Raw genomic sequence first — 144179 nt, forward strand, 5'->3', positions numbered from 1 at the left:
AAAGCATATTCATGTTCATAATCAGAGGGGTAATAATATGCATATAGGATCTGAACATATGATCTTCCACCAAATAAACCAACTAGCATCAACTACAAGGAGTAATCAACACTACTAGCAACCTACTAGCACCAATCCCGGACTTTTGAGACAAGAATTGGATACAAGAGATGAACTATGGTTTGGAGATAAGATGGTGCTGGTGAAGATGTTGATGGAGATTGCCCTCTCCCGGTGAGAGGAGCGTTGGTGATGACGATGGTGATGATTTCCCCCTCCCGGAGGGAAGTATCCCCGGCAGAACAGCTCTGCCGGAGCTCTAGGTGGTTCCGCCAAGGTTCCGCCTCGTGGCGGTGGAGTCTCGTCCCGAAAGGTTCCCTCTGATTTTTTTTCTCATCGAAAGACTTCATATAGGAGAAGATGGACGTCGGAGAGCCACCAGGGGGCCCACGAGGTAGGGGCGCGCCCTAGGGGGGCGCGCCCCCCACCCTCGTGAGCAGGGTGTGGGCCCCCTGGCCTTCATCTTTGGCGAGGATTTTTCTTTATTTATTTTAAGATGTTCCGTGGAGTTTCAGGACTTTTGGAGTTGCGCAGAATAGGTCTCTAATATTTGCTCCTTTTCCAGCCCAGAATTCCAGCTGCCGGCATTCTCCCTCCTTATGTGAACCTTGTAAAATAAGAGAGAATAGCCATAAGTATTGTGACATAAAGTGAAATAACAGTCCATCATGCAATAATATCGATATAAAAGCATGATGCAAAATGGACGTATCATCCAACAAGCCTATGATGGAATTACTCACGCATGGCGGTGAGCATCATGAAATTGGTGATGGAGGATGGTTGGTGATGACGATGGCGACGGATTCCCCTCTCCGGAGCCCCAAACGGACTCCAGATCAGCCCTCCCGAGAGGTTTTAGGGCTTGGCGGCGGCTCTGTATCGTAAAACGCGATGAATCCTTCTCCTCTATTTTTTTCTCCTCGAAAGCAAATATATAGAGTTGGAGTTGAGGTCGGAGGAGCTCCAAGGGGCCCACGAGGTAGGGGCGCGCCCCCACCCTCGTGGCTAGGGTGTGGGCCCCCTGGTCTTCATCTTTTGGAAGGATCTTTTTATTATTTGCAAAAAGACGTTCCGTGAAGTTTCAGGTCATTCCGAGAACTTTTGTTTCTGCACATAAATAACACCATGGCAATTCTGCTGAAAACAGCGCCAATCCGGGTTAGTTCCATTCAAATCGTGCAAGTTAGAGTCCAAAACAAGGGCAAAAGTGTTTGCAAAAGTAGATACGATGGAGACGTATCACTACTCGATAGTTCAGTGTGCAATGCTTTACGGCTTAGAATCGGGACTTCAGCGACGTTTTGAACGTCATGGAGCATATGAGATGTTCCAGGAGTTGAAGTTAATATTTCAAGCAAATGCCCGTATTGAGAGATTGAAGTCTCCAATAAGTTCTACAGCTACAAAATGGAGGAGAATAATTCTATCAGTGAACATATACTCAGAATGTCTGGGTACCGCAACCACTTCACTCAGCTAGGAGTTAATCTTCCCGATGATACTATCATTGACAGAGTTCTTCAATCACTGCCACCAAGCTACAAGAGCTTCGTGATGAACTATAATATGCAAGGGATGGATAAGACGATTCCTGAGCTCTTCGTAATGCTAAAGGCTGCGGAGGTAGAAATCAAGAAAGAGCATCAAGTGTTGATTGTCAACAAGACCACCAGTTTCAAGAAAAGGGGTAAAGGGAAGAAGGGGAACTTCAAGAAGAACGGCAAGCAAGTTGCTGCTCAAGTGAAGAAGCCCAAGTCTGGACCTAAGCCTGAGACTGAGTGCTTCTACTGCAAAGGGACTGGTCACTGGAAGCAGAACTGCCCCAAGTATTTGGCAAAGAAGAAGGATGGCAAAGTGAAAGGTATATTTGATATACATGTTATTGATGTGTACCTTACTAATGCTCGCAGTAGCGCCTGGGTATTTGATACTGGTTCAGTTGCTAACATTTGCAACTCGAAACAGGGGCTACGGATTAAGCGAATATTGGCTAAGGACGAGGTGACGATGCACGTGGGAAATGGTTCCAAAGTCGATGTTATCGCCGTCGGCACGCTACCTCTACATCTACCTTCAGGATTAGTATTAGACCTAAAGAATTGTTATTTGATGCCAGCGTTGAGCATGAACATTATATCTGGATCTTGTTTGATGTGAGACGGTTATTCATTTAAATCAGAGAATAATGGTTGTTCTATTTATATGAATAATATCTTTTATGGTCATGCACCCTTGATGAGTGGTCTGTTTTTACTAAATCTTGATAGTAGTGATACACATGTTCATAGTATTGAAGCCAAAAGATATAAGTTTAATAATTATAGTGCAACTTATTTGTGACACTGATGTTTAGGTCATATTGGTGTAAAGCGCATGAAGAAACTCCATGCTGATGGACTTTTGGAATCACTTGATTATGAATCACTTGATGCTTGCGGACCATGCCTCATGGGCAAGATGACTAAGACTCCGTTCTTCGGAACAATGGAGCGAGCAATAGACTTGTTGGAAATAATATATACTGATGTATGCGGTCCAATGAGTGTTGATGCTCGTGGCGGGTATCGTTATTTTCTTACCTTCACATATGATTTGAGCAGATATGGGTATATCTAATTGATGAAACATAAGTCTGAAACATTTTAAAAGTTCAAAGAATTTCAGAGTGAAGTGGAAAATCATTGTAACAAGAAAATAAAGTTTGTATGATCTGATCTGGTGGTCATGTTACTTGACCATGACGAACCACGAACTATGAGGAAGCGATGATGAGCCCAGATTCCGCAAAATGGCTTGAGGCCATGAAATCTGAGATGGGATCCATGTATGACAACAAAGTGTGGACTTTGGTTGACTTGCCCGATGATCGGCAAGCCATAGAGAAGAAATGGATCTTTAAGAAGAAGACTGACGCTGATGGTAATATTATTGTCTGCAAAGCTCGACTTGTTGCGAAAGGTTTTTGACAAGTTCAAGGAGTTGACTACGATGAGACCTTCTCACCCGTAGCGATGCTTAAGTCCGTCCGAATCATGTTAGCAATTGCCGCATTTTATGATTATGAAATTTGGCAAATGGATGTCAAAACTGCATTCCTTAATGGATATCTTAAAGAAGAGTTGTATATGATGCAACCAGAAGGTTTTTTCAATCCAAAAGGTGCTAACAAAGTGTGCAAAGCTCCAGCGATCCATTTATGGACTTGTGCAAGCGTCTCGGAGTTGGAATATACACTTTGATAGTGTGATCAAATCATATGGTTTTATACAGACTTTTGGAGAAGCCTGTATTTATAAGAAAGTGAGTGGAGCTATGTAGCATTTCTGATATTATATGTGGATGACATATTGTTGATTGGAAATGATACTGAATTTCTGAATAGCATAAAAGGATACTTGAATAAGAATTTTTCAATGAAAGACCTCGGTGAAGCTGCTTATATATTGGGCATCAAGATCTATAGAGATAGATCAAGACGCTTAATTGGACTTTCACAAAGCACATACCTTGATAAAGTTTTGAAGAATTTCAAAATGGATCAAGCAAATAAAGGGCTCTTGCCTGTGTTACAAGGTGTGAAATTGAGTCAGACTCAATGCCCGACCATTGCAGAAGATAGAGAAAAAATGAAAGTCATTCCCTATGCTTCGGCCATAGGTTCTATCATGTATGCGATGCTGTGTACCAGACCTGATGTGTGCCTTGCTATTAGTTTAGCAGGGAGGTACCAAAGTAATACAGGAGTGGATCACTGAACAGCGGTCAAGAACATCTGGAAATACCTAAAAAGGACTAAGGATATGTTTCTCGTTTACGGAGGTGACAAAGAGCTCGTAGTAAATGGTTATGTCGATGCAAGCTTTGACACTGATCCGGATGACTCTAAGTCACAAACCAGATACGTATTTTTATTGAATCGTGGAGCTGTCAGTTGGTGCAGTTCCAAGCAAAGCGTCATGGTGGGATCTACATGTGAAGCGGAATACATAGCTGCTTCGGAAGCAGCAAATGAAGGGGTCTGGATGAAGGAGCTCATATCCGATCTAGGTGTCGTACCTAGTGCATCGGGTCCAATGAAAATCTTTTGTGACAATACTGGTGCAATTGCCTTAGCAAAGGAATCCAGATTTCACAAGAGAACCAAGCACATCAAGAGATGCTTCAATTCCATCCGCGATCAAGTCAAGGAGGGAGACATAGAGATTTGCAAGATACATACAGATCTGAATGTTGCAGACCCGTTGACTAAGCCTCTCTCACGAGCAAAACATGATCAGCACCAAGACTCCATGGGTGTTAGAATCATTACAATGTAATCTAGATTATTGACTCTAGTGCAAGTGGGAGGCTGAAGGAAATATGCCCTAGAGGCAATAATAAAGTTGTTATTTATATTTCCTTATATCATGATAAATGTTTATTATTCATGCTATAATTGTATTAACCGGAAACTTAGTACATGTGTGAATACATAGACAAACAGAGTGTCACTAGTATGCCTCTACTTGACTAGCTCCACTGGCGGAGCCAGGATTCGAGTATAGGTGGGTCGAGTATGTATATTGATCTAATCTCGTTGGTAATTACTCGTCGCTCCTACTAAAATTGTCGATCGTTGGGGGGGGGCAGGCCCCTGCTCGTCCCCCTGGCTCCGCCCCTGACTAGCTCGTTAATCAAAGATGGTTAAGTTTCCTATCAATGGACAAAGAGTTGTCATTTGATGAAACAGGATCACATCATCAGAGAATAATGTGATTGACTTTACCCATCCGTTAGCTTAGCACGATGATCACTTAGTTTACTACTATTCCTTTCTCCATAACTTATACATGTTCCTATGACTATGAGATTATGCAACTCCCGGATACCGGAGGAACACTTAGTGTGCTATCAAACATCACAACGTAACTGGGTGACTATAAAGATGCTCTACAGGTGTCTCCGATGATGTTTGTTGAGTTGGCATAGATCAAGATTAGGATTTGTCACTCCGTGTATCGGAGAGGTATCTCTGGGCCCTCTCGGTAATGCACATCACTATAAGCCTTGAAAGCAATGTGACTAATGAGTTAGTTATGGGATGTTGCATTACGGAACGAGTAAAGAGACTTGTCGGTAACGAGATTGAACTAGATATTGAGATACCGACAATCGAATCTCGGACAAGTAACATACCGATGACAAAGGGAATGATACGTCTCCAACATATCTATAATTTTTTATCGTTCCATGCTATTATATTATCTGTTTTGGATGTTTAATGGGCTTTATTATGCACTTTTAGATTATTTTTGGACTAACCTATTAACCAGAGGACCAGTCCAAATTGCTGTTTTTTGCCTATTTCAGTGTTTCGCAGAAAAGGGATGTCAAACGGAATGAAACCTTCACGAGGATCTTTTTTGGAACAAACGCAATCCAGGAGACTTGGAGTGGAGGTCAAGGAAGCCACGAGGCGGCCACGAGGTAGGGCGGCGCGCCCCCCACCCTCGTGGGCCCCTCGTAGCTCCACGACCTACTTCTTTCGCCTATATATACTCTTATACCCTGAAAACATCCGGGGGAGCCACGAAACCACTTTTCCACCGCTGCAACCTTCTGTACCCATGAGATCCCATCTGGGGACCTTTTCTGGCGATCTGCCGGAGGGGGATTCGATCACAGAGGGCTTCTACATCAACACCATAGCCTCTCCGATGATGTGTGAGTAGTTTACCACAGACCTTCGGGTCCATAGTTATTAGCTAGATGGCTTCTTCTCTCTCTTTGGTTCTCAATACAAAGTTCTCCTCGATGTTCTTGGAGATCTATTCGATGTAATAATTTTTGCGGTGTGTTTGCCAAGATCCGATGAATTGTAGGTTTATGATCAAGTTTATCTATGAACAATATTTGATTCTTCTGTGAATTCTTATATGCATGATTAGATATCTTTGCAAGTCTCTTTGAATTATCAGTTTGGTTTGGCCTACTAGATTGATCTTTCTTGCAATAGGAGAAGTGCTTAGCTTTGGGTTCAATCTTGCGGTGTCCTTTCCTAGTGACAGCAGGGGCACCAAGGCACGTATTGTATTGTTGCCATCGAGGATAAAAAGATTTGGTTTATATCATATCGCTTGAGTTTATCCCTCTACATCATGTCATCTTGCCTAATGCGTTACTCTGTTCTTATGAACTTAATACTCTAGATGCATGCTGGATAGCGGTCGATGTGTGGAGTAATAGTAGTAGATGGAGAATCGTTTCGGTCTACTTGACACGGACGTGATGCCTATGTTCATGATCATGCCTAGATATTCTCATAACTATGCGCTTTTCTATCAATTGCTCGGCAGTAATTTGTTCATCCACCGTAATATATGCTATCTTGAGAGAAGCCACTAGTGAAACCAATGGCCCCCGGGTCTACTTTACATCATATAAGTTTCCGGTCTACAATTCTAGTTCACTATTTATTTTGCAATCTTTACTTTCCAATCTATACAAAAATACCAAAAATATTTATCTTATTAGCTTTATCAGATCTCACTTTTGCAAGTGGTCGTGAAGGGATTGACAACCCCTTTATCGTGTTGGTTGCAAGGTTCTTATTTCTCTGTGCAGGTACTAGGTGACTTGTGTGTAGTCTCCTACTGTATTGATACCTTTGTTCTCAAAAACCGAGGGAAATACTTACGCTACTTTGCTGCATCACCCTTTCCTCTTCAAGGGAAAACCAACGCATGCTCAAGAGGTAGCAAGAAGGATTTCTGGCGCTGTTGCCGGGGAGGTCTACGCTCAAGTCAAGACATACCAAGTACCCATCACAAACTCTTATCCCTCGCATTACATTATTTGCCATTCGCCTCTTGTTTTCCTCTTCCCCACTTCACCTTTGCCGTTTTATTCGTCCTTTTCCGTTCGCTTCTCTTCGCTTGCCTCTTATGTGTCCGTGTGTTAGATCATTTATTTGCCCTCATGGCTAGTTCTCCTATCATTGTTAACACTCCCAATAATGAAGTCCTTAATTTTAAACAAAGGGAGGGAGAAAACCTAAAAGATGCTTGGTATAGAATTTGCAATGCTCAAAATAGATCTATTAAAAAGCAATCTACTTCCGTTCTCCTTCGCAATTTTTACGTAGGCATCACTCCTTGGTATAGATATGTTCTTGACACCATCACCAGAGGGAATTTCTTGGGAAGCCATACTTTTGATTCTTATAATGCTATGATAGATTTGTTAGGCCCACCACCTCTTTTGGTCAATGGAACTATTTTAACTTTGGAACATGTGATGCAAATGCTTGATATTATTGAAAATAAAATTGCCACTATTGAGTTAATTGAAAATTTGGATAAAAAGATGCACAACCAAATTACTCAATATGGATATAAGGTAGGAGTTACTCTGAAAAATCTCAAGGAAAAGGAACCCATAGTCAATAAAAAGATAGATCAAGATTCCACTAGAATTGATAAACTCAAAGAAATTATTACCAACCTGGGGTCCGCTTTTTCTGCTGTTAAAAACACCTCAAATCCTCCTCCTACCCAAGTTGCAAAAAATTTCTATGTTCCTACAAATAAGGGTGAATCTTCTAGTAAGAAAAATGAAGATCTCAAATCAATAAGTGTTCACCCCCAACTTTTTAGATATCATTAAGGAACCTTTTGCTACAAATGAATTTCTTGATTTACTACCTAGGAGTTTGATCATTTGGAAAAATAAAGAACCTCCTCCTAAGGGTTATAAGTATTCAATTGAATAATTGCCTACCAAAGATGACAATACCTAGATCTATTCTTGTTTTTATGCCTAGCTAGGGGCGTTAAACGATAGCGCTTGTTGGGAGGCAACCCAGTTTTATTTTTGTTCCTTGCTTTTTGTTCCTGTTTAGAAATAAATAATTCATATATACTCTATTATTATTGTGTTTTTTATGTTTTAATTAGTGTTTGTGCCAATTAAAGCCTTTAGGATCTTCTTGGATGATTGTTATTTGATCTTGCTGAAAAAACAGAAAGTATGCGCTCATGAGAATAATTTTCGTTTTTTACCAGAGAACGATAAAGTACCAATTCCAAATGCAGTATATCAATATGCAAATTATTTAGGACTTCCTAATTTCTCAAGATTTTTGGATTTACAGAAGTATTCGAAACCTACAGATTACTACAGACTATTCTGTTTTTGACAGATTCTGTTTTTCGTGTGTTGTTTGCTTATTTTGATGAATCTATGGCTAGTATTGGGGGGTGAACCATAGAGAAGTTGGAATACAGTAGGTTTAACACCAATATAAATAAATAATGAGTTCATTACAGTACCTTAAAGTGGTGGTTTGTTTTCTTATACTAGCGGAGCTCATGAGATTTTCTGTTGAGTTTTGTGTTGTGAAGTTTTCAAGTTTTTGGGTAAAGATTTGATGGATTTTGGAACAAGGAGTGGCAAGAGCCTAAGCTTGGGGATGCCCAAGGCACCCCAAGGTAAAATTCAAGGACAACCAAAAGCCTAAGCTTGGGGATGCCCCGGAAGGCATCCCCTCTTTCGTCTTCGTCTATCGGTAACTTTACTTGAGGCTATATTTTTATTCACCACATGATATGTGTTTTACTTGGAGCGTCTTGTATGATTTGAGTCTTTGCTTTTTAGTTCACCACAATCATCCTTGCTGTACACACCTTTTGGAGAGACACACATGAATCGAAATTTATTAGAATACTCTATGTGCTTCACTTATATCTTTTGAGCTAGATAAATTTTGCTCTAGTGCTTCACTTATACCTTTTTAGAGCACGGTGGTGGTTTTATTTTATAGAAATTATTGATCTCTCATGCTTCACTTATATAATTTTGAGAGACTTTTAGAACAGCATGGTAATTTGCTTCGGTTCAGAAATTAGTCCTAATATGATAGGCATCCAAGATGGGTATAATAAAAACTTTCATATAAAGTGCATTGAATACTATGAGAAGTTTGATACTTGATGATTGTTTTGAGATATGAAGATGGTGATATTAGAGTCATGCTAGTTGAGTAGTTGTGAATTTGAGAGATACTTGTGTTAAAGTTTGTGATTCCCGTAGCATGCACGTATGGTGAACCGTTATGTGATGAAGTCGGAGCATGATTTATTTTTTGATTGTCTTCCTTATGAGTGGCGGTCGGGGACGAGCGATGGTCTTTTCCTACCAATCTATCCCCCTAGGAGCATGCGCGTAATACTTTGTTTCAATAACTAATAGATTTTTGCAATAAGTATGTGAGTTCTTTATGACTAATGTTGAGTCCATGGATTATACGCACTTTTACCCTTCCACCATTGCTAGCCTCTCTAGTACCGCGCAACTTTCGCCGGTACCATAAACCCACCATTTACCTTCCTCAAAAAAGCCACCATAACTACCTATTATGGCATTTCCATAGCCATTCTGAGATATATTACCATGCAACTTTCCACTGTTTCGTTTATTATGACACGCTCCATCATTGTCATATTGCTTTGCATGATCATGTAGTTGACATCGTATTTTTGACAAAGCGACCATTCATAATTTTTCATACATGTCACTCTTGATTCATTGCACATCCCGGTACACCGCCAGAGGCATTCACATAGAGTCATATTTTTGTTCTAAGTATCGAGTTGTAAGTAAATAAAACTGTGATGATCATCATTATTAGAGCATTGTCCCAGTGAGGAAAGGATGATGGAGACTATGTTTCCCCCACAAGTCGGGATGAGACTCCAGATGAAAAATAAAGAAAGAAAAAAGAGGCCATAAAAATGCCCAAATAAAAAATGAGAGAAAAAGAGAGAAGGGGCAATGCTACTATCCTTTTTCCACACTTGTGCTTCAAAGTAGCACCTTGATCTTCATGATAGAGAGTCTCTTATGGTGTCACTTTCATATACTAGTGGGAATTTTTTCATTATAGAACTTGGATTGTATATTCCAATGATGGGCTTCCTCAAAATGCCCTAGGTCTTCGTGAGCAAGCAAGTTGGATGCACACCCACTTAGTTTCTTTTGTTGAGCTTTCATATACTTATAGCTCTAGTGCATCAGTTCCATGGCAATCCCTACTCACTCACATTAATATCTATCGATGGGAATCTCCATAGCCCGTTGATACGCCTAGTTGATGTGAGACTGTCTTCTCCCTTTTGTCTTCTCCACAACCACCATTCTATTCCGCCTATAGTGCTATATCCATGGCTCACGCTCATGTATTGCGTGAAGATTGAAAAAGTTTGAGGACATCAAAAGTATGAAACAATTGCTTGGCTTGTCATCGGGGTTGTGCATGATTTAAATATTTTGTGTGATCAAGATAGATGATGTCTACTACACAACCTTCTTCTTGTAGACGTTGTTGGGCCTCCAAGTGCAGAGGTTTGTAGGACAGTAGCAAATTTCCCTCAAGTGGATGACCTAAGGTTTATCAATCCATAGGAGGCGTAGGATGAAGATGGTCTCTCTCAAGCAACCCTGCAACCAAATAACAAAGAGTCTTTTGTGTCCCCAACACACCCAATACAATGGTAAATTGTATACGTGCACTAGTTCGGCGAAGAGATGGTGATACAAGTGGTATATGGATAGTAGATAAAGGTATTTGTAATCTGAAATTATAAAAACAGCAAGGTAACTAATGATAAAAGTGAGCGTAAACGGTATTGCAATGCGTTGAAACAAGGCCTAGGGTTCATACTTTCACTAGTGCAAGTCCTCTCAACAATAATAACATAATTGGATCACATAACTATCCCTCAACATGCAACAAAGAGTCACTCCAAAGTCACTAATAGCGGAGAACGAACGAAGAGATTATGGTAGGGTACGAAACCACCTCAAAGTTATTCTTTCCAATCAATCCGTTGGGCTATTCCTATAAGTGTCACAAACAGCCCTAGAGTTCGTACTAGAATAACACCTTAAGACACAAATCAACCAAAACCCTAATGTCACCTAGATACTCCAATGTCACCTCAAGTATCCGTGGGTATGATTATACGATATGCGTCATACAATCTCAGATTCATCTATTCAACCAACACAAAGGACCTCAAAGAGTTCCCCAAAGTTTCTACCAGAGAATCACGACGAAAATGTGTGCCAACCCCTATGCATAGGTTCATGGGCGGAACCCGCAAGTTGATCACCAAAACATACATCAAGTGAATCACGTGATATCCCATTGTCACCACAGATATCCACGGCAAGACATACATCAAGTGTTCTCAAATCTTTAAAGACTCAATCCGATAAGATAACTTCAAAGGGGAAACTCAATTCATTACAAGAGAGTAGAGGGGGGAAGAAACATCATAGGAATCCAAATATAATAGCAAAGCTCGCGATACATCAAGATCGTATCATCTCAAGAACACGAGAGAGAGAGATCAAACACATAGCTACTGGTACATACCCTCAGCCCCGAGGGAGAACTACTCCCTCCTTGTCATGGAGAGCACCGGATGATGAAGATGGCCACTGGGGAAGGATTGCCCCCTCCGGCAGGGTGCCGGAATGGGTCTAGATTGGTTTCGGTGGCTACGGAGGCTTCTGGCGGCGGAACTCCCTATCTATTGTGCTCACGGATGTTTTAGGGTATATGGAGATATATAGGGGAAGAAGTACGTCAGGGGGGCACGAGGGCTCACGAGGGTGGAGGGCGCCCCAGGGGTGGCCGCCCCCTGCCTCGTGACCTCCTCACAAATCCCCCGACGTGCACTCCAAGTCTTCTGGGCTTCTTTCCTTCCAAAAATTAGTTCCGTGAAGTTTCAGGTCAATTGGACTCCGTTTGATTTTCCTTTTCTTCGAAACCCTAAAATAGGGTAAATACAGAAACTGGCACTGGGCTCTGGGTTAATAAGTTTGTCCCAAAAATGATATAAAAGTGTATAATAAATCCCATAAACATTCAAAACAGTAGATAATATAGCATGGAGCCATCAAAAATTATAGATACGTTGGAGACGTATCAGCATCCCCAAGCTTAATTCCTGCTCGTCCTCGAGTAGGTAAATGATAAAAACAGAATTTTTGATGCGGAGTGCTACTTGGCATAATTTCAATGTAATTCTTCTTAATTATGGAATGCATATTCAGATCTGAAAGATTCAAGACAAAAGTTTAATATTGACATAAAAATAATAATACTTCAGCATACTAACAAGCAATCATTCTTCTCAAAATAACGGCCAAAGAAGCTCCCTACAAAATCATAGTCCTGGCTATGCTCCATCTTCACCACACAAAAATTAAATCATGCACAACCCCGATGACAGCCAGCAATGTTTCATACTTTTGATGTTCTCAAACTTTTTCAATCTTCACGCAATATATGAGCGTGAGCCATGGACATAGCACTATAGGTGGAATAAAATGGTGGTTGTGGAGAAGACAAAAAGGAGAAGATAGTCTCACATCAACTAGGCATATCAACGGGCTATGGAGATGCCCATCAATAGATATCAATGTGAGTGAGTAGGGATTGCCATGCAACAGATGCACTAGAGCTATAAGTGTATGAAAGCTCAACAAAATAAACTAGTGGGTGTGCATCCAACTCGCTTGCTCACGAAGACCTAGGGCATTTTCAGGAAGCCCATCATTGGAATATACAAGCCAAGTTCTATAATGAAAGATTCCCACTAGTATATGAAAGTGACAACATAGGAGACTCTCTATCATGAAGATCATGGTGCTACTTTGAAGCACAAGTGTGGTAAAAGGATAGTAGCATTGCCCCTTCTCTCTTTTTCTCTCATTTTTTTATTTTTTTTTTGGGCCTTTTCTTTTTTTATGGCCTCTTTTCTCTTTTTTTATTTGGGCTTCTTTGGCCTCTTTTATTTATTTATTTTCGTCCGGAGTCTCATCCCGACTTGTGGGGGAATCATAGTCTCCATCATCCTTTCCTCACTGGGACAATGCTCTAATAATGATGATCATCACACTTTTATTTACTTACAACTCAAGAATTACAACTCGATACTTAGAACAAGATATGACTCTATATGAATGCCTCCGGCGGTGTACCGGGATATGCAATGAATCAAGAGTGACATGTATGAAAGAATTATGAATGGTGGCTTTGCCACAAATACGATGTCAACTACATGATCATGCTAAGCAATATGACAATGATGGAGCGTGTCAATGAACGGAACGGTGGAAAGTTGCATGGCAATATATCTCGGAATGGCTATGGAAATGCCATGAATAGGTAGGTATGGTGGCTGTTTTGAGGAAGGTATATGGTGGGTTTATGGTACCGGCGAAAGTTGCGCGGTACTAGAGAGGCTAGCAATGGTGGAAGGGTGAGAGTGCGTATAATCCATGGACTCAACATTAGTCATAAAGAACTCACATACTTATTGCAAAAATCTATTAGTTATCGAAACAAAGTACTACGCGCATGCTCCTAGGGGGATAGATTGGTAGGAAAAGACCATCGCTCGTCCCCGACCGCCACTCATAAGGAAGACAATCAATAAATAAATCATGCTCCGACTTCATCACATAACGGTTCACCATACGTGCATGCTACGGGAATCACAAACTTCAACACAAGTATTTCTCAAATTCACAACTACTCACTAGCATGACTCTAATATCACCATCTCCATATCTCAAAACAATCATCAAGTATCAAACTTCTCTTAGTATTCAATCTCATAAGAGAATTTTATTATTCTTGGTACCTAGCATATTAGGATTTTAAGACAAATTACCATGCTATTTAAGACTCTCAAAATAATCTAAGTGAAGCATGAGAGTTCATCTATTTCTTCAAAATAAAACTACCACCATGCTCTAAAGATATAAGTGAAGCACTAGAGCAAATGACAAACTACTCCGAAAGATATAAGTGAAGATCAATGAGTAGTTCGAATAATTATGCAACTATGTGAAGACTCTCTAACATTTAAGATTTCAGATCTTGGTATTTTATTCAAACAGCAATCAAAACAAAAATAAAATGACGCTCCAAGCAAAACACATATCATGTGGTGAATAAAAATATAGCTCCAAGTAAAGTTACCGATGAACGAAGACGAAAGAGGGGATGCCTTCCGGGGCATCCCCAAGCTTAGGCTCTTGGTTGTCCTTGAATATTACCTTGGGGTGCCTTGGGCATCCCCAAGCTTAGGCTCTTTCCACTCCTTATTCCATAGTCCATCGAATCCTTACCCAAAACTTGAAAACTTCACAACACAAAACTTAACAGAAAACTCGTAAGCTCCGTTAGTATAAGAAAATAAATCACCACTTCAAGGTACTGTAATGAACTCATTATTTATTTATATTGGTGTTAAACCTACTGTATTCCAACTTCTCTATGGTTTATAAACTATTTTACTAGCCATAGATTCATCAAAATAAGCAAACAACACACGAAAAACAGAATCTGTCAAAAACAGAACAGTCTGTAGTAATCTGGATCAAACGTATACTTCTGGAACTCATAAAATTCTCAAATAAATTTGGACCTGAGGAATTTATCTATTAATCATCTGCAAAAAGAATTAACTAAATATCACTCTCCAAATAAACAGCAGTTCTCGTGAGCGCTAAAGTTTCTGTTTTTTACAGCAAGTCAACAAGACTTTCCCCAAGTCTTCCCAACGGTTCTACTTGGACAAACACTAATTAAACACAAAAAACCACAACAAAACAGAGGCTAAATATTATTTATTACTAAACAGAGCAAAAAGCAAGGAATAAAAATAAAATTGGGTTGCCTCCCAACAAGCGCTATCGTTTAACGCCCCTAGCTAGGCATGATGATTTCAATGATGCTCACATAAAAGATAAGAATTGAAACATAAAGAGAGCATCATGAAGAATATTACTAGCACATTTAAGTCTAACCCACTTCCTATGCATAGGGATTTTGTGAGCAAACAACTTGTGGGAACAAGAATCAACTTGCATAGGAAAAACAAGCATAACTTCAAAATTTAAGCACATAGAGAGGAAACTTGATATTATTGCAATTCCTACAAGCATATATTCCTCCCTCATAATAATTTTCAGTAGCATCATGAATGAATTTAACAATATAACCAGCACCTAAAGCATTCTTTTCATGATCTACAAGCATAGAAAATTTTACTACTCTCCACAAGCAAAATTCTTCTCATGAATAATAGTGGGAGCAAACTCAACAAAATAACTATCATGTGATTGAAAATTAAGATCAAGATGACAAGTTTCATGGTTATCATTATTCTTTAAAGCATACGTGTCATCACAATAATCATCATAGATAGGAGGCATGCTTTCATCATAATAAATTTGCTCATCAAAACTTGGGGGACAAAAAATATCATCTTCATCAAACATAGCTTCCCCAAGCTTGTGGCTTTGCATATCATTAGCATCATGGATATTCAAGGAATTCATACTAACAACATTGCAATCATGCTCATCATTCAAATATTTAGTGCCAAACATTTTATAGATTTCTTCTTCTAGCACTTGAGCACAATTATCCTTTCCATCATACTCTCGAAAGATATTAAAAAGGTGAAGCGTATGAGACAAACTCAATTCCATTTTTTTATAGTTTTCTTTTATAAACTAAACTAGTGATAAAACAAGAAACTAAAAGACTCGATTGCAAGATCTAAAGATATACCTTCAAGCACTCACCTCCCCGGCAACGGCGCCAGAAAAGAGCTTGATGTCTACTACACAACCTTCTTCTTGTAGACGTTGTTGGGCCTCCAAGTGCAGAGGTTTGTAGGACAGTAGCAAATTTCCCTCAAGTGGATGGCTAAGGTTTATCAATCCGTAGGAGGCGTAGGATGAAGATGGTCTCTCTCAAGCAACCCTGCAACCAAATAACAAAGAGTCTCTTGTGTCCCCAACACACCCAATACAATGGTAAATTGTATAGGTGCACTAGTTCGGCGAAGAGATGGTGATACAAGTGGTATATGGATGGTAGATAAAGGTTTTGTAATCTGAAAATATAAAAACAGCAAGGTAACTAATGATAAAAGTGAGCGTAACGGTATTGCAATGCGTTGAAACAAGGCCTAGGGTTCATACTTTCACTAGTGCAAGTTCCTCTCAACAATAATAACATAATTGGATCATATAACTATCCCTCAACATGCAACAAAGAGTCACTCCAAAGTCACTAGCGGAGAACAAACGAAGAGATTATGGTAGGGTACGAAACCACCTCAAAGTTATTCTTTCCAATCAATCCGTTGGGCTATTCCTATAAGTGTCACAAACAGCCCTAGAGTTCGTACTAGAATAACACCTTAAGACACAAATCAACCAAACCCTAATGTCACCTAGATACTCCAATGTCACCTCAAGTATCCGTGGGTATGATTATACGATATGCATCACACAATCTCAGATTCATCTATTCAACCAACACATAAGAACCTCAAAGAGTGCCCCAAAGTTCTACCGGAGAATCACAACGAAAATGTGTGCCAACCCCTATGCATAGGTTCATGGGCGGAACCCGCAAGTTGATCACCAAAACATACATCAAGTGAATCACGTGATATCCCATTGTCACCACAGATATCCACGGCAAGACATACATCAAGTGTTCTCAAATCTTTAAAGACTCAATCCGATAAGATAACTTCAAAGGGGAAACTCAATTCATTACAAGAGAGAAGAGGGGGGAAGAAACATCATAGGATCCAAATATAATAGCAAAGCTCGCGATACATCAAGATCGTATCATCTCAAGAACACGAGAGAGAGAGAGAGAGAGAGAGAGAGATCAAACACATAGCTACTGGTACATACCCTCAGCCCCGAGGGAGAACTACTCCCTCCTCATCATGGAGAGCACCGGGATGATGAAGATGGCCACCGGAGAAGGATTCCCCCTCCGGCAGGGTGCCGGAACGGGTCTAGATTGGCTTTCGGTGGCTACGGAGGCTTCTGGCGGCGGAACTCCCGATCTATTGTGCCCATGGATGTTTTTAGGGTATATGGAGATATATAGGCGGAAGAAGTACGTCAGGGGGGCACGAGGGGCTCACGAGGGTGGAGGGCGCGCCCAGGGGGTTGGTGTGCCCCCCTGCCTCGTGACCTCCTCACAGATCCCCTGACATGCACTCCAAGTCTATTGGGCTTCTTTCCTTCCAAAAATGAGTTCTGTGAAGTTTTAGGTCAATTGGACTCCATTTGATTTTCCTTTTCTTCGAAACCCTAAAACAGGGTAGAAACAGAAACTGTCACTGGGCTCTAGGTTAATAAGTTAGTCCCAAAAATGATATAAAAGTGTATAATAAAGCCCCTAAACATTCAAAACAGTAGATAATATAGCATGGAGCCATCAAAAATTATAGATACGTTGGAGACGTATCAATAGAGCATAGCCAGACTATATGATTTTGTAGGGATAGCTTTCTTTGGCCATGTTATTTTGAGAAGACATAATTGCTTGGTTAGTATGCTTGAAGTATTATTGTTTTTATGTCAATATTAAACTTTTGTCTTGAATCTTTCGGATCTGAATATTCATGCCACAATAAAGAAAATTACATTGAAAATTATGTTAGGTAGCATTCCACATCAAAAATTCTGTTTTTATCATTTACCTACTCGAGGACGAGCAGGAATTAAGCTTGGGGATGCTTGATACGTCTCCAACGTATCTATAATTTTTGAGTGTTCCATGCTATTATATTATCTGATTTGGATGTTTAATGGGCTTTATTATGCACTTCTATATTATTTTTGGGACTAATCTATTAACTGAAGGCCCAGTGCAAATTGCTGTTTTTTTTGCCTATTTCGGTGTTTCGCAGAAAAGGAATATCAAACGGAATCCAAACGGAATGAAACCTTCGCGAGGATATTTTTTGGAACAAACACAATCCAGGATACTTGGAGTGGAGGTCAAGGAAGCCACGAGGTAGGGCGGTGCGCCCAGGGGGGCAGGCGCGCCCCCCCACCCTCGTGGGCCCCTCGTAGCTCCACCGACCTACTTCTTTCGCCTATATATACTCTTATACCCTTAAAACATCTGGGGGAGCCACGAAACCACTTTTCCACCGCCGCAACCTTCTGTACTCGTGAGATCCCATCTGGGGACCTTTTTCGGTGATCTGCCGGAGGGGGATTTGAGCACGGAGGGCTTCTACATCAACACCATAGCCTCTCCGATGATGTGTGAGTAGTTTACCACAGACCTTCGGGTCCATAGTTATTAGCTAGATGGCTTCTTCTCTCTCTTTGGTTCTCAATACAAAGTTCTCCTCGATGTTCTTGGAGATCTATTCGATGTAATACTTTTTGCGGTGTGTTTGCCGAGATCCGATGAATTGTGGGTTTCTGATCAAGTTTATCTATGAACAATATTTGATTCTTCTCTGAATTCTTATATGCATGATTTGATATCTTTGCAAGTCTCTTCGAATTGTCAGTTTGGTTTGGCCTACTAGATTGATATTTCTTGCAATAGGAGAAGTGCTTAGCTTTGGGTTCAATCTTGCGGTGTCCTTTCCTAGTGACAGCAGGGGCACCAAGGCACGTATTGTTTCGTTGCCATCGAGGATAAAAAGATGGGGTTTATATCATATTGCTTGAGTTTATCCCTCTACATCATGTCATCTTGCCTAATGCATTACTCTGTTCTTATGAACTTAATACTCTAGATGCATGCTGGATAGCGGTCGATGTGTGGAGTAATAGTAGTAGATGCAGAATCATTTCGGTCTACTTGACAAGGACGTGATGCCTATGTTCATGATCATGCCTAGATATTCTCATAACTATGTGTTTTTCTATCAATTGCTCGGCAGTAATTTGTTCACCCACCATAATATATGCTATCTTGAGAGAAGCCACTAGTGAAACCTATGGCCCCTGGGTCTACTTTACATCATATAAGTTTCCGATCTACAATTCTAGTTTACTATTTATTTTGCAATCTTTACTTTCCAATCTATACAAAAATAAAAAATATATTTATCTTATTATCTTTATCAGATCTCACTTTTGCAAGTGGCCGTGAAGGGATTGACAACCCCTTTATCGCGTTGGTTGCAAGGTTCTTATTTGTTTGTGCAGGTACTAGGCGACTTGCGTGTAGTCTCCTACTGGATTGATACCTTGGTTCTCAAAAACTGAGGGAAATACTTATGCTACTTTGCTGCATCACCCTTTCCTCTTCAAGGAAAAACCAACGCATGCTCAAGAGGTAGCGGGGAACAACGTATGTTGTTATGCGGTTTGACTGATAAAGATCTTCGTAGAATATGTAGGAACTAATATGAGCATCCAGGTTCCGCTATTGGTTATTGACCGGAGATGAGTCTCGACCATGTCTACATAGTTCTCGAAGCCGTAGGGTCCGCACGCTTAACGTTCGATGACGATTGATATTATGAGTTTATGTGTTTTGATGTACCGAAGGTTGTTCAGAGTCCCGGATGTGATCACGGACATGACGAGGAGTCTCAAAATGGTCGACACATAAAGATTAATATATTGGACGGCTATATTCGGACACCGGAAGTGTTCCGGTTGATTTCGGAGAAAACTGGAGTGTCGGAGGGTTGCCGGAACCCCCCCCCCCCCCCGGGGGGAACTAGTGGGCCTAGATGGGCCTTAGTGGAGAGAGAGAGAGAGGGGCTGCCAGGGCAGGCCGCACGCCTCCTCCTCCTTGGGTCCAAATTGGACTAGGAGGGGGGTGCCCCCCCCCACTTTCCTTCCTCTCTCCCACTCCTTCCTTCCCCCTCCTAGTAGGACTAGGAAAGGAGGAATCCTACTCCTACTAGGAGGAGGATTCCTCCCCTCCTTGGCACGCCCTAGGGTCGGCCGGCCTCCCCCTTGATCCTTTATATACGGGGGCAGGGGGTACCCTAGAACACACAAGTTGGCATTGTTTAGCCGTGTGCGGTGCCCCCTGAAGGAAATATGCCCTAGAGGCAATAATAAAGTTATGATTTATTTCCTTATATATCATGATAAAATTTTATTATTCATGCTAGAATTGTATTAACCGGAAACATAATACATGTGTGAATACATAGACAAACAGAGTGTCACTAGTATGCCTCTACTAGACTAGCTTGTTAATCAAAGATGGTTATGTTTCCTAACCATGGACAAAGAGTTGTCATTTGATTAACAGGATCACATCATTAGTTGAATGATCTGATTGACATGACCCATTCCATTAGCTTAGCACCCAATCGTTTAGTATGTTGCTATTGCTTTCTTCATGACTTATACATGTTCCTATGACTATGAGATTATGCAACTCCCGTTTGCCGGAGGAACACTTTGTGTGCTACCAAACGTCACAACGTAACTAGGTGATTATAAAGGATCTCTACAGGTGTCTCCAAAGGTACATGTTGGGTTGGCGTATTTCGCGATTAGGATTTGTCACTCTGATTGTCGGAGAGGTATCTCTGGGCCCTCTTGGTAATGCACATCACATAAGCCTTGCAAGCATTGTGACTAATGAGTTAGTTACGGGATGATGGATTACGGAACAAGTAAAGAGACTTGCTGGTAACGAGATTGAACTAGGTATAGGATACCGACGATCGAATCTCGGGCAAGTAACATACCGATGACAAAGGGAACAATGTATGTTGTTATGCGGTCTGACCGATAAAAGATCTTCGTAGAATATGTAGGAGCCAATATGAACATCCAGGTTCCACTATTGGTTATTGACCAGAGACGTGTCTCGGTCATGTCTACATTGTTCTCGAACCCGTAGGGTCCGCACGCTTAAGGTTACGATGACAGTTATATTATGAGTTTATGAATTTTGATGTACCGAAGTTTGTTCGGAGTCCCGGATGTGATCACGGACATGACGAGGAGTCTCGAAATGGTCGATACATAAAGATTGATATATTGGAAGCCTATATTTGGATATCGGAAGTGTTCCGGGTGAAATCGGGATTTTACCGAAGTACCGGGAGGTTACCGGAACCCCCCGGGAGGTATATGGGCCTTAGTGGGCCTTAGTGGAAGAAGAGTAGAGGCAGCCAGGGCTGGGCCACGCGCCCCTCCACCCCTAGTCCGAATAGGACAAGGAGAGAGGGGGCCGGCGCCCCCCTCCTTCTCTCTCTCTCTTTTCCCACCTCACGAATCCTATTCCAACTAGGAAAAGGGGGGCAGTCCTACTCCCGGAGGGAGTAGGACTCCTCCTGGCGCGCCCTATGATGGCCGGCCGGCCTCCCCCTCTTGAACCTTTATATATGGAGGCAGGGGCACCCCATAGAGACACAAGTTGATCCACGTGATCATATTCTTAGCTGTGTGCGGTGCCCCCTTCCACCATAGTCCTCGATAATATTGTGGCGGTGCTTAGGCGAAGCCCTGCGACGGTAGTACATCAAGATCATCACTACGCCGTCGTGCTAACGGAACTATTCCCCGACACTTTTCTAGATCGGAGTCCGGGGATCGTCATCAAGCTGAACGTGTGCTAGAACTCGGAGGTGTCGTAGTTTCAGTGCTTGATCGGTTGAGCCGTGGAGACGTACGACTACATCAACCAAACGCTTCCGTTGTCGATCTACAAGGGTACGTAGATCATACTCTCCCCTCTCATTGCTATGCATCACCATGATCTTGCGTGTGCGTAGGAATTTTTTTGAAATTACTACGTTCCCCAACAGTGGCATCCGAGCCTAGGTTTTATATGTTGATGTTATATGCACGAGTAGAACACAAGTGAGTTGTGGGCGATATAAGTCATACTGCTTACCAGCATGTCATACTTTGGTTCAGCGGTATTGTTGGACGAAGCGGCCCGGACCGACATTACGCGTACGCTTACGCGAGACCGGTTCTCCCGACGTGCTTTGCACATAGGTGGCTTGCGGGTGACAGTTTCTCCAACTTTAGTTGAACCGAGTGTGGATACGCCCGGTCCTTGCGAAGGTTAAAACAGCACCAACTTGACAAACTATCGTTGTGGTTTTGATGCGTAGGTAAGATTGGTTCTTGCTTAAGCCCGTAGCAGCCATGTAAAACTTGCAACAACAAAGTAGAGGACGTCTAACTTGTTTTTGCAGGGCATGTTGTGATGTGATATGGTCAAGACATGATGCTAAATTTTATTGTATGAGATGATCATGTTTTGTAACCGAGTTATCGGCAACTGGCAGGAGCCATATGGTTGTCGCTTTATTGTATGCAATGCAATCGCCCTGTAATGCTTTACTTTATCACTAAGCGGTAGCGATAGTCGTAGAAGCATAAGATTGGCGAGACGACAACGATGCTACGATGGAGATCAAGGTGTCGCGCTGGTGACGATGGTGATCACGACGGTGCTTCGAGGATGGAGATCACAAGCACAAGATGATGATGGCCATATCATATCACTTATATTGATTGCATGTGATGTTTATCTTTTATGCATCTTATCTTGCTTTGATTGACGGTAGCATTATAAGATGATCTCTCACTAAATTTCAAGATAAAAGTGTTCTCCCTGAGTATGCACCGTTGCCAAAGTTCGTCGTGCCCAGACACCACGTGATGATCGGGTGTGATAAGCTCTACGTCCATCTACAACGGGTGCAAGCCAGTTTTGCACACGCAAAATACTCAGGTTAAACTTGACGAGCCTAGCATATGCAGATATGGCCTCAGAACACTGACATCGAAAGATCGAGCGTGAATCATATAGTAGATGTGATCAACATAGCGATGTTCACCATTGAAAACTACTCCATTTCACGTGATGATCGGTTATGGTTTAGTTGATTTGGATCACGTGATCACTTAGATGATTAGAGGGATGTCTATCTAAGTGGGAGTTCTTGAGTAATATGATTAATTGAACTTAAATTTATCATGAACTTAGTTCCTGATAGTATCTTGCTTGTTTATGTTAATTGTAGATAAATGGCCCGTGTTGTTGTTCCATTAAATTTTAATGCGTTCCTTGAGAAAGCAAAGTTGAAAGATGATGGTAGCAATTACATGGACTGGGTCCGTAACTTGAGGATTATCCTCATTGCTGCACAGAAGAATTACGTCCTGGAAGCACCGCTGGGTGCCAGGCCTGCTGCTAGAGCAACACCAGATGTTATGAACGTCTGGCAGAGCAAAGCTGATGACTACTCGATAGTTCAGTGTGCCATGCTTTATGGCTTAGAATCGGGACTTCAACGACGTTTTGAACGTCATGGAGCATATGAGATGTTCCAGGAGTTGAAGTTAATATTTCAAGCAAATGCCCGGATTGAGAGATATGAAGTCTCCAATAAGTTCTATAGCTGCAAGATGGAGGAGAACAGTTCTGTCAGTGAGCATGTACTCAAAATGTCTGGGTATAATAATCACTTGATTCAGATGGGAGTTAATCTTCCAAATGATTGCGTCATTGACAGAATTCTCCAATCACTGCCACCAAGCTGCAAGAGCTTTGTGATGAACTATAATATGCAAGGGATGAATAAGACTATTCCCGAGCTCTTCGCAATGCTGAAAGCTGCGGAGGTAGAAATCAAGAAGGAGCATCAAGTGTTGATGGTCAACAAGACCACTAGTTTCAAGAAAAAGGGCAAAGGGAAGAAGAAGGGGAACTTCAAGAAGAAAAGCAAGCAAGTTGCTGATCAGGAGAAGAAACCCAAGTCTGGACCTAAGCCTGAAACTGAGTGCTTCTACTGCAAGCAGACTGGTCACTAGAAGCGGAACTGCCCCAAGTATTTGGCGGATAAGAAGGATGGCAAGGTGAACAAAGGTATATGTGATATACATGTTATTGATGTGTACCTTACTAGAGCTCGCAGTAGCACCTGGGTATTTGATACTGGTTCTGTTGCTAATATTTGCAACTCGAAACAGGGACTACGGATTAAGCGAACACTGGCAAAGGACGAGGTGACGATGCGCGTGGGAAATGGTTCTAAAGTCGATGTGATCGCGGTCGGCACGCTACCTCTACATCTACCTTCGGGATTAATATTAGACCTAAATAATTGTTATTTGGTGCCAGCGTTGAGCATGAACATTATATCTGGATCTTGTTTAATGTGAGACGGTTATTCATTTAAATCAGAGAATAATGGTTGTTCTATTTATATGAGTAATATCTTTTATGGTCATGCACCTTTGAAGAGTGGTCTATTTTTGATGAATCTCGATAGTAGTAACACACATATTCATAATGTTGAAGCCAAAAGATGCAGAGTTGATAATGATAGTGCAACTTATTTGTGGCACTGCCGTTTAGGTCATATCGGTGTAAAGCGCATGAAGAAACTCCATACCGATGGACTTTTGGAACCTCTTGATTATGAATCACTTGGTACTTGCGAACCGTGCCTCATGGGCAAGATGACTAAAACACCGTTCTCTGGAACAATGGAGAGAGCAACAGATTTGTTGGAAATCATACATACAGATGTATGTGGTCCGATGAATGTTGAGGCTCGTGGCGGATATCGTTATATTTTCTCACCTTCACAGATGATTTAAGCAGATATGGGTATATCTACTTAATGAAGCATAAGTCTGAAACATTTGAAAAGTTCAAAGAATTTCAGAGTGAAGTTGAAAATCATCGTAACAAGAAAATAAAGTTTCTACGATCTGATCGTGGAGGAGAATATTTGAGTTACGAGTTTGGTCTACATCTGAAACAATGCGGAATAGTTTCGCAACTCACGCCACCCGGAACACCAGCGTAATGGTGTGTCCGAACGTCGTAATCGTACTTTACTAGATATGGTGCGATCTATGATGTCTCTTACTGATTTACCGCTATCATTTTGGGGTTATGCTTTAGAGACGGCCGCATTCACGTTAAATAGGGCACCATCAAAATCCGTTGAGACGACACCTTATGAACTATGGTTTGGCAAGAAACCAAAGTTGTCGTTTCTTAAAGTTTGGGGCTGCGATGCTTATGTGAAAAAGCTTCAACCTGATAAGCTCGAACCCAAATCGGAGAAATGTGTCTTCATAGGATACCCAAAGGAGACTGTTGGGTACACCTTCTATCACAGATCCGAAGGCAAGACATTCGTTGCTAAGAATGGATCCTTTCTAGAGAAGGAGTTTCTCTCGAAAGAAGTGAGTGGGAGGAAAGTAGAACTTGACGAGGTAACTGTACCTGCTCCCTTATTGGAAAGTGGTACATCACACAGAAACCTATTTCTATGACACCTACACCAATTAGTGAGGAAGCTAATGATAATGATCATGAAACTTCAAAACAAGATACTACTGAACCTCGTAGATCAACCAGAGTAAGATCCGCGCCAGACTAGTATGGTAATCCTGTTCTGGAAGTCATGCTACTAGATCATGATGAACCTATGAACTATGAAGAAGAGATGGTGAGCCCAGATTCCGAAAAATGGCTTGAAGCCATGAAATCTGAGATGGGATCCATGTATGAGAACAAAGTATGGACTTTGGTTGACTTGCCCGATGATCGGCAAGCAATTGAGAATAAATGGATCTTCAAGAAGAAGACTGACGCTGACGGTAATATTACTGTCTACGAAGCTCGACTTGTTGCTTAAGTCTGTCCGAATCATGTTAGCAATTGCCGCATTTTATGATTATGAAATTTGGCAGATGGATGTCAAAACTGCATTCCTGAATGGATTTCTGGAAGAAGAGTTGTATATGATGCAACCGGAAGGTTTTGTCGATCCAAAGGGAGCTAACAAAGTGTGCAAGCTCCAGCGATCCATTTATGGACTGGTGCAAGCCTCTCGGAGTTGGAATAAACGCTTTGATACTGTGATCAAAGCATTTGGTTTTATACAGACCTTTGGAGAAGCCTGTATTTACAAGAAAGTGAGTGGGAGCTCTGTAGCATTTCTGATATTATATTTGGATGACATATTACTGATTGGAAATGATATAGAATTTCTGGATAGCATAAAGGGATACTTGAATAAGAGTTTTTCAATGAAAGACCTCAGTGAAGCTGCTTACATATTAGGCATAAAGATCTATAGAGATAGATCAAGACGCTTAATTGGACTTTCACAAAGACATACCTTGACAAGATTTTGAAAAAGTTCAAAATGGATCAAGCAAAGAAAGGGTTCTTGCCTGTGTTACAAGGTGTGAAGTTGAGTCAGACTCAATGCCCGACCACTGCAGAAGATAGAGAGAAAATGAAAGATGTTCCCTATGCTTCAGCCATAGGCTCTATCATGTATGCAATGCTGTGTACCAGACCTGATGTGTGTCTTGCTATATAAGTCTAGCATGGAGGTACCAAAGTAATCCAGGAGTGGATCACTGGACAGCGGTCAAGAACATCCTGAAGTACCTGAAAAGGACTAAGGATATGTTTCTCGTATATGGAGGTGACAAAGAGCTCATCGTAGACGGTTACGTTGATGCAAGCTTTGACACTGATCCGGACGATTCTAAATCGCAAACTGGATACGTGTTTACATTAAACGGTGGAGCTGTCAGTTGGTGCAGTTCTAAACAGAGCGTCGTGGCGGGATCTACGTGTGAAGCGGAATACATAGCTGCTTCGGAAGCAGCGAATGAAGGAGTCTGGATGAAGGAGTTCATATCCGATCTAGGTGTCATACCTAGTGCATCAGGTCCAATGAAAATCTTTTGTGACAATACTGGTGCAATTGCCTTGGCAAAGGAATCCAGATTTCACAAGAGAACTAAGCACATCAAGAGACGCTTCAATTCCATCCGGGATCTAGTCCAGGTGGGAGACATAGAGATTGCAAGATACATACGGATCTGAATGTAGCAGACCCGTTGACTAAGCCTCTTCCACGAGCAAAACATGATCAGCACCAAGGCTCCATGGGTGTTAGAATCATTACTGTGTAATCTAGATCATTGACTCTAGTGCAAGTGGGAGACTGAAGGAAATATGCCCTAGAGGCAATAATAAAGTTATTATTTATTTCCTTATATATCATGATAAAAGTTTATTATTCATGCTAGAATTGTATTAACCGGAAACATAATACATGTGTGAATACATAGACAAACAGAGTGTCACTAGTATGCCTCTACTAGACTAGCTTGTTAATCAAAGATGGTTATGTTTCCTAACCATGGACAAAGAGTTGTCATTTGATTAACAGGATCACATCATTAGTTGAATGATCTGATTGACATGACCCATTCCATTAGCTTAGCACCCGATCGTTTATTATGTTACTATTGCTTTCTTCATGACTTATACATGTTCCTATGACTATGAGATTATGCAACTCCCGTTTGCCGGAGGAACTTTTTGTGTGCTACCAAATGTCACAACGTAACTGGGTGATTATAAAGGAGCTCTACAGGTGTCTCCAAAGGTACATGTTGGGTTGGCGTATTTCGAGATTAGGATTTGTCACTCCGATTGTCGGAGAGGTATCTCTGGGCCCTCTTGGTAATGCACATCACATAAGCCTTGCAAGCATTGTGACTAATGAGTTAGTTGCGGGATGATGGATTACGGAACAAGTAAAGAGACTTGCCGGTAACGAGATTGAACTAGGTATAGGATACCGACGATCGAATCTCGGGCAAGTAACATACCGATGACAAAGGGAACAACGTATGTTGTTATGCGGTCTGACCGATAAAAGATCTTCGTAGAATATGTAGGAGACAATATGAACATCTAGGTTCCGCTATTGGTTATTGACCGGAGACGTGTCTCGGTCATGTCTACATTGTTCTCGAACCCGTAGGGTCTGCACGCTTAAGGTTACGATGACAGTTATATTATGAGTTTATGAATTTTGATGTACCGAAGTTTGTTCGGAGTCCCGTATGTGATCACGGACATGACGAGGAGTCTCGAAATGGTCGAGACATAAAGATTGATATATTGGAAGCCTATATTTGGATATCGGAAGTGTTCTGGGTGAAATCGGGATTTTACCGGAGTACCGGGAGGTTACCGGAACCCCCCGGGAGGTATATGGGCCTTAGTGGGCCTTAGTGGAAGAAGAGTAGAGGCAGCCAGGGCTGGGCCGCGCGCCCCTCCACCCCTAGTCCGAATAGGACAAGGAGAGAGGGGGCCGGCGCCCCCCTCCTTCTCTCTCTCTCTCTTTTCCCACCTCACGAATCCTATTCCAACTAGGAAAAGGGGGAGTCCTACTCCCGGAGGGAGTAGGACTCCTCCTGGCGTGTCCTATGATGACCGGCCGGCCTCCCCCTCTTGAACCTTTATATACGGAGGCAGGGGCACCCCATAGAGACACAAGTTGATCCACGTGATCATATTCTTAGCCGTGTGCGGTGCCCCCTTCCACCATAGTCCTCGATAATATTGTAGCGGTGCTTAGGCGAAGCCCTGCGACGGTAGTACATCAAGATCGTCACTACGCCGTCGTGCTGACGGAACTCTTCCCTGACACTTTGCTGGATCGGAGTCCGGGGATCGTCATCGAGCTGAACGTGTGCTAGAACTCGGAGGTTTCATAGTTTCGGTGCTTGATCGGTTGAGCCATGGAGACGTACGACTACATCAACCAAACGCTTCAGTTGTCGATCTACAAGGGTACGTAGATCATACTCTCCCCTCTCGTTGCTATGCATCATCATGATCTTGCGTGTGTGTAGGAATTTTTTTGAAATTACTACGTTCCCCAACACCCCCCTCCACCATAATCCACCTCGATCATATCATGGCAGTGCTTAGGCGAAGCCCTGTTCTGGTAGCTTCATCATCACCGTCATCACGCCGTCTTGCTGACGAAACTCTCCCTCAACACTCAGCTGGATCTAGAGTTCGCGGGACGTCACCGAGCTGAACATGTGCAGATCACGGAGGTGTCGTACCTTCAGTGCTAGGTTCGGTCGGATCGTGAAGACGTTCAACTACATCAACCGCGTTGTCATAAAGCTTTCGCTTACGGTCTACGAGGGTACGTAGACAACACTCTTCCCCTCTTGTTGCTATGCATCACCATGATAGATCTTGCGTGTGCGTAGGATTTTTTTTGAAATTAGTGTGTTCCCCAACAGCGACTCTAACAAGAAGTGGGGCAGTTGGATGCTTGCAAAACACAGGACAGTATCTTACACCCAGCCTTCCGATGGGAGATCCTTCTTCCATGGAGGCCGGGGTAGAGGAGGTGCACGAGGAAGAGGTCGGGAGATGAACCAAGGCAGGGGAGGAGTGGCAAACAACACTGACCCCGATCAGGGAAGAAAGCCCCCGAAGGAAGATGACCAAGGAGATGGTACAAAGGAATCCAAAGAGGAGTTGGCTCCGGAGAAAAGGGCCAACAATAAGAGGAACTCCATTGAAAACACTCAGGGAGGAGAGAACAAAGCTATTGAACTCATGGAGAAGCGAGCGGAGGTGGGCTCGATGGTCCCGTTTGAAAAGACACGGCCGGGGATTCCTCCACTGCCCTCGGTTTATGTATCTTTGCGGAAAACAAACAAGAGGTCAAAGAAGGGTGCAGAACAGGATGTAGCTGTAGAAGAAGAACAAGGGAATAAGACAAGTAATGCTAGATCGACGGGCTCCTCTGAGGAGCGCCGCCGGGATCAATGAGTATCATTAGTTGGAATTGTCAAGGTGTGGGCAAAGCCTCAACAATTTGCGAGCTTCACGAAATCGCGAAGAAATTTGTCCCTACCTTCCTTTGTATAGTCGAAACTTAAGTAGACAGAGCAAGGGTGGAAACTTTAGCTAGTTCTATAGGCTTTGATAATTGTTATGCTGTTAGCAGTGTTGGAAGGAGTGGAGGCATTGGTTTGTTCTGGAATAATGAAATAGATATTGAAAGTTTGGGTCATTCGGACTATCATTTGGACTGTGGAGTTCGGGAAGGAGATCTTGATCCCTGGAGAGTGACATTTGTGTATGGGGAGGCTCAAACTCACCTCAGATACCGGACATGGGATACAATGAAAAATATAGCATCGACAAGCCCTCTCCCATGGTTGTGTATTGGAGATTTTAACGAGGTTTTACGTCCATAAGAACACGAAGGGATTGGACAACATAGCAATGCGCAAATACAAGGTTTTCGGGACACAATTGATACCTGCATGTTGATGGACATTGGGTTCAAAGGACGCTTTTGGAATTTCGAGAAGAAGGTTTCAGGAGGCACATATACGCGAGTCAGACTAGACAGAGCCCTAGGGTCTACGGACTAGTGCGCCATGTTTCCCTTTGCTAGTCTTGCCCATGTCACCTCAGCCACATCCGATCATGGCAGTATACATCTTGCACTGAATAGGGGCGACGAGGCAAGGCAAGTAAAGAGCAGAATATTTCGTAATGAACTTGCTTGGGAAACACATGAGGGCTTGAAGGATACTATTTTGTCTTCCTGGAATGCATCTGAGGCGGGAGACAGAGTAGCTGATTTGAAAGAAAAAGCTTCGGAACCTATCTAAGAGTCTTGGGGGCTGGGATAGAAGGACTTGCGGATCGGTGCGGAGGGGATGAAATTGCTGAAAGAGGATCTTGAGAAAATCAGAAGCGACACTGCACGCACGGGTCCTAGTCAGGCCGAGAGGAAACTAAATGAAAGGCTTGTTGAACTCTATCACAGGGAGGAGTTGTTATGGCGACAAAGGTCAAGAATAGAGTGGCTAACATCGGGTGACAGAAATACAAATTTTTTTCATATGAGGGCGAGCATGAGGCGGAAGAAGAATATGATAAAGGCGTTGATGAATTCGTTGGGTATTCATGTGGATGATCCGAATGAGTTGAAGGAGATGGTAACAGAGTTCTATCAGAATTTATATACTTTAGAGGGGGTAACTAATATGCAATCGATCTTGGATCATGTACCTCAAAAGGTCACCCCTGAAATGAATGTTATGCTTGTTGCGGATTATACCGGAGGAGGTAAAGACGACGCTTTTTCAGATGTTTCCCACCAAGTCACCAGGGTCCGATGGTTTTCCAGCTCATTTTTATCAGAGACATTGGGATGTCTATGGAGATGAAGTGACTAGGGCAGTGCTCCGAATAATGAGAGGAGAAAAGAGTCCAGAGTGCATCAATGACACGTTTCTAGTTTTAATTCCGAAGGTAATGAGCCCATCTTTGTTATCTCAGTTCAGACATATAAGCTTGTGCAATGTTTTGTACAAAATTGCTTCGAAGGTGATTGCAAACAGGTTGAAGCAAATATTGCCAGAGATCATCTCAGAAGAACAGTCTGCTTTTGTTCCAGGCAGACTTATAACAGATAACATCATCACAGCTTATGAATGTCTGCATTTTATGAAAAGAAGTAAGGCAAAGGGCAACAGTAGTTGTGCTTTAAAACTTGATATGATGAAGGCTTATGACAGGTTAGAGTGGGACTACCTCAAAGCAATGATGGTGAAACCTGGTTTTGCTCCTGTGTGGGTAAGTATGGTAATGAAGATGATCACCTCCGTTTCTTTTTCAGTTCTTTTTAATGGAGAACAACTACAACAATTCAGACCTACGAGAGGTATTCGGCAGGAAGATCCGATATCCCCTTATCTTTTCTTGATAGCAGCGGAGGGCCTTTCGTGCCTACTAAAATCCATTACTGAGTCGTCAGCTTTTGTGGGAGTTCAGGTGGCACCGACAGCACCAGTTGTCAACCATTTCCTCTTTGCTGATGATAGCCTGCTGCTTTTCAAGGCGAGTATTGAGGGGGCAGAAGTGGTGTCAAACCTTCTAGATGTTTATTGTAGTACTTCGGGACAGAGAGTAAGGCCCCGTTCGGAACTCCTCCATGATCCAGCTTCCTGAGAAGCCCGCTAGAAGCCAGCCCAACGGTTCAGATCCGAGAATTCAGCTCCTGGAGTTCGAGAAGCCCGCAGTGCAATTTTGTGGAGCAGCTCCGGCCCATCTTCGCAAAAACCAGAAGCGGGAGTTGCTCGAAATTACGCCGGATTGCCCTCCTGAAGTGCCATGCGCGAACCGTTTTCTCTCGCTAATAGCCTAGCCCGACGAGAGCGTGCTCAGCAAGACAGACACGAGCGACTCTGCTCTTGCAACCTTAGTTGTGGTGCCCCAGTCTGCCGCCGCGCCACCGCCAGTCCGCCGCCATGCTGCCGGCGGCCTAGAAACTCGGTCTCGCCCGCCGCTGCCGCCCTCGAAACTCGGCCTCGCCCTCCGCCCTCCGTTGGTCCCCGTCGGCAACCAGACGACCTACTTCGTCCAACCTACAACAAGATCTAAGCTAGAGCCTTCCCCTAGCTCAAGGTGAGCAGCCACTTGGCCGAACATGCCAAGTCCATTTCCTGGCTGTGTACGCGAGAAGCTGTTTGCGCTAGCCGAACGCGAGGCTGCTCCAGCGAGAAGCTGGAAGCCAGCAAGATTTTGAGAAGCCAGCTAATCGGGAAGCTGGTGGACATCCGAACTGGGCCTAAACAATGACAATTCCTCAATATTTTTTAGTAAGGGTTTCCCTCAAGTGGTTCGTGATGGAATTAAAAACACTTTCAATGTTTATGATGAGCAATTAACTGATAGATACTTGGGCATGCCTACGGACGTGGGACACTCAAAGAATGGAACTTTTAAATTCTTGAGGGATAGAGTATGGGAGAAGATTAAGGGGTGGATGGAGAAGCTTCTATCGTATGCAGGAAAGGAGGTGCTAATCAAGGCAGTAGCCCAAGCCATTTCGGTTTATTCCATGTCTTGCTTCAGATTACCTAGAGGCATTTGTGAGAGTATTACATCAATGATTAGGCAATTTTGGTGGGGCAGCGAGAGGGGGAAGAGAAAGCCCTGTTGGGTTCCATGGGACGTCTGTACAAGGCCGAAGCACTTGGGAGGCCTAGGGTTCCGAGATATAGAAATTTTCAACCTAGCACTCCTGACAAGGCAAGCATGGAGGATTATCCAGGAACCGCTATATTTAAGTGTCAGAGTACTGAAAGCAAAATATTTCCCAACAATCTCGTTTTTGGAAGCCGAGTTGGGTAGCAGTCCTTCACATATATGGAGGGAAATTCTTGTTGGGAAAGGAGCTCTTGTACAAGTGGTGATTAGAAGAATCGGGACTGGAGAAACAACAAGAGTATGGGAAGACAACTGGCTGCCTAGATCTGCGATGATGAAGCCGATGCTTTCTTTAGTGGTTGATAAACCTGTATGGGTCTCGGAACTGATAGATACTACTTCTGCATCTTGGAAAGAAGAGATGGTGCGATCGATGTCTCTCCAAGTGGATGCAGATATTATTCTGAAGATACCACTCTGTACTAGGAGAGTGGATGACTTTTGGGCCCGGGGAGAAGATGAGAGAGGTATTTTTTCAGTAAGATCGGCCTACAATTTCTTGGCGGGAATGAAAAGGGGCAATGACGAACTGATGCAGTCTGTTGGTGGCCGATCAAATTTTATGGAGGATGAAAGGGCTTGGACCTCGATGTGGAATATGAAGATACCATAAAAAATAAAGGTGTTTCTTTGGAGATTGAGCCATGAGACCAAACCCACGGGAGATCTGTTGCAGCACCGAAAAATGTCAACCACAAAGATATGTCCTTTTTGCACAGCCGAGGATAGCTGGAAGCATGCATTGATTGATTGTGTAATGGTGAGGAGTATATGGTCATTATGTTCCGAAGAAGCAGTGGAAGTCTTGGTAGAAAATATGTCTAGTCTATGAGTGCAAAGAACTGGTTGTTTATGATCCATGAAGCATTGTCGCATGAGGATTTCACCCGTGTGGTGGTTACCTTGTGGGCAGTTTGGCGAGCCTGACGAAGAGCGGTTCATGAAGACATTTTCGAGACCCCGTTCGTGACTAACTATTTTGTCAATAATTTTATCAGAGACATTCGGATCTTGGAGAAAGACAAACCAATTCGGGCAAGGAATATTGGGGTTCGGCAAGTTGAGTGAATTCCTCCACCAGAGGGCTATGTAAAAATAAGAGTGAATTCTGGTTTTTACCCTCTATTTTGATGTTTTTGACATTAATTACCCTATTTAGCAGGATTTCATCCATTTTACCTCATTTAGCAAAAGTTTTGCCACAATTTACCCATTTTAAAATTTTGCGAGCATTCTGATGAGCAGGTACCAATTGTTAGGTCCACCTAGCATGCCCCATCAACAGTTTTTACCTACCTATTTTTCTCCATGTTGAACCAGTCCTCGCAGCTTCGCTTGACTGGGCTGGCCTGATATGATCGCCAGAGCAGGTCGCTCGCGTCCAACGCACAAGGCGTAAGTTGGGCCGCACCACTCTGGCCTCCAATATTCATAGCACACATTGTTCGCCTTCCTTCGAATCACACACACGCTGCAAACAAAGAAAAAAAGGATTTCAACAATATTCAAAATGGTGAAAAAACTTTAAATCAATGTACGTCAGTTATAGATGGGTGATATGTATACACGTGATCTTCTAATAAGCATTTTAATTCTGTCTGAATCAAACGCCTCACCGGCCAATGCATGAGTCAGGAAAACTTCATAATACACATATGATGGAGATGGTCAAAATCATGTGGAATGGAGTACGACGTGAGGGCTTGCTTGTTCACCAACCTCGCTGATTTGTTGGACGAGCGGCCCCCATAGATCTGCAACCGAGCACAACCTGATGGGGGCATGTACATGGACGCGCCCACGCCGACGTTGGCGAGCTTGATGGAGCCGGATTACATGGGGTCATTTCTTGCCTTGATGTCGCGCCCAGACGTCGGCGAGATTGACGGAGCCGGATTCCACGGGGTCATTTCTTGCCTTGATGTCACGACCATATATAACGCCGCTCGAGGAGGTATGAAATCACGCCGCTGCCGTTGCCTGACAATTCCTAACCATAAGTTCGAGCGAGCCTGACGGGTACGTGTGGGCAGAAGCCTGGACGGGCGATGCAATCTATTAGGCGTGAGTAAGGAGCGTGGTCGACTCAGGCATTATGCGTTGGACGAGACGCAAGTGACCTCCATCGGGCCAGTCCGGTCGGGAGAAGCCGTGAGAACTGGTTTACGAGAGAGAAAAATAAGCAGGAAAAAACCATCGATGTGGCATGCCAGCTAGACTTCACAATTGGGACCTGTCTGCCAGAACACTCATGAAATTTTAAACAGGGTAAATCATGGCAGAACTTTTGTTAAATGGGGTAAAATGGATGAAATTTCGCTAAATGGGGTAAGTAGTGTCAAAAATGTCAAAATAGGGGGTAAAAACCGGAATTCACTCTAAAAATAAATACGGAGGCGGCAGTAGCGACAGCAGGCTCGTTTGGTGCGGCATCGGCTGTATGTCGTGCTCGAGAAGGCAAGTTCTTGGGAGCATCTGTCATAACTGTAAAATTCTTATCATATGTAACTACGTTGGAGGCGCTGGCGATCCGGGAAGGTCAATCATTGGCAGAGGATTTATATGTCAATCGCATTTACATTGCTTCAGATTGCAAGACGGTGGTTGATGATATTGGGAAGAACTCAAAGTCAGCGTATGGTGCTATTTTATATGAAATTATAGGTCGTTCCAGCCTTTTCAATTCTTGTAATATAGTTCATGAGTTCAGGAGCTTAAATTTCGATGCTCACAATCTCGCTAAGTTTGCTTTAAATCTTGGGTTTGGACGCCATATTTGGTTGGGCCAACCTGGGGATCTGGTTTTCTTACCTATAAACATTTTGGATTCTGAATAAAGCTTGGCGAGATTGTCTCAAAAAAGACTAAACATGGGCAAGTCAAAAAAAATGTAAGAGTTTCTAAAAAATAGTGTAAGAAGTAATGAAACAACACAAGGAAAAAACAGGACAAATCTTGACAAAAAAACCAATGGTCCAAAAAATGACTTACCTAAATTTAAAATATCAGGTGACTTGATTATATAAAAATTCGGTGTTGCTAAATATCAGTTGGCCGAGACTGGGCCAAGTCTCAATCGATGATATATTCGTGAGATCTTGTATGAAGATTCATAGAAAAAAATAGTTTTCTATTTTTTTTATCTAGTATCATATTTATTACTTGATTGAGACTTGGTTAAGTCACTTGATTGAGATCTAGCCACACCCATAAAAATAAGGTGTGGCTAGGTGTCAGTCAACTGAGACTTAACCAAGTCTTAGTCAAGTGATATAATACATAAGAAGAAGAAAAAAAGGAAAAACTAAAATAAATATTTCTGCATGAATCTCTATGCCAGATCAAAAGAATATAGCATCGACTGAGACATAATGAAGTCTCAGTCGACTGAGACTTATCAAACTATAAAAGTTAACAATAACAAGTATGTAAATGATGTGGTAAACTTTATAGTAACATATTGCAAAAAAAGCACAATTTCTATGCAAAAAACATAATTCTAAGGAATAATGAATTAGTGGCATTGGTATTACCTTCAATAAGAAATAATATAAAAACTAATGAAAAAATGTGCGTACAACTTACACAAAAATTGCGCTTTTTTAGAATATGTAAGAATAAACATGTAACAGTGGATTTTTTGCAAAATGAAAGAGTTGTGTAAGAACAAAATAAATTAGTGGAATTGGTATTACCTTCAAAAAAGAAAGAATTTGAAATTAAAACTAAAGAAATCAAAATAATGAAGTTTTATAGGGAAGAATGAATTAGTGGTATTGATGTTAACCTTTAAGAAGAAGAAAAAGGGGAAAAAGAAAAAAAAACAATGACAAAATTTACACACAACTTACACTTTTTATAATATGCAAGAGCAAGCCTGTCCTAGTGAATTTTTCACAAAAAAACAAGTTTTCTAAGAAGGTATGAATTAGTGGCATTGGTATTACCATTAAAGACAAAACTAAAAGAAATAAACACTCAAACAAAATCAAAATAATGAAGTTTTTTTCTAAAAAAGAATGAATTAGTAGCTTCGGTATTACCCTTTAACATGGAAGAAAATGAAACTAAAACTAAAACAAAATCAGAATAATGAAGTTTTTAAGAAAGAATGAATTAGTGCCATATGTATTATCCATTAAGAAGAAAGAAAATGATAAATAATAAACAAATAATCACAAAATTTTCACACAACTTAAATAGAATCGCACTTTTTATAATATACAAGAATAGACATATAATAGTGGAATTTAGGCAAAAGGAAAGTTTCCTAAGAACTAATGAATTACTTGTATTGGTGTTACCATTAAACAAGAAAAAATGAAATAAAAGCTAAAAAATAAAAATAAATTCTTTCTAAGAAAGAATGGACTAGTGGCTATGATATTACCATTTAAGTAGAAAAAATAAAATAAAACTAAAAATCAATTCAATTATTTTTTGTAAGGACGAATGAATTACTGGCATTGGTATTAAAATTTATGAGGAAAGAAAATAAACAAATGACAAACAATGATAAAATCGCACACAAAATTTTGTCTTTTTCAAATATGCAAGAATAAGTATATAGTGTTGTAATTTTCAACAAAAAATCTAAAAAGGAATGAATCAGTGGCATTGGTATTACTCTTAAAAAAGTAAAGAAAATAAACAACAACTAAATGGGAAAAAATTATGAGGAAGAATGAACTTGCAACATTGGTATTATCCTTTATATAAAAACTTGCACACAACTTTACACTAAAATTTTACTATGCAAAGAATAATCATATAATAGTGCAATTTGTTCATAAATTTTGTATTATTTGTGTGTTTACATTTACACTCACACAACATCCGAAAATACCCACAAAAGAAAATAAACGACTAATAAGTAAAAATAAAAAATAGAAGGAAAAACAAACAAAAACAGAAGAAAAAAAAGAACAAAGCGAGGGAGGGAATGAATTGACCGACCCAAATATGTGGTCAGTAGAAAAAGGCTAAACCAGCTCAGAGAACATAATAGGAAAAAAGGAAGCACACATCTCAAACCAGAAATCAATGTCCAAAAATATCAACAGACCCAAAATCAATTTTCAGCCGACTTACATATAGCTTAAATTATGCCAAAAATATTCATACCCGTAATAACCATGTAAAAAAGAAAACCCAACTGAAAAACATAAAGAAAAGCAAAAGCGAAACACATAAAAAAACAGGCATGTGTCACGGGCTTCAAGCCCAATAGAAAAAACTGCTTACCCAAACAGGGGCAAGTCAAAAATTCAACCTAAGTAAAAAAATTGACTTACCCCGGACAGGGGCAAGTCAAAAGATAATGTAAGAGTTTCTAAAAACAACGGTGTAAGCAATAATGAAACAACACGGGAGGAAAAGCAGCACAAATCTTGACAAAAGAAAATCAGAGGTCCAAAAAATGACTTGCCTAAATTTAAAATATCAGGCGACTTGATTATATAAAAATTCGGTGTTGTTAAATATCAGTTGATCGAGACTTGGTCAAGTCTCAACCGATGATATATTCGTTAGATCTTGTATGGAAATTCATGCAAAATTTTCTTTTTAGTTGTTTTTTATTTCCTTTTTTATCTAGTATAATATTACTTGATTGAGGCTTGGTTAAGTCCCACTCGATTGATATCTAGCCACACCCATAAAATTAGGATGTGACTAGGTCTCAGTCGACTGAAACCTAACCAAGTCTCAATTAAATTATATATTATATATAAGAAGAAAAAAGAAAAACTAAAAGGAATTGTTTTGCATGAATCTAAATGCTAGATCAAAAGAATAGAGCATCGACCGAGACATAACGAAGTCTCAGTCGACTGAGACTTAGTAGAATTGTAAAAATTAACAAGAACAGGTAGGTAAATGATGTGTTTAACTTTACAAATTGACTAATTCACATCTAGATGTTTTTTAGTTATGTCACGTCTAAGTTGTCCACCATAAGTTTAGAGGCTGCAAGATTCGTGCAAATCTGTTTTTTTACGTTGTTGTGTCTCGCGCGCGTGCTAGTGTGCCTTTGCATCACGTTCGCATTGTGCCCGTTGACTTTGTGTCGAGCGCTCGCTGGTGTGTGTCATGTGGGCTATGGGCTACGATTCCCCTTTTCATCTCAAGCCAGTGCACTTTAGAATCAGAGTTTTTTTTTGCTTGTGAATTGGAGTTTTTCTCGCGAAGAAAAATATACTTTTCTCGATTTGATTTTTATTTTTTTGTTTTTCCTTCTTTACTAATTTGTTTTAAATTCATGGACTTTATTTAATGGGATTTGCTAATTCTCATCGACATGACATTTGGCAATGTCTTATATAAGTTTCTGATCGTTCGATCTGTTTGTCTTAAATGTTGTGCAAATCTTGATTGTGGGTTGTTTTGTCGTGTGCGTTCCGTGCCGCGTCATGCATTCCATGTCCACTTGTCTGCCCGTTCGTGCATGCATCTTTTGTTGGGCAATTTTCGCTGCGTGATTAGCCGTTTAAATTTGTTTATAAATTGGAGAGCTGAATAGTTGGGGGGCCGTTTGCTTATTTGTTTTTCATGTTCTAGTGAAGGATGTTATTTATTTATATTTTCTATTTTCCATTTATTTCATTTCTTTTTATTTTTTCGTTTGACTTTCCCTTTTTTTCTTTTACTTATCCTTCCTAAATTCAAGAACCTTTTTTCATTCTGCCATCTGTTCACTTTAAATGTCGCCAAAAAGTTGATCTTGTCGTTTTTTCGAGCGAGACCCATGCGTTTGGTATCTACTTGTCAGCCCGTTTGCCCGTGCGTCTTTTGTTGTCCTTCGTGAAGCATTGAGGCCCGATAGGACTTTACTTAGTGAGCCGCTTAAATATTTTGTGTATTGGGGTTTATTTTGTGCGTTGTAGATTTTTTGTGGACGGCCACACGTCCTTTTATTTCCTGTTTGTGGTTATTTTTGGTTCAACTGTGTAGCTAGAGGACATCATGACTAGATTTTTTTTGTTTTGGATTTGCTAAATCTCATCGGGATATGAGTTTGTGATGTCTCATCTAAGTCTGTAACCGTCTGATTTGTTTACTTTAATGTTCGTACAAACTTGTTCATGCACGCTCGTGTCAGCTTGTTCTCCTTTGTTGCGCGTCCTCTTTGTCATGATTGTTTTTGTGTCATCTGTTCTCATGTTTCATTTCACATGGCCCCATATATATAGTCGTGGGGGGTGCATTTGTTTTTGTTTGTTTTCTTTGTGCATGTTTTATGGCCTGGTAAAGAATTTGTAGAGTCCATCCCGATTCCCAGACAAGAGCCTGTTTTATATAAAGGGAGCAATTGCAAGTTTTTTGTCTAGATAAAGGGTAGAAATGTGTAGAATTCAGATCAATGGGGAGAAATGTCAAAACTCCTTATTGTTCTTATAACCCTTGACCTGCAACGGGGCTCGTAGTTTCATAGTTATTCCAGTTGAAAGTTCACCCTTGATTTGCAAACTGGGCTCGTAGTTGTCCGAGTTACAAGCCCACCCTCGATTCTCCATTGGAGCATTTATATTTTTGTAGCCCAGTTACAAGCCAAACCTTGACTCGCTATTGAGCTCATAGTTTGCTTTCATCCTAGTTGCAAGTTCACCCTCGATTTTAACTAGGCTCGCTATTTTTTTGCATCATAACTGGGCCCAATTCTTTTTTTTCATTAGTTGCAAGTCCATCGTCAACTTGCAACGCCCCGACTTTTTGTGTTAGTTACAAGTACACCATCCACCGACAATTAGGGGCTGGCATTATTTTGTCCCAGTTGCAAGTCAAGGATCGATTCATAACTCGGCCCACACTTTTTTATCACAGTTTGGAAGAAAACCATCGATGCATAGTTGGGCCCTTGATCTTATCTAAGTCGCAAGTCAACCAGCAACTAACAACTAGGGGAGGGGGACAAGTGTATCTTTGTACGACTCTGAGCTGCATGTCAACCATCGACTCGCAACTAGGGGAGCAAAGCATGTTTGTAAAGGAACCAGTTGCAAGTAAACCATCAACTTGCAACTAGGGAGGAGGGGGTTTGTGTGTTTGTCGAGCCCCCAGTTGCATGTCAACCATCGACACACAACTAGGGGGAGGGGAGAGTGTTTATCGAGGCCGACCCCGGTTGCAAGTCAACCATCGACTCACAACTAGGGGGAGTGTTTGTCGGGGCAACGTCTGTTGCAAGTCAATCATCAACTTGCAACTAGGGGAGCCGATAGTGTTTGTCGGGGCCGTCCCCGGTTGCAAGTCAACCATTGACTCGCAACTAGGGGTGGCAAGAGTGTTTGTCAGGGGCCGACCCCAGTTGCAAGTGAACCATCGACTCGCAACTAGGGGGAGGGAAGTGTGTTTGTCGGGTCCCCCAATTGCATGTCAACCATTGACTCGCAACTAGGGGAGCAAATCATGTTTGTAAAGGAACCAGTTGCAAGTAAACCATCAACTTGCAACTAGGGAGGAGGGGGTTTGTGTGTTTGTCGAGCCCCTAATTTCATGTCAACCATCAACACACAACTAGGGGGAGGGGAGAGTGTTTGTCAGGGCATGTTTGTTTGTCGACCATAGACTCGCAACTAAGGGTGTGTTTGTTTTGTTGGGCCCCCTAGTTGCAAGTGAACCATCAACTCGCAACTAATGGCGTGTTTTGTTTGTCGTGGTCCCTAGTTGCATGTCAACCATCAACTCGCAACTAAGGGTGTGTGTTCTTATCATGGTCCCTAGTTGCAACTCAACCATCAACTCGCAATTAAGGGCGTGTTTGTCAGGGCCCCTAGGTGCAAGCCTACCATAGACTCCCAACTAAGGGCGTGTGTGTTCTTATCGTGGTCCCCAGTTCCCTGTCAACCATCGATTCGCAACTAAGCGCGTGCTGGTCAGGTCCTCCAGTTGCAAGTCATCCATCGACTCGCAACTAAGGGTGTGTGTGTGTGTGTTCTTGTCGGAGCTCCCAGTTGCATATCAACCATCGACTCGCAACTAAGGGCGTGTATGTTTGTTGTACGGGGCCTAGTTGCAAGTTAGCCATCAACTCGCAACTAGGAGGGAGGGGAGAGTGTTTGTCAAGGCTGATCCCGGTTGCATGCCAACCATCGAAGCGCAACTAGGGGGAGGGGGGAGTGTTTGTCGGGGCGTGTTTGTTTGTTGACCATCTACTCGCAACTAAGGGTGTGTTTGTTTTGCCAGGGCCCCAGTTGCAAGACACCAATCAACTCGCAACTGAGGGCGTGTTTTGTTTTGTCGTGGTCCCCAGTTGCATGTCAATGATCAACTCGCAACTAAGGGCATGTGTTTTCTTGTCGTAGTCCCCAGTTGCAACTCAACTATCGAGTCGCAGCTAAGGGTGTGTTTGTCGGGGCTCCCAGTTGCATGTCAACCATCAACTCACAACTAAGGGTGTGTGTGTTCTTTGTCGTGTTGCCCAGTGAAAGTCATCCATCGACTCGCAACTAAGGGCGTGTGTGTTTGTTGTACGGGCCCGAGTTGCAAGTTAGCCATCTACTCGCAACTAAGGGTGTGTTTGTTTGTTGTACGGGCCAAGTTGCATATCAACCATCGACTCGCAACTAAGGGCGTGTTTTGGTTGTTGTGGTCCCTAGTTGCATGTCAACCATCAACTTGCAACTAAGGACATGTGTTTTCTTTGTCGTGGTCCGCAGTTGCAACTCAACTATCGACTCACAACTAAGGGCGTGTTTGTCGGGGCTCCCAGTTGCATGTCAACCATAAACTCGCAACTAAGAGTGTGTGTGTGTTCTTTGTCGTGGTCCCTAGTTGCAAGTCATCCATCGACTCGTAACTAAGGGCGTGTGTGTTTGTTGTACGGGCCCGAGTTGCAAGTCAGCCCTCAACTCGCAACTAAGGGCGTGTGTGTGTTTGTTGTGCGGGCCCCAGTTGCATATCAACCATCGACTCGCAACTAAGGGCGTGTTTTGTTTGTTGTGGTCCCTAGTTGCATGTCAACCATCAACTCGTAACTAAGGGCATGTGTTTTCTTATCGTGGTCCCCAGTTGCAACTCAACCATCGACTCGCAACTAAGGGCGTGTTCGTCGGGGCTCCCAGTTGCATGTCAACCATCAACTCGCAACTAAGGGTGTCTGTGTGTGTTCTTTGTCATGGTCCCCAGTTGCAAGTCATCCATCGACTCGCAACTAAGGGCACGTGTGTTTGTTGTACGGGCCCGAGTTGCAAGCCAGCCATCGACTCGCAACTAAGGGGTGTGTGTTTGTTGTACGAGCCTCAGTTGCATATCAACCATCGACTCGCAACTAAGGGCATGTTTTGGTTGTTGCGGTCCCTAGTTGCATGTCAACCATCAACTCGCAACTAAGGGCATGTGTGTTCTTTTATCGTGGTCCCCAGATGCTAGTCATCCATCAACTCGCAACTAAGGGCGTGTGTGTTCTTGTCGTGGTCCCTAGTTGCAACTCAACCATCGACTCGCAACTAAGGGTGTGTTTCTCAGGGCCCCGGTTGCAAGCCCAGGGGCGGAGCCAGGGGGACGAGCAGGGGCCTGCGCCCCCACCCCCAACGATCGACAATTTTAGTAGCAGCGACGAGTAATTACCAACGAGATTAGATCAATATATGTACTCGCCCCCCTATACTCGAATCCTGGCTCCGCCACTGTGCAAGCCTACCATCGACTCCCAACTAAGGGCGCTTGTGTTCTTGTCCAAGTTGCGAGTCCACCCCCCCCCCCCACTTTGAAATTGGGGGTCCAATAATTTTGTCTCGGTTACAAACCCAAGCTCGGCCCGCAATTGTTGTTTTGTAGTTGTAGTTGTCCCAATTTCAGGTCCATGCTCGACTGGCAACTAGGGGCTTTGCTTTTAGTTGTCGTTGTCACAAATGCAAGTCCAACCTTGACTCGCAACTAGGGCGCTTTTTTCTAGTTGTAGTTTCCACAGTTGTAACTCCAACCTCGACTCGTAACTGGGCTTTTTTGTATTTTGTAATAGCCCCAGTTGCAAGTCTGCCCTCGACTAGCAACTGAGCTTTTTGTAGTTTGTAGTTGTTCCAACTGCAATTCCTTAATCGACTCGCAACTGGGCTTGTAATTGTAGTTGCCCCTGTTGCAAGTCCATCCTCAACTCACAACTCATCTTTTGCTTGTGAATCAACGGCGGTCTTGTGCGTTTTGTTCATCGAAGAGATTGAATACATAAACATTTATTTTGATTTTTGTGAACATTGTTTGAATTTGCAAACAATTTTTGAAATCACAAACATTATTAAAACCTTGTACATTTTTTGAATACATGAATTTTTCCTGGTTTTTACTAGTTTCTCATTTTAGCCTTCGATTTATATATATATATTTAGAAATGTTCAGCGTGCATTTTAAAATTGTTCAGTGTGTATTCATAAAAGGTTTACTGTGTATATTAAAAAAAGTTCACCATACATATAAATACAGTTTAATATATATTAAAAATCATAATATATTAAATTTTGTTCAGTGTGTATATGAAAAAATGTTCACCCTATAAAAAACGTGTTCAATGTGTATTTGAAAAGAAAGATGTTCTTCATATATTAAAAATGTTCAACATATATTAGAACAATCTTTATAATACAGAAAGTATAAAAAATAAACAATGGAAGAAAACTCGAAGAACAACTAAACCTGAAAGAGAAAAATAAAAATCATAAAAAGGAAAAAAACAAAAGGAGAAAAACACAAAGTGTACTACTGCGTACGGCTAGGCTACCGGAGGTAGCGATCGTATTAGCGAGCACGGAGGCGCGCTAGGCGTGGCCCTTGCAAGCACGATCTGGGTCTCTCCTGTAGTCATGCTGGATGCTGCATGATTATAAAAAAATAATATCACTCTGGGCTGGACAAAAAAAAAGAACAACAAACAAAGAAAAGGCCACAAACAAATGATGACATCTACTCAAAAAACAAAACAAGTGGTGATATCAGTTTAAATGTGACATAACTATGTCACATTTAGATGAGGCCTAGACAGATCCTTAACTTTATAGTAACTACCATTACAATGATTTGAGAGGGCACATATGTCAAGATTACCGCGATGATTTGTTCCCAGCCGGCCGGCCGGTCCAGCCGATCCTTAATTTTCTTTCCAAGGTAGGAGTATACGTTTCTTAGTGTCTTTGTTCTTTTGATGAGAGGGGCAAACTAGCCCCCATGCTTAATCATATATTCCACCAAAGCAAAAAAGAAAATCGATCGCCAAGAACGACAACAACAGTAACACAATTACACAACACACAAGAATGGAGTACGTACACACATACATACATACAATAACGGAAACAAACTCATCCTGGCGGCCTAGCTAGACCTCCTCGTGTACATCAATCATTTAATTTCATATCTGTCAATGGATTAATTAACTGGGTCAGGGCTTCAGGCGGGGAGGTAGGACGGCGGCAGCGGCAGGCCGACGACCTTGCCGCAGCGGAGGGCGTTCTCTGGCATGTTGTACTCGTCGCGCAGCGACCTCGCCGGCGAGACGACGCTCATGTAGAGCTGCTCCCCGAGGTAGTGCCTCTCCCACAGGTTGGTCCTCACGTTCCACATCCCCGCGTTGTCGAACGTCAGCATCACCGCCGACCACGACCGCGGGTACACCTGGATCGTGTGCCTGCTCACCGCGTCCAGCAGGTTGTACGTCTTCCTCTCCGCCGCCGTCCACTTCCCCGGCCCCATCCTGCAATACCCACATGCATCAAGTCCATTTCCATTAATTCCATCAGCGCCGCCGCCCGTACAATGCAATGCATGCCTGAGCACAAGAACTTAGGGTTACCCGACGGCGAAGAAGGCGTAGCCGTCGATGTGGACAGAGTCCATGCTCTTCTCGGGGTTCTCGAAGACGACCTCGATGAAGGTGCGGAACTCGGCCGTGATGACGTTGGGCACGACGTGCATGGGGCCGTTCACGGCAGGGGGTTCGTCGCCCATTTGGTTGTAATGGAACACCTGGTCGCTGACGTTGAAGTACTCGGCGAGCTTCAGGGGTGTGTCGCCGTCCACGTGGGACACGCCGTTGAAGCCGTACCTGAGCTTGCCCTCGACGTGGCCGCGGGTGACCATGAGCTTGATGGTGCGGGTGATGTTGATCTGCCCGTAGTGGTAGGACCCCTGCGGGTTGGGACGCGCCGCGCTGGCCGTCAGGTTCCACCGGAAGGACCTCCACTGGTTGATCGACCAGGCCCACCCGGCCGGCGGCTCCGGGACGTTAGCCGCCGGCGGGGTGTTGGAGCCGGCGTAGCGGATGACGGCGGAGACGGAGCTGGGGCCGGCCATGAACCTGGTGGAGGCCACCATGAGGTAGTCCGCGGGCTTCTGGTCGGCGTCGACGAGGACGGACATGCACTGGCCCACGTGCACGTCGAGCGACTCGTACAGGCCCTGTATCGTGTGGGAGCCGTCCATCTCCACGAGCTTCATGTCGTGACCCTGGATGCGGAAGTTGAGCGACGACTTGATGCCGACGTTGCAGATGCGGAGCTGGTACGTCTTGGCGGCCTCCCAGGTGAACATGGGCGGGTTGGCCGCCTCCTTGCCGCCCCTGCCGTTGATGAGCACGCCCGCGGGGCGGCCGATGCTGCGGCCGGCGTCGAGGAGGCCGGCCATGACGGCGTGGTCCTTGGTGAACCAGTCGCCGATGAGGACCTGCAGGTCGTCGGCGGGCGGGTCGTAGGGGACCGGGATGAGGAGGCGGCTGACGACGCTGATGAGGCCGAAGCCGCCGACGACGCGCTGCATGCCGACGGAGGGGAAGTAGAAGAAGGTGCCGATCTGGTCCTTGGGCTGCCAGTGGTAGGTGTAGTTGGTGCCGGGGGCGACGGGGCAGTTGGTGCCCGGGAGGCCGTCCTGCCACGAGTTCTTGCGGTGCTGGATGCCGTTCCAGGTGAAGAGCAGCGGCTGGTCCAGCTGGTTGAAGACGTTGATGACGATGTTGTTGTTGGAGGAGCAGTTGATCCGGGGGCCCGGGAACTCGTCGTTGATGAGGATCACCTTCTGCGGCGTGCCCACGATGTTCTTGGTGCCGTACGTCACGTGCCACTCCATGAACACGTACGGGTCCTCGGCCCGGGCCACCGTCGTGGACAGCAGCAGCAGCGCCAGCAGGAGGACGCCCCCCGCCGCCGTCCGGCGCATTGTCATCGTCGTCGTCATGAAAACCAAGATCGGTGGCAGGCGGGCGCGCGGGCTAGCTGGGCGGACTGGCGAGCGCTATATATCAAGTTCTGCTCTCTGCATCACAAAATACCAACACATTCGAATGAATTGATCGGAAACTGCATGCATCCGACGACGATTTGCAGGCTGCGTGCGTGCGTACCTTGAAGGATTTGTAATGTAGGAGTTGCGGGCGGCGGGATAGGTGGGTCTATGAGGAGGCCATGGAAGACGTCCCCTGGTTGTGGGAGGGGTGGAGGACGGTGGAGAAGGATGTGGAGACCGGGGAGGTCAACCGGGGAGCTTCGGGGTGAGGAGGGGACGCCGTGGCAGGGATTTATAGGTAGCGCCGCGCATGGCGGGGCGAAGGAGCGGTGCCGAGAAATGGCCGGAAGCAGGTATGCAGCGTGTGTCTGTCTCGCCGCCGTTGCCGCTCGGTCCCTGTTTAGACCTGTTCCAGCGTCTCGCCGGCCAGTTCGGGCCAGGACAGCCCAGCACAGCACGCACATAGCTGCAGCCAGCCTTCGATCCTGCCATGTTGACAGGTTTTGGCGCAGAAATGCCTTTTTGTGCTCGGGCTACATGAAGCTCTTCTTAAAAAAAATCAAGAAAAAAAAATGTCTCAATGATTCAAAAATTCTGAAACAATTCCAGGATATCATACGGATGTATACTCCATCTCCATGTATGTAAATTTTTATGACGAAATACATTGACACGCGAGCTAGCTACACAAAAAAGACAAATTGATGATTTTGAACACAGTGAACAATATGTGCTCTCTTAGGAGCATCTCCAACAGGCGCGCTAAACAAGCGCCGCGCCGCAAATTTAGCCAGTTTAGCACGCGCAACCCGGCGGGTGGCTCCAGCGGGCGCGCAATAACCGCGCGCGCGTTATAAGGAGCTGGGCGCGCGGTCGGAATTGCTATCTCATGCGGTGTATCTGGGGCGCCCGCTTCCGCGCTCGACTGTGCCGCGCGCTCGCGCTGCGCTCTGACTTCTCCGCCTCCTACGCCCCGCGCGCGCCGGAACCCCGCTCACCCCATCCTATAGCCGCGACCCCTCCACCACCGCCGCCGCCGCCGCAAACCCTAGCCCGGGTGGCGTTGGCCTCGCCTCCGCCGGAGCTCCTCCGACCATCGGCCTCGCGCGTGGCCTCTTCATGCCGTCGCGGATGACCTCGGCGGCGGGTGGCGTGTGACCGGGTGGGCATGATTTTGAATTTGTGGGCATGAACTTTTCTTCATCAATTTGTTTGTGTGTAATTTTATATGTCATGTTCATTGCATTTTGAATGTTTCAACTTCATTTTGTGTTCATAATGCCATATATGCAATGCCCCGGCGAGTCGCGCGCGCTGCTGGAGCGGCGCGCGCGCGTTGCATTTTAGCGCGGCTGCTGGAGCCAGTGCTGCGCGCCGCGCCAAACCAGGCGATCCACGCGCGGCAAAGCAGTTTTTTGCACGCGGCGCGTTCGGCGCCTGTTGAAGATGCTCTAACTACTCTATATAGAACCGACGATTTTTCACCTTTTTCCGTGTATCTCGCAAACCAATGTATTTTCACGTGTAGTATACATGCATATATCAATGTAATTTTTTCAAAGTTTAAAATGTGATTTTTTGAATGTTTCAGAAAAGGTGTTTCATATAGCCCGAGCACCAAACCACTGCACTTGGTATCGGTGTGCTTTTGTTCGAAGTAACTTGTACTTCTCAAGGCAATGTATTTATTTATTTTTAGTTGCAAATTTTTGTAGGTAGCTTATCAAGCTGACCGCTTGGTCAAGGTAATGTATTGTTTGCACTTCACACTGTACAAGTATACATGTACTTCACGTGACAGTGAACTTGTATCTCGTACGCTGTTCACATAGCACTTTTGCCCAGACAGTACACATGCACGCACTATGCAGTATGTGAGAAAAAAAACTAAAAATATAACAGAAGAAAAAAAAAGTCACACTAGGTGTCAGCCGCCCGATCCTTCACATGGGATCAGCCACCTCGGCAGCCATCGATTGCTTCACACCTCACCATCCCATCATTCCCTACCACCTCATCTCCCCCATCGGCTCCCCTCTACCTTGCATCACTAGCACGCTATGTAGCACCAAGAAGCATGCCCCAACGGCACCCTCTCACCTTGCAGCACCTAGACGTCGTCTCACGGCACTGAGTGCCCGGCTCCTAGCACACAGCACCAGCGCATCGCGGCACCGAGTGGCTGTATGGCTCCTTGAAGCAACGCTCGGCGGTGCAGGCAGACCTTGCAACACCTACGCATGCTTGCAAAGCCAGTGTCCCCCCAGGCTACAACACCGGTGTTCGCCCTTGCAGAAACGACATCAACATTGTTGTCGATCATCGCTGGTTTGTAGCAGTTGGCGTAGAAAGTGGACATTGCTAGGACAATGTGGGCGACGATGGAACTAGTGAGATTTTCCAGAGAAAGTAAGAGAGATGGCGCGAGGAAGATGACGAAGCGCGACACACACACACACACACACAGAGAGAGAAGAGGAGAAAAAGAGTGCCCGAGAAAACTCTGCAAGGAGATAAAGCCATTGGTTCGTGTTTGGGACCATTTTGTGGGGCACGTGTTGCATTGACGAGCCGACCGGCGCTACATATCTATCAGTCGACATAATTAAATATTTTTTCAAAAAAGAAAACCAACATCTGCCTCCTCTCCCAAGAGGGAGTTTAGCCCTTAAAGTGCTCATCGCATTACCCTATCCATGTGCGTGCGCTAGGGGTATCACTGGATTAGTTGTTTGCATGGTTCTCTATAAAAATTCCTAAATAAATAGGAGAATATAATTGCATGTCATGTTTAACAGATTAGACAATATAATTTTTTCCATATAAATATAGTATTTAATTATTATGAAAATGCTCCACTATCTATAAAAATATATTTATGTGTCCAAACAAAATAAGGATGCAACTTATTATGACATTTTCATTAGTAAAATATGGACGCAATGTTGCTTTGTCAAGATGATTGGCCGCCTCCTAAAGGAGAAAGCAATCAGGGGCAAAAAGCAACAAGGATGGAGCTAACCCTTGATCTGATATATTGAAAGATAAACCAAACAAGAGCAAAAATAAGAAGGATGGCACTAAAGGAAAGGCGTATGTCCGTATGTAGTTACATGATGGATGGTTCTTAGCATAAAAACATGCATTTGGTCGTGTATGTTGTCTATGTCAATATATTTGTATTTTTCACATATTACCACTAGTCGATGGGGGTACTTTGCGATGTCGAGGTTTGTATGTTGGCGGTTTTAGAAGTAGCTTGTTGAGTTGCCTTTGTGCTTGGGCCTAATAGTTTGAATTGTTTTTTTGAGGGGTAGCCTAATAGTTTGATAGTATTGCATGCATTGTTTGGGTTGTTGCTTGTTCGCCTATTAGGACATGTTTGCAACGGTTGCCCGATTTTTCATCAGTTAATTGATCAATCGTCTTCTGTTTAATTAATGAATGAGACAAATCTTTTACCTCCATTAAAAAGACAATTGTCCAAGTATCTAATATAAAACCGCTTCAAAATGTATCTAACGCCTTGAAAATGTATCATCCTATTTGGGTTTGATTCCGGAGCAAATCATTGAAGAAGGTCATAAAATCTGACGCTGAGTGTTTATTTATATGTCACCTGAATGTAAATTTTATTACGGGCTTGCTAAAAGTCAGACGATTGAGATTTAACGAAGTCTTAGTCGACCTTGTAGCATTTTGTCTCATCGTTTGCAACATTTTTTTTCTGCCGGGTGCAACATCCGTCTTGGTGGTTGTAGCATGTCGTCCCTCGTCAATTGTAGCACATCATCTCACGGGTCGCAACATCCTCCTTTGACAGTTGTAGCATTTTTATCAGAACGGTTATAGCATATGTTGTCGTTGCTTGCAGTACCGTTGCAACATTTTTCATCGCCGTTTGCAGCATCCTGCCATGCCGCTTGCAACACCACAACTAAGCTGACGTCACTCGATTGAGACTTCGTTAAGTCTCAGTCGACTGAGTCCTAAACACACCCTTTTTATTACTTTTGATGCTCTTTTTGTACTGCTACGACAATTAATGAATAGATCAGAAGATTTTTCTGTGAAAAATAGGGTACTGAGTGCACATCAAAGGCGCGTAGGCCATGACTCCGAGTAATGCTGCCGAAAACCATGACATGGACAATGTAAACAATGAACTTGCATCCAATGAATGTCAAGAGAGTGAAACTTGCATACAATGAACAAAGAAGAATCTAATACTATACGATGCATCACAAGTTACATCACTCGCAACACGAACAAAAAAAATCAATGTACAATTCATCGTCACAAGCTGACACGAGAAGGAACAAAATGTACACTTTCTATACCCCAAAATGAATGTACAATGTGTCTATTATTTGGGCTTGACCTCAAAGTAGGGCATGTAATCGGACGCCTCCCCGGCGCCGCCGTAGGACGACCGGGTGATCTCCACGTCGCTGTACGGGTGCGAGGGCGCGCCCCTGCCGGCGCCGTCGAACTCGGTGGCCGACGACCCGGCCGAGTTGGACCCCTCCCCGTCGGGCTCGTTGAGCAGCATGGCCTCCACCTCCTTGACGACGGTGCCCATGGTGGGCCGCGCCGCCGCGGACTCGTCCACGCACTGCATCGCCAGCTGCACGAACCGCCGGAACCCGGGCGTCCGCGCGGCGTCCCGGATCGCCGGGTCGACGATGGCGCGCAGGCCGTAGTAGTCGCGGTCGGCCGGGTCGATGGCCTGCCTCACCTCCCGCACAACGTACTTCCCCTTCTCGATCGGCTGCCTCCCGCTCACCAGCTCCAGCATCACCACCCCGAAGCTGTACACGTCGCTCTTCTCCGACAGCTGCTGCGTCATGTAGTACTCCGGGTCCAAATATCCCTGCCAAAAATGCACGCATGATTAATCGGCAGATCATATGGAGCAACTGATCGAGGTGAAAAATGTAGCAGTGGTTACGATCGTTACCAGTGTTCCTTTGACTTGGGTGGAGACGTGGCCCTTCTCGGTGTCGGCGACGAGCTTGGAGAGCCCGAAGTCGGCGACCTTGGCCTTGAGGTTCTCGTCGAGGAGGATGTTGGTGGACTTGATGTCGCGGTGGATGATCGGCGGGTCGGCGAGCTCGTGAAGGTACGCCAGCCCCCTCGCCGACCCGAGCGCGATCCTCAGCCTCTTCTTCCAGCCCAAGTACGTCCCTCTAACTGCAAACGTGCAGTTCCATCAATTTTGGGCACAAGTGAAATGGTAAACAACTAATGTAAATGTAGATGAGGGGTATTGTCAGTGGGGTGGTTTGGGACTCAGTAATTCAGATGTGCTTACCAACAAGGTTCTCCCTCAGTGTCCCACCGGCGACGAACTCGTAAACCAGCATCTGCTCCCCTTGCTGGAAGCAGAAGCCGATCAGGCTCACCAGGTTCCTGTGGTGAACCCGGGACAGCAGCTCGATCTCGTTCTTGAACTCCGGCGCGCCCTGCATCGACCCGGACTGCGCCCGCTTTATCGCCACCCGTATTCCGTCCACAAGTGTTCCCTTGTACACCTGTTCACACATTGCAGTGAGTAAGCCAGTGTGGTTGGCTAAATTGTGTTTCAACTTTCAACTGTTTGTGCAGGCCATATTTCAGGAATAAGATGGACAAATGAACTGATGCGGTTTTCAATTGTTACCTTTCCATAGCCTCCTGCGCCTATCTCATGGCTATCTGCAAAGTTGTCCGTGCAGCTTTTCAGCTCCTCGAAGGAGAAGAACCTCGCTCCTTTCAGCTGTGGAGCTCCTCCGCTGTCTTTCTGCGCCGCGCCCCACGAAGCTGGAATTTCAGAGAAATGATCAGATCAGTTTCAACCTTCATTGTCCATGTCATGGTTGCTCTTTGGATGTTCAGTTCATCGCAGATTGTTCAACAGTGATGCTACTGGTATAACAGAAACTGCAAGACCAGTTTGTATATTTATCCTTACCAAAAGGGTCGGTGCTTCGTTCTTTTAGTTCCTTGTTCCTTCTCTTCTGTCGCAAAGCGAACAGTCCCACCAAAATGAGGGCAATCACAAGAACCCCACCGGCCACTGCGATTCCAGCAACAGCAGCTGTACTGAACTTCGATTTCTTGCCACCAGCAACTGACACAGAATGTTTAAATAGTTAGTTTCACACCGCCATGCTGCTTCAAATCTTCAATTTTAAACAGGGGAAACTCAAGTACCTAAGAAGGGGACATATGGATCTGCAATGAAGAAGTAAGGCCCGAATATTGGCGGCGGCTTGTAGGTCTGGTTGCTGAGAAGAAACCCAATGCGGCTCACTTCAGACACGTTGAAGAGCGTCCCCGTCGACGGGAACAGACTCACTTGAACTTGGAGGTAGTTGTCCTCGTTGAAGTGGATACGGTTCAGGAGAACCGCACCTTCACGCAGACCCAGTAGCCTCCAGAGGGTTTCCTCCAGTTGCTGAAACCTAACGGTGTCCGACACATCCTTGAAGGACGGCGCTCTGAAGACCATCTTGCCATTGTACGAATAGGCGCAGCCGCAGTTTGCGGGGTTCTGGCCCTGACCACTTTGGCACCCACTTGCCGAGATACATTTGGCCATGCTAGTGCTGTATGCTATCACGTTCGGTTTCTGGACGGTGCAGAATGCTACAGTGGGTTTATCGGAGCAGACTGGATTCAGGGCAAGCCTGTATGCAGATTTTAAGAAAAAACAGAGGCATGTCAGTGAATGCATGGAGAAAAGAAGTAATGGCCAGCATTTTAGGATCTTACAGCAGTGTCTTTTTGTAGTTTGAAATGCCAGCGACATCAACTATGACGTTTCCTTGGAAATCCACGGTTTGCAGTTGTGTGCCGATGCTGCCTGGCATCGTAAGTACTCCGTTCAACTGGTTTTTGCTCATTACACTGTACCATCATCAATACGAACACTTGAACATGAGAATGACTTATTTCTCTTTTCTTATTGAAGTTACTATGAGTATAGTTTGCTAGAAAATTACACTTCATGCAGCTGGGGCAAATTGAAGAGTTCCTGGGGGACCTCGCCAGTGAGGCTCGCAGAAGACATCGATCTGAGTGATAACAAGAATATCACGATAAGTATGACATCATCGAAACAAATTGTTGCTTTAGAGAGTCAACCGTTTAAGATAACTCACATTGAAGAAATATTTGTTAGATTTGTGAACCAGGCTGGGATTGCTGACGCGGTAAAGCTGTTGTTGCTTAAATCCCTGGTTATTAAAGCATTGACTAGTCAGTATTTTCCGAGATTGTTTTATATCACTGGGCAATGCAGCATGGAAGCATTATAGTTAGGTTCTTACACAACATTTAACACGTTCATGCTGCTGAGATTTGGCACTGATCCAGTTAGCTTGTTGGTTGCCAAGTTCCTGCAGAAAGCATTTTCAGTAATAGGTTTCTCAAGTCTAAAAAATCTTATCTTGACTAGTCTTGGAAGACACTTACAGCTCATTTAGGTTGACCAAGTTGGTGATGTTAGGAACTGCTCCCGCAAATTGGTTCCTATCCAGTCGGCTGTCGAAGACGAGAAATGTGTCAAAGATTGTGATAAAAACAACTCTCGAGGAAAATGTGTGTTTCATTGTTCTGAAGCTACTTACAGTACTTGGAGCGAGGTAATGCTTCCAAGCTCACGCGGAATTGGGCCTGTGAACTGATTGCTATCAAACAATCTGAAAAAAATGAAAAGAAATATTAGCAGGATATATTTATCGATATAACATAAATTGGAAAGTTTGGCAATCCCTTACATGTGTATGAGGGTCATATTAGACTTGAAGAGGCCTGTAAGCGTTCCAGATAGCTGGTTCTTGTTGAAATGGCTGTCCACCAATCATAGTTTAGTTAGAAAGATTAAACAACCGGCTGCAAACCGATGATCTTCCTTAATAGATCAAGACAAAAAAAGTAGTATCAAACTTACAAGTGCTTCGTGTTGGTAAGAAGATCAAGGCCCGGTGTCGTTCCTGTTGAGATAGGGACACTTCCTGTGATGGCATTATCTGCCAGGTCTAGCCAGAAGAGTTTTGAGAGTAGGCCAAGCTGAGGCGGTATTGTGCCCGTCAACTTGTTTGAATTCAGCGCCCTATATGTATAGATAACGTTTCACAGAACCAGTTAGTTTTTCTGTCAATCAAAAGAAATAAGACGAGGAGTTTGCGAATGCGAGAAGTTTCTTTTGAATCAAGCTAGCCACTTACAGGAATGTCATCTGCAGGAGGTTGCCTAGTTCTTTAGGAATGTCTCCGCTGAAGCTGCAACCAGCCAAGATTCTGACAAGTACATCGAAAGCGATTCAGTAAGTCTGTTTGGTCAACTGCTATTGCATCAGGAGCGGAAGGGTTGAGAACAATGAGCAATTAATGCATCGCTTACAGTGTCGTAAGCTTCCCAAGGTTCCCAATCGAAGCGGGGATCGTACCACTGAGACCGCTGTTGAACGAAAGGTCACTGCAATGCAAATGCTTGTGTTAGAGTGTCCACATATCAGCAGCAGGTCTTCAGAACTTCTACATCTAGTTTCATCTAGATTTTCTTCCATGCAATATTAAATGGAAGCATCTCTACTTTTCCTTCATTTTCAAATATATTACCTAATCCATGTTCACTGCCCAACTACCATTTTTTATAATACAAACTAACAATCAAAACTTAGACATGGTAAACTTGAATGGGTCAGCTCAGTTTTTTGTTTTCTTTCAGGACATGGTCAGACAATAAGAAAGCAGAGTTCATAATTGAGAAGCAAAACTGCTCTGACTGGTTCAACATATAGCCTGAGCAATGGCAGCTCGGAGGCAGCGAATCCATGGTGGGCGGGCGAGGCGACAACTTACAGGAACATGAGCTGGCCGAGCTGCCCGATGCTGTCGCTGAGCGTGCCCTGCATGTTGGCGCTGGATAGCCGCCTGCGAAAACAAACCAAAGGAAATTTGGTATGATGAGATGAGGCACACACTTGACTTGGCTGTAGAAGGAGCCGCGGGGGACGCGATGGATTCGATTGTACTCACAGCGATGTCACCCTCCCGTTGCCGCTGCACATGATCCCGTCCCACGGCGCGCCGCAGGGGTCGCCGGAGTTCCAGCTCGACGGGTAGTTGGTCCACGCGCCCATCACCGACCGGAGCGCCGCGGCTGCCATGAGTAGACACAATCCATGCAGAACGAGGTGAGCAAAGCAGGGCGGAGAGATGCGTTAGATGAAATGGAACGGAGCTTTTTGGACGGCGGAGGGGAGTGGCTGACTGACCATCGTCCGGGTTGGTCTGGCAGAGCCCAGCCGGCACGGTGGCCGCCACGAGCAGCAGGAGCAGCCGCGCCCGCCGCGTCGCCGCGTCCATTCTCTATCCACGGGCCAGTCCACGACGGACGGAGCAGCAACAACGGTGGGCGCCTGACTCGATCACTTGCCGGAGCCTCGCCCGGAAGCACGCACGTTCGCCGGAGCGAGCAGGGCGCCGCCGCGCTTCTTGCGCTCTGTGTATCGTCTACCTCGCTCCTCTTGGTCGTCGGAGGCTCACGTACCCTCTCTCTCTCTCTCTCTCTCTCTCTCTCTCTCTGGCAAAAGTCGGAGACGGGAAGGAGGCGGGCACGGCAGGGCGTATAAATCCCACCAACCCAACGCCAGCGGCCTGCCTTGCTTCTTCCCCGACGCAGCGCAGCGCAGGGAAGAGGTCAACCCGCCCGGGGCAGGGCAAAGGCAAGGCGAGGCGAGCGAACGCAGCGACGCACGCGTTCAGACAAGACAAGGCAGCCGGGTTTGCACTGCGCCACGTTGGTCAAACTAACCGAGCGGCCGAGGAAAGAGAGAGCCGACTGCGCATTTCCACCATCTTTTTTATATCTTATATAATTTACGCATATACAAATCCGAGCTGGAATATTCAAATCCTCGACGAAAGCGGGCCCCGGTTCTGGTAAAGACAAAGAGCAATTTTGAAATTATTCAAACGTTTTATCGGGAAAATTAGAAGGATCCCCACGGGACGACTACCTGCTGGTGGCCTGTAGCCATCGCCGCCGGTTGCAGTTGCATGATTTGCGCGCTGGCGTTGCCATCGTCGTCTTAATTAGCTGCACATTCTTTTATCCGTGGCTAGCTAGTAGTGGTCTGGGTGCTCGCCCGGCCATCGGCTTAAAAATCCAACGACCAGCCTTTGATTGCGTCTTGATCGGTTCGCGGAGATTAGTTTATATGCCGAGGAAAACATCCGAGGACAGTTGACAATTAAAAGGGGCATGCATATGAGGCTGGTTGTAATAAGAGTATCATAAGCGGTATCATACATGTCAACTAGACTTTTTAGATGCTGTGACACACAAATAATTGAAGAAAAAAAAGGATATAGTATCATATCATGATACTGTATCATATTAAATATTTTACTACTTTGTGTCATGCATGACAATTAATAAGGCAGTCTAAGATACTAATTTATAATAGTATGCATTACAGAAATAATATCATACACTAGTATCATATGATACTACTATATGATACTGTCCATTACGACCAGCCTGATGCAACTGGGACGAGGGCCAATCGAATCGGGTGGCTGAATGGATCTATCCATCCATTGTCCGTCCGGCAGTCCTCTGGCCGGGTACGGTGTTTATGTTTGTTGTTTAGCCCGTGGATTGGCGATTTTTAATGCGAGCGTCGCGGGGTGGTGGCTGATGGAGACGGCGACGGCGACTTTCTCTATCCAAGCCTCGGTCTCGGATCGATTGGAACAGTTGAGGCCGGGCGCTGCAACTGGATCGAATGTGCGTCTTCTTCTACGTGTGCATGTATGTATGTCTATCATCCATCATCGCAGAGGCAGAGGACAGAGCCTGCAAGTTGCAGCGGACGGACAGTGGACGTGAGGCCCGGTCAGTGGCCTGCTCCTGGTCAGAGAACAACAGCCAGCCCGGCCTGGCCTGCACGCGTGCTCCGCTCCTCTATCCCCTCCAAATCCGGCGTCCCCGTCCGCCCGTCCGCCCGTCGAGGCCTCGCTCTCTCCCCTACCGCAGAGACTTCGATGCGGGTCGCCGGCCACCGGAGCGTACTTTCTTCGCCTTCCGCAGCTCCGGCCTCCCGCCTCCATGGCACAGGCAAAATGGCGGCCGGGAAGCGGTCCGGCTGGTGCACGGCACACCACGCACCGGCGCACGTCGGCCATCGTCACCGCAGACGTTTCACGTGCGCGAGAACTAATCCTCGACGGTTTACTCTTGACAGTTTCATACTTGTATCGTGCTACATACTAGTAATATATATCACAGCGTGGACTCTACTGATATAAACCTTTTAAAGAACATGCTCGACAAATAAAAACAGAGTCCCGACCAAGCAAGAAACGTTTTCGATGCGCGCGACTCGGCGGCAACGAATTCATCCCGAATCGCCAGCCGGTGCTGATGGTTAAAAGGGAGATTACCTGGTCAACAACGCTGTGATTTCAGACTAAAAATCAAAATGTGCCGTCTCCCAGAGTTCCAGTTCTATATATGCCAAAAAGAAAGGTGATCGGGTTGAGAAGTCTGACGGAGGGTGTGGATATTAGTTTCTGATTCCATCTAGAAAACAGGTCAACCTTACATAAAATATGTGTCTGCCCTCAGTACCGCCTCGCCTTGGACTCGCTCCTCGCGAGGATCATCCCGGAGAGCTTGTCGACCTCGTAAAGGATCCCGGCAGAGAACAGGAAGCTGCGGCCAGGTGGAGCAACAAAAAGGAAATCAGATCGTTCATGAGGAGCTGTTGCACTAATGTAATCACCGGAAAAAGGTAAGAACAGCAAAGGCAGCAAAATACAGAAAAGACATATCCAAGTTATTTAAATGGCAGAGCTCTTGATAATATTTTTTTTGTAAATGGTGCCCTTCCCTTGCTAGATCCTTGAAGGGGAATAGTCACTAGCATAATTGTGTTGGTGCCAACCAGGCTTCTTTTGCTGGTAGCTTGCTATGTGCCCAACACACAAAACACTTGGAAAATGCTGCCTCATCATGTGACCAGAGTAACATGAGCTAAGGCTGCTAAGTTCTTTATCATGTACCAGAGTAACATAGGCTAAGTCAGCTAAGATCTTCACAATGCACCACAATGATATAAGCTCTATCAGAGCATGTGAGCACCACAATGTCAACACCATGGTGGATGTAGCAAATAATTTCACCCCACATAACAAAAAAATGTGATTATTTTAATATTTTCAGAATAACTTTAGCTCCTCTCCTAGCTAATCATGATTGTTAGGTGACAGAATTTTTTTGACTAGCCGAGGAAATTTTGTTGCATACAAGTATATGCAACAATAACTCGTTCTAATCTGACAGGCTGTAGAAGGATCACTAATTAGATGGATTTTGCTCAGCTGCTAATCATGCATCCTATAACTACTGTCAACATCAAACAATAGGTAACCTACAGTTGGCAATGCTGTTATAAGTTAGTATTGTCTAATCTACTCCCTCTGTTCCTATAACAAGTCTTTTTAGAGATTTCAATATGGACTACATACGGATGTATATAGACGTAGTTTAGAGTGTAGATTCACTCATTTTGCTCTGTGTGTAGTCCATATTGGAATATCTAAAAAGACTTATATTTAGGAACAGATTTACAGTACCGGCCCATTAAACTTTGGATGTATTGATATTTGTTACCTTATGTTCCCATCTACTATTGCAAACAAGAGCAAATAAAAAATTCATAAGCATAGTTCCATCAGCACATCTAAGATTAGCATTTCTGAACAAGGAATCGTCAAGGTCTATCAGTTCTATCATGGGACCATACAACTATTAACGACTTGAACAAAGAATTGGCAAAGTATGTTAAAGGAAGCATACCATGTTGTGATGCAAACACGGTGGACAGTGCCAGCTACAATAAGAGCAACAAGTTGTGCTACAACAACTGCATGAAAAGAACAGAAATGATGACAGATGGTTCAAGTCAAAAAATGAAAGAAAACATGGGAATGAAATATATACCTGCACCCCACCCGGTTCTAACACCACTAGCTTCTTGGTAATTACCGATAAACTGCAAAACTTGCTCTAGTTAGCACATTAAAAAAAATCCATGCAGCAAAGTAATAATTGTTGTTTGCTGATGAAGGAAATGATCATCATTCTTATTTACAACACAAAACCATACAAGGGTGTCAGTCAGATGTATATAGCATACATGCTTCCTAGTTGCTACATTTTCCCCCTTGATGAGGATCTGCTTGCACTATTTTCTCGTTATAGAAAACAAAACTGACAAAAGATGACTTATCTATAGTCATCTGTGGAGGTTTTGGGGTTTAGGAAATGCTTCACCATGTTGAAGCCAGAGTGGATTCCAATACAAAAACAAGGCCCCCTTTGGTGTCTTCTGCGGATTTAAAGTGACATGAACCCACAAAACTACCACAATTAAGGCTTGCCATTGGTCATAACTTTTTAGTACTATATACCTAAATATTTTACCACAAAGTCAATTATACTTCAGGAGCTTAATAAATTAGAACAAAAAGCTTATGTCTCCAAGACTGTTGGATTTGAGAAGTCAACTCTTCATGGCTCCATCTGGAGACAAATACATCTGTATCCAGACAAATCTAAGACAAGAATTTTGGGACAGAGGTAATACTAGACAAACACGACCTTAGCTGCCACTTATGATAGCTCACATTGTGGGAAGTAATTGACAACTGAGCCTACATAACAGAGCAATGTGAATTTCGGATCAAGGGATATTTATATTTTAGAAGAGCAATGTGATGGGGCATTTTCTATTTGAGAAGCTACTCTAGTCTGGAAAATTGAAGCTGAAGAGCACACGCAACCTGCAGAAACTAGCTATCAGAAGTTACATGACCGAGATTTCTATCTTCCACCGCTGAATGTTAAGTACTACACACACTGGATACAAGAACAATTACAAACCACATGCCAATTTGCTCCCAGTTCTACACCCTAAACATTTTTTTAGAGAAAACAAAATCACAACCTACGAATGTCAGTGCACTACCAATCAGGTGAGAGGGCTTTGTCCACCACCACGAGTAATAAGAAGCAGAAGGAAGAAGAGAGGGACGACGCACGGTGAGGAGGAGGAGGAAGAGGAGGGAGCTGACGAATCCGCCGGCGATGGTCTTGAGCTCCGACGCGGCGAACCAGCCCCGGTACATCTCCAGCAGCGACAGCGTCACCGCGAACAGCAGCAGCGACAGCAGCATCGACCGCCCCGTGCCCGCCATCTGCGACACCAGATCTCCGACAGCCAACGGGCAGCGAAATCAACACCCAATCCAAGAACCAAAATCGTCCCAGCGCCGCAGGAGAACGGAGATCCTCACCTGGACCGGCGCCTAGGATCGGAGATCTGAGGCGGCAGCGCGGGGGAGCAGTAGGGTTTTGGCGCTGCCGCTTCTTCTTCCCCAGTCCGTCTCCGGTCTCGCGAGGTGTGTGGTGTGGTGAGATCTACCACGCCGCCGAGTCGTCGTGGAAGAGACAATGTACGGGCCGTATTGGGCCGACGATTCAGAGCCCGATGGACCCCGTTTCGGGCGTATGGGCGGCTCGGTTCGGTTGGAATGTTTTGCTTAACGGGCCGCATATGGGCCGTTGGTTAGGGCCTGATGAAAGCGGACGCGCACCGCCGTCGCCGCTCCGTTCCCCATCCGTCCCCCTGCCCCCGGTCGCACTCGTGCTGCTGCTCCCCGCATCGTCGCCGTCCTCCTCCTCCGCCGCGGCGCCTCGACGCGGAGAGATCCGCGCGCGGGGCCTGGGCCGCCGTCACTTCGTCAGGTCTCCTCCCCGCTCCCTCTCCAGAACCTTCTGCTAGAACCCTCTTCCCTTCCCGTGGGCAGGGCGGCGAGTGGCCGCCGCCGTGCGGGCGCGGGGCTGGGCGGGGCTCGCTTGCTTCTGGATCCCCGCCATTTGGTCTCGCGGTCGGCCGTGGGCTCGCTGTGTGGTGCGGTGGCTTTGGAATTTCAGTAGATTCGATTTTGGCGGTGGCGCTTTTCGTGCCGCTGGTCGGATGCCGGGACCAACCTGGATTGGGGCCTGGGGAATCTGAGCTGCCGATTGCTCCTGTGCTTTTCTACGTAGCTTGATTTTCTTCAGCAATCTGTTGGAGAGTGTGGGTGACTGTATGCTCGCGATTGCTTTGGTTCTCAGCAAGTAGGTTTTCTTAGCTGTTTTTGTGCTATAGCTGTGATTGGGAGCTTTTGAGCTTGATTCAAGCTCGCCCGCATGTCGCATATTAGCTTCGGCAAGCTGGGTATGCATTGCCCTGTTGCCGTGGCCGTAAATTCTCCTAGACGTAACCTTTTGCCGGTCAGAGCATCGTAACCACAGTGTTAACTTTTCTCCCCGAAGTAACTGGAACAAAATTTCTGCTCTCAATGTAATCCAACTGGTGACCAGCATTTTGTCGTCGGTTTTGGTATTACTGCAACCTTGAACCTAGCAGAGTCACGTTAGCACATGATACAGAACAGGGGTAGCTTCAGATTTCAGATAGTTGCGCAGAAATATTTTTAGCTTGTAGTAGGAGATAAGATTGACAAGAAACTAGCCAAATCATGTGATGCTCCTAATATCACTTGGATCCCCCCCCCCCCCCCCTCTTTTTTTAATTTCTATCTCTCATCGTAGAAATATGCAGCAACTAGACAAACCAAGCATGAAGCGTACACACGATGTTTTCTATCCAGTTGGCATATAGATTATTTAATTTACCATGTTGTACACAATTGGAAACATGCATTTGTAACCATATAGATAAGAACCTGATATTCGAACTACAACTAGCCTTATACTAGGGATTGTTGTACTTTTGCTGTTGACCTACTCAAAATCGGTGCTTGTGGAAGATGGAACAACTGGCAGTGAACTAATCAATGTAGAAAGCATTTTCCTCACTTTTATTTACACAGCTCAATCAGTTCAAAGATAGGATAACCATGTTGTTTTGAGATTGCCTATGGCTGGGTACAAATGTGTGATCTGATAGAAAGTTGACATGGCTTTGGTCCCTTAATAGCATTCATAGTTTGGTTAATGTGTCTAATGACGATCAGATGGAAGGATGATGAGTGTTGCAACATGGCATGTTGTGATTGTATATGCAGGGCCCCATCATTGGAAGTTTCCGATCAATGTGGAATTTGGTAGCTCTTTTTTGTTTATCTTGTTTAATACAGTGAAATTTACCACCTCCATGGTTAATATGATTCCTCCAATCACACCTCAGTTCCTTACCAAACCTGGTCAAATACAAGAACCAGACCCTTGATTGAAGTGGCCTGCATTCTGGCCTGTTGAGGTTCCCTGGAGAATTTTCCTTGTTTTGTTCCCAGAAATCTATTATAGGAAGTAGGTCACCAGCTGCAAGCCTGCATCTCATGCTGAACCAAAAGGTGATATTAATTCGAAGTTTTTGGTCGTGGAGTCGCGTCGAGTCTCCCTAGCCCGGATTATTCGGCGACTTGTTATTGCTAATCGCCCCAAGTCGCCGCAACTAGTCAAGCGAGTTTACAGAGAGGATGAGATGATGTTGAGGGCAAAGTTGCAGTTGAGGAGGAGCTTGATTGTGAGGTCAAGGTGGCATGAAGCTCCTAGGCAAGGTCTTTGGGCTCTTGGCTGGGCCATGGAGGAGCCGAGTTGCTTCAGTGTAGGAGGAAGATGGCTCCAAGTTGATAGCGGTAGGAGCATATTTGGCCCATGAAGGCCCATTTGAAAACCCTAGCTTTCTTGATGTATCTAGACCGTCCATACTTATCCAAGCCATCTGTACCATCCATCAAGAATAGAAGAGTGGTAACTGCCCAGCAGCGCGTGACCAGGACTATACATAGCCGCCGCCAGTGCAGATTCCTTCTTTCTTCCCATACCTTCTTCCCTCTTACAAGTTACAACACACCAGCGGCAGGGTAGATCTGTTGCCGGCGGCGTCAAGGAGATAGATTTCTCGCCGAAGACCTCGCCGGCCGTCCAAACCAGCACACACGCGTCTACTAGGGGGTGAGTTGCACGACTTGCTCTGCTTGTTGTGTCACCGTAGCAGGACTTCGTCACTGATCAGCGAGGCGATTAGCCCGTGCCTCATCGATGATTAGTCGGTGACTCAAAACCTTGTATTGATTTAATACCACAACGGTGTTTTCATGTCTAATTTGTTAGGGGCCCATAAATACGAGGGCCATCTGAGGCAGTGGAACATCATAGTTTGTGCTCTTCCGGAGTGTTTGTCCTAGGCTTTGGTGTGTTGCAAGTTTTAGTCATGGCTTCTTCCATTCAGTACTTTCTTTGTCTAATATTTTTTGTAATTTTATAGAAACTTATGTTTCCTTTTAGATATTAGCTAGTGGCTTGCTTGTAGGTGTAAACTTGGAAATAATTATGGTTTATCTTCGTATCAATCTTCCTTCTGTGCTTGTCCATTTTGGAAATAATCAGAATGCTAGTCGTAATGTTTTAAATACCAAACTGGTTCTGGAAATTGCACACAGCCTCATTTGTTTTCTAGATTGGTTCTCATGTTTTTTCTACCCTCCTTATTGTGTCATCTTGTTAACTGTATTTCGTAAAATTGTGCAGTGTGATAGTTTGTCCTGCATGACTGCAGTTTTTTAGAATGTAGTATATATAGAGCTCTGATATCTTCTAACTAGTTAGTGTTTTGATCTTGAAATTCAACTTTAGGTCATGTGTTGCGTTTAGCTATGTAATTATTTCATTCTGTTTTACTATAAGCATCCTGCACCTCTGGAAGGACCCCCTATATTTATTACTTACACATATTATCTTTTCCTGGACTCCAGATTGGACCGATTATCACTCAGTTGGGGAAATAACGGAATAGTATTTTGACTTCCTGTTGCCTTGATCGTTCTTTGGGCATCATCACAATGTCAGGATCACTGAATGTATGCTTCCATCTTTCCTTACTTAATATGGTTACTCATTTTCTCCCGTTCCTATTCAGTAAATCACCTAACTCCACCTCATTTTGGCTTCCACTTCCATATGTTGCTTGAGCTAATATGTCGACTCATTTAACCTGTCTGTTTTTAGACATGATGTTGTTTTTATGTTATTTATTACTCCCTGCCAAGTTCCTCCGTCTCAAAAAGTGGACAGAATAGCTTTAATCGTGATCAGGGTTCATTGTCCACTTCTGTGTAGTGATGACAATGGCTAGCTATGTTTTTCAAAAGGCCTTTGGTTTATTGTCATTACCTTTTGCAGTCAAATATTGGTGGGGATTCAACAGGAAGGCCATTCACATCAACCTTTTCTGGTCAGTCTGGATCATTTCCTAATTTCCATCACTCTGGTTAGTATAAATCTTACATATTTGTGTAATCCAATAATCATGTTCCAAAGTATCTCATAAAGCTAACTTATTTGAACTTCTTGGAAGGCTTGCATAATATCCACGGAAATCTCAATCTTGCATCACTATCGCCAAGGAATGCTTCATTGTCAGGTATTCCATCCCCAGGTGTTCAACAACCTGGGGGCAATATTTCTGGTAGCCGGTTTCCCTCAAATAACCTTCCAGTGTCCATGTCTCAGGTTTGTTCTCCTCTTTTCAAGTCCACAACATGTTAATATCATGCTGAGTGTTCTATCACTTAACTAATTTTCTTGCCCTTTTGTAGATTTCTCATGGCCATTCTGGGATCAGCAACAGAGGAGGTATGAATGTTGGGGGGAATGCTGTATTTAGTAGTAGCATGAATGCTATTGGTGGTTCAGCACAAGGTTTATCCTCAAGCATGGCTAATGTTGGTAATCGAAATTCTGCTCCTGGGTTGACAGCTTCTTCAGTTTTGGGGAACTTAGGCCCACGGATAACAAATTCTGCGGGCAATATAGTGGGTGGCAGCAGTATTGGCAGAAGCATAAGCTCAGCAGGAATGTCCATGCCTGGTATTGCATCCCGTATCAATTCGAGCGGCAACTCTGGAAGTGGGGCTCTTAATATCCCATCCAATCGACTGAGTAGTATGCATCAAGGTACATGGTTAATTGTTAATCTTTATTTGTTCTTTCAAACTTTTCGTGCTTCTTTGGCGAACATCTATTCTCATTTTTTCTTCCTTGCTGGCTGAATAGTGAACTGGTGTGTGTTTCTCTCTTCCTGTAGCTGAGGTTTCAGTAGATTCATCGTGCCCTGCGCTTGTGTGGATAGCTTCTAGGCTGGGGGTTGTTTGGTTGTGTCAGATGTTTTAGTCTTGTTTTAGGCTTGAATTGTTTGCTTTCTATCAATGCGTTGAGCTGCAAGTTTTGCATGTTTTTCAAAAAAGTATAGGGAAGTGGTGTTGTAAGGTACATTTCAGTCATATGACAGGGTAACTCTCTGAAGTGTTATGGATTAAACTTAAATGTGGCTCAATTTGATTGGAAATTGACACGGGGAACTGAGTTTTTTCACCTATTGCATTCATAAAACAGTGCACCGCCTTGAGGTTGTCTGCCTTGGTTGCCCACACTAGATTACATGTATAACAGTCGAAGCAACTAAACTGTATATACAACTACTGGGTTTATTAAGAGCTTGGAATTTCTTCTCTCTTGGTGTAAGGGGGTGTGGGGCAAACTGACCTAATGGATTTTTTATTTTGTAAAAAAAATGAGTCTGTTTATTTTTTTTCTCCAGCGTCACCACAGTTCATGAACATTCTTGGGAGTTCTTATCCAGCACCTGGAGGAACGCTATCTCAGAACCAAGTTCAGGCAGGAAACAATTCTTTTAGTTCTTCAGGAATGCTACATGATGGAAACTCTGGTGACAATTCTCCGTTTGACATAAATGATTTTCCCCAGTTAACTGGGCGTCCTAATTCTGCTGGAGGTGGTCAAGGGCAATATGGTAATGCTACAACACTAACAAAATCTGCAATCTTTAGTGCTTTGATAATGTCAGGTAACTAATTTTTCGTACTTTGTAATTTGAAGGGTCACTGCGAAAACAAGGAGTAAGTGTAAATGCCATTGTGCAACAAAACCAGGAGTTCAGCATTCAGAATGAAGATTTTCCAGCTTTACCAGGATATAAAGGTATGTCTCCTCCATTGGTAGTCTCACTATGCACATAGTGGACAACTCTATAAATCTTGATGAGATTAACTATCTGTTTCTTGTTAGTTTTTAGCCTTTTCCCTTGTAGTAGTATCTTTTATCTTGTTACTGTTATCTGGAAAAGATAATGTTTCATGTCTTGTCAGTTCCTTCACTATTTTCTTCTCTGTTAACCACATATCATGGTTCAATCTTCTTCTCAATTCTTCACCTGGCATAAATTTATCCTTCTCTCGCAAGCTGGGGTAGTTAACTTTCATCAGAGATTTATAATCACGTTATATGTATTGCAATGTGTTCTATCGAAGTTGTTCAGCTAAATTCATATCATGGCAGTTATTCCTATCATGTTCCTTTCTGCTGATTACTTCTGGGCAAACCCCCTGCTTTTATTTTCTGGAAATTACCTTATTGTATGTTTCTTTGGAATATAAGGCAATTCGTCAGATTATGGTATGGATTTGCATCACAAGGACCACCTTCATGAGAATGCAAATATTATGCAGGGACAACATTTTCCTGTGAGTTCATGTTGTTCTATCATTTCATCCCAGGTCAGCTATACCTTCTTATTCTTAAATTCTCACATATGATTCTGCAGATGGGTAGATCATCTGGCTTTAATTTGGGAGGTAGCTATCCAGCCCGCCAACAACAGCAGCAGAGCACTACTTCGGTAAGCATACTAGCATTTTTTTCGCACAGCCAGCACATATTTGGGGTTGAACACACCACTCTGAGAAGTTAGGATACACACATTTTAACCTTTTTCATGTGTCTGCTAACCTTTTGACTGTGGATTGTTAACTACTCTGATTGTGTTCATTAGGTTCAAAATGGTCTTGATAATATTGGGCTAAGGCCGATAAATTCTCCAAGTCCGTCTTCTAATTCGGGGTCTTACGAGCAACTCATCCAGCAATACCATCAACCGCAGACTCAGAATTCACTTAGGTCGCAGACGTCTTCGGGCCAACAGTCATCTAAGGATCAGAGTCAAAAGTCTGCTCAGGGAAAAGAAACTGTGCCAGACCCATATAGTTTACTTGGATTGTTGAACTTAATAAAATCAAAAGAGCCTGGACCAACAGCTCTTGCTTTAGGGCTTGATTTAACTACACTAGGGCTGAATTTGAACTCTCCAGATTGTCTTTGGAAGACATTTGGCTCTCCATGGTCAAACGAGCCAGCTAAAGGAGAACCTGATTATCAGATCCCTGCTTGTTATTCTGCTGAGCAACCTCCACCACTGCAGGTAAGCTGCTTCCCATTTGGTTTACAATAGCCTCTTGAACCCTGACATCTCATATATTTTTTCTCCATCTGCAGCCATTCAATTTTCCAAAGTTTCACCCCTTGACGCTATTCTACATCTTCTACAGGTATATTGAATAGAATGAACTGTGTGTCTGGTTTTACTAGTCTATGCATTATTTGACTTTGCTCTTTGTGCAGTATGCCGAAGGATGTTGCTCAGTTATATGCCGCGAATGAACTGTAAGCACAAACCTTCACAGTTGTTGGTATCTCAGCAGATTACTATTTTAGTGGACCTTCATTTGCCTGCTGTTCACACGCCCTATGCATTTTCAACTGTTTTCATATGTTTGCTCTTTTGTAGTACTCCCTCCGTTTTTATTTACTCCGCATATTTGCTTTGACTGAAGCCACACTATACAAAGTTTGACCAAATTTATACAATAACAAGTTTATAGGGTAGCCAGCTATTGACGGAGTTACAACTAATAAGTTTCTTGAAAAAAAAAATACAACTAGAAGTCCTTTATGCCCTTTTTCCTTCACTCGATCCTTAGTTGTACAACCTCCCTCAATTTTTATGACCCCCCTGGATCTATTCTTATTGAGAATAGGCCTCTTCTCACACTATACCAGTTCTTTTTACGTTGTCTAATCTTGACACTACAATCGTGCTTGGACCTATCTTACATATAGCAATATTATTGGTCTACTTATCACCTTTTGACCTTTATTGGTCTATTTATCACCAAAGAGCTAGCTATGGACAGGGGTGCGTGGAAGCTTGCTATCCATGTGCCAGAGCCATGAGTTGGTTGCGAGATCTTATGGGTTTCACCTCTAGCCTACCCCAACTTGTTTGGGACCAAAGGCTTTGTTGTTGTTGTTGTTGTTGAATCGAAATGGCCTGGCTTGTCAATGTCAAATGACTCAAATTTCTGATTCCACCTATTTTCCAGATATAACAAAGGGTGGTTTTACCACAGAGAGTATCGTGTGTGGCTCACACGAGCTTCAAATGTGGCGCCTCTTGTGAAAACACCACTGTATGAACGAGGATCCTACATTTGTTTTGATCCCAGCCTGTGGGATACAATTCAGAAGGTTTCATCCGAACAAGAATTGATAGTCTTTATAGCCTGATCGCACAGCAGGGAAAGTAATCTGAGCATTTTTCGTTGATTGCAGGACAACTTTGTGCTCCAATATGAATCTGTAGAGAAGAGACCTGTCCTCCCTTCCGCCAGCCAAAATGTTAGATTATAAGGTCAGCACTTGGATTTCCCGCCTCACATTCATGTATTTTATGTCCCTAATGCCGCAGTTTCATAGTTCCATGTACGTAGGCCCGGCTTTTCTGACATGCTACCGATTTGTGCTTGCAGCTGTTGTACTTCTTCTGCATTAGAGAATGTCGTTTTTCTTCATCCGGATCAGTACCTGTTATTATCATAGGATATAGGTGGCGTACATTTGTGCAAAATGATTCTGTAAGTGCATCTGAAAAATACTCTTATTTGTTTGTCAAGATTGATTAACTTTGCGGCGCTGAATTTCGTTTTTTCTGGGCAGGACTTGTGTGCTGTTCCAAAGAAGGAGCTTCTCTGTGTTGGCTGGCAGCCTTGATGGTAGCTTTAGACATGTAGCCGAGGAAAATGCGCCTCATTAATCCGTTGGCTGTAAACCAGTAGGGTCAATTTGGTATTGTTGGCTGTAATAGACTTGAGTTTTTAGCTTCCGTAAAATTCAGACCTGTACCCTTTAACTATGAGTTAATTACCAGTACTTTGGATTTACAATGTGGCCCTCGTTTTTAATTGTCTGGGAATGATGGTCGTGATTTGCTTGTCACTGGTGACTGACAATACTACATGTGAACTCACCAATCTGGTGAAATGTGTGAAGGTTCACAAAGTGCACGTGTACAAATCATCCGTGCACTCCTACCCAGGATTCAGACGTGCAAAGCCCTCACTCTTGGACCCTAACGAGTGCTGGGCCGTGCTGGCCGTACGTGATCACCTCCTTTGCACCTTGAAAACATCTGGGGCAAGGACCTTGAAGGTGAGGAAGTACCCGATTTTAGCTTGTGAGCTATGGCGAAGTCGGGCCATCCTTCATCCATTGCCACCCTTCTGTTGACATCCCATAGCCTCGTCATCCAAGAGCGTGAGTTATTTACCCAAAACCATCGCACTTGGGGCTAGGGTAACAAGTCAGTACTAGATTTGAGCCAGGTCACAAAAAACCATCAACTATGTGCCTAATGACTAACGAAGATTACTGATTGTTTAATAAGCTCATGAAAATAGTGAAACTGACAAGTTGGGCCCACCTGCCAGGCTGATGTGGCGTGCTTGTGTGGACAATATGCTGAGTCAGATGAGGGTCCCATTTGTAAATGACTCAAGTGTTTATCTTTTTTCCATTTTCCTTTTTCTCCTAGGCATTTTCCTCCTGGACATTTCAACAAACAGGTAATGTGCGCTGATTGACATTTGCGCACCGCATGCCGCTCGCCGCCCTTGCTAGCCGACAGTCACCCGAGACCTCGCGGCGCCCGCCAGGAGGCCCTAGTCGCGCTCGTGCTCGCGGCACCCGCCCATTGGCCTTGGTCGCGCCCGTGCTCGCGGCGCCTGCCAGGAGGCCCTAGCCGCGCTCTTGCTCGCGACGCTCGCCCATTGGCCTTGGCCGCGCCCATGCTCGTGTGCACTATGGTGGAGCGCCATGGTCACGCCCGTGCTCACGGTGACCGCCAGAGGCCCTGGTCAGGGGTGCGCCGTGGTGGAGCGTGCTAGTCATGCCCGTGCTCGCGGCGCGGCCCTTGGCGCGTGCGCCGTCGTGGAGCGCCATGGCCATGGCCACACTCGCGGCGGTGCGCCCATGGTGGCTTCCTAGACCAAAGCGCCCCGACGACCTTTTGACCCGGAGAGGTGCTTGGCATCGAGACGCCTCCCAGCACGCGCAGCCGCGCCTTTGACTCTGACGTCGGTGAAGCCCTCCACGTGGCGGCGCGGCCCTAGACGGCTAGCCACAGCGGCTCGGGAGTGGTCTGGGTGGCGGGGCGGACAAGAGCTGGAGGTGCGGCTGGGGTTGGATCCTGCCCGGGGTAGTGGCTTGTGGCCATGGGTTGTAGGTGGCTGGGGCGGTGAATTAGGTGGCTAGGGCGGCGGGGAGGCTCTCTGGTGGTGGGGTGGCTCACCAGGGTAAGGCTCCGGCGGCGGCGATGGATATGGCTGGGTTGGTGGGGAAGAAGGTGCTTGGGGAGAGAGAGAGAGGCCGACAGGTGGGCCTTTGGCCACCTCAGCAAATTATCCATGTAGGCATGCCACATCGGCCCGACAGGTGGGTCCTACCTGTCGGTTTCGCTGTTTTCGCGGCCAAATCATCCCGTCAGTGCTCCGCGTTACGTATTAGGCTCAGAACTGGTGGTTTTTTGTGACCTGGCTCAAATCTGGTACTGACTTGTTACCCTAGCCCTAAGTGTGGTGGTTTTGGGTAAATAACTCAGAGCGACCAGTGTTTGTCCTCGGAGTGATCTCCGTTGGGATGGTACCCAGGTGCTCCGTGAAGGTATAAGGGATGGGAAGTAAATCCAACTTCCTCATGGAAGTAGACAACATTCGTCGGCCTCCCTCGACGCCTCTTGAAGGTGTTGCCTTCTGCTACATCCTTGCCCTTGGAGCAGCTCCCCTCAACAACATTGCCAAAGGCCAACCTGTCGGCAGGGCACTTCAATGAAGAACATAGGACCAATGTTCAAGGAAATGGTGATGTGCACAGAGTATAGGATCATGGCAATGTGCATGTGAACGGTGATGTGTAGGATCATAACAATATGCATGTTAATGGTGATGATCTTCACTTTATGCTGTCATGTAGAAGGGGAGAGCTGGTATGAGGATTAGAACTACAATGTTTAGAACCAACCCTCGTATTAACGATCACCCGAATACATGGACTGCACCTCAATAAAGATTATTGATCAACACAGTACCACATCTAAGCCTAAATCACACCAATCTCCCTCCCCCCCCCCCCCCCCCCCCCCCCCCCCACAAATCGAACTAATCTAAGCCCGAATCAGATTGATCTTCCCCCAAATAGAACAGATCTCCCCCCAAATCTAACCCTAAATAAAGCCCTAAGCCGACACCCAAATCAAGACCTAACTCGAGCCCTATTAAACCCTAAATCGAAACCAAATCAGGTAGGGGGAAGGGCTTACCGCCATTGATGAATTGGAGCTGAAGCGCTCACGGATGGTCATCACCGGTGGTCGCTGTCCAGATCTTCCCACCTTCGATGCTCGCCATCCAAATTTTCAAGCCGCCGATGCTCGTTGCGAGAGAGTGACAGTGAAGACATGGGAGAGTGAGCAGTGAGGGGATTTATGGCGAGCCTTCAGGGAAAACCGCACCGTCTCCTACTCATCCACACGTGTGCAGCCGTGTGCCCTCGCATTCGCTCAGGCTGGCTCGCTGGAAACGGTCAATTCAGCAGTTCCTCCAGAGCAGGCTCTCGGCTGCTTTGAGAAGCGTGCTATGCAAGCCTAGCCGACCACGCATGTATCCAAACAGGGCAAATTTAGTCCCCCATGGCCTGGCTAGGTGTTATACGAGCAACCAATCATGCCCTTAAGTTTTCACAATTTGTGTATTTTCCGGTACTTTGTTTTGCACCTGCATTCATGTTTTCCTATTTCCGCATTTTTTAAAATAATCTTAAGAATAAAAGAGGCCCTGAAAGATGAAAATCAATCTAAGATGTCCAATTTAAATCCTTTATCTAATACTTTAAGAATACATAATACAAACTGCAACACCAATAAGCAGCCAAAGAATTTGGACACAGTCAAAACAACCAATTGCATGCATAACTTTCTAACAAAAATCACAAGTAGGTGACCTCAGACAGTGCAAAAACTAAAGCGCACAAACAAATTAACGCGACACCGCGATGATTCATGGATTGATTAGTGGTTGACATCCCTGCACTTCGTCCTGATTTCGCCCTTTTTTTTAAATGGAGGAGGACCCCGGCCTCTGCATCCTGATTTCGCCTTGGTAGCTGGTCTTCACTTCGATGGCTCCCAGCTTGACCATGGCCTTGTTAAACTTCTGCTCCCACTGCCCGGGGATGTTGGCACTGTCGCGCACCATCTGCGTCATCGCCAGCGTTGTAAGAAGGGCGTCCTCCGACGTGAACAACACCTTGTGGGCGAGGACATTCTTGTAGACGAAATTCTCACCTCGTCCCTCACGATGGCCTCCACGCGGGGGCATGTCTTCTTGTAGTAACCCACGTCCAGGCCATTGCACCCCGCGGCCGCCAACAGCAGCAGCACGCATGCCAGCGCAACAGAAAGCTTAAGAGAAGCTAAGGCCATTGTCTGTCTTTTGTCTTCTCAAGCTAGCTCTTAGTGAATTTAGCCGATGTGTACCAGAGAGCGTGTGATTTTGATGTGGGCTATATATAGGAGCAGATGGGATGAGGTGATGGAATGTACTTTGTATGTGCACTTGATAAGATACCAACTTGACATTGTTAGTTAGATGATATGTGTTCATACACATATGCATGGCAACTAATGGAGTAATAATTGATCAGCATGCACTGATCTAGCTGATATAGAACATGGAGGCTGCTGGAATTAGCTTAATGTATAACCGTGTGTTTGTTTCTTCTTCTTTGAGTGTTTTTTCTCTCTTCTTTACAAACTCTTTGGGAACCGGCCGGTGGTTGACTAATCAAGAAGAGTATTTGTTTTGCTTCTGTTGGAGTATGCATAGTGCATGTGTGCCTCCAGGCTCCAGCACACATGCTGACATGCAGGCGAGTCGTCGATCAGTTGAACGGAGATGCAATGTACACATCAACGGCAAAAACACCTCCGTGCTAATAATTAATGGTGGTTTGGCGTGGCTAATTTGGAGAAAGAAATAACAGGATTTTAAATGATCTGGCTGCCAGTTTCTCGCATCACTACCGATGAACTTGCCTCTTGAAAGTCAAAGGAGTTAGCTGGACAGGCGCAACGGAAATTTCTCTAGCGGATGGTTGCTGTATATATAGTTCCCTTTCCCTCAGACTTCAATCAGGTTTCTCTTCGCTTTGGTCGTAAACAAAACATAGAAAGAGCCCTAGATCGTCATTTTGAACAACAAAAGACAAAAGAAAGACCCAAGAGGAACAAAAAGGTAGAAGACGGCAGCAGGCCACGCGCCGATGGTTTAAGACTACACAGTTCAAATATATGCTGTTGCTGAATGTTTCAGTCAATGACAAACAAATATAACAGTCGTTGCAAAACAAGCACGTTCAGTATCGCCAAACACCCGTCCGGCGCAAGCGCTAGAAGAGAGGCCGGTAAACAAGTAAATCCAGCACCAAAGCAACAACAATGCATGACATCACCCTATAGTCTAATGGGTGAGTAGAGTATGCGATATTTGTGAAGTTTCGACAGGCCCCCTCACAACTCATGTGGGGGGATGAACCCCAAAAAGAAACTCCAGTAACACGAGCAAAAAGCATCGTCCGAAGCGCGCCCTTCACTCACATATATTCGTGAAAAGACCGTCCGGGTTCCAGGATCCGCGCGTCATAGGACAGGATAGCATCGTACAGCATCAGGTGGCTGATCACCTGTGCTCCTGATTTCCCATACTCGACGCACTCCTCTATCTGCTTCCGGTGGACACGATCGAAATACCGAGTGGAGTCCCTTGGAGGTCCGCCGTGGTAGATGAAGTACACCTTCCCGGGAAATCTGTTCCTGATCTCAGGTAACGAGTCTGGGCTGACTCCCTGGATCGCTAGCCCTCCACCAGCTGCTGTGAGATTCTGGAACTCCTCTAAGTCTTCAAAGTGCAGGTAGGCGCTGAAGCAGAAATTCAGTCCTGAGAACAGTTTTGGTGCCTGCAAACATCAAGGTTTATCATCATTTGGCTGTAGACAGGTGTTCCAAATATTGTTATTGTTCCAAATATTTCATTCATAAGATCCATGATTTTACACTGTTGAAGTGCATCATAAAATAAACACACTCTGGTGTATGGCACTCCAAAGCACCCCACTAGGGCAATTGCCACTTCAAAGAGAATTTGTAAAATACCACTGCAAAAGATAATTGCTTTGTTGAATGTGGATGCGATCAAACTAAGGAAATCTGTTTAGCACTTCAACTTAAAAAAAAGGATCTTGGAATATACTGACCAATTCTAAAAAAAATGATTCTAAAAAAAACTATCCACACAACACCTACACTAAAGATGCACTTATTAAGCTTTTGATGTGTCAAACAGCCTCTTATCGTAGTTGTCATGTTATGTACTCTTTTTGTTGATGTATTTGGCCTCGTTGCCTTGCATCAACTCCAATAAAGATGGTTCTGTCCTGTGTGCAACATATTGATGCACAGGCAAAGGGTTTCAACCTCTTTTTCAAAAAATAAACATTTTTACAGTTAGTTGCAGTGGGAAAAAATCAATTTTCTTTTTAACAAATTCCCTGAACATATGCATAAGACAAACTGCAATCAGTTTTCACTACATATGTTTTTCTATATAGTGAATCTGTAGAGAAATGTTTACATACCCCTTCAGCAGCTCTAGCTCTTCCTTTCGTTGGTCCAGAAATTGATGTGTGCAAACCCCCATAGAATGTCATCTCGTAAGGAGTTTCCGGGTGTGGAATTCGTTGCACCAAGAAATCCACAATCCCTAAGACAGATATATGACGCGAACTGCTTCAGTGCAGGGATAAATAATATTCTCTGCTGATCTAGGATAAGTTTTAAATCATTGCGGATAAATGGAAGTGCAAATAGACCAGCAGCTTGTCGCGTTAAGAAGTATGTAGCATGAGCTTGGAGATAGTAAAATATCATCAATATAATAAAAACAAGGGGGGCGTAAGATGGGTTAACACTAACATCCGGCTCTGACAATCCATTTCCCATACAGTATCGCCATCAGGACCGAATATGATCTCACACATGCGGTATCGGTGTTTCTGCCCACAATAACATGAGTCACCTTTTTGTCCCAATCCTCAACCAAGGTTGAATTGGTCAAGGATGCAAATTCCTTCAAGGAATCCTGCATGACAAACACAAACAATTTTATCAGAGCTCGGTATGGAACAAAATTAATTTAGAAAACTATCAAGTTATATATAATTTAAATTTGACGATAAAGTAGGATTGCGGCATTACTTAAGCTTGCCCGTAAACATGTTTGCTAGTATTGTTCAGATATATCCAAATGCTCTAAAAGGAAAGTATTGTTCGCTAGTATACTAGTATAGTCTGTTATACCTCTTCTGATGCACTTAAAGATATACCAAGCAAAACGCGTTGATTCACCAGGGTGCTAGACTGATTTTGTAGGTTTTGTTCTCTTCGGTAATTGGAAGAAATTCTTTCTTTCTCTGAACATTGGCTGCAATGATGAAGTACAGTGCAAATTATATTAGAATATTAATGAAGAATGATTGAACATCTGCTCAGTAACCTCCACCATGCGTACCCCTGAGACAAGGAAGAACTTGAGGTGTTCAGCTGATCTACTTGAAGGACGATGTCACTCTCCATTGTTGGTGAGCTCATATCATCACGCGGTGCATGATTGGGGCACCAAACATGGCGACCCTCCTTCAAAATCAAAACTAGACATGTCAGAACATCAGTACTGTTTATAAATGGATCAAGGACAAGGTATACTCAAAAGCTTACAACATCCCAGCGGCATTCTGGTATCATCATTGCACATGGGACATGATAAGTTTTGCTGCAGTGGCCGTAATAACAACCAAGCGCTGCTCCCCGAAGGTTGCATCTGCTGCATTCCCATCTTGAAGCACGCTTGATTTCATTCTCCACGTTCTTAAAAGTACCGCCACTGCTGGATTGCACTCTTGGGGCCCTTCACAAACATGGGTAAAGAATGAAAAGGATGGATGAACACTGTGTATGATGATTTTCTAAATAAATTAAATATGAAGAGTTAACCGTGGTGTATAAATTAAATAAACTTACCAAACGATGCATTTCTCGTGGGCATAGACGGCGTTGGTAGGGTTTCCCTTGTCATTGGGCATAATCCTTCTATCGTGATACAGTACCATCGGACCATGACACTGACATAGGAAAAGTGAGCATTCTTTTAGTGCCAGTACAAATAAGAAGACTTCAACGGACATTTTTTTAGTTGATAATGTAATGATATGCAGCATATTACCGGCTCGCTGGTTCTGAATGAATGGCAGAAAATACATTCATCTTCAAATACGCCAACTGGTGTCTGAACTCTCCCCAACCCAGTAGCCCCTTTGTTGTCTTTCAACTTGACATGTTTCCCGGGACCCTTGCCTTTTCTGCAGGAAGGCAGTCGCTGCCCAGTGTTACTTGCATTAACACCTGTTGATGCACCTTCTGCATAAACAATTTAAACTAGTTAATTTCATAATTTGACAACGCTATCACAATAGCACCATACATACCATAATTAAACAACCCATGCTTACTACATTTACATCATACATAACATAATTAGGCATTGAACTAGTCCAAGCCCCGGTACTAAACCTATAGAACTGCATACTAGCTAGTCCAAGTGCCGAAGATAGATATCGAAGTCGTCATCCAATCCTAGGTTCGATGAGGAGATGGTGATTACCCCCCGGAAAGTGGGAGGTCGTCATCCAAGCCTAGGTTCGATGAGGAGATGGTGATTACCCCCCGGAAAGTGGGAGGGGCCGGCCTCATTGTCGTTGGCAGTGGACCAACTGCATGGCATGTCATCCTTGGACTCTGACTCGGCTAGCATCTCATCGAGCTCGTAAAATAATGGATTGCTCTCGACTTTGAGGCTATCGACCTCGGCAAGCTCGTGCATTACTGTGTGCTCGTCTCCACGGACCCAAAAAAGCTTGGCTCACCGCAAGGAGATCCGGCTCCTCCGTGATGAGCTTGGCTATCAACTCTGCGTCCAAGAGCTCAGAGTACAACTACTCCTGGGCCTTCCGGCTCTCGATCTCCTCATGGCGTGAGACAATTCAAATGGTGGGAGGGGCAAGTGCGGCCATGGTTGTGGTGTTGGCCCAAAGAAACGAATCGTGCCACCTCCTCAGCAGTGTTAAACATCCCCAACAACCGACGACCAAGTTCACTTTGTTGGATCTCCACCATGAGTTCCCCACGGTTGGCGCTAGCGCCGCGGTACTTCGGAGGTGGTGGTGGCAATGTCGGAGTGGGGGCTGCATCGGAGCTGTGGCGGGGAGGATGATGACGAGCCGAGTGGACGACTGTGTTGGAGAGGACGGTGTTGGCAGAGGCACCATGGGGCCGCGGGGCTTGGGGGGTGGGCAATGCCGAAGTCACGAAAACGGCGCAGGTGGGTAGCACGGGGATGCGGGTCATGGCGTGGGGCCATGGGGTTGTATCGTATGGGAGGCGGACAGGATCTGCAAAAGGCAGCATGGGGCTGCATGGGGGGCGGGGAGGGCTCAACCGGCGGCCGCGAGCTCAACATAGAAGAAGACGACTGGGAAAAAGATGCACGGCCAGTTTGGCTAGGGTTTCGGGGTGACGGTGAGGGTTTTACAGCCAGTGCAGGGACAATCAACCGTAGTACCGGTCACCATGCCATGAGTGTGGGAGGTTAGTATCCACCCTATAGTGCTTTGTAGCCTGTTGCAAGTAGGTTCAAATGAACCGGTAGTACATGGGAACATGAGGAGAAGAGATAAAGTAAAACAACACACACCGACAACACATTAACGGGGAGAAAGAGGGAAAACATAACACGACACAAAAAAGCACCACCAATGTAATCAAACGACATTGGCCAACCAAGACCGAGCCATGACATTGCACCGATGACGCAATTGAAAGGTGCCGTGCATCCGAGACTGCACAACGCCGCGACACCACCTGTGTCGCAGGGTACATTTGAAAGGTCATGCGAGGACGAGACAACACGACGGTACTTGTGTGCCATCGAAGAAGTCAAAGGCCATCTCGCCTAGTAGACTAAACTAGTACAATGCATCGTCGACGCAATCGAAAGGTGTCGTGCATCCAAGACAACACAATGCTCTGGCACCACCTGTGCGTAGAGTGGAGGAGACATTTTAGCGATAGAAGTAAAAAAAAACTATGCACGAAAGGTTTAGGGGATTTGCTAGCTGGGGTTTAATCCCTCAAAACTCCCCTCCCCCCTTAAATATAGCTTCTGAGGGATCTGCTCAAGTTTAGGTGGCATGACTAACTACAGCAGGAAAACAACTAAAGTAGGGGTTGCTAGGGTTCTTGGGAGATCTGGAAAGCTAGGAATCTCGCCTATGTTCACCGCCCTTAGTGTAGTCAGGTTTCAAATCTTCTATAAGATTGAGCAAGGGAGAGTGTTGCAGGTGAGGGAGGGCTTAAAGCTGGCACTGCTACATTGTGCAAAACGACAGGAGCAAATCATCACTGATGTCCTCAGTGCGCCGCTAGAGTTGGGACACCTGGAGTCCAAAGTTGGCTAACTGCCGAGGCGATGATGGATATGATCTTTGCTTGTTGTTGTTGTTGTTGCAAGTCCCAAGCAATGTTGCTTGCTTTTTGTTCCCCCCTATTTGCTTTTGCTTTGCTCTTTGTAAGTGCTCCTGGTTAAAATTGTTGGTGTTGGATGGGTGGTTAAGGTGGACAATGTAGCTTTGATTTATATTAATTAATGGAAATCAGGGGCATTCCCTCTTTATGAAAACTATGTGCATGCTAACAAATGATGAAGAGAAGGTAGTAGGTCACACTGAATGACTAGGACACTTCATAATTGAATCCTTACTTAGCACCGCCGTGGCGGCTCGTGCGACCATGTTTGGAGGAATCGGGAGAAGAGAAAAGGAAGACATGCCGTTTAATTGGTGTATGAGAAGACAACTCGACGACACACACCGGGTACATTGTTTGCCGTCCAAAAGTGATAGAGATGTCGTTTGCCTTTGCCAGCCAGAAGCAAGAAAAGGAAGGGTGCAGAGAGTGTGAACCTCTGATAATTGTGATAAATTCGGGGTGTCTGATACGGCGAAAAAGTGTGGCACAGGATAATATAGTATTATACACATGCCCTACTAGAACGTTCTAAATGTGTGAACCAGGATGGAACCACCTTGCAATCAGACTGAAAGGGTGCTCTTTGCCTCAGTCACGATTGGCAACGACGAGAAGGCTTTGTCCTTTTTTTCTTTCTAAACAAAGATACATGCATCATTCAGTTCCAAATTGAGAAAGCCCACAATAGGCAGAGTACAGAAGGTTCGCCATAAAGGCACGAAACCAAGGGAGTTCAACCAAACATAAAACATCTAGGATATTTACAGAGCCGGAACACCCTACAAGAGCACACATGCTTGGATACACGAGAAGTCACACACAACCGCTCTAAGTAACAACGATAGGATATCTAGCAATGCTATGAATGTGACAGAGATTGTTCGTCGCCGGCTGCATGCCCCCAGAGTCCGGGTGCTTCCCCAACGACATCCATTGCTGCAATAACAAAAGGCATTTAAAAAATCAGCAGTCTGAGCCGAAAAAATGACCTTGATAGTAATTTTGTTATGAATATGCCAATGGCCCATAGAAGAACCCCGACGCGACACCACATCACGCATTTAGCCAAGCCACACAAAGCAGTTAGGATCGTAAGAAGCTCTGTGCCCAACAAAGGGTTCCAGCTCATGTCCGCAGCTTACCTAACCGCACTCCTTGCGGAGTGTGCTAAGGGGCATCTCAAGAATACGTGGTTAGCATCCTCCTGTATTGCGCAATTCCCTTTAGAGGGCTTATTACATTCGTCCATATTATCGGAAGTCGGAAGCCCTATTCCTAAACATTTGCCACAAGAAATTTTAACTTTAAGAGGCAAGCTGGCTTTCCAAAGCCCCCTAGCCATGTCTATGAAGGGCCCTTCAGAAGTTTGGCGTACGGGGATTTGGCCGAGAATTGGCGAGGTGCCATGACATGATGTTTGTTTCATTGCTAAGGCTAACACTACGAAGCCTCGAGCGCAAAGTAGTCCAGCTTGTGATCTCAGAGGAGAAAGTTTGTGACGAAAAGCAATCGAAGGCTAGGATGTGAGAAGGACCTCCGTCACCAATATATCCAAATGAGCTGCCATGGATTAAGCTCCTCGAATCCCATCCAGAGTGGTTCGAGACTTCATCATCCTGAATGCCCAATTGATGCTACCCAGGGCCAGTCAAAACGTTCCAGTGGGTCAATTGAATTCAAGTCTAAGGCACTAAACGCATACTTGGTCATTCTTGCAACGCCACCATGTGGATATTCTCTCTACTCATGTATTCTTTCAATTGTGTCCTCCTACCAGTGTGGCTGAAACCACGCATGTTCTAGAATAGGTAGCGCATTATAAGATACAATTCTTGATGCGAACTCCCCTTGAGCTCACAACCTTGATCACATGCCTCACCGTCCTAACACGGCGAGCAGAGGAAGGGTCCGCAGCTCCTGCTACATTCTCTTCCGCCTTGGGCAACATGACATTAACCCTGGAAGCCACAACTTTTGTGCCAACCGACGCAGCTTTGGCTGCAACAGCCCCCGCCAGAGATACATGTGCCAACTCGCTAGACCTAACTAGTAATAAAAACTCGGCCTCGAGTGCATCGCACAATCTAATGCTACCCCACAATCATCCATAATCTCAAGCCATCTTGCACTTGCAACTACCAGTGGTTTAGCAGAGAGAGAGAGGGGGAGAGAGAGGGAGAAGGAGAGCGTTAAAAAGAACAGTTTAGTCCTTTTGCATTGGTGTAAAATGAGATAAATCTTGAAGTGCTTCTTCCTCAAAAGGCCCGTCTACGTTTCATCATTTAAACTTCCTCAAACCATGTGGCTCCAGTCGCATCATGCATACCCTCGGCGTCCTCATGGACGTTATTGAGCAGTGTCGCCATGTTCATCCCTTTAGAGCATCTTCAACACCTGCCCTATTATAGGTCTGTACTGCCATTTTTGGATTTTGGAGGGCAAAAAACGTCTCCAACAGCTGGCCAAAAACTCCAACATGATCAAAAAAGATGATGGACAAAAATATCATTTTCTAATATTTTTAAGGGGTTTGTACTGAAGTACTTTTCGTTAGTTTTTTTATGACTGGAACTGCAGGAGCTCTGCATCCTATGTACCTAAAATGTAGTCCCCCGTAACTCCAATTCTCTCTACATGCAACTATGCCACATCATTATACGTGCCATCCACTCCATGCAAGTTGCCATGTCATCACAAATTTTCACCTATGCAAGTGCCACATCAACATATCTTTTTGTTATATTTTTATGATAAATGAAATCTTCGTCTGCAGTTACTGCAATTGTTAATTCCCATCAGTTTGATTCGCTCTTTCTAACCACTGGTAGAAAAAGGGCCTGTTGTCCCGGTTCGTAAGGGCCTTTAGTCCCGGTTCCTGAACCGGGACTAAAGGGTCGGTACTAATGCCCTGACCCTTTAGTCCCGGTTCAAACCAGAACCGGGACTAAAGGAAATTTTCTGATTTTTTTTGAAATTTTTTTATTTTCAAATTTCTGAATTATTTTAACCTCTAATCTCTAATCACCCCTCATCACTGCTCAATTTAATCTGTAATCACCCCTCATCATTCCAAATCATCTAACTTCCCGGACGGTCACCCATCCTCCCACTCCCCCAGCCTGAGCACGCTTAACTTCCGGGTTCTATTCTCCCTCGTTTTCAAGTCTACACTCGTTGTTTTCCTGACAATAGTAAGATGTCAATCCTATTAACCCTCAGGAGTTTAGCTTGAGCATGAAGTCACACATTTCACTATTTGAGTTTGAAACTATTGTTCTAAAAAACAATAATTTTTTAGTAACACTAATATTTCTTGAATAAGTAGTTTGACCATTGTTTGACCACAATTTGACCAGATTTGACCAAAATTCAAAAAAACTGAAATAATTATTTAATAACACTAATATTCTTGAATAATTACTTAGTAACACAAATACTTCTTGAATAAGTAGTTTGACCATAGTTTGACCAGATTTAATGAAAATTTAAAAAAACTGAAATTTGAGCATAACTTTTTTCCTTTTGGAATTTGAGGATTCTACAAATTTGCAAACAGGCCGTAGGCTGTCTCCGAGTAGATGATTTTTCATATAAAAAACTTTTTAATCCGAGTTCGTATGCAAAAGTTATGCCCATTTTACAAATTCCAGAGAGATTTTGTAAATAAAGTCGAAATTCATATTTGTAAATTTTCCCAACAACTAGACCACATATCACATGAGTTTGAAAATGGGACCTTTAGTACCGGTTCGTGCCATGAACCGGTACTAATGCCTCAAAGCCCATTAGTCCCGGTTGGTGCCACCAACCGGGACTAATGGGCATCGTACCCTTTAGTCCTGGTTCGTGGCACGAACCGGGACTAAATGGCCCAGGTGAACCGGGACTAATGCCTTAGCCGCACGAACCGGGATAAATGCATCCATTGGTCCCGGTTCTGGACTGAACCGGGACTAATGAGCTTACCCGGCCTGGACCAAAGCCCCCTTTTCTACTAGTGAACATGCAGCACCCTCCATCTCCTCTCACCATAGGGTGCAAATGAATCGATCGGCAAGGAAGATGACCAGCCGACATAATTTGTAACCGATCATCTGTTACTAATGCACACAACATTTTATTGCCTGGCACAGGTTGTCTTCTGCATTCCACATCCCATCGTGACTCCCTAACCTAGACGAGGGTCGGGCCAAATTCTCTACACTGGCTTTTTTCCCACCCCTTCTCCATTCTCCGGTATGCCATAGTTACTAGCCTACTGAAGCCCCCTCTACAGCATGGGCATTCAACTGTAGCACCTCTATAATTTTCAAATTGCATAAAGATGCATGGAACAGGTAGTAGCGCTGCAATATCGAAGTGAAAACCAAAGCATATCCAAAACACCATTGTTGGCTGGATGGAGAAGGTGAAGGAATCAAAACTCAAGATGGATAGTATTCCACAAATTTGTGCCGTTTGCAGATCAATTAGGTGAAATGAGGTCCTTCACCCAACGTCTCTTGCTGAACTTTGCACCTACGGTTTGTCCTCTTTGATTCCGGTAAGAAAAAGGTCTTATCAATAAGTTGTAAATAGAATCGCTAGTTTGAGAATGTTGCAATATGTAGCAACACGCCCTAGCTCAAAGATGGTGGCCTCACGGCCGCTAGCCACGGTGGTGTGGCCAAGGATTTCGTGCGGGTCCTGGACGTGTGTGGTGCATGGAGATCACCGTGGGAGGAAAGTAGTCTAAATCGACTACGGCACATTCCTTGCTCCCTCCCGAACTCAAGCCGCCACACCGATGGAAGGCGCTACCACTGCCGCGCGGTCCTATTGACGTGCTCGGGAGTACATCATGCCCTCCCTGCAGGGCTGCCGTCATGTTGGTCGCGATTGCATCTGTCCCATCGATTGTTGTTGATTGGGAGCTATACATATTCTCGAGTCTGTAGTTTTTTTGTAGGTTGTAATTTGGGTATTGCATAATCGAAGAAATCGCCGTTCAACTAAGAAAAAAAAACTACCAAATTTCTTGCCTCATATTGCACTGCTTCATCTCACACCAATTTAAGTATAGAACAAAGAGCCTTTCTCCGGGTCTTTTGATGATTTGATATATGGAACTTTGTAGTGTGATGATTCAAACGACATATATATATATATATATATATATATATATATATATATATATATGATGGTAGTTTGGGACACCTAGGTGCCTGGGCACCTTACCTCATAGCCGTTAGATAGTGAGTTGATGTATGACGTTTGTGTTAATATGGTAAATAATTAATGTGATTATATATGGCAGTAATTAATAAGTATGGTAAGCGTGCATGCATGCATGACAACCATTTATGTTTAAATTAATAGATAGTCATAAATGGATTAAATCTTTCAAATTTTGCGTTCAGGTATATACACATATATTTCTCACCAGAGTATGTACACATAAGTATATGCCGGTGCATGTATACATTAATTTAACGCTGGGGTATGTACATTTTTATGGGTATGTAGAGAAAAAAATAATGTCAAGGTATGTACGCATAAATTTTATGTTTTTTTTTCAATTGCATAAATTTTATTTTGGATTATGTACATTTGTGTGTATGTGCATATAAATTTCACACAGGAATAAGTATATTTATGAGTATCTACACATAAATTTCACGTTGGGTATATATATTTACGAATATGTACACGTAAATTTTAAGACAAGGTATGTACAGTTATGGGTATGTACACATAAATTTGAAGTCAGGGTATTTTTTTTTTGCGGGGCAAGTCAGGGTACATACATATAAATTTCACATCGGGGTATGTACATGATATGTAAAAAAGATTTCATGTCGGAGTATGCATATTTTTGTATATACATTTTTTTGTGAGGGCTTAAGTACGCACTAAAAAATATATTGGTTATCATCATACATTAATTATCATCTTGGGGTATGTTATGTTTGGGACGTATATTTCTTAGGTATATCAATTCGCTTATCGTGCATGGGTATATCATTTCTAGGTTTCTGTCATAGATGTATTATTATATGTGTATAAATTCTTTTTGTTAGGTATATGGGTACATAGGACAAATTCTTACTATATACATGAAAGTATTTTTATTTTTAATAGCAAAAAAAGATGGGTGCATTATATGTTTATGAGTATTATATTCCGATAAAGAATACAAGGCAAAAGCAAGAAATTATACGCAAGGTATTATAGTGCATATATTATAAATAAAGATTTAAAAGAAACTAGGATGTCATATCATATATGGAAATAAATGGTATGCTATTATAATGACGTGCATTTTATGACAGGTATGTCATGCACCAATATTTGGAAAGAGATCAATCGCATGGGGCATTAATTGCATGGTGTTTAGGTGCCTGGGCACCTAGGAGCCCCAAACAATTTACCTATATATATATATATATATATATTCCATTGGCACTTACCAGTATACTATTTAGTATTTACTGAAATGGCAGGCTAGCTTCTTTTTCCAAGAATAACTAATATATAGCATATATTGCTGAAGATTATCATTCCTCTCTAATCATATTGGCTGTTTCTCATTTGCAGACAAGTAGGGGCGAGAAGTGTGAAAAAGCCAAGTGATATAGTCTATTAAAACACTGCAGATCTAATGAAGGTGACTGAAAGGGAATCAGTAGCATTGATTATCTGCCTAATATACTTTTTCCTCTTGATGATGATTCTTTTGGAAAATAATGGTGTACAATTTTTGTTCTACAAAATATTATAGATATGTGCTATTCTCAAAAACCTGATAACATGTTATCGTCAGGAGTCATTGTTATTCATAACGATGATAATTTTGATTATCAATTTCATATGTTCTTAACCGTATTATCAATAATTTGTGTGCTACTAATTCCCGCTGCAACGCTCCAGTTTTCATTATAGTGGGGGAAGAAGAAATACTGTACGATGGCTAAGGAAATAACCAGGAGGAGTAGAGAAGAACAAAACAGAATTGAAAGCCAGCACTACCAGACGAATGCTGAGCAAAGAAAAGGTGTCACGACTTGTCGACTAGCATGAGTATCATCTGCTCACGAGAACATATCCGCGGCGGCGAACACGAGGTCCATCACCCGGCCAAGCAGCCGGATGGACCGTCCGCTGCGGCGTGACGACTTGCGGCCACGAGGAGGCGTGTCACCGCTCACCGGTGCTGCGCAGCGGGAAGTAGATGAATAGGCGCACGCCGGCGCGGCAGAAGGAGACTGCGCCTGCGCGTCGCTGGCCATGGTCCCATGGCGATCATGGTCGCTCGCGCACTGACTGTAACACAGATGGGATCGCGGTCGCGAGCGGCTGATTGCGGAGCCGAACTCTCGGTCTCTCGCCTGGGAGGGCCGATGGGATCGCGTGCGCGTTGAAGCCGAGGTCCCAGCCGAGCTGAGGCATCACGAGGAGCGGCGGGCGATTGCCTTAGCCCGTAAGATTGCATCAGCCATCACGTGCTGCGCATGGGGCGCGGCATGCACAGGCGCGGCTCTGCATACCGGATCTACGGAATTTTTGCCCCACCTAACCACCGCTTCTGGGCATTCCCGGCTGCGAGCGAGGGCGGTATGGTCGCGCAGGAGGGGTTGCTACTCCTCAATTCGGGCGTCATGGCCATGCGACGGGAGCAATAGGATCGATTGTCATCCGGGAGCAAGAAAGGGAAGGGGGACGCGAACCTGCGCGGTGAATCGATGACGGCCGCCCGCCGGCCGCGGCGGCGGCAGATCCCGATGGCGGTGCTATCTCCCTCAATTCCACAGCTCCGCTCGCGCTCGCGCTCCCGCTCCCCATCAAAATCGTCAGGCCCGGAGGCTCCTTCGACGACGATCTCGTGCGAGGCGGCGACGGCCAAGCAGTGTGGTGAATGGCGGCGCTGGAGCGTGGGCGGGAGGAGGGAGACGAGGATTTGAGGAGCAGACGCGGGATGTGGACGGCAAGTCAGGGGGCGCGGCGAGCGTTCGTACTAATTAATGTACAGGGGGACCGGGTGGATGGTCTCACTCGGTACCACCGTTTTTTTTCCTTGAAAAACGGTTTTCGGAAAATCTCAGAATTTTCGAATTTGTTTTGTGGGAATTTTTCAAATGAACTTTTTTCTCTTCAAAATATTATATTTTAAGCCTTCTTTTAGACAGCCATGTATCTGTTCGAGTGGTCAGCTTGTCTTTCTTTCCTTCACAAGCTCACGGTTTCGATCCACCCCTCCCGCTCCCTGCTGTTTTTTTTTCTCAAAAATATAGATATTTGATACTGCGATCCCCTAAGGATGTGTTTGGTTTGAGGACTATCCTCCCAGGAACAGAGATAGCCTTTTTTTCCGGTGGCTACCACCCGTTTGAATCTGAGGCAAAGAAGGACAGGGTCAACCAGATGCTCGGAATATTCCTCAAAAACAGGGATGTGGTGAGGGCATCTCCAGCCGTTGGCCCCCCAGGAGGAGCAAAAGATCGCCCCCTGGGGGCGCACCGGCGCTAAACCGCGCACTGGGGGCGTGATGCACCCCAGTCGCGGCCCCCCACGGGATTTTAAAAAAGTCAAATACGGCGCAAACACGACTCAAATTTAACGCAAACATCGGCGAGTTCGTTCAAATTTAAACATACTTTATAAAAAAAGGGAAAAACTACCGCGGGCTACCCCCGCCGTCTCCCTCGCCGCCCGCCCACGCGGTTCTACATGCCGCGTGTAGTCACCACCGTCGTCGTCGTCGTCGCCCCCGCCGACGCCTCCACCGTCCCTGCTGCATCCCTCCCCGGTCTTCACTGCGCCGCCCGTGAGTACGCGTGGCGGGCGAGGGAGGGCGAGGGACACGCGTCATCCGGTCTTCACTGCGCCGCCCGTGAGGCATCGATGGCGCAGGCTGACCGGCGCGGCAGCGCGGTAGCTTTGGCATTGATTCGCCGCGGGAAACGAGGCGATGAGGACGACGAAGGGCCGAGAAGAGGGTAGAGTCGCTGACGCGGCGGGCCCGCGGCTGTTTCGCGCCAAAACAGTTCGCCCTGGCGCCTCCAGGCGCTCCCCAGCGCGCCGGGTTCGGCCTGGGTCCGCCGGCGCTGTTTTCGGCTCAAGCCGGCGAAAATCGGGCTCCTGGGGGCGCGACTGGGCCGATTTTTCGGCGCCGGCGCAAAAAAAACGCCGGGGGAGGCCTTCCTGGGGGCGCGGCTCAAGATGCCCTGACCCGTGGAAAACGAGCGGGTGGTGGCAACCACCCCGCGCGCGCATCGTTGCGGTCACCCGCGAAACATTTTTTCGGCTAGATTGGCTCCCGCTTACCTCACGAAACCCTCACTTTCCCCCCATTGCTCGTCTCTCTCTCTTCCGTAAGCGGCGGCGGCGCATCTACTCCCTTCGTTCGGAATTATTTGTCTCGAAAATGAATGTATCTAAAACTAAAATACATCTAGATACATCCATTTATGTGACAAGTAGTTTCAAACGGAGGGAGTAGCAGATAACAGAGGCCGGCGGGAGGTGGGTTCCTTCTCTACTAGTTCCCTATCTCCTCTACTTCGTCTCGCGTGTGCCGGCCGCCGTTGCAAAGGGTGTCCCCGGGCGATGCGGGCAAGGATTTGAGGCGACGGCGCGGCTGGATCTCAAGGCTGGCGGCGGCTGGGGGCCTCAGCAGGCGCGCACGCGGCTGGATCTCAAGCCTGGCGGCGGCGCAGATGGATCTAAAGTCCGACGACTGGGGGCTTCAGGACGCGCGGGTAGCCGATGACTGATGCGTGCGCAAGGCTGCGTGCATGGGTCTGAACGGCTCGTCCGCGTGCGCACGGCTGCGTGTGCTAGATGTGTGCTACTGTTCCGTGCGTGCAGGGGCTGATAGATGCGTGGTCTCTGCTCATGTGTAGTTCATTGATTGATTTAATTTTCTGGTGCAGGAGAGTTTATCCCTCAAACCAAACACTCCATGGCTATCCTCAACCATGTTTCATCCTTCAAACCAAACAAAAGATGGGCTAACCTCACCCACCCAACCAAACAGAAAAAAGGGCTATCCCTAGCCACCTGATTGGGGATACCCACAACCACCCTAGCTTGTCCCTTAAACCAAACACATCCTAAGTAACAACAAGCACCTTACCACCAAGGTGAGGGATGACTTGTGTCTCCCAAGCCATACGAGCGCTATTTGACATGAGCTAAATTATTAAATTCCAAAAAAAAATTGACGGTATTCACTTTTGTCGATTGTTAACAGGAAGGCCGGTTTTTGACTGGTTTCCGAAAATCTCGGCCGAGACTAAAAACCCTGCTCCTGATTGACTGACTGCGGCCAACCTACTACACTATGGCGCCCTAGCCCCCTTTCCCGCACGGATTCGCTCGTTTTGGCTGGTGGCCTGTCCATATGTATACCAAAGAAAGAAACACTATTGTTGTCCCACATGTTTCTCAAAAAGAAATTAAAGAAAATGCTAACGTGATGATGAGTGAGGGCGGGTGGCAACAAAATTACAAAACCCCGATTGTCTAGATGAAGAAACAATAAGGCAGGAGTATTGATTGTTTCAATGATTGTGATTCATGTGGAGGAGGGGAGGGAAGGGGAACGACAGTTAGTGGTGAATGTACTTGGGCCCTACCAATCATCATTTGCAAGCACTAAAATGAGTGTAATTGTACCATATACTCATATGATATGCAAATTTGGTTCTTGGTGATGGATTTGATTCTTAAAAAGTGGCATTTTGATAAAACTAGACGTAGTGAAAGTGCAACTATCCCCGGGTGGTTTTGATAATTCCTAACAACATATAGCTCGTTGAGCTAACATTATTCCAAGATTAATATTTCAGGAAAAGCTCAATGAATGGCATGGCATGGATGAGGAAAGTGGATCCCTCAAAATTCTAAGGACAAAAAGTTTGGCTCAAGCTTCAAGATCAAGACTCTACATTTTATATTTTAGTGATCCAAGATCACATTGAGTCTATAGGAAAAGCCAATACTATTAAGGAGGAATGAGGTGTTGCTTAATGGCTTGCTTGCTCAAAGTGCTTAGTGATATGCTCCAAAACCCTCAACTACCTTCTCACATCCACATATGACCTAAACCAAAAGTCAAACTCGGCCCCACCGATTCTATCTATCCGACGCCACCGAGTTTCAAATGTCATAGCCACTGCCACAAACCCTAGCAATTCGGTTTCACCGATAGGGATCTTGGTCTCACCGAGATGGGATTGTAATCTCTCTGTTTCCCTTCGTAACGTTTCGGTCTTACCGAGATGAGCGATCGGTCCCACCGAGATTGCAATGTAAACTCTCTGTTTCCCTTTTGTAACATTTCGGTCTCACCGAGATGAGTGAATCGGTCCCACCGAGTTTACCTGACCAACTCTTTGGTTAGCTTATTACCAAAATCGGTCCCACCGAGTTTGTGTAATCGATCACACCGAGATTGCGTTATGCCCTAACCCTAACCATATCGGTCCTATCGAGTTGCATCTCAGTCCCACCGAAAATCCTAACGGTCACTAGGTTTGCTGAATCGGTCCGACCGAGTTTAACCATTCGGTCCCACCGAGTTTGGCAAATTATGTGTAACGGTTAGATTCTGTGTGGAGGCTATATATACCCCTCCACCCACTCTTCATTCGTGGAGAGAGCCATCAGAACATACCTACACTTCCAATACACATTTTCTGAGAGAGAACCACCTACACTTGTGTTGAGGTCAAGATATTCCATTCCAACCATATGAATCTTGATCTCTAGCCTTCCCCAAGTTGCTTTCCACTCAAATCTTCTTTCCACCAAATTCAAATCCTGTGAGAGAGAGTTGAGTGTTGGGGAGACTATCATTTGAAGCACAAGAGCAAGGAGTTCATCATCAACACACCATTTGTTACTTCTTGGAGAGTGGTGTCTCCTAGATTGGCTAGGTGTCACTTGGGAGCCTCCGACAAGATTGTGGAGTTGAACCAAGGAGTTTGTAAGGGCAAGGAGATCGCCTACTTCGTGAAGATCTATCGCTAGTGAGGCAAGTCCTTCATGGGCGACGACCATGATGGAATAGACAAGGTTGCTTCTTCGTGGACCCTTCGTGGGTGGAGCCCTCCGTGGACTCGCGCAACCGTTACCCTCCGTGGGTTGAAGTCTCCATCAACGTGGATGTACGATAGCACCACCTATCGGAACCACGAAAAAAACATCTGTGTCTCCAATTGTGTTTGAATCCTCCAAACCCTTCCCTTTACATTCTTGCAAGTTGCATGCTTTACTTTCTGCTGCTCATATACTCTTTTGCATGCTTGCTTGAATTGTGTGAAGATTGCTTAACTTGTGCTAAGATAGCTAAAATCTGCCAAGAATTAAAATTGGGAAAGTGCTAGATTTTTATTTGGTCAAGTAGTCTAATCACCCCCCCCCCCTCTAGACATACTTTTGATCCTACACGTAGGAAAACTTAGAACGATCACTTTTTTGCGAATAGGCAAAGTTGCGTATCTTTCCATTTATAGAAGAAGTAGAATGAGTATAAGGTGGTACAACATAGCCCGATCCAAAACCTACCAAACCCGAGCCAAAACGTACCAAACCCGAGCCAAAACGTACCAAACCTACACATGACACGAACGCGGGAAGGCATGAACATGATGCTCGGAGCAGAGAGACAAGGGATGCTCCGACCGAACAGAGGATACATCACAGCTAAACCTACCAAACCCGAGCCAATAGTGGTGATGTCAAACCAACAAGAACTCCAACATTGCCCGAGCCAAAATCGGGGACACTTTGAGCGCGCAAGATAGTGCCTTCAAGAAGGAATACGATGCCGAGACTTCGTCACTATCCGGTTCAGGTGACCTGGACCTGGAGTGTCCTCTTAGCTCGAAGACGGGTGCAGTTGAAGGCCTTGGCATCGCCTCCAAGGAGGAAACCGACAACCGAGGGCGTCGTCGCTGTTAGCACCGGCGAGCTCAGCAGGGATCTCTCCCTTGGCCTGAAGCTGGGAGATCCTATAGCCGCCGAATCGAAAATCGTAGATGGGGAGGCCAACGCTAGTCAGAATACCCAAGTCAGGGAGTTGGCGGGGCTGCACCTGCCATAGGGTGGCACCGCCTTCGAACCCGCGAGCATTGGATCTGGCAAAGGGGGGCTTTGAGGCGTACATGGTAGGAAGGGCGACGGGGCTAACCACGTGGGGGTCTTGGCACGACAGTGTCCAACAACTCCGGCAAGCTAGGACTGGAGGGACGTAAATCCGAGCTATTGTGGCCTTAACAATCAGGATGTCGGTGAGCCTGGTGAGCTAGAAGACGCGCATCTACCCGGTTGCCGAGGCCGGAGCTGGCCGGTGGAGGACGCCGATAGCGAAGGACACCGGAGAGACACGGGCCTGAGGCTGCCGGGACCAGAACAACGCCAGCAGGGACCCGCTGCGAGGGGCCCCATGTGAGCCACAACCGCAGACGCATTGTCGCCTCCTCACGAGAGCCGTCACTAGGGCTCGGGGAGGGAGGGCCGCCAGAGACGAGAAGGGCCGCCTGCATGGGAGGCAGGCCACAAACGGCCCCGCAACCGACTGCAGATCCCAAACCCCAACCACGGCTAGCAAACACCAACGGGACTGGAACGAGTGTAGCTACAGGGGGTGGCGCCCATGGCAACGGCCAGGAGCGTCGGGACTGCCGCTGGCCGCCAGGCACGAGCAACAGCTGGTAGGGGGGCCGAGAATGACTGGGAGGAACCCCGGGTCGCAAGCGGAGGGGGCGGAGGTGCGTGAGGAGGGGGTGGGGGGGGGGGCGTCCGCGGATGACGGGGGAGTCCGGCGGCGGGGTTGTATGCGACGGTGGCTAGGGTTGCCCCGTGTCGCCAGAGGAGGGCAATGCGGGACGGGGGGACATCTTCTAGTTGAATGTTAGTGGTCTTTAGAACAACCACTCTTAGTTCTTAATGGCTTCTTAGAATTGCATGCACTACTACAGATCTGAACAACAATGACCGGCCAATCTATATCATCAGACGGATTTTTGGCCAATCAATGTCTCGGGGTGTGTAATAACATGTTTATCTGTGACCGGCTGAAAACCGGCCAATAATGACTGGATATGTCCATGCCAGTCAGTGATGACATATATATTTACTTTAGCACCTACTAGGGGTTGCACTGGGCATGTACAGAGCACAATACACAAATTTGAAATAATCAGCTTCTCATTTTTTAAATAACTAGTTTCAGACATTTCACACCGAAATATGTATCATGCATGAAAAACAAAGATCACTCATTACAAAAAATTGGTTTCAATCAAATCACAACTTCCGCTAGAAAGGTCTGTGTACTCTTATATATTCCTACTTCTGTGGGTTGTTTAAAATAAGAGAAAGATGTGATAGCTCCTGAGTGTCCCTACACCCTCTATAAACAGTAAATTCAAAAGAATAGAAAACAAATACTTTACGACTTCAAATATGGTTAAACTTTGTACATTCGTGCAAGTTTTCTCAACAATATATCATGTAGAGAAAGGTGTACACTTGAGTTTCAGATTTCAGTGTTAAAAGTAATAAAAATTTCAAGCACTGAAATCTTTTTCTTGTGTATAGCTCTTCGAATGTTTACTTTTGGACATGAAAATTTGCAAGCACTTACAAAGTTTGATCATATTTGATGTTGCAAAGTTTCAGATTTTTTTTGAATTTACTGTTCATAAAGGGTGTAGGGGCACCTGGGAGCTGAAAACCCACTCTCTTAAAATAATCTTACGAATCAAAGAGTGACGATGGGAATCAATATAAGATGTCCAATTTATATCAGCAGAACTCACTCAAAGTTAACTGTAGCACCAATAAGCAGCCAAAGAATTTGAACAGTCAAAACAACCAATTACAGTACATGCATGAAAATTGAACGAAAATCACAAGTAGATGACCTCAGGCGGTGCAAAACTGAAGCGCACAAACGAATTAACGCAACACCGTGACGATTCAAGGATGGATCAGTGGTTGACAACCCTGCACTTCCTCCTGATTTCGCCTTGCTTGCCGGTCTTCACTTCGATTGCTCCCATCTTGACCATGGCCTTGCTAAACTTGGCCTCCCACTGCCCGGGGATGTTGGCACTGTCGCGCACCATCTGTATCGTCGCCGGCGTTGTAAGTAGGGCGGCGTCGGACGTGAACAGCACCTTGTGCGCGAGGACGTTCTTGTAGTACTGGTTATCGAGAGCATTGGGGGTCACCACGTCCTGGTTCACCGTGGGGTCGTTGGCCGTGCTCGGGTTGGCAGGGCACCTCCTCCTCAGGAAGTTGGCGAAGCCAGCGTCGATGTCGGAGGTGACGGCGATGCGGTCGGAGACGAAGGACGAGCAGTGGGAGACCCCGATGGTGTGGGCGCCGGAGAGCACGACCAAGCACGACCATGTCCTCGGCGCTGAGGCCCTTAGCGGCGAAGCTGGCGACGAGCTGGTCGAGGTTGAAGAGTGGTGGCGGCAGGTTGTCGAGGGCCTCCGTGGAATTAGAAACGCGGCCGTCGAGGCGGCCTGCCGGCATGTTGATCTTGAGCTTCATCTTGCTAAGGAAGTAGGCTGCGTCGCGGCCAGCGAAGGCAACGATGTCGGCGCACGAGACCACGCCAGGGCAAGCCTTCTCGACGGCGTCCTTGGCAGCGTCGATCACCTCGAAGCCGCGGAGGCTGGGGAAGTTGGGAGGGCTGAGCTTCTCCGGCTGCGGGTTGGCCGGCGTCGGGTCCAGGAGGACGGAGCCGTCGCATCCCTGGACGAAGCAGTCGTGGAAGAACATGCGGATGAGGCCGGCGCCGATGCCGGCGTTCTTGTAGACGAACTTCTTCACCTCGTCCCTCACAATGGCCTCCACGCGGGGGCATGTCTTCTTGTAGTAACCCACCTCCAGGCCATGGCACGCCGCCGACGACAGTAGCAGTACGCATGCCAGCGCAACAGAAAGCTTAAGGGAAGCTGCGGCCATTGTCTCTCTTCTCAAGCTAGCTCTTAATGAATATAGCCCAGAGAGCGTGTGATTTGATGTGGGCTATATAGGAGCAGATGGGATATCGATGAGGTGATGGAATGTCGTTTGTCTGTGGAGGGCTATTTATACATGCATGCAAGAGTTCCAATCCATGGTGCACTTGATAAGATAGCAACTTGACATTGTTAGTTAGATGGATGTGTGTCGTGCACATGCATGGCAATGGAGTAATAATTGATCAACATGCACTGCTCTAGCTGTTATGGAACATGGAGACTGCTAGACCTATAGCTTAATTTAACTCTATGTTTTCTTCAATAATCGAGTGAATTCATCTCTCTTTTTTCCTGTCTTCTTTACAATTTGTGTTGTCTGATCTGTCGAATGGAAATGCAATGTGAGCTCTTGTAAACAAACTTTTGTACAGCCTATTTGGCCTTTGACTTATGTAGAGCCAACTCACTCGCAGGCTACAACCCCGTTGGATTACTTCGTTGGTCGGCCCATGAGCTGTGACACGGTGTGAGGGCCTAAATGGCAGCAATTAACCCCTAATAAAAGCAATTAACTACTCTCAGCCGCACATCTCCAACAAATTATTTATTCTTCGGTACACAACCTCTAATTAAATCAAAGTGGAGACTAACACATACTCTTTCGGTTGAGAGGGTGTGATACCTTGGAAGAATACATCTTTTTAAGCAACAAAAACTGAAATGGGAGAGAGTGACAGCTGAATCCCTCCGGGATAGGCCCAAGATAGGGAAACAGCTTAGCAGGCCTTGAAAAACCCAAGTTCGTTCTAGACGGCCCACTTGGCTGAGCGCTCCCAACAACGCCCATTGGGCAGGGTCATCAATGCTCTGTCTAGACGAGCCATACAACGTACTCCCTTTGTAAAAAGAAATATAAGAGCGTTTAGATCTCTGAGGGAGTAGTTAATAGAGCATTATCATGTCACACGTAATTAGTAGTAACATTGCACGATCAATGTGTCATTACCATGACCTGGTCGATCGGCCGTTGTAAGATCACATCCTTCTCAGCCATATATAAGGCAAGGCTAGGGCACCCACGCGCGGCATGAGTACAGAGTCACATGCCAACATTGTGTATGATTTGTGTACTAAGATCCCTCATACGAGTCCAGATTATCATCAACAGAAGGAAAGTGTTACCTTTTCTATAGAGGGCCTAACATGGGTAAAAATCTCGTGTGAACTTGTCATGGATCATCCTCTTGCGTCTCCCAAATCCATAACAATATGTCTTGCCACAAAATCCCTGCGATAAATAGATATTCTGAAACTACATTTAATTAACCTTCTATCATACCAAAATACATACTCAAAGCAAGGCAACTATTAGATGGATTAAGCTTGCAGATGAAAACATCAAATTATTTCATGCTAAGGCCACTATCAAGTATAGACACAATCACATTGCGGTTATACAAGATGAAATGGAACAAGAGCACAGTGATCACCAAACCAAACCAAAATTCATTATTTTGATTAGTAGTTTTTATTTCATTTTCATTATTCTTTAAGAGTAATACCAATGCCATTAATCTATTCCTTCTCTGGAAATTCGTCTTGACGGAAATTCCACTATTATACACTTATTCTTACATATTATAAAGAAAGCGCAATCTTTGTGCAATTTTGTTTTTTTCATTTTCTTTCTTCTTAGTGGGTATTACAAATAGCACTAATTCATTCTTCCTTAGAAAAGTTTATTATTTTTATTTTGTTCTAGTTTATATTTAGTTTTCCTTTTTTAATGGCCATACTAATGCCAGTAATTCATTCCTTATTATTGATTTTCCCCAGAAATTACACTATTATATGCTTATTCTTGCATATTAAACAGCTACAATTTTTTTGTAAATTGTATGCAAAAAATTCCATTATTTGTTTTACTTTTTTTTCTTGATGGTAACACCATTGTGACTAATTCATTCATCCTTATAAAATGTATACATGTAGGTACTATACGATATGTTCTTAAATTATACTAGAGTATGAAAACCGAAGAATTATATGCTTATTCTTTGCATATTACAGAAGGTGCAATTTTAGTGCAAGGTTGTGTGCAAGTATTTTAAAGTTTTGTCATCCTCTTTTTTATTAATGGGTACCAATGCCACATTCATTCATTCTTAGAAAACAATTCTTATTTTGATTTAGTTTAGTTTTAGTTTATTTTCTTTCAATTATTATAGTGTATTATTGCATATTATTATTTTTTGCGGAAAAACTTCCAATCTATTCATCTTGAATCATGGCAGTACAACGAACACCAGAAATAAAAATTACATCCAGATCCGGAGACCACTTAGCGATGACTACAAGCACCGAAGCGAGCCGAAGGCGCGCCGCCGTCATCGCCCCTCCATCGCCGGAGTTGGGCACAACTTATTGTAGTAGACAGTCGGGAAGTCGTCGTGCTAAGGCCCCATAGGACCAGCACCCCAGAACAGCAACCGCTGCCGATGAAAAATAACGTAGATCGAAAGGATTCAAACCGAAGACACACGAACGTAGACGAACGACGATGAGATCCGAGCAAATCCATCAAAGATAGATCTGCCGGAGACACACCTTCACACGTCCACCAACAATGCTAGACGCACCGCCGGAACGGGGGCTAGGCGGGGAGACCTTTATTCTATCTTCAGGGAACGTAGATCGGAAGGATTCAAAGCGAAGACATACAAACGTAGACGAACGACGACGAGATCCGAGCAAATCCACCAAAGATAGATCTGCTGGAGACACACATTCACACGCCCACCAACGATGCTAGACGCACCGCCGGAACAGGGGCTAGGCGGGGAGACCTTTATTCCAGCTTCAAGAAGCCGCCGCCGTCTCGCCTTCCTGAGTAGGACACAAACCCTAACAAGATTGAAAAAAAGACTAAAAACGGAGCCCTTCCGCCGGCCCTTGCCAGGATCTACCGCGCCTCCATGGCTCTAGGGCCATCGAAGACAAGGCAGACTAAATGCATGGATTGTTACTAGATTGAGATGCATTTGTTTAGCTACCATTGATCGATGGGAGGGAGTGCATGTGCATACGTCTACTTGCACTGACATATACAATATATGTTTTGCAAATAGTCGTGTATTATATTTGAGATGCATCCATGCATGCGTTTGAAGGTTCCGTCCTTCGATCTGAAAGAAAAAAAGTGAGGAAGAGGAAGGTAGCTAGCTTTTTTATTAACATCAGTACAGATGCAAGCGCTTATGCATACGCGGATATACTCATCTCAATGAACGCACACATGCACACCCTACTCCTATTAGCATCTCCGAGAGACCAGGCCGGCATGTCATCTTGAAATTTATGAAGTCACTGTAGGCGTGTCGTCGTCGACGGAAAGGTCTTCTCTCACTGAAAGCGCATCGCCGGAATTCCTGAAATAAATACAGAAATAATGCGAGCACCAAGACTTGAACCCTGATGGGCTAAGGATACCACTGTCCCTCTAACCATCCAAACCACAGATTGATTCGCCGGAAGGTAGCTAGCTAGCAGTGTTATGTACGTACGTATGTTGTTTGTATACGTGTGCACTGCTTAGTGCTGCGCGTACAAAGTTCCTTGAAAACAAATTAATTTCGCGCATGACACCGGCCGGCCGCCAGCTCGCCTTGCTATTTTGTGCGCGATTGAGGTGGTCATGATTCGCAGAGAGAGCAAACTAGTCAATCAACTAGTTTCGTTTGTTGAAACAAGTTTGTTCAGTCGACTGACTCAAGTTTAATTTTCAATCGACTGACCCATAGTGAGTCCCTTAAAACAATCTTACGAATCAAAGAGGCCCTTAAAGATGAGAAACAATCTAAGATGTCCAATTTAGATCAGTAGAGCTCACTCAAAGTTAACTTCAACACCAATAATATAAGCAGCCAAAGAATTTGAACAGTCAAAACAACCAATTACAGTACATGCATGAAAATTGAACGAAAATCACAAGTAGATGACCTCACGCAGTGCAAAACTAAAGCGCACAAACGAATTAACGCAACACCGTGATGATTCATGGATCGATCATCAGTGGTTGACGATCCTGCACTTCCTCCTGATTTCGCCTTGCTTGCCAGTCTTCACATCGATCGCTCCCATCTTGACCATGGCCATGTTAAACTTAGCCTCCCACTGCCCGGGGATGTTGGCACTGTCGCGCACCATCTGCGTCGTCGCCGGCGTCGTAAGAAGGGCGGCGTCGGACGTGAACAGCACCTTGTGCGCGAGGACATTCCTGTAGTACTGGTTATCGAGAGCGTTGGGGGTCACCACGTCTTGGTTCACCGTGGGGTCGTTGGCCGTGCTCGGGTTGGCGGGGCACCTCCTCCTCAGGAAGTTGGCGAAGCTTGGGTTGATGTCGGAGGTGACGGCGATGCGGTCGGAGACGAAGGACGAGCAGTGGGAGACCCCGATGGTGTGGGCGCCGGAGAGCACGACCATGTCCTCGGCGCTGAGGCCCTTAGCGGCGAAGCTGGCGACGAGCTGGTCGAGGTTGAAGAGTGGTGGCGGCAGGTTGTCGAGGGCCTCCGTGGAATTAGAAACGCGGCCGTCGAGGCGGCCCGCCGGCATGTTGATCTTGAGCTTCATCTTGCTAAGGAAGTAGGCTGCGTCGCGGCCAGCGAAGGCAACGATGTCGGCGCACGAGACCACGCCAGGGCAAGCCTTCTCGACGGCGTCCTTGGCCGCGTCGATCACCTCGAAGCCGCGGAGGCTGGGGAAATTGGGAGGGCTCAGCTTCTCGGGCTGCGGGTTAGCCGGCGTAGGGTCCAGGAGGACGGAGCCGTCGCATCCTTGGACGAAGCAGTCGTGGAAGAACATGCGGATCAGGCCGGCGCCGATGCCGGCGTTCTTGTAGACGAACTTCTTAACCTCGTCCCTCACGATGGCCTCCACGCGGGGGCATGTCTTCTTGTAGTAACCCACCTCCAGGCCATGGCACGCCGCCGACGACAGCAGCAGTACGCATGCCAGCGCAAGAGAAAGCTTAAGGAAAGCTGCGGCCATTGTCTCTCCTCTCAAGCTGGCTCTTAATGAATTTAGCCGATGTGTACCAGAGAGTGTGTGATTTGATGTGGGCTATAGGAGCAGATGGGATGAGGTGATGGAGTTCGTATGTGGAGTGGAGGAGCTACTTATACATGCATGCAAGAGTTCCAATCCATGGTGCACTTGATAAACAATGGCTGTGGGCTATAGCAACTTGACCTTGACATTGTTGGTTAGATGGATGTGTGTCATGCACATGCATGGCAATTAGTGAAGTAATAATTGATCACCATGCATTGATCTAGCTGTTATAGAATGTGGAGGCTGCTGGATTAGCTGAATTTAACCTAGGTTTTCTTCAATGATCGAGAGAATCTATCTTTCTCTCTCTCTCTCTTCATTTCTCCCTCCGCTTCTAAATAATATTTTTTGTACATATTTCAATATGAACTACTCCCGCCGTTTCGAATTACTTGTCGCAGGTATGGATATATCTAGATGTATTTTAGTTATAGATACATCCATTTCTACGACGACTAATATTTTTTTGAAAACCCTCCATATATTAATCAGAAATAACAAAATTCTTACAATCGTTCATTACAAATCTAGTCACGCAGGGCGGAACACTATTACATAAAATACCGTCTGACCTACTATCAAAACAAAATTTAGCAATCTCATGCGCCACCCTATTTGCTTGCCTGTCAATCTTCACTATCTTGAAATCCTTAATGAGGTTTGAGACACTCATCGCCTCCTTTTTCAGGTCCACAAAAGGAGACCTGTCACAAGAATCTTTTGCCAAAGAAAAAGCAACAGCTGCGCTGTCAGTCTCCAAAATAACAGGACTATGGAATGTAATACCAATATATAACCCGGCAAGCGCCGCACGAAATTCTGCTTCATCCACACAAGTGCATGACCCGATAAAATCCCATGAGGAAACCAGGACTTCGCCAAGGTGATTCCGGGCAATTATCCCAATACTGGCAGATCTCATGCTCTCCACAAAACTAGCATCAACGTTTATCTTAATATACCCTTGGTCCGGTGGTTCTCAATTACGATGAGCCTTCGCGATTGGTGTGATGTACCTTCCATTATCAATCACCCCCTTACCTTTGATGCTTAAGTCAACTTGCGCACAGTTTTAATATTTGTGAAAGATTTCCAGTAATTTCCCACAAAAGTGACAGAAGCACGTAAGGATTCTTTCCCCTTCCCGAAGATCATATCATTTCTGAGATGCCAAGCTCTCCAAAGCATGAATAAAACTTGATCACGTTCTGGCGACCCCAATTGATCAAGCAGAATAAACATCCAGTCCGGCCCCGTAAATCTGAAAAGCTCCTCGGCAGAAATATTCCACTCTTCTCTCATAGCAAAACGAAACGCATGCACCTTTGGGCAAGACACAAGGGCATGGAAAGTATTTTCATCCTCCATCCCACATATAGTACACATACCTGACACCATTTGGTGATGAATAACTCTGTTTACCTGGGTCGCCAAACTGTTAGACGCAGCTCGCCAGGCAAAAAATTTTATTTTTTGTGGGACTTTGGCTTTCCAAATAACATCCCACACACTTCTTTCCTTGTCAGCAGCATAACTAGACGATCCTGTCACGCCCTTGCCATCCTGAAGGTTTAAAACCAGTCTATACGCACTTTTAACTGAAAACATGCCATCTTTCTCATAGTGCCAAGCAATTAGATCTTTCTCACCTATAGTCTGAATATGTAACCTTAGGATCTCCTCAGCATCATGGTTATAGAATAGGTGCCTGATTAAATTTTCATCCCATCTTCTTGTTCCGCTTATGAATAATTCAGAGACCCATTTCAGTCTAGTGCGGTTCTTTTTGACTAAAACTCTGAGGCCAGAATTTCTAGGTAGCCAATTATCTCTCCAAATATTAACATTTTTTCCATCGACCACTCTCCATATGACCTCTTTTTTTAGCAGATCCAATCCGTGCACAATGCCTTGCCAATTCACGGAGGTAGCCTGCGGGAAATCGGTATCCAATATATGACCATTAGGATAATATTTCGCCTTCAAAACCTTAACACATAAAGAATCTGGATTCACTAGCAGCCTCCAAGCCTGTTTAGGCAAGATAGCTTGATTAAACAATCTAAGATCTCGGAAACCCATGCCTCCCTCTCTTTTAGGTTTTGTGAGTTTATCCCAAGCTAGCCAATGAGTTTTCCTTCTGTCATCTTCGTCCCCCCACTAGAAATTTCTTATAATCCGAGATTATTCATCACATAATGAAGCTGGAAATTTAAAAATATCCATGGGGAGCACTTGCAAAACTGCCTTTATTTGATTTTCCTTTATACGACGAGTAATTTGAAACGAAGGAAGTACATATTTGCGTTATATCATCTGTTGGTTGCTCCTGGAGTATGCATGTATGGATGCTGAGTGAGTCGAATGGAAATGCAATGTGAGCTCTTTGTAAACAAACTTTTGTACTACTCCCTCCATTTCAAAATATAGTGCGCCCACGCTTTCCGAGGTTCAACTTTGACCATAAATTTAACCAACAAGACCAACTGCGGCGGGAGAAAAAATTATATAATTGAAAACTTCTTTCGAATACGAATTCACTGATATAATTTTTGCTCCCGCCGCAATCGGTCTTGGTAATTAAATTTGCGGTCAAAATTAAAGCACGTGAATAAAGAAAGCACTACATTATGGAACGGAGGGAGTACCTGTTTGGGGAAGAAAATTCTATATGAGTGGGTCGTTCGCTCCGTTCGGAACGACCCATTCCATCGAACGCCACGTGGGTTCCTGAATCTCAAAGCAACTACTCCGTCTTTTTCTCCGTCAGGCCTTCTCTAAATCTTGCGCCCCAGCGCCACCGTATCGACTTGTGCGACTTTTTCTCCTCCGACAAGGCAAAGAGGGAGAGTGAGAGAAGCTACAGGAGAGGCCATGACCGAGCTCCTCTAGCTGCGCGAGGTCCGTGAGAGAGGTGACGATGGGGTTTCCTGCGAAGGCTGCACCGCAAGCAGGACATTTAGGTGGCATGCCGGCACCGCCGCGTGCGCTGCCGGCGAGAGCAAGGCAGAGAGCGCCAAGAAAACGGACATGAGCGGAAGAAACTTTCCAAAATCGCCATGGATTTTCAAGTGCAAGAAGGCAGCACGAAACAGCTCAGCAAAACTCCACGAGGTCGCCGGCGAGTCCCTGGATGCCCGCCAACTCACGCCGGAAACGAGTGTTATGGCATCTTCAGCCATTGGTCTTCCAGGAAGCGCAAAAAATCGCCCCTTGAGGATGCACCGGCGCTAAACCGCGCACTGGGGGCGTGATGCCTCCCAGTCGCGGCCCCACGGATTTTTAAAATGTTTAAATTCGGCGCAAACACAACGTAAACATGTTCGAGTTCGTTCAAATTTAAACATATTTTATAAAAAAAGGAAAAACTACCGCGGGGTACCCCGCCGTCTCCCTCGCCGCCCGCCCACGCGGTTCTACATGTCGAGGAGGCTGTAAAACCGCGTGTAGTCACCGCCTCGTCGTCGTCGTTGTCGGCCCCAGCCGACGCCTTCTCCGTCCCTGCTGCATCCCTCCCCCGGTTGGCGCGGCGGGTTGGACGGTCCGGGGGCGTCGTCGTTGTCGTCGCTGTCGAGGACCACGACGCCGTGCTCGTCCTCGCACCCACGCTTGCGGGCGGCGATCTCCTCCAGGGCCCGGCGCTGCCGGACCATCTCGTCGCGGAGGTAGTCGTCCCGCGCCCACCGCAGGGCGTCCTCGTCGGAGAAGCCACGCTGGGCTATCTCCGCGTACTCCATGGGGAGGCCGGGCTCCGGCTTGGGCTCGACGAGGACGAAGCGGCCGGTGGGGGAGGCGTTGTCGCCGATGCGGACGCCGGAGCTGCGGGTGCGCGCGCTGACAGGCGTGCCCTGGGGCTCCGGCTTGACGGGGTGGAGGTGGAGGCAGGGGGAGCCGCCGGACGAGGAGGAGGACCCCCCGGTCTCCATGCGCCTCGGGGTCCAGGAGCTTCCCCGGCGGCGTGGGAAGGACGGGGGAGCGGGGTACTCGAGGTGCGGCGTGTTGCCGGCCTCGATGTACTCGAGGACGGCCTCCAACGTGCGCCCGGGCACGCCCCACCACCGACGCCGGCCGACGGCGTTGAGCCTGCCGGAGGGCTCGACGCCGTTGGTGGCCTCGAGCTGCTCGGCGTGACGGCGGCGGGAATAAGGCTACCAGAGCGGGCTGTCGGGGACGTACTGTGGCCCCTCCCTCGCCGCACGCGGCAGGGACGAGCGGATGCGTGCGATCTCCGCACGCCGCGCCGCGCCGGTGGGTACCGGGGGCACCGGCACGCCGCCGGCGCAGATCCTCCACGCCACGGGCACCCGCATGTCCGGCGGGACCGGGTACTCGGCCTCGAAAAGGAGGCGAGCCTCGTTCTCGTGAAGATGGCGGCGGCCGAAGCCGTTCGCCGTCGCCTGGGAAGCGCTCGGCCATGGGTGTGATGAACCGGAGACGGCGAGAGAGAGGAGAGGGAGGAACGACGACGGCGAGAGAGTGCGAGTCGCCGAGTGCGCTGGGGCGCGTCTTATATAGGCCGAGGCGCCGCCCGTGCGCGAGCCGCCGTGAGTACGCGTGGCGGGCGAGGAAGGGCGGGGGGCGCGTGTCATCCGGTCTTCACTGCGCCGCCCGTGAGGCATCAATGGCGCAGGCTGACCGATGCGGTAGCGCGGCAGTTTTGGCATTGATTCGCCGCGGGAAACGAGGCGATGAAGACGACGAATTGGGATCCTCATATTGTGTCTGCATTCGTGTATTTTAAATTGGGCTCCTCATATCCATACAACACATGCACGTATGGAAATAAACCTACGCAAATCAACAAACTAGCATGAATTATCTAGTTAAAACGAGCATAATTGTAGCATAAACGATCATCGGATAACCAAAAGATGCAATTTCAATCGGACAGTACCCTAAACATACGATAAAAAAACTTAATTCAACGGGAAAGGAGAAGGAAATCACCATTTCCTCGCCGCCCCTTCCCCTTGCGGTCAGCGGTGCTGCTTTGGCCTTCGGTGTAGGCATCGGTCGCCCGAGGGTCGTCGTCGTCGTTGTCGCAGCTTGAGCCATCGTCGGAGTCGTCCGACAGCTCTATGTGACCACCAGCAAGCCTCCGGAGCAAGTGTTCCTTCTCCTCGGCGTGCCTCCCCGCCTTCGTCGGTGCGTTGCCCTCCGACGGCTCGATCGATAGCGAGCCGAAATGTTTTGGCATTTTTCTGCCACAGACGCCGCGCATCCGTCTCCATCGTTGTCAGGAAGCGTCGGAGGACGGACGCAATGAGCGTGTTCTCGGGGTCGACCGGTGCGCGCGAGTGCCAGGTGCCTCGCCGATGTGTCCCCCGCTGCCATGGCCTTTCTCGTGCATTGCTGCTCGCGCCGTGCGACCCGCGCCTCCGACTCGAGCATCCTTGATGTCTACTACACAACCTTTCTTCTTGTAGAGTCGTGTTGGGCCTCCAAGCGCAGAGTTTTGTAGGACAGTAGCAAATTTTCCACAGCTGGATGACCTAAGATTTATCAATCCGTGGGAGGTGTAGGATGAAGATGTTCTCTCTCAAACAACCTTGCAATCAAATAATAAAAAGTCTCTTGTGTCCCCAACACACCCAATACAATGGTAAATTGTATAGGTGCACTAGTTCGACGAAGAGATGGTGATACAAGTGTGATATGGATAGTAGATATGGGTTTTTGTAATCTGAAAATATAAAAATAGCAAGGTAGCAAGTAACAAAAGTGAACAAAAACGGTATTGCAATGCTTGAAAACAAGGTCTAGGGTTCATACCTTCACTACTGCAAAACCTGTCAACAATGATAACATAATTGGATCACATAACAATCCTTCAACGTGCAACAAAGAATCACTCCAAAGTTTCTATCGGAGAATGTAGGACGAAAATGTGCATCAGCCCCTATGCATAGATTACCCCAAAGTCACCTCGGGAATCCGCAAGTTGAGTGCCAAAGCATACATCAAGTGAATCAATATAATACCCCCATGGTCACCATGGGTATCCGTATGCAATACATACATCAAGTGTTCTCAAATCCGATATTTAATCAACATAACGAAACCTCCAAGAGCAAGACCCAATTCATCACAAGAAGGTAGAGAGGAAAGAACACCATAAGATCTAAATATATTAACAAAGCTCGCCGTACATCAAGATCGTGCCAAATTAAGAACAAGAGAGAGAGAGAGAGAGAGAGAGAGAGAGAGATCAAGCACATAGCTATTAGTACATACCCTCAGCCCCGAGGTTGAACTACTCCCTCCTTGTCATGGAGACCGTCGGGATGATGAAGATGTCCTCCGGTGATGATTTTCCCCTCCGACAGGGTGCCGGAACGAGGCCCCGATTGGTTTTTCGTGGCTACATAGGCTTGCGGCGGCGGAACTTCTCATCTAGGGTTCTTTTCGGGGTTTTGAAGGAAATATACCCTAGAGGCAATAATAAAGTTGTTATTTGTATTTTCTTACATCATGATAAATATTTATTATTCATGCTAGAATTGTATCAACCGGAAACTTAGTACATGTGTGAATACATAGACAAACAGAGTGTCACTAGTTTGCCTCTACTTGACTAGCTCGTTGAATCAATGATGGTTATGTTTCCTAACCATAAACATGAGTTGTCATTTGATTAACGAGATCACATCATTAGAGAGAATGATGTGATTTACTTGACCCATCTGTTGGCTTAGCATGATGATTTTTTAGTTTGTTGCTATTGCTTTCTCCATAACTATACATGTTCCTACGACTATGAGATCATGCAACTCCCGAATACCGGAGGAACACTTTGTGTGCTACCAAACGTCACAACGTAAATGGGTGATTATAAAGGTGCTCTATAGGTGTCTCCGATGGTGTTTGTTGAGTTGGCATGGATCAAGATTGGGATTTGTCACTCTGATTGTCGGAGAGGTATCTCTGGGCCCTCTCGGTAATGTACATCACTATAAGCCTTGCAAGCAATGTGGCTAACGAGTTAGTTATGGGATGTAGCATTACAGAACGAGTAAACAGACTTGCCGATAACGAGATTGAACTAGGTATTGAGATACCGACGATCGAATCTTGGGCAAGTAACATACCGATGACAAAGGGAACAACGTATACCATTATGCGGTTTGACCGATAAAGATCTTCGTAGAACATGTAGGAACCAGTATGAGCATTCAGGTTCCGTTGTTGGTTATTGATCGGAGACATGTCTCGGTCATGTCTACATAGTTCTCGAACCCGTAGGGTCCGCACGCTTAACGTTCGGTGACGATCGGTATTACGAGTTTATGTGTTTTGATGCACCGAAGGTAGTTCGGACTCCCAGATTTGATAACGAACATGAAGAGGAGTCTCGAAATGGTCGAGACGTAAAGATCGATATATTGGAAGCATATGTTTGGACATCGGAATGGTTCTGGGTGAAATCGAGAGTATACCAGAGTACCGAGAGGTTACCGGAACCCCCCGGGAGGTATATGGGCCTTATTGGGCCTTAGTGGAAGAGAGGGGAAAGAAGCAAAGGAGCCCCCCAAGCCCAATCTGAATTGGGAGGGGGGTCGCCCCCCCCCCCCTCCTTCCTTCTTCCCTCTCCTTCCTTCTCTTCTAAATCCAACAACGCAAGGGGGGAATCCTACTCCAGGTGGGAGTAGGACTCCCCTTGGAGCGCGCCTAGGAGGCCGGCCCCCTCCCCCTCCTCCACTCCTTTATATACGGGGGAGGGGGCACCCCATAGACACACAAGTTGATCATTGATCTTTAGCCATGTGCGGTGCCCCCCTCCACCATAATCCACCTCGGTAATATCGTAGCGGTGCTTAGGCGAAGCCCTGTTCCGGTAACAACATCATCACCGTCATCACGCCATCGTGCTGACGAAGCTCTCCCTCGAAGATGTACTAGATCGTGAGTTCGCGGGACGTCACCGAGCTGAACGTGTGCAGATCGCGGAGGTGTCGTATCTTCGGTACTAGATCGGTTGATCGTGAAGACGTACGACTACATCAACTTCGTTGTCATAATGCTTCCGCTTACGGTCTACAAGGGTACATAGACAATACACTCCCCTCTTGTTGCTATGCATCACCATGATCTTGCGTGTGCGTAGGAAATTTTGAAATTACTGCGTTCCCCAACAGTGGCATCCGAATCAGGTTTATGCGTAGATGTTATATGCACGACTAGAACACAAAAGAGTTGTGGGCGTGGGTATATACATATTGCTTGCCGTCACTAGTTGATTCTTGATTCAGCGGCATTGTTGGATGAAGCGGCCCAGACCGACATTACGCGTACGCTTATGCGCGACTGGTTCTACCGACGTGCTTCGCACACAGGTGGCTAGTGGGTGTTTGTTTCTCCAGCTTTAGTTGAATCGGATTCAATGAACAGGGTTCTTTCTGAAGATCAAAAATCAATCACTATACCGCGTTGTGGTTTTTGATGCGTAGGTAAGAACGGTTCTTGCTCAGCCTGTATCAGCTACGTAAAACTTGCAACAACAAAGTAGAGGACGTCTAACTTGTTTTTGCAGGGCATGTTGTGATGTGATATGGTCAATACATGATGCTAAATTTTATTGTATGAGATGATCATGTTTTGTAACACGGTTATCGGCAACTGACAGGAGCCATATGGTTGTCGCTTTATTGTATGAAATGCAATTGCCATGTAATTGCTTTACTTTATCACTAAGCGGTACCGATAGTCGTAGAATCAATAGTTGGCGAGACGACAACGATGCTTCGATGGAGATCAAGGTGTCAAGCCGGTGACGATGGTGATCATGACGGTGCTTTGGAGATGGAGATCAAAGGCACAAGATGATGATGGCCATATCATATCACTTATATTGATTGCATGTGATGTTTATCCTTTATGCATCTTATTTTGCTTAGTTCGGCGGTAGCATTATAAGATGATCTCTCACTAAATTTCAAGGTATAAGTGTTCTCCCTGAGTATGCACCGTTGCTACAATTCGTCGTGCCGAGACACGTGATGATCCGGTGTGATAAGCTCTACGTTCACATACAATGGGTGCAAGACAGTTTTGCACACGCGGAATACTCGGGTTAAAGTTGTCGAGTCTAGCATATGCAGATATGGCCTCGGAACACTAGAGACCGAAAGGTCGAGCGTGAATCATATAGTAGATATGATCAACATAGTGATGTTCACCATTGAAAACTACTCCATCTCACGTGATGATCGGACATGGTTTAGTTGATATGGATCACGTGATCACTTAGATGATTAGAGAGATGTCTATCTAAGTGGGAGTTCTTAAGTAATATGATTAATTAAACTTTAATTTATCATGAACTTAGTACCTGATAGTATTTTGCATGTCTATGTTGTTGTAGATAGATGGCCTGTGCTGTTATTCCATTGAATTTTAATGAGTTCCTAGCGAAAGCTAAGTTGAACGATGATGGTAGCAACTACACGGACTAGGTTTGTAACTTGAGGATTATCCTCATTGTTGCACAGAACAATTATGTCCTAGAAGCACTGCTAGGTGACAAATCCGTTGCATGAGCAACGTCAAATGTTATGAACACCTAGCAGAGCAAAGCTGATGACTACTCGATTGTTCAGTGTGCCATGCTTTACGCCTTAGAACCGGGACTTCAACGACGTTTTGAACGTCATGGAGCATATGAGATGTTCCAGGAGTTGAAGTTAATATTTCAAGAGAATGCCCGGATTGAGAGATATGAAGTCTCCAATAAGTTCTATAGCTGCAAGATGGAGGAGAATAGTTATGTTAGTGAACATATACTCAGAATGTCTGGGTACCATAATCACTTGACTCAACTGGGAGTTAATCTTCCTACTGATAGTGTCTTTGACAGAGTTCTTCAATCACTGCCACCAAGCTATAAGAGCTTCGTGATGAACTATAATATGCAAGGGATGGATAAGACAATTCCCGAGCTCTTCGCAATGCTAAAGGCTGCGGAGGTAGAAATCAAGAAGGAGCATCAAGTGTTGATGGTCAACAAGACCACCAGTTTCAAGAAAAAGGGTAAAGGGAAGAAGAAGGGTAACTTCAAAAAGAACAACAAACAAGTTGTTGCTCAGGAGAAGAAACCCAAGTCTGGATCTAAGCCTGAGACTGCGTGTTTCTACTGCAAACAGACTGGTCACTGGAAGCGGAACTACCCCAAGTATTTGGCGGATAAGGATGATGGCAGAGTGAACAAAGGTATATGTGATATACATGTTATTGATGTGTACCTTACTAGAGCTCACAGTAGCACCTGGGTATTTGATACTGGTTCTGTTGCTAATATTTGCAACTTGAAACAGGGACTAAGGATTGAGCGAAGATTGGTTAAGGACGAGGTGACGATGCGCGTGTGGTGAAGGAAATATGCCCTAGAGGCAATAATAAAGTTATTATTTATTTCCTTATATCATGATAAATGTTTATTATTCATGCTAGAATTGTATTAACCGGAAACATAATACATGTGTGAATACATAGACAAACAGAGTGTCACTAGTATGCCTCTACTTGACTAGCTCCTTAATCAAAGATGGTTATGTTTCCTAACCATAAACAAAGAGTTGTTATTTGATTAACGGGATCACATTATTAGGTGAATGATCTGATTGGCATGACCCATTCCATTAGCTTAGCACCCGATCGTTTAGTATGTTGCTATTGCTTTCTTCATGACTTATACATGTTCCTATGACTATGAGATTATGCAACTCCCGTTTGCCGGAGGAACACTTTGTGTGCTACCAAACGTCACAACGTAAAAGGGTGATTATAAAGGTGCTCTACAGGTGTCTCCAAAGGTACATGTTGGGTTGGCATATTTCGAGATTAGGATTTGTCACTCCGATTGTCGGAGAGGTATCTCTGGGCCCTCTCGGTAATACACATCACATAAGCCTTGCAAGCATTGCAACTAATGAGTTAGTTGTGAGATGATGTATTACGGAACGAGTAAAGAGACTTGCCGGTAACGAGATTGAACTAGGTATGGGATACCGACGATCGAATCTCGGGCAAGTAACATACCGATGACAAAGGGAACAACGTATGTTGTTATGCGGTCTGACCGATAAAAGATCTTCATAGAATATGTAGGAGCCAATATGAGCATCCAGGTTCCACTATTGGTTATTGACCGGAGACGTGTCTCGGTCATGTCTACATTGTTCTCGAACCCGTAGGGTCCGCACGCTTAAGGTTTCGATGACAGTTATATTATGAGTTTATGAGTTTTGATGTACCTAAGTTAGTTCGGAGTCCCGGATGTGATCACGGACATGACGAGGAGTCTCGAAATGGTCGAGACATAAAGATTGATATATTGGATGGCTATATTCGGACACCGGAAGTGTTTCGGGGAAGTTTCGGATAAAACCGGAGCACCGGAGGGTTACCGGAACCCCCCGGCGGGTTAATGGGCCTCATGGGCCTAAAGTGGAGAAGAGGAGGGGCTGCCAGGGCAGGCCGCGCGCCCCCTCTCCCCCTAGTCCGAATTGGACAAGGAGGGAGGGGCGGCGCCCCCCCTTCCCCCTCTCCTACTTGGACAAGGAAAGGGAGGGGAGTCCTACTCCCGGTAGGAGTAGGACTCCTCCTGCGCGCCTCCTACTAGGGCCGGCCGCACCCCCCCCTTGGATCCTTTATATACGGAGGCAAGGGGCACCCCTAGACACACAAGTTGATCCACGTGATCATATTCTTAGCTGTGTGCGGTGCCCCCTTCCACCATAGTCCTCGATAATATTGTAGCGGTGCTTAGGCGAAGCCCTGCGACAGTAGTACATCAAGATCGTCACCACGCCGTCGTGCTGACGGAACTCTTCCCCGACACTTTGCTGGATCGGAGTCCGGGGATCGTCATCGAGCTGAACGTGTGCTAAAACTTGGAGGTGCCGTAGTTTCGGTGCTTGATCGGTCGGGCCGTGAAGACGTACGACTACATCAACCAAGTTAACGCTTCCGTTGTCGATCTACAAGGGTACGTAGATCACACTCTCCCCCTCTCGTTGCTATGCATCACCATGATCTTGCGTGTGCGTAGGAAAATTTTATGAAATTACTACGAAACACAACATGTGGTTCCAAAGTCGATGTGATCGCCGTCGGCACGCTACCTCTACATCTACCTTCAGGATTAATTTTAGACGATACTCTTCCCTCTCGTTGCTATGCATGACCATGATCTTGCGTGTGCATAGGAAATTTTGAAATTACTGCGTTCCCCAATAGGTTTTTGGTATTTATAGGAATTTTTGGCGTTGGTCTCATGTCAAGGGGTGCCCGAGGGGCCCACAAGCTCGGAGGGTGCGCCCCCCAGGCTTGTGGCTCCTTCGTCCACTTCCTGGCCCAGCTCTGGTGCTTCGGGGGGTCTCACTGTAAATTTTCAGCCTATTCCTAGAATTTTTATTTCTACACAAAAAATGACACCACAGTAGTTCTGCTGAAAACAGCATCAGTCCGGGTTAGTTCTAATCAAATCATACCAAAACCATACAAAATTGTTGTAAACATGGCATAAATACTTCATAAATTATAGATACGTTGGAGATGTATCAGTCCTCGACCGGCCCAACGCCGGCAAGGGCACAAGCACCCAATGGTGCTCGTGTATGCTCTCCGGGGGTAGAATGGAGGGGGTGGCGGCCGAGCAGCGTACCTGGATTTGGGCGGAGCAGGCGGCGCTCCCATCGGTGCTACTCGCTGGACGGGACGGCCCGGCAACGTCGCCCGCACTGCAATGGTAGACGAAAGGGGGTGATGCGTTGCTTCGATCGTGAGCTGCCTCTGCTGGTGCTACCCTGATCTAGATGGGAGCGGCGCAAAGAAATGCGGAGAACGGCCCCATCAATGGCGCTCTTGTCGCCATTGGAGCCAGAGCCGCTGCGATCGTCCACCATGGATCGGATTGGGAAGAGGAGAGGACGGAGAAAGTGGAGTGGAATGAGGTCTAAAATTCATCAAATGGGATATATATATGTGGGGTCGGGGGTGGGCCGGCTGACGTATCCAGGCTGCCCCATATTTTGGCTATATATGAGGGACATCGGACAGCCCGAGCGTCTGAAGGACGCTTTGAGGCGTCCGAGTAGATCGATTTTTTGTGAGCGGTCATTGACCGGTCAGCCTGTTTGGACGTTTGTGACGTGTTTGAGGCCCCCAGCTGTAGATGCTCTAAGTGGCAGCAATTAACTACTCTCATCCACACATTCGCAACAAATTATTTATTCTTTGGTACACAACCTTTAATTATATCAACAGTGGAGATTAAAACATCTCTTTTCGATTGAGACGGCATGACACCTTGGAAGAATGCATATTTTTAAGCAACGAAAAATGAAATGGGAGAGAGTGGCGGATGAATCCCTACGGGATATGCCCAACATAGGGAAACAACTTAGGCTGTCTTTGGTTCAGCTGTGGATTTCTAAAAGCAGCCGTGAAAAAATCTGCTGTGAAAAAACAGCTGTGGAAAATCTGATGTGAAAAAGATGTAGGTCATTTGGCAAACTAGCTGATACAGCTTTTTCAGATTTTGGCCCACGGCGGAATCAGATTTTGGAAAGCACGTCCTGGGTTGCTTCCGCTTTTGGTTCAGATTTTGATAGCGGATTTCTAGAATCGGATTCTGCTGGGTTCGCCCTTTGGTTCAGATTCTGCTGTGCGGCAGCGGAATCCGTCGATAAAAGCTGAACCAAACAGAGGCTTAGCATGCCTGGGACAACCCAAGTCCGTTCTAGGCGGCCCACTTGGCTAGGCACATACCAGGTGGCCCACTTGGCTGAGCACACCCAACAATGCCCACTCGGCAGGGTTGTCAATCCGGGAGCTCCTAATCGGCGCTCTCAGCGCCAATTTTAGTTTACTGGCGCTCGTAGGTGATGTTTTTACTGGGTCGGCCCAGCAAAGCTTTAATTGATCGCACGCAAAGATCGCTCGTTGTTGGTAGCGTGAAAAAAAACCCAAAAAGTTGTTCGATACGAGAATCGAACTTGTATAGAACATAGGGAAACAACTTAGCATGTCTGGGACAACCCAAGTCCGTTCTAGGTGGCCTACTTGCCAAGGCACATACCAGGAGGCCCACTTGGTTGAGCACACCCAAGAACCCCACTCGGTAGGGTTGTCAATGAGGGAGCTCCTAACCAGCGTTCTCAGCGCCGGTTCAGCGTACTAGGGCTTGTAGGTGGTGTTTTTACTAGGCCGATCGAGCAAAGCTTTAATTGATCGCACGCAAAGATCATTGGTCGTTGGTAGCGCAACCCCCCCCCCCCAACCACACACACACACACAAAGTTGTTCTATACGAGAATCAAACTCGCGCTGCGTGATACGACTCCAATGTATCTATAAATTTTTATTGCTCCATGCTATTATATTATCCATCTTGGATGTTTTATATGCATTATTCTGCTATTTTATATCACTTTTTGGGACTAACCTATTAACCTAGTGCCAAATGTCCGTTGCTGTTTTTTTCTTGTTTTTGTCTTTTACAGAAAATCAATACCAAACTGAGTCCAAATGGGGCGAAACTTTTTGACGATTTTTCTTGGACCAGAAGACACCCAGGAACCTTCGGGAGGGGGTCAGAGGGGCCACTAGTTGGCGACAAGCTCGAGAGGCGCACCCTAGGGGGGGCCTAGGCTTGTGGGCCCCTGATGCTCCTCTAACCCTAATGTTTACTCTATAAATATCCAAATATTCCCCGCATACCAGAGGGCACACCAAAAATACTTTTCCACCGCCGCAAGTTTCTGTCCTCGTGAGATCCCATCTGGAGACCTGTTTCGGTACTCCGCCGGAGGGGGATTCAATCACGGAGGGCCTCTACATCAACCTTGTTGCCCTTATGATGATGTGTGAGTAGTTTACCACAGACCTGCAGATCCATAGCTAGTAGCTAGATGGCTCCTTCTCTCTATTTGGTCTTCAATACAATGTTCTCCTCGATGTTCTTGGAGATCTATTCAATATAATCTTCTTTTGTGGTTCGTTTGTTGAGATCCAATGTATTGTGGATTTATGATCAGATTTTTTATGAATATTATTTGAGTCTTCTCTGAACTCTTTTATGCATGATTAAAATAGCTTTGTATTTCTTTCCGATCTATTGATTTGGTTTGACCGACTAGATTGATTTTTTTTGCCATGGAAGAGGTGCGTTGTAATGGGTTTAATCTTGTGGTGCTTATACCCAGTGACAGAAGGAGACATGACACGTATTTGTATTGTTGACATTAAGGATAAAAAGATGGGGTTTATTCATATTGACTGGATCTATCGCTCTACATCATGTCATCTTGGTTAAGGCGTTACTCATTTTTGTTAACTTAATACACTAGATGCATGCTGGATAACGGTCGATGTGTGGACTAATAGTAGTAGATGCAGGCAGGAGTCGGTCTACTTGTCACGGACGTGATGCCTATACTCATAATCATTTCCTTGGATATCGTCATAACTTTGTGTTTTTCTATCAATTGCTCAACAGTAATTTGTTCACCCATCGTATGTGTTCTTTCAAAAGAGAAGCCTCTAGTGAAAACTATGGCCCCCGGGTCTATGTTTATCAATATTATTTTCAGATCTACAAAACCAAAAACCCAAAAATACCTTGCTATAATTTATTTACCTTTAATTTATTTTGCATTTTTTACTTATCTTTTATACCTATCTCTATTAGATCTTCTCCTTGTAAGTAACCGTGAAGGATTGACATCCCCTTTATCGCGTTGGGTACAAGTATTTGTTTGTTTGTGTAGGTGCAACTATTGGTGACATGTGTGTTCCTCCTACTGGATTAATACCTTGGTTCTTAAATTGAGAAAAATAATTATCTCTATTTTGTTGCATCACTCTTTCCTTTTAAAGAGAAAAAACCAACACAAGCTCAAGAAGTAGCACCGCGCTAACTAGGTAGGAGCAAGGATAACCACTTGGCCTACGATGGGCTAGTCATGAATTGCAAGTCAAACTATTTAAGAACATTTGTAGCCGCGCAAATTTATTGCACAAGTACCATTTACTCTAGCATTTTGATTTTTGAATTATTTGAAAATACTTTGAAAAAGTTCATTGATTTTGAAAAAAAACACCAAATTTTGAAAATAAAAATTGCATCGATTTTGAAAAGAAAGTTCATCAATATGAAAAAATAATCATTGAATATTTGAAAAGTTCGGCGATTTTGAAAAAGTTCATTTATTTTGAAAAAATGTTCATTGATTTTTTTTAAAGTTCATCGACTTTGAAAGAAAAGTTCGTCAACTTTGAAAAATTTCATCATTTCGAAAAGAAGTTCATGATTTTGAAAAGAAAGTTCATTGATTCTGAAAAAAAATCATGAATTGTAAAAAGTTCACAAATTTAGTAAAAGAAAAAAGAAAAGAAAATGGGAAAGGAAAAAAGAAAAGTAAAGTAAATAATAATAATAATAATAATAATAATAATAATAAACCGTTCCAAAAAACGGGTTTCGGAAGCATCCCAAAATTGGGAGATTCCGCGACCTCGACAATGAACAAATAATGTAAAAGATGTATGCAGGCACATCTGTCGGCTTGTCTCAGTCATTGGTGCCCTGCACTCAGAACCGGGAGATCCCGAGTTTGAACTCTGCCTCGCACCTTTTTAGCTTTCCTTCAGTTTAAACAGAAGAAAAAAAGGGACAACGGGACGGCCCAGCGTAGCAGGTGGGGTGTGCACCCATTAAGGCGTCGTTTAGGGTTTGCTCGTCAATATGGGATTACAATTAGTTGTCAAGAGCTCCTCAATATAAGGAAGACCTCTTTGAAGCCAAATAGCAATACACAACTCATTACGACTGTAATTAGCCAAACAATTTGCTGTCCTATTCTAAAACCTAGTAAGCTTTTGTATGACACAAAGTAGTACGACATTTATTGTGGCGTTGCCATAACCTGGACGATTTGGCCGTTGTATGATCATAGCCTTGTCGGGCCTATATAAGGCAAGGTTAGGGCACCCACGTGGCATGTGTACAAACACACATACCAACATTATATATGATCTTTGTACCGAGGTCCCTTGTACGAGGCCAGATTATCATCAACTGGAGTAAAGTATTACCTTTTCTACAGTGGGGCTGAACCTGAAAAAAAACCTCGTGTGAACCCATCCTCTTGTGTCTCCCAAATCCAGAACAATGTGTCTTGCCACAAAATCCCTGTGATATAGAGAGAGATTCTGAAACAACATTTGATTAACCATCTATCATACCAAAAATACTTACTCGAAGCAAGGAAGCTATTAGATGGATTAAGCTTGGAGATGAAAACACCAAATTATTTCATGCTAAGGCAACTATAAGGTATAGACACAACCACATTGCGGTTATACAAGATGAAATGGAACAAGAGCACAATGATCACCAAACCAATGCAGCAATTCTCTAGAGAGCTTACAAAAAGTAGGTTTGGAATCACCAATCCAACTAGCTCTTTTTTCCATTAGCATAGTCTTCTTCATAGAAGTGAGGACCTAAATTGAATGGGGAACCAAGTGGCAACTATCCATTGCCAACCCCATCAATACCATCGGCATCGGCACCGAGGAAGAGGCTGGTGATCCAACTGACCCAACAGAAGAGCCGCCTAATATAAGAAGGTTAGAAGGGTGTTCCAAGGAATGAAGTGGGAGGAGACACTGGCAGAAAAGGGGGCAAAGGTCCAGGCCGGGTCAGCCCATTAGTCCCGGTTCAGTCACGAACCGGGACTGATGTGAGCATTGGTCCCGGTTCGTGCGGCTAAGGCATTAGTCCCGGTTCACCTGAGCCCTTTAGTCCCGGTTTGAGGCACGAACCGAGACTAAAGGGTGCGATGCCCTTTAGTCTCGGTTTGAGAGTCCCGGTTTGTGTCTCAAACCGGGACTAAAGGTCCCATTTTCAAACTCTACCCCCCTCCCCCCAGTGGATTGCCTTTTTTGTTTCAAAAAAATCAAAAGAAAATGATAAAAACTTCAAAAAATAAAATCCTTCGAGTGGTAGTTATATTACTACATCTACTAGTTAGGAAAATTTAAAAACTTAAATTTGGACATGTTTTGCAAAAAATGTAGGGAAAATATAAAACGGCTATAACTTTTGCATACGATGTCGGAAAAAAACGTATAATATATCAAAATGTTCAGAACGAAAATCCGCTCCCGATTTTGACTGCCTATGGCCTGTTTGCAAATTTTTAGAATCCTCAAATTCTAAAAGGAAAAAGAGTTATGCTCAAATTTCAGTTTTTTTTGAATTTTTGTTAAATCTGGTCAAACTATGGTCAAACTACTTATTCAAGAAGTATTAGTGTTACTAAATAATTATTCAATAATATTAGTGTTACTAAATAATTATTTCAGTTTTTTTGATTTTGGTCAGATATGGTCAAACTGTGGTCAAACTACTTATTCAAGAAATATTAGTGTTACTAAATAATTATTTCAGTTTTTTTGAATTTTGGTCAAACTGTGGTCAAACTACTTATTCAAGAAATATTAGTGTTACTAAATAATTATTGTTTTTTAGAACAATAGTTTCAAACTCAAACAGTGAAATGTGTGACTTCATGCTCAAGCTAAATTCATGGGGGTTAATAGGATTGACATCTTACTATTGTCAGGAAAACAACAAGTGCAGACTTGGAAACGAGGGAGAATAGAACCCGGAAGTTAAGCGTGCTCAGGCTGGAGTAGTGAGTGTTGGGTTTCGTACTAATTTCAAAAAATTTCCTACGCACACGCAAGATCATGTGATGCATAGCAACGAGAGGGGAGAGTGTTGTCTACGTACCCATGCAGACCGACTGCGGAAGCGATGACACAACGTAGAGGAAGTAGTCGTACGTCTTCACGATCCAACCGATCAAGCACCGAAACTACGGCACCTCCGAGTTCGAGCACACGTTCAGCTCGATGACGATCCCCGGACTCCGATCCAGCAAAGTGTCGGGGAAGAGTTCCGTCAGCACGACGGCGTGGTGACGATCTTGATGCACTACAGCAGCAGGGCTTCGCCTAAACTCCGCTACAGTATTATCAAGGACTATGGTGGCAGGGGGCATCGCACACGGCTAAGGAATAGATCACGTGGATCAACTTGTGTGTTCTAGGGTGCCTCTGCCTCAGTATATAAAGGACTAGACGGGGGAGGCTGGCCGGCCATAGGAGGCGCGCCAGGAGAGTCCTACTCCCTCTGGGAGTAGGATTCCCCCCCCCCCCAATCCTAGTTGGAATAGGATTCGCGGAGGGGGAAAAGAGAGAGAGGGGGCCGACCACCTATCCTAGTCCTAATAGGACTAGGGGACGGGGGTGGCGCACAGCCCATGTAGGGCTGCCTCTTCTCTTTTCCACTAAGGCCCATCATGGCCCATTTAGCTCCCGGGGGGTTCCGGTAACCTTCCGGGTACTCCGGTAAAATCCCGATTTCACCCGGAACACTTCCGATATCCAAACATAGGCTTCCAATATATCAATCTTTATGTCTCGACCATTTCGAGACTCCTCGTCATGTCCGTGATCACATCCGGGACTCCAAACAACCTTCGGTATATCAAAATGCATAAACTCATAATATAACTGTCATCGAAACCTTAAGCGTGCGGACCCTACGGGTTCGAGAACAATGTAGACATGACCGAGACACGTCTCCGGTCAATAACCAATAGCGGGACCTGGATGCCCATATTTGCTCCTACATATTCTACGAAGATCTTTATCGGTCAGACCGCATAACAACATACGTTGTTCCCTTTGTCATCGGTATGTTACTTGCCCGAGATTCGATCGTCGGTATTCCAATACCTAGTTCAATCTCGTTACCGGCAAGTCTCTTTACTCGTTCTGTAATACATCATCCCGCAACTAACTCATTTAGTTGCAATGCTTGCAAGGCTTAAGTGATGTGCATTACCGAGAGGTCCCAGAGATACCTCTCCGACAATCGGAGTGACAAATCCTAATCTCGAAATACGCCAACCCAACATCTACCTTTGGAGACACCTGTAATGCTCCTTTATAATCACCCAGTTACGTTGTGACATTTGGTAGCACCCAAAGTGTTCCTCCGGCAAACCGGGAGTTGCATAATCTCATAGTCATAGGAACATGTATAAGTCATGAAGAAAGCAATAGCAACATACTAAACGATCGGGTGCTAAGCTAATGGAATGGGTCATGTCAATCAGATCATTCACTAATGATGTGACCTCGTTAATCAAATAACAACTCATTGTTCATGGTTAGGAAACATAACCATCTTTGATTAACGAGCTAGTCAAGTAGAGGCATACTAGTGACACTTTGTTTGCCTATGTATTCACACATGTATTATGTTTCCGGTTAATACAATTCTAGCATGAATAATAAACATTTATCATGATATAAGGAAATAATAATAACTTTATTATTGCCTCTAGGGCATATTTCCTTCAGTCTCCCACTTGCACTAGAGTCAATAATCTAGATTACACAGTAATGATTCTAACACCCATGGAGCCTTGGTGCTGATCATGTTTTGCTCGTGGAAGAGGCTTAGTCAACGGGTCTGCAACATTCAGATCCGTATGTATCTTGCAAATCTCTATGTCTCCCCCACCTGGACTAGATCCCGGATGGAATTGAAGCGTCTCTTGATGTGCTTGGTTCTCTTGTGAAATCTGGATTCCCTTTGCCAAGGCAATTGCACCAGTATTGTCACAAAAGATTTTCATTGGACCCGATGCACTAGGTATGACACCTAGATCGGATATGAACTCCTTCATCCAGACTCCTTCATTTGCTGCTTCCGAAGCAGCTATGTACTCCGCTTCACATGTAGATCCCGCTACGACGCTTTGTTTAGAACTGCACCAACTGACAGCTCCACCGTTTAATGTAAACACGTATCCGGTTTGCGATTTAGAATCGTCCGGATCAGTGTCAAAGCTTGCATCAACGTAACCTTTTACGACGAGCTCTTTGTCACCTCCATATACGAGAAGCATATCCTTAGTCCTTTTCAGGTATTTCAGGATGTTCTTGACCGCTGTCCAGTGATCCACTCCTGGATTACTTTGGTACCTCCCTGCTAGACTTATAGCAAGGCACACATCAGGTCTGGTACACAGCATTGCATACATGATAGATCCTATCGCTGATGCATAGGGAACATCTTTCATATTCTCTCTATCTTCTGCAGTGGTCGGGCATTGAGTCTTACTCAATTTCACACCTTGTAACACAGGCAAGAATCCTTTCTTTGCTTGATCCATTTTGAACTTCTTCAAAATTTTGTCAAGGTATGTTGTTTGTGAAAGTCCAATTAAGCGTCTTGATCTATCTCTATAGATCTTAATGCCTAATATGTAAGCAGCTTCACCGAGGTCTTTCATTGAAAAACTCTTATTCAAGTATCCCTTTATACTATCTAGAAATTCTATATCATTTCCGATTAACAATATGTCATCCACATATAATATCAGAAATGCTACAGAGCTCCCACTCACTTTCTTGTAAATACAGGCTTCTCCAAAAGTCTGTATAAAATCAAATGCTTTGATTACACTATCAAAACGTTTATTCCAACTCCGAGAGGCTTGCACCAGTCCATAAATGGATCGCTGGAGCTTGCACACTTTGTTAGCTCCCTTTGGATCGATAAAACCTTATGGTTGCATCATATACAACTCTTCTTCCAGAAATCCATTCAGGAATGCAGTTTTGACATCCATCTGCCAAATTTCATAATCATAAAATGCGGCGATTGCTAACATGATTCGGACAGACTTAAGCATCGCTACGGGTGATGAAGGTCTCATCGTAGTCAATCCCTTGAACTTGCCGAAAACCTTTTGCGACAAGTCGAGCTTTGTAGACAGTAATATTACCGTCAGCGTCAGTCTTCTTCTTGAAGATCCATTTATTCTCAATTGCTTGCCGATCATCGGGCAAGTCAACCAAAGTCCACACTTTGTTCTCATACATGGATCCCATCTCAGATTTCATGGCTTCAAGCCACTTTGCGGAATCTGGGCTCACCATCGCTTCTTCATAGTTCGTAGGTTCATCATGATCTAATAACATGACTTCCAGAACAGGATTACCGTACCACTCTGGTGCGGATCTTACTCTGGTTGATCTACGAGGTTCAGTAGTATCTTGTTCTGAAGTTTCATGATCATCATCATTAGCTTCCTCACTGACTGGTGTAGGTGTCGCAGAAACAGTTTTCTGTGATGTACTACTTTCCAATAAGGGAGTAGGTACAGTTACCTCGTCAAGTTCTACTTTCCTCCCACTCACTTCTTTCGAGAGAAACTCCTTCTCCAGAAAGTTTCCGAATTTAGCAACAAAAGTCTTGCCTTCGGATCTGTGATAGAAGGTGTATCCAATAGTTTCCTTTGGATATCCTATGAAGACACATTTCTTCGATTTGGGTTCGAGCTTATTAGGTTGAAGCTTTTTCACATAAGCATCGCAGCCCCAAACTTTCAGAAACGACAACTTTGGTTTCTTGCCAAACCACAGTTCATAAGGCGTCGTCTCAACGGATTTTGATGGTGCCCTATTTAATGTGAATGCGGCCGTCTCTAGAGCGTATCCCCAAAAAGATAGCGGTAAATCAGTAAGAGACATCATAGATCGCACCATATCCAGTAAAGTAGCACCATATCTAATAAAGTACTATTAAGACGTTCATACACACCATTACGGTGGTGTTCCAGGTGGCGTGAGTTGTGAAACTATTCCACATTGTTTCAAATGAAGACCAAACTTGTAACTCAAATATTCACCTTCATGATCAGATCATAGAAACTTTATTTTCTTATTACAATAATTTTACACTTCACTCTGAAATTCTTTGAACTTTTCAAATGTTTCAGATTTATGTTTCATCAAGTAGATATACCCATATCTGCTCAAATCATCTGTGAAGGTCGGAAAATAACGATACCCGCCGCGAGCCTCAACACTCATCGGACCGCATACAACGGTATGTATTATTTCCAACAAGTTTTTTGCTCATTCCATTGTTCCGGAGAATGGAGTGTTAGTCATCTTGCCCATGATGCATGGTTCGCAAGCATCAAGTGATTCATAATCAAGTGATTCCAAAAGTCCATCAGCATGGAGTTTCTTCATGCGCTGTACACCAATATGACCTAAACGGCAGTGCCACAAATAAGTTGTACTATCATTATTAACCTTGCATCTTTTGGCTTCAATATTATGAATATGTGTATCACTACAATCGAGATTCAACAAAAATAGACCACTCATCAAGGGTGCATGACCATAAAAGATATTACTCATATAAATAGAACAACCATTATCCTCTGAATTAAATGAATAACCATCTTGCATCAAACAAGATCCAGATATAATGTTCATGCTTAACGCTGGCACCAAATAACAATTATTCAGGTCTAAAACTAATCCCGGAGGTAGATGTAGAGGTAGCGTGCCGACAGCGATCACATCGACTTTGGAACCATTTCCCACGCTCATCGTCACCTTGTCCTTAGCCAATCTTTGTTTAATCCGTGGCCCATGTTTCGAGGTGCAAATATGAGCAACAGAACCAGTATCAAATACATAGGCGCTACTACGAGCATTAGTAAGGTACACATCAATAACATGTATATCAAATATACCTTTCACTTTGCCATCCTTCTTATCCACCAAATACTTGGGGCAGTTCCGCTTCCAGTGACCAATCCCTTTGCAGTAGAAGCACTCAGTCCCAGGCTTAGGTCCAGACTTGGGCTTCTTCACTTGAGCAGCAAGTTGCTTGTCGCTCTTCTTGAAGTTCCCCTTCTTCCCTTTGCCCTTATTCTTGAAACTGGTGGTCTTGTTAACCATCAACACTTGATGGTCCTTCTTGATTTCTACCTCTGTAGCCTTTAGCTCGGGAATTGTCTTATCCATCCCTTGCATATTATAGTTCATCATGAAGCTTTTGCAGCTTGGTGGCAGTGATTGAAGAACTCTATCAATGACACTATCATCAAGAAGATTAACTCCCCGTTGAGTCAAGTGGTTGTGGTACCTAGACATTCTGAGTATATGTTCACTGACATAACTATTCTCCATTTTGCAGTTGTGGAACTTATTGGATACTTCATATCTCTCAATCCAGGAATTTGCTTCAAATATTAACTTCAACTCCTGGAACATCTCATATGCTCCATGACATTCAAAACGTCGTTGAAGTCCCGGTTCTAAGCTGTAAAGCATGGCACACTGAACTATCGAGTAGTCATCAGCTTTGCTCTTCCATACGTTCATAACGTCCAGAGTTTCTCCTGTAGCGGGTCTTGCACCTAGCGGTGCTTTCAGGACGTAATTCTTCTATGCAGCAATGAGGATAATACTCAAGTTACGGACCTAGTCCGTGTAGTTGCTACCATCATCTTTCAACTTAGGTTTCTCTTGGAATGCATTAAAATTCAAGGGAACGGTAGCACGGGCCATTGATCTACAACAACATAGACATGAAAAATACTATGAGGTACTAAGTTCATGATAAATTAAAGTTCAATTAATCATATTACTTAAGAACTCCCACTTAGATAGACATCTCTCTAGTCATCTAAATGATTACGTGATCCATGTCAACTAAAACATGTCCGATTATCACGTGAGATGGAGTAGTTTTCAATGGTGAACATCACTATGTTGATCATATCTACTTATATGATTCACGTTCGACCTTTCGGTCTCAGTGTTCCGAGGCATATCTGCATATGTTAGGCTCGTCAAGTTTGACCTGAGTATTCTGCGTGTGCAAAACTGGCTTGCACCCGTTGTATGTGAATGTAGAGCTTATCACACCCGATCATCATGTGGTGTCTTGGCATGACGAACTATAGCAACGGTGCATACTCAGGAAGAACACTTATACCTTGAAATTTAGTGAGAGATCATCTTATAATGCTACCTCCATACTAAGAAAAATAAGATGCATAAAAGATAAACATCACATGCAATCAAAATAAGTGATATGATATGGCCACCATCATCTGTGCCTTTGATCTCCATCTCCAAAGCACCGTCATGATCACCATCGTCACCGGCTTGACACCTTGATCTCCATTGAAGTATCATTGGCGTCTCGTCAACTATTGCTTCTACGACTATCGCTACCGTTTAGTGATAAAGTAAAGCAATTGAATGGCGATTGCATTTCATACAATAAAGCGATAACCATAAGGCTCCTGCCAGTTGTCAATAACTTGTACAAAACATGATCATCTCATACAAAAATTTATATATCATCACGTCTTGACCATATGACATCACAACATGCCCTGCAAAAACAAGTTAGACGTCCTCTACTTTGTTGTTGCAAGTTTTACGTGGCTGCTATGGGCTTCTAGCAAGAACCGTTCTTACCTATGCATCAAAACCACAACGATTTTTCGTCACGTGTGTTGTTTAACATTCAACAAGGACCTGGCATAGTCAAACTCGATTCAACTAAAGTTGGAGAAACAGACACCCGCTAGCCACCTATGTGTGAATCACGTTGGTAGAACCAGGCTCATGAACACGGTCATGTAATGTTGGTCCAGGTCACTTCATCCAACAATACCACCAAATCAAAGTAAGATGTTGCTGGTAAGCAGTATGACTATTATTGCCCACAACTCATTGTGTTCTACTCGTGCATATAACATCTACGCATAGACCTGGCGCGGATGCCACTGTTGGGGAAAGCAGTACTTCAAAATTTCACCTACGATCACGCAAGATCTATCTAGGAGATGCATAGAAACGAGCGGGGAAGAGCATCTTCATACCCTTGAATATTGCAAACTAGAAGTGTTTATCAACGCGGTTGATGTAGTCGTACACCTTCACGATCCGTCCCAATCAAGTACCGAATATACGGCACCTCCGCGTTCAGCACACGTTCAGCTCGATGACGTCCTTGCCTTCTTAATCCAGCAAGACAGGAGAAGTAGTAGATGAGTTTCGGCAGCACGACGGCTGGTGAAGAACAATCTCCACAGGACTTCACCTAAGCACTACGAAAACTATTACAGAGGATAAACTAGAGGGGACGGGGTTGCCGGCACACGGCTTGGTGTTTCTTGATGATGTTTTGGGTGCTAGCCCTACCCCTCTATTTATATGTTGAGCCTTGGGGTCAAAACTTGGAGTAAAAGCATCCATAAAGTCGGTTTCACCCGAAAGGCAAGAGTCCTTCTCGGACTCCAGGGCCAGACGCCAGGGTTCCCGGCGTCTGGCCCCTGGACTCCGAAAACTTCCTTTTGCGCTTTCCAAAAACCTTGTGGGCTTTCCCCTTTGGCCCAAATAAAGTGTTCTCGTACCCAAACATTTCGGGAAACATCCGGAACCCCTTCCGGAGACCAAACACTATTATCCCATATATCAAACTTTATCTTCGAACCATTCCGGAGTTCCTCGTCATGTCTGTGATCTTATCTGGAACTCCGAACAACATTCGGTTACCAACATTCATAACTCATAAATACTATATCATCAACGAACGTTAAGCGTGCGGACTCTACGGGCTCGAGAACTATGTAGACATGACCGAGACACTTCTCTGGTCAATAACCAATAGCGGAACCTAGATGCCCATATTGGCTCCTACATATTCTACGAAGATCTTTATCGGTCGAACCGCATAACAACATACGTTGTTCCCTTTGTCATCGGTATGTTACTTGCTCGAGATTCGATCGTCGGTATCTCAATACCTAGTTCAATCTCGTTACCGGAAAGTCTCTTTACTCATTTCGTAATGCATCATCCCGCAACTAACTCATTAGTTACATTGCTTGCAAGGCTTATAGTGATGTGCATTACCGAGAGGGCCTAGAGATACCTCTCCGACAATCGGAGTGAGAAATCCCAATCTCGATCTATGCCAACTCAACAAGTACCATCAGAGACACCTGTAGAGCACCTTTATAATCACCCAGTTACGTTGTGATGTTTGGTAGCACACAAAAGTGTTCCTTCGGTAATCGGGAGTTGCATAATCTCATAGTCATAGGAACATGTATAAGTCATGAAGAAAGCAATAGCAGTAAACTAAAATGATCAAGTGCTAAGCTAACGGAATGGGTCAAGTCAATCACATCATTCTCTAATGATGTGATCCCGTTAATCAAATGACAACTCATGTCTATGGCAAGGAAAATTAACCATCTTTGATTCAACGAGCTAGTCAAGTAGAGGCATACTAGTGACACTTTGTTTGTCTATGTATTCACACATGTATTATGTTTCCGGTTAATACAATTCTAGCATGAATAATAAACATTTATCATGAAATAAGGAAATAAATAATAACTTTATTATTGCCTCTAGGGCATATTTCCTTCAGAGGATGGGTGACCGTTCGGGAAGTTAGATGATTTGGAATGATGAGGGGTGATTGGAGATTAAAGGTTAAATTGAGCAGTGATGAGGGGTGATTAGAGATTAGAGGTTAAAATAATTCAGAAATTTGAAAATAAAAAAAATCAAAAAAAATTCATAAAATTTCCTTTAGTACCGTTTGGTGTTACCAACCGGGACTAAAGGTGGACCTCCAGGCAGCGGCCACGTTGAGGGCCTTTAGTCCCGGTTCGTATAAGAACCGGGACTAAAGGGGGAGGCTTTAGTACCGACCCTTTAGTCCCGCCGGGACTAAAGGCCCTTACAAACCGGGACAAAAGGCCCTTTTTCTACTAGTGAGAGAAGGAGAAGCGAGAAGGGGCGATAGCCAAGATAACAGAAACGTTCAAGGACATCTTGTCGAAGAGGGAGCAGGAATGTGTCAAGCGCTCCGACGTGGAGGAGAAAAAAGAAGGCTGAGAGGTTTAACGTCTTAATGACGACGACCGAGAAGAAGATTGACCTCGAATAGAAGAAGACCAAGCTCTAAGAGAGGAGAGTTGAGCTCGGGGCCGCTTCAGAGGATTCAAAGATGTTGACCATGAGGATGGACGGGTTGGATGATGATGCGCGATGATCGTGCACGCCGCCCATGTCAAGATGTTGAAGCGCTTGGTATCTGAGAAGGAGGCGGGTCGTGAAGAGAAGGTGGCGGTAGAGTGAGCGAGGAGGTTCAGATAGCCGCTCTGGCAGGGCAAAAAAGTAACGTTTTTGCACGGACTGATAGTTTTGTGATCGAGCGCATGTAAAAACTATAAACATTCGCTTCTTTTTGGTTGTGATCGGACACTATGTGAACCTCGCACTTTAACTAGCTCTCATATTGCTATGCATTTGAAATGAAAATTGGATGGGCCTGGCCATAGACGTTTAGAGGATGCAGTTGGATGGTCAACTCCCCTATCCGTGTCCGCGGACTGGTCCAGACAAGTCCCCGGACAAATAATGTGTCCATTTTAGGATAGGGCGTTGGAGATGCCCTAACTGCATCACCAATAAGCACACAAAGAATTTGAACGGTGGAAATAACCAGAACGTCGTTTTGGTGACGGAGCTCATTCGAGCTCGAAAATTTTGAAAAAGTCTAAATTCAAACTTTTCAGCTTCAAAAAATCTGAAAAAAATTGTGCAAGTAAACAAAAGATGTTATGTGCATGTGTGTTAATTTTTAGGATGAAATACCTTGAAATGTGATCTGTTCATCTGTATAATAAAGACAAATTCATGGCTTGGGAGGATGAATAGTACTATGTGTTAAAAAGCCTCAGATTTTTCTTTTCACAACCCTCATTTCAACGTATTTTACCCTGAAAATTTACACACATGTGTGTTATGCCTTCATGAATATCTGTATTTTTTCAGATTTTTTTGAAATATAAAATATGAATTTTGATGAATTTTGAAATTTGAATTTGGAGGCCTCCATGGAGGCCGAGCTCCAAATGCAATTTTCTGAAAATAACTAACTACATGCATAAAATTTGAACGAAAATCACAAGTAGGTGACCTCAGACAGTGCAAAAAGTGAAGCACACACACAAATTAACGCGACAGCGTGATGATTCATGGATGGACCACTGGTTGACGACGGTCCTCTTGATTTCACCTTGACAAGAACATCACCTTGTGCGCAAGGACATTCTTGTAGTATGGGTTATCGAGAGCGTTGGGGGTCACCACGTGTTGGTTCACCGTGGGGTCGTTGGCCATGCTCATGTAGTCGGGCCTAATTTGGGGGAGAAGAGGAGGCACGGTCCCGAGATGGAAAGGGGCACCACACCGAGCGCCAGCGAGGAGCATGGCGCCGGTGAGGCCTCAAACAGGAGCGACCCGAAGCCGGTGACGATGGGATAGCAGCGTCACCGATGGAGGGGAGTTGGAGTCTTGATTCGGGTGTGAGGCCTGGTGGGATTACATGTGCATGTCAGTTGGGGATTATTAGCCTCCACTGGGATTGAGTTCGAGCAAAGTCGTGGAATTTTCATCTGTCGTCGCTTATACCTGCTGGCAGGTCACAAGACAGCAGGATATCTTTGTCGCTCACATGCGTGTATGTGTATATATGCCTAATCAAAAGCGGGTATGTTTGCGTCCAGCACATGCACGGTGAGTCGGTTGAATGGAAAATGCAATGTAAACTCTTCTGAACAACCTGTTTGAGCTTGGCCTCTGACTTTTGTAGAGCCAACTCCATTGCAGGGCTACAGCCCCGTGGTAGTGTTACTCTGTTGGCCGGTCCTTGACACGTACGGGGTGAGGGCCTGTTGATGTGTGCAATACTATGAAGTGTGACAGCAAAGCTACTTTAGTACTAAATTGTCAACTTGACTAACGAAAGAAAGATGCAAGGAACAAAAGGTGTAGAACACGCCGCAACCCGCAGGGCGATGTAACAGTTCAGGATTTCTTCAGATTTGGCAATCCAATTCCAAACAGATGATGCTGCCCAACAGAGGTTTCAGTCACCGCCAAAAAAGTACCAACCATTTCACAGCAAGCGCCTTCAGCACCGCGAAACAACCGTCCGGCACAAGTACTAAAGATCTGCTAAACAAGCAATCCAGCACCAAAACAACAACAAACACACCACCCTATAGCCTAACGGGTGAGTAGAGTGTGTGATTCGTCAACTTTCGACAGCCCCCCTCGCTACTCATGTGGGGGGCTGAACCCAAAAAACTCTCGTAACACGAGCGAAAAGCCACTGCCTGAAGCGCGCCCTTCACTTACACGTCTTGCTGAAGCCTCCTTTCCAGGATCCGCGCATCATAGCACAGGATAGCATCGAGCAGCCTCGTGTGGCTGATCACCTGCACTCCCGATTTCGCGTACTCGATGCTCTCCTGAATCTCCTTGCCAAGGATAAGATCGAAATCCGAAGTGATCTTCCTTGGAGGGCCGCTGTCGTAGATGAAGTACACTTCCGCTGGACTTTTATTCAGATTCTCGTGCAACCGGTCTGGGCTGATTCCCTCCAGTACATGCCCTCCACCAGCTGCTACGAGTCTTCGGATGGTTTCTCTGTCTTCAGGGTCTATGTAGGCGCTGAGGCAGAAATGCAGTCCCGAGAACAGTTTTGGTGCCTGCAAACATCATGTTCTCATCATTTGGCTGTAGAAAGGCATCAAAATGTTGCTTTTATTACATATAATAACTGAAATGCATTCATAAGATCCATGACTATTGAAATGCATTCCAAAACATCGCATTCAGGGAAATGACACTTCAAAAGAGAATTTGTAAAACAACACTGCAAAAGATGTCTCCAGCTTCCTCGATTTCTCAAATGCTCCCTCTGTACTCTATGTATAATTTCTTCTACCTTAATTAATACTAGAAAGCAGCGCTGCTGTTTTCATAAAACAAAACATATGAAAATCTGTTTAGCACCCCACCTTATAAAAGAAAAGCTCTTGGAATATACTGACCATGGAACACCTAAATTTCTCTAAAGATGCACTTAAAGCCTTTGACATCAAACAGCCTCTGTATGAACACTTAAGTACATATTTATACTAGATTTTTGAAAAAAAATGTAAACCAGTTCCCAAACCTTTTGACAAAAAGATTGTAAACCAATCCCCTGAACTGATGCATAAGGCAAACTGCGATCAGTTTTCACTACATATGTTTTTCTCTGTATTGAATTCATAGATAATATATTATTGCCAGACATGTTTACATACCCGTTCAGCAGCTCTAGCTCTTCCTTTTGTTGGTCCATAACCTGATGTGCACGAGCCATCACAGAAATTCATCTCGTAAGAAATTTCCGGGCCTGGGATCGGCTTTTCCAAGCAAGTTTTTAGATCTGGAATCGGTTCCACCATGCAATCCACAATCCCTAACACATGAATATGACGTGAACTACTTCAGTGCAAGGAGAAATGATGTTCTCTGCCGAGCTATGATAAGTTTTAGATCGCCACGGATAAATGGAAGTGCAAATAGACCAGCAACTTATTACATTAAGCAGTATGTAGCATGAGTTTGGAGGTAGTACAATAATCATCAACAATACAAAACAAGGGAGATGTAAGATGGATTAATACTAACATCCGGCTGTGACAACCCATTTCCCAGAGAGTATCGCCATCAGGACCTCATATGATCTGCCACATGCATCACCAGCGTTTCTGCCCACAATTACATGGGTCACAGTTTTGTCCCATTCCTCAGCCAAGGTTGAACTGGTTAAGGATGCAAATTCCTTCAAGGAATCCTGCATGACAAACATAAACAATTTTATCATAGCTTGGTATGGAACAGAACTTATTTCAAAAACCAGCAGATTATATAAATTAAATATTGACCATAAATTAAAATTGCTGCATTACTTGTCCACACACATGTTTGCTAGTATTGTTTAGATATATCCAAATGCTCTTAAAGGAGAGTATTGTTCAGATACATCCAAAAGCTCTACATGAGTATTGTTCAGATATATCCAAATGCTCTAAAAGGACAGTATTGTTTGCAAGTATAGTCTAATGCTACCTTTTCTGATGCACTTAAAGATATACCGAGCAAAACCCATTGATCCACAGGGGTGCTAGACTGATTTACTAGCTTTTCTTCTCTCCGGTGATTAGCAGAAATTCTTCCTCTGTCCGAACATTGGCTGTAATGATGAAATACAGTGCAAATTATAGAAGAATATTAATCAATAGTGATTGAACATCTGATCAGTAACTTCCGCCACGCATACCCCTGAGGCAAGGAAGAACTCGAGGTGTTCAGCTGATCTACTTGCAGATCTTCCCTTCTATCAAGGACAGATGTTCCTCCTTTAACTAAATATTGGCTGGAACAACAAAATACAACAAATCAACTACAAAATGAAAGATTGATGATTAATCAGACGAATGGAACCATCTCCAAGGCGGGTGAAGAAAGAATGCATACCCAGGCACTTGTCCAGGCAAAGAAGAACTTGATGTGGCGAGTGGACTAATGTGTTCATTTTCCATTTGGCAATCGCCAGAAATTTCTTTAGCTGGACATTGGCTGGAATGACTAGATACAACACTGAATAATAAAATGAAGGATTAATCAAGTAACATGAAGGTTGAAGAAAGATCACATACTTCTGAAGGACAGAGGAAGTAATGTCAGTTTCAATTATTGGTGAGCTCATCTCATCGCCCGGTAATGGATTAATGTGTTCATCTTCCATTTGGCAATCGACCGAAATTTCTTTAGCTGGACATTGGCTGGAATGACTAGATACAACACTGAATTATAAAATGAAGGATTAATGAAGTAGGATGAAGGTTGAAGAAAGATCACATACTTCTGAAGGACAGGGGAAGTAATGTCAGTTTCAATTATTGGTGAACTCATCTCATCGCCCGGTAATGGATTAATGTGTTCCTCTTCCATTTGGCAATCGACCGAAATTTCTTTAGTTGGACATTGGCTGGAATGACTAGATAAAATACCGAGTTATAAAATGAAGGATTAATCAAGTAACAAGAAGGTTGAAGAAAGGTCGCATACTCCTGAAGGACAGCGGAATTAATGTCGCTTTCAATTACTGGTGAGCTCATCTCATCGCACGGTAATGGATTAATGTGTTCATCTTCCATTTGGTAATCGACCGAAATTTCTTTAGCTGGACATTGGCTGGAATGACTAGATACAACACTGAATTATAATATGAAGGATTAATCAAGTTACATGAAGGTTGAAGAAAGATCACATACTTTTGAAGGACGGGGGAAAGAGTGTCACTCTCCATTGTTGGTGAGCTCATCTCATCAGGTGGTGCATGCTTGGGGCACCAAACACGGTGATTCTCCTTCAAAATCAAAACTAGACATGTCAGAGCATCAGTGTTTATAAATGGATCAAGGACAAGCTATACTCAAAAGCTTACAGGATCCCAGCGGCATTCTGGTATCATCATTGCACATGGGACATGATAACTTTTTCTGCAGGAGTTGTCATAACAACCAAGCGCTGCTCCCCGGAGTTTGCATCTTCTGCATCTCAATCTTTTAGAACGATTGATTTCACTCTCCACATTCTTAAAAGTATCACCATTGGATTCCACTTTTGGGGCCCTTCAGAAACATGGGTAAAGAATTGAAAGGATGGATGAACACTGCATATGATGATTCTAAATAAATTAAATATGAAGGGTTAACCATGCTGTATAAAGAAACTTACCAAACCATGCATTTCTCGTGGACATAGATGGCGTTGGTAGGGTTGCCCTCGTCACTGGGCACAATCCTTCTATTGCGATACAGTACCATCGGACCATGGAACTGACATAGGAAAAGTGAACATTTTTAGTGCCAGTACAAATAAGAAGACTTCAACAGGCATTTTTTACTGATATGTGTAAACGATATGCAGCATATTACCGGCTCACTGGTTCTAAATGAATGGCAGAAAACACATTCATCTTCAAATACGCCGATTGGTGTCTGATCTCTCCCCAACTTAGTAGCACCTTTGTTGTCTTCCAGCTTTGCATGTTTCCCAGGACCCTTACCTTTTCTGCGGGAATGCTGGTGCTGCCCAGTGTTACTTGTATTAACACCTGGTGATGCACCTTCGGTTGCATCAACAACAAATTTCCTCTTTGTGCCTTTCGTGGGGGATGCACTTTCATTCTGTAACAAAAAGTAATCCAGTTAGAATGTTGAATACACGATGTATGTAATTCATCAAGGAGTAAACAGTTGATTCTATTATACGGTTGCTATTCCAGCACTTTTATATATGCTATAGCGTAAGAATGTACCAATTACTAGCATTAAACTGTGCTCTAGCCCTATGCATAAGTAATACACGAATCCGTCAGGATTGGAGCAAAGAATTACATCAAAAAATGAACATATTTGTTTCAAAGAAGAAAGGAATGCACCAAGTACCCCAACATGTGGTGGAACCTCAAGATTATCAGAGCCAGCTTCCATTCCTACGTCGACCAACATATCGGTACGAGCAGCAGACTTGGAACCTACAAGCATCAAAGTGGTGAGCAGAATGAAGCTGAAAACAACTACTGAACACGGCTTGTTTTATCATAATTTCAAGCAAATGTCTGTCCAGATGAACTGCATGATGGCATAATAATACTTTTGAAAACGATAGTTCAACCATGGCCCAACACAATGCAGCATGGATCTAGAGATTTGCGGTCGATTTGGTGAGCCGCGTTGGAGTTGCCGCAAGTCTTTGACGCATCAAATCGCTCTAGGGTGTGAATTTTGATAAAAGAAAATGTACATTATGTAAAACAAAAGATTGAGAAGAGCTTATCACCATGTGCGCATCCTAAGAATTGGGGAAAAAATAGTCGGTAGGTCACACCGAACTATTGAGCCACTTGAAAAACAGAATCCACACTTGGCGCTGCGGCGGCGACTCGTGCGGTAAGGGTTTGGAGGAACTGACAGAAAGAAAAAAGACGCAGGCCCGTTTGATCGGAGCAAGGCAGGCGAGCCCGAAGGCGCGCGCCGCGTCGTTTGCCGGCCGGGAGCAAGAGACGGACAGTTCGCCGTACGGAAGCGAGAGGCAGAGTGAATGGGGGCGAGCGAACCTCCGGACTGCGCAGATGACGGCCGCGCGGCGCCGAATCCCGGGGCCGGTGACGGCCTCTCGCTCCCCGAGGCTGTTCCGCCCGCACTCCCCGTCGGCCGGCCGAATCCCGGCGGAGGCGACGACGCTATCTCCCTCCACACGACTGCTCCGCTCCCGCTCCCCATCGATATCGGCACGCACACCCGGCGGCCGGCGGCTATTTGGACGACAATCTCAGTTGCAGTCTAATGTGGCGACGGGTGGCGCTGGAGAGTGGGCTGGAGGAGCGAGGCGCGGATTTGACAAGGAGCAGGCAGGCGCGCGGCATGGCAGGGGGCGTGGCCGCTGGCGAGCGTTCGCACTACTTGAATGGACGAGGTCAGAAAAAGGAGACTTTTTTGCGTGGCCGGGCGGCTTCTCTGTTCTCTCTCTCGCCTCGTCTTCCTCGCTCGCTCCTGACTGGCTGACTGACTGACTGCGCCCCACCCCGGCCTACTGCCCCTCTATATCCCTAGCCTTTTTCTGAGACGTTGCAAAGAAACGGCGCAGCATGTACTATAATTCGTACAGTGCTCGCCGCCTCGCCCCGTTCCGGCCGAGCACGGCGACCCGGCGGCCTGTCTAGCACGCACGCTGCGGCCCGACTAGTCCTGGCCATGGGCAGCCCGGCCCAAACGGCCCGGCCCGAAAAAGCCCGACCTGGCTCGGCCCAATGTCGCTTCCGGGCCAGGTTCGGGCCTAGATTTTGAGCCCGAAAGCCGGGCCGGGCCAGGTCCGGGCCCATCGTTTTCGTGTTTTTCTGAAGGACGGGCCAGGCCGGCCCGAAGCCCGACGGGCTTTTACGTGTTTGGGCCGGGCTCAGGCCCAGAAAACAGGGCCGACGGCGGGGCCGGGTTTGGGCCTGGGTTTTTTTGTGTCGCGCTTGGCTAGGCCCGGCCCGGCCCGAGGTATGGCCAGATATAGGCCCGACTGATGTCGTCGTAGCTCCGTTCACGCGTACAGAAAATGACTTCCCGAACCATGTCGCAAGATTCAAACGGAAATGGTCGTGCTAGCAAAACTCGGTCACGTGGAATGAGGGTGGACGGGGTGGCTACACAGGCCATGTTTGACGGTTTGGATACTCTAATCTAACGTACTGCTCAGGACTTTGTGTCACTGATATGTGGGTCCGTTAGATGGCTGACCCACATGTCAAGAACACGAAGTTACTATGGAGTGTGTTGGAGAACCTGCGCCTCATGTTTGGCTTCCTATTAATTTTCTTGCAAAATTTGGAAGGGGGATTAATTGGTATAGCTGGCAAATATAGGGAAGATGCACAAGAAGATCCAGCCAAGATCATTAATAATAATAATAATAATTAATTGAAGTTATAGATGGTTGCATCGATTATCAAATATTTTCCCTGGAAAGCAAATCTTTCTTTTCCCGGGGTATGCGATAGAGGAATTCCTTGGGACATGTCAGCTGATGTGCGGAGTAAAATTACCATGTTCGTCATGATGAGTGAGAGTAGAAATGGCGACAAAATTGCAATTAACTAGGCGAGAAAACAAAAGGGAAGGAATTGGCGATACCCATCTCTTGATTGTTTCGTCGACGAAGACGGCACTGTTGCCACCAGCACCACAAAGACCAAGACCGTCCCTGACCATCAACACCACGTGGTTGAGATCTTCGCTAGCCACCATGGCCACATAGTCATCGACGAGGTTGGGATTTGCCTTGTAGCTTAACCAAGCGCGGAGAGGGCAAGATCGCGATGGACAGTTGGCTAGTTGTCTATTCAATTGAGATGCGGTCGAACTTTGGGTGCCTGGCGGCGGCGCTAGGTCTAGGGCAATGGGATATGGGGAGGGAGCGAGCGGGAGATATAAAGGCCGAGGACAATGCTTTTGCACGAATCTTGTAGCAAAATGTACCGTTCGATAATCAACTACAGTGCAGACAATAAACACGTGACATATTCTTAGTGATATATTTTGAATTTATTATTATTGATATTCCAAGATACAAGACTATGCAATGGGGGAGGGTTGAGATATGTTTGGGTTATTGATCATCTCAATGATTGTGATTCGCGTGGAAGTGGGGAGGGGGGCAATGGTTAGTGGTGAATATACTGGGTCGTATCTTTTACAAGCAATAAAATGAGTGTAATCATACCATATACTGATATGATATGTAAATTTGGTTCTTTGGCGATGGTTTTGTTTCCTCAAAAACAAGGTGGCATTTAGATAAAGGCAAGCTTAGCACGACCACCACTAGGTCTTGACGGTCCCTTAGACTTGCATGATTTCTAAAAGACAAAATTAGAAGGAGAAAACAACTAATTGGAATGTTATGTGCTCTTGAATCTTATAGAGGTGCGGGCTCTAGGTCAGGGGAAACCCTTGACCGGTGACGTCGGTCACGATGTTGGCGACGCTCTCGGCGCAGTTTCTTCCTCTGGTGGCCGACATCGAGACCTTCTCCCGCCCCCTGGTCTAGGGAGAAAGCCTAAAATCACCTGATTGGGCGGCAACGACGCTTCGACATCACTTACTTCTTGAAGGCGCCACCTTGGGTGTCCATGGTGGTCAGGGCTCGGCGCGGTGGTGCTCCGCCGATTATTATGTGTGTTCCTGCTCGACAGTGGTGGTGGGCTTCTTGGTCTTGGCTGGAAACAGTGGTGATGTATGTGTTCCTGTGAGAGGTGAGGTGGCCAAGGCTGTCGTCCTCTCCCCTACAACATGTTGGCCAGTCCATCCGTGCTCAGCGGTGAGCGGTTCTGCCTCCTGACGGGACGGCGTCCTTCGATCTAGGACGAGAGGGCAGGGGCCTCTTCAGAGGTAGTGGCGGAAGGTGGGTCAAAAGGTTTGGGCCCTTGGGAGTTGATGAAGCGTGGCTTTCCTCCGGTGGCGAATAGCTCCGTTGTCACGGGCGCGTCGTTAGCATGATTTGAGGCAGAATTGCTATCAGCCACCGTAGCCTGATTAGCCCCTTGTTGGCCTTCAACCGCTGTCATCCTCGTCGCGAGAGTGGGAACCCCATGCGCCATCTTGTACCCCTTGATGTACCGCCGCCCGAGTCGACAATACTTGGGAGAGTCTTTTCCTCTACAACCGACTCATACACCACCAATTGCACCAATTCAACCACGAGTCGGGGATTTTACCTCTGATGTGAGGAAACAACAGAAACCGTCTCGTGTTGTCAAATTCGTAGCCGAACAAGCTCCGACGCCAACCAAAATCCTCCACCCGCGCTGCTTGATGAAAGAGGAAGCAGCAGCCGCACCGTCGCCGCGATCAGCAAGAGAACACTGGGATTTTACACGAGAACCCAATCTGAATCTCACCACTGATCGAAATTGCCACCAAACTCGAAACACAATTTCTGGCTTTCTTTGGGATTTTCGGAGTGCATAGGATAAGATTCGAGGATCGAGAGGCTCTGGATTCCAATTATAACGAAAACCTAACCTAATGGCAGTTCACCAAATAGGAATTGGGGATCAATTACGCTCATATCGGTGAGATTCCAGGTACAATATCTAAGAAGAGGTAGGAGGAGAGGAAGAACACATGTAAAGGGAATTTAAGTTCATCTTCGATGCCCTCTCTACCTAACACACTCATGCTTACATGGCCAACTTTTCTTTTTTGAGGAAAACTTACATAGCCAACTAGTGGTCACAATCTTTCCACTTGGCCCTTGCGCTCACTCGTCTTGTTGGGACGCAATTGCCTCCATGGACTGGGTCGCCTCCGTGAAACAAGGTGGTGTGCGAACGTGGGTTAATGGCTCACCAATATGATGGAAATATGCCCTAGAGGCAATAATAAAATGGTTATTATTATATGTCCTAAATCATGATCAAGGTTGTCAGAATCACGATTCTGTTGTACGATTCTACGACTTTACTATCCAAACTAACACCTCTGATTCTATGATTCTGTTCATAGAATCTACATTTTATGCCCCTGATAGTGAAGATTTTACGATTTGCGATCCTGCCATTGGAGCTCCGATCCGATTCAGAATCGCGATTCTGACAACCTTGATCATGATAAAGGTTTATTATTCAGGCTAGAATTGTATTGATCGGAAACTTAAATACATGTGTGAATACATAAACAAATACATGTGTCCCTATTAAGCCTCTACTAGACTAGCTCGTTGATCAAAGATGGTTAAGGTTTCCTAACCATGTACATGTGTTGTCATTTGATAATGGGATCGCATCATTAGGAGAATGATGTGATAGACAAGATGAAGGAAATATGCCCTAGAGGCAATAATAAAGTTATTATTTATTTCCTTATTTCATGATAAATGTTTATTATTCATGCTAGAATTGTATTAACCGGAAACATAATACATGTGTGAATACATAGACAAACAAAGTGTCACTAGTATGCCTCTACTTGACTAGCTCGTTGAATCAAAGATGGTTAATTTTCCTTGCCATAGACATGAGTTGTCATTTGATTAACGGGATCACATCATTAGAGAATGATGTGATTGACTTGACCCATTCCGTTAGCTTAGCACTTGATCATTTTAGTTTACTGCTATTGCTTTCTTCATGACTTATACATGTTCCTATGACTATGAGATTATGCAACTCCCGATTACCGAAGGAACACTTTTGTGTGCTACCAAACATCACAACGTAACTGGGTGATTATAAAGGTGCTCTACAGGTGTCTCTGATGGTACTTGTTGAGTTGGCATAGATCGAGATTGGGATTTCTCACTCCGATTGTCGGAGAGGTATCTCTAGGCCCTCTCGGTAATGCACATCACTATAAGCCTTGCAAGCAATGTAACTAATGAGTTAGTTGCGGGATGATGCATTACGAAATGAGTAAAGAGACTTTCCGGTAACGAGATTGAACTAGGTATTGAGATACCGACGATCGAATCTCGAGCAAGTAACATACCGATGACAAAGGGAACAACGTATGTTGTTATGCGGTTCGACCGATAAAGATCTTCGTAGAATATGTAGGAGCCAATATGGGCATCTAGGTTCCGCTATTGGTTATTGACCAGAGAAGTGTCTCGGTCATGTCTACATAGTTCTCGAGCCCGTAGAGTCCGCACGCTTAACGTTCGTTGATGATATAGTATTTATGAGTTATGAATGTTGGTAACCGAATGTTGTTCGGAGTTCCAGATAAGATCACAGACATGACGAGGAACTCCGGAATGGTTCGAAGATAAAGTTTGATATATGGGATAATAGTGTTTGGTCTCCGGAAGGGGTTCCGGATGTTTCCCGAAATGTTTGGGTACGAGAACACTTTATTTGGGCCAAAGGGGAAAGCCCACAAGGTTTTTGGAAAGCGCAAAAGGAAGTTTTCGGAGTCCAGGGGCCAGACGCCGGGAACCCTGGCGTCTGGCCCTGGAGTCCGAGAAGGACTCTTGCCTTTCGGGTGAAACCGACTTTATGGATGCTTTTACTCCAAGTTTTGACCCCAAGGCTCAACATATAAATAGAGGGGTAGGGCTAGCACCCAAAACATCATCAAGAAACACCAAGCCGTGTGCCGGCAACCCCGTCCCCTCTAGTTTATCCTCTGTAATAGTTTTCGTAGTGCTTAGGTGAAGTCCTGTGGAGATTGTTCTTCACCAACACTGTCACCACGCCGTCGTGCTGCCGGAACTCATTTACTACTTCGCCCCTCTTGCTGGATCAAGAAGGCGAGGATGTCATCGAGCTGAACATGTGCTGAATGCGGAGGAGTCGTACGTTCGATACTTGATCGGTACGGATCGTGAAGGTGTACGACTACATCAACCGCGTTGATAAACACTTCCGCTTTCGGTCTACGAGGGTACGTAGACATACTCTCCCCTCCCGTTGCTATACATCACCATGATCTTGCGTGTGCGCAGGATTTTTTTTTGAAATTACTACGTTCCCCTACAGTGGCATCCGAGCCAGCTTTATGCGTAGATGTTATATGCACGAGTAGAACACAAGTGAGTTGTGGGCGATACAAGTCATACTGCTTACCAGCATGTCATACTTTGGATCGGAGGTATTGTTGGATGAAGCGGCCCGGACCGACATTACGTGTACGCTTACGCGAGACTGGTTCTACCGACGTGCTTTGCACACAGGTGGCCGACGGGTGTGAGTTTCTCCAACTTTAGTTGAACCGAGTGTGACTACGCCCGGTCCTTGTTGAAGGTTAAAACAACACTAACTTGACGAAATATCATCGTGGTTTTGATGCGTAGGTAAGAATGGTTCTTGCTCAGCCCGTAGCAGCCACGTAAAACTTGCAACAACAAAGTAGAGAACGTCTAACTTGTTTTTACAGGGCATGTTGTGATGTGATATGGTCAAGGCATGATGCTATATTTATTGTATGAGATGATCATGTTTTGTAACGGAGTTATCGGCAACTGGCAGGAGCCATATGGTTGTTGCTTTATTGTATGCAATGCAATCGCCCTGTAATTGCTTTACTTTATCACTAAGCGGTAGCGATAGTCGTAGAAGAAATAGTTAGCGAGACGACAACGATGCTATGATGGAGATCAAGGTGTCGCGCCGGTGACGATGGTGATCATGATGGTGCTTTGAAGATGGAGATCACAGGCACAAGATGATGATGGCCATATCATATCACTTTTTTTATTGCATGTGATGTTTATCTTTTATACATCTTATTTTGCTTAGTTCGGCGATAGCTTTATAAGATGATCCCTTACTATAAATTTCAAGGTACAAGTGTTCTCCCTGAGTATGCACCGTTGCCAAAGTTCGTCGTGTCGAGACACCATGTGATGATCGGGTGTGATAAGCTCTACGTTCACATACAACGGGTGCAAGCCAGTTTTGCACACGCAGAAATACTTGGGTTAAACTTGACGAGCCTAGCATATGCAGATATGGCCTCGAAACACTAGAGACCGAAAGGTCGAGCGTGAATCATATAGTAGATATGATCAACATAATGATGTTCAGCATTGAAAACTACTCCATCTCACGTGATGATCGGACATGGTTTAGTTGATTTGGATCACGTGACCATTTGGATGACTAGAGGGATGTCTATCTAAGTGGGAGTTCTTAAGTAATATTATTAATTGAATATAAATTTATCATGAACTTAGTCCTGATAGTATTTGCATATCTATGTTGTAGATCAATAGCTCGCACATAGCTTCCCCGTTTTTTTGATATGTTCCTAGAGAAAAAGTAAGTTGAAAAATGTTAGTAGAAATGATGCGGATTGGATCCATGATCTAAGGATTATCCTCATTGCTGCACAGAAGAATTATGCCCTTGATGCACCGCTAGATGACAGACCGATTACAGGAGCAGATGCAGACGTTATGAATGTTTGGCGAGCTCGCTATGATGACTACTTGATATTTTAGTGCACCATGCTTTATGGCTTAGAACCGGGACTTCAAAAACGTTTTGAATGCCACGGAGCATATAAGATGTTTCAAGAGCTGAAATTTATATTTCAGACTCATGCCCGAGTCGAGAGGTATGAGACCTCTGACAAAGTGTTTTGCCTACAAGATGGAGGAGAATAGCTCAACCAGTGAGCATGTGCTCAGAATGTCTGAGTACTACAATCACTTGAATCAAGTGGGAGTTAATCTTCCAGATAAGATAGTGATTGACAGAGTTCTCTAGTCACTATCACCAAGTTACTAGAACTTCATGATGAACTATAATATGCAAGGGATAACGGAAATGATGCCCAAGCTCTTCGTGATGCTGAAATCGACGAAGGTAGAAATCAAGAAAAGTATCAAGTGTTGATGGTTGACAAGACCACTAGTTTCAAGAAAAGGGCAAAGGGAAGAAGGGGAACTTCAAGAAGAATGGCAAGCAAGTTGCTGCTCAAGTGAAGAAACCCAAGTCTAGACCTAAGCCTGAGACTAAGTGCTTCTACTGCAAAGGGACTGGTCACTGGAAGCAGAACTGCCCCAAGTATTTGGCAGATAAGAAGGATGGCAAAGGGAACAAAGGTATATTTGATATACATGTTATTGATGTGTACTTTACTAGTGTTTATAGCAACCCCTCAGTATTTGATACTAGTTCAGTTGCTAAGATTAGTAACTCGAAACGGGAGTTGCAGAATGAACAGAGACTAGTTAAGGGTGAAGTGACGATGTGTGTTGGAAGTGGTTCCAAAATTGATATGATCATCATTGCGCACTCCCTATACTTTCGGGATTAGTGTTGAACCTAAAATAAATGTTATTTGGT

General features: G+C 44.9%; 6 protein-coding genes, 1 non-coding gene and 3 pseudogenes across 19 annotated transcripts; 1 reads left to right on the forward strand and 9 right to left on the reverse strand.

Annotated features, from left to right (window-relative positions):
• Positions 1–45084: 45084 nt before the first annotated feature.
• Positions 45085–46986, reverse strand: LOC125536409 (L-ascorbate oxidase homolog). Its single transcript, XM_048699627.1, has 2 exons — positions 45558–46986; positions 45085–45458 (listed from the first exon to the last, which is right to left on the reverse strand). Exons 1-2 carry the CDS (start codon positions 46931–46933, stop codon positions 45155–45157), a joined length of 1680 nt encoding a protein of 559 aa, XP_048555584.1. The 5' UTR covers positions 46934–46986; the 3' UTR covers positions 45085–45154.
• A 4150-nt stretch (positions 46987–51136) lies between these two features.
• Positions 51137–58242, reverse strand: LOC125521826 (leucine-rich repeat receptor protein kinase HPCA1-like). The gene is made up of 19 exons (XM_048686891.1): positions 56247–58242; positions 56008–56131; positions 55831–55902; positions 55370–55444; positions 55195–55266; positions 54918–55079; positions 54745–54816; positions 54595–54666; positions 54440–54508; positions 54295–54363; positions 54127–54201; positions 53968–54039; positions 53738–53872; positions 53177–53652; positions 52935–53093; positions 52644–52783; positions 52296–52515; positions 51942–52174; positions 51137–51854 (listed from the first exon to the last, which is right to left on the reverse strand). The coding sequence occupies exons 1-19, from the start codon at positions 56335–56337 to the stop codon at positions 51348–51350; spliced, it is 2895 nt and encodes a 964-aa protein (XP_048542848.1). The 5' UTR covers positions 56338–58242; the 3' UTR covers positions 51137–51347.
• A 173-nt stretch (positions 58243–58415) lies between these two features.
• LOC125521870 (protein KRTCAP2 homolog) lies at positions 58416–61501 on the reverse strand. Of its 2 annotated transcripts, none has more exons than XM_048686937.1 (5): positions 61336–61501; positions 61081–61236; positions 59981–60032; positions 59837–59903; positions 58416–58690 (listed from the first exon to the last, which is right to left on the reverse strand). In XM_048686937.1, the coding sequence occupies exons 2-5, from the start codon at positions 61234–61236 to the stop codon at positions 58600–58602; spliced, it is 366 nt and encodes a 121-aa protein (XP_048542894.1). In that variant the 5' UTR covers positions 61336–61501; the 3' UTR covers positions 58416–58599. The 2 variants fall into 2 exon arrangements, with proteins under 2 accessions (XP_048542894.1, XP_048542898.1); XM_048686941.1 differs by having other exon boundaries at positions 61081–61250; positions 61336–61485.
• Positions 61502–61637: 136 nt separating this feature from the next.
• LOC125521837 (probable NOT transcription complex subunit VIP2) lies at positions 61638–70128 on the forward strand. 5 transcript variants are annotated; one of them, XM_048686924.1, is made up of 17 exons: positions 63698–64006; positions 64807–64911; positions 65234–65321; positions 65409–65563; positions 65650–65686; positions 65810–66007; positions 66651–66863; positions 66950–67051; positions 67508–67593; positions 67674–67748; positions 67902–68327; positions 68402–68454; positions 68528–68569; positions 69289–69433; positions 69518–69596; positions 69715–69819; positions 69902–70128. In XM_048686924.1, exons 2-15 carry the CDS (start codon positions 64894–64896, stop codon positions 69593–69595), a joined length of 1716 nt encoding a protein of 571 aa, XP_048542881.1. In that variant the 5' UTR covers positions 63698–64006; positions 64807–64893; the 3' UTR covers position 69596; positions 69715–69819; positions 69902–70128. The 5 variants fall into 5 exon arrangements, with proteins under 5 accessions (XP_048542864.1, XP_048542876.1, XP_048542871.1 ...); XM_048686907.1 differs by lacking the exon at positions 63698–64006 and adding an exon at positions 61638–61786 and having other exon boundaries at positions 65650–66007; XM_048686919.1 differs by lacking the exon at positions 63698–64006 and adding an exon at positions 61638–61786 and having other exon boundaries at positions 65234–65285; positions 65650–66007.
• Positions 65244–65321, reverse strand: LOC125533383. The gene has a single exon (XR_007294263.1). It is a non-coding gene; the product is annotated as a small nucleolar RNA snoR35 (small nucleolar RNA).
• A 3222-nt stretch (positions 70129–73350) lies between the features above and the next one.
• Positions 73351–73718, reverse strand: LOC125532965 (annotated as a pseudogene).
• Positions 73719–74887: 1169 nt separating this feature from the next.
• Positions 74888–79351, reverse strand: LOC125532966 (annotated as a pseudogene).
• Positions 79352–94720: 15369 nt separating this feature from the next.
• On the reverse strand, positions 94721–95929 carry LOC125536418 (annotated as a pseudogene).
• A 3862-nt stretch (positions 95930–99791) lies between these two features.
• On the reverse strand, positions 99792–101032 carry LOC125536428 (peroxidase 2-like). The gene has a single exon (XM_048699648.1). The coding sequence runs from the start codon at positions 100940–100942 to the stop codon at positions 99965–99967; it is 978 nt and encodes a 325-aa protein (XP_048555605.1). The 5' UTR covers positions 100943–101032; the 3' UTR covers positions 99792–99964.
• Positions 101033–130765: 29733 nt separating this feature from the next.
• On the reverse strand, positions 130766–136386 carry LOC125521885 (BRCA1-associated RING domain protein 1-like). Of its 8 annotated transcripts, none has more exons than XM_048686967.1 (15): positions 135960–136385; positions 135289–135377; positions 134776–135027; positions 134576–134676; positions 134283–134469; positions 134110–134204; positions 133904–134038; positions 133698–133832; positions 133492–133626; positions 133310–133411; positions 133113–133208; positions 132902–133025; positions 132461–132626; positions 132091–132248; positions 130766–131487 (listed from the first exon to the last, which is right to left on the reverse strand). In XM_048686967.1, exons 1-15 carry the CDS (start codon positions 136123–136125, stop codon positions 131131–131133), a joined length of 2298 nt encoding a protein of 765 aa, XP_048542924.1. In that variant the 5' UTR covers positions 136126–136385; the 3' UTR covers positions 130766–131130. The 8 variants fall into 8 exon arrangements, with proteins under 8 accessions (XP_048542924.1, XP_048542921.1, XP_048542913.1 ...); XM_048686964.1 differs by having other exon boundaries at positions 133310–133420; positions 133904–134029; positions 135960–136384; XM_048686956.1 differs by having other exon boundaries at positions 133310–133420; positions 133698–133823; positions 135960–136384.
• Positions 136387–144179: the final 7793 nt, after the last annotated feature.

Source organism: Triticum urartu, chromosome 1 (genome assembly GCF_003073215.2).
Source record: "Triticum urartu cultivar G1812 chromosome 1, Tu2.1, whole genome shotgun sequence".
Taxonomy (NCBI): domain Eukaryota; kingdom Viridiplantae; phylum Streptophyta; class Magnoliopsida; order Poales; family Poaceae; genus Triticum; species Triticum urartu.

What these genes read in the sequence shown, in the direction of transcription:
- LOC125521826 (XM_048686891.1), bottom strand. Translation starts at nt 56,337, where the DNA reads ATGGACGCGGCGACGCGGCGGGCGCGGCTGCTCCTGCTGCTCGTGGCG. An exon ending in TCCATATGTCCCCTTCTTAG is followed by an intron (nt 53,094 to 53,176) that starts GTACTTGAGTTT and finishes ATTCTGTGTCAG; the next exon opens with TTGCTGGTGGCAAGAAATCG. An exon ending in GCGCAGGAGGCTATGGAAAG is followed by an intron (nt 52,516 to 52,643) that starts GTAACAATTGAA and finishes ATGTGTGAACAG; the next exon opens with GTGTACAAGGGAACACTTGT.
- LOC125536428 (XM_048699648.1), bottom strand. Translation starts at nt 100,942, where the DNA reads ATGGCCGCAGCTTTCCTTAAGCTTTCTCTTGCGCTGGCATGCGTACTG.
- LOC125521885 (XM_048686949.1), bottom strand. Translation starts at nt 136,125, where the DNA reads ATGGGGAGCGGGAGCGGAGCAGTCGTGTGGAGGGAGATAGCGTCGTCG. An exon ending in GTCATCTGCGCAGTCCGGAG is followed by an intron (nt 135,378 to 135,959) that starts GTTCGCTCGCCC and finishes TGATGCTTGTAG; the next exon opens with GTTCCAAGTCTGCTGCTCGT. An exon ending in AGTTCTTCCTTGCCTCAGGG is followed by an intron (nt 133,026 to 133,112) that starts GTATGCGTGGCG and finishes TCATCATTACAG; the next exon opens with CCAATGTTCGGACAGAGGAA.
- LOC125536409 (XM_048699627.1), bottom strand. Translation starts at nt 46,933, where the DNA reads ATGACGACGACGATGACAATGCGCCGGACGGCGGCGGGGGGCGTCCTC. An exon ending in TACGCCTTCTTCGCCGTCGG is followed by an intron (nt 45,459 to 45,557) that starts GTAACCCTAAGT and finishes TGGGTATTGCAG; the next exon opens with GATGGGGCCGGGGAAGTGGA.
- LOC125521837 (XM_048686907.1), top strand. An exon ending in TTCCAGTGTCCATGTCTCAG is followed by an intron (nt 65,564 to 65,649) that starts GTTTGTTCTCCT and finishes GCCCTTTTGTAG; the next exon opens with ATTTCTCATGGCCATTCTGG. An exon ending in AGCTTTACCAGGATATAAAG is followed by an intron (nt 67,052 to 67,507) that starts GTATGTCTCCTC and finishes TTGGAATATAAG; the next exon opens with GCAATTCGTCAGATTATGGT.
- LOC125521870 (XM_048686937.1), bottom strand. Translation starts at nt 61,236, where the DNA reads ATGGCGGGCACGGGGCGGTCGATGCTGCTGTCGCTGCTGCTGTTCGCG. An exon ending in TCTTCCTCCTCCTCCTCACC is followed by an intron (nt 60,033 to 61,080) that starts GTGCGTCGTCCC and finishes CAAGTTTTGCAG; the next exon opens with TTTATCGGTAATTACCAAGA. An exon ending in TAGAACCGGGTGGGGTGCAG is followed by an intron (nt 59,904 to 59,980) that starts GTATATATTTCA and finishes CTTTTCATGCAG; the next exon opens with TTGTTGTAGCACAACTTGTT.